General features: G+C 48.2%; 4 protein-coding genes, 1 long non-coding RNA gene and 1 pseudogene across 10 annotated transcripts in view; 4 read left to right on the top strand and 2 right to left on the bottom strand.

Moving 5' to 3' along the window:
• Susd5 (sushi domain containing 5) overlaps positions 1-19,040 on the top strand; it is a 44,252-nt gene extending 25,212 nt beyond the window's left edge. Inside the window, exons 4-5 of the mRNA XM_075964269.1 lie at positions 787-975; positions 15,001-19,040. Coding sequence (XP_075820384.1) covers positions 787-975; positions 15,001-16,274 — 1,463 coding nt within the window. The 3' untranslated portion in view covers positions 16,275-19,040. The remainder of the gene's footprint in view (positions 1-786; positions 976-15,000) is intronic.
• An 11,256-nt stretch (positions 19,041-30,296) lies between these two features.
• Crtap (cartilage associated protein) lies at positions 30,297-47,055 on the bottom strand. Its single transcript, XM_075964278.1, has 7 exons — positions 46,490-47,055; positions 42,134-42,283; positions 40,460-40,631; positions 36,632-36,760; positions 35,141-35,286; positions 33,109-33,192; positions 30,297-30,793 (listed from the first exon to the last, which is right to left on the bottom strand). The coding sequence occupies exons 1-7, from the start codon at positions 46,955-46,957 to the stop codon at positions 30,740-30,742; spliced, it is 1,203 nt and encodes a 400-aa protein (XP_075820393.1). The 5' UTR covers positions 46,958-47,055; the 3' UTR covers positions 30,297-30,739.
• LOC142846662 (small ribosomal subunit protein eS6-like) lies at positions 38,049-40,381 on the top strand (annotated as a pseudogene).
• On the top strand, positions 44,692-140,853 carry Glb1 (galactosidase beta 1). 2 transcript variants are annotated; one of them, XM_075964274.1, is made up of 16 exons: positions 44,692-44,781; positions 81,712-81,881; positions 85,888-86,038; positions 87,029-87,089; positions 89,613-89,707; positions 96,202-96,382; positions 100,485-100,543; positions 103,887-104,008; positions 104,089-104,129; positions 109,598-109,710; positions 115,928-116,002; positions 119,186-119,275; positions 121,958-122,074; positions 124,194-124,325; positions 128,865-129,119; positions 140,303-140,853. In XM_075964274.1, the coding sequence occupies exons 1-16, from the start codon at positions 44,758-44,760 to the stop codon at positions 140,570-140,572; spliced, it is 1,956 nt and encodes a 651-aa protein (XP_075820389.1). In that variant the 5' UTR covers positions 44,692-44,757; the 3' UTR covers positions 140,573-140,853. The 2 variants fall into 2 exon arrangements, with proteins under 2 accessions (XP_075820389.1, XP_075820388.1); XM_075964273.1 differs by lacking the exon at positions 44,692-44,781 and adding an exon at positions 64,352-64,485.
• LOC142845496 (uncharacterized) lies at positions 61,229-64,253 on the bottom strand. 3 transcript variants are annotated; one of them, XR_012909941.1, is made up of 4 exons: positions 63,757-64,253; positions 63,539-63,573; positions 61,602-61,779; positions 61,229-61,460 (listed from the first exon to the last, which is right to left on the bottom strand). It is a non-coding gene; the product is annotated as an uncharacterized LOC142845496 (long non-coding RNA). The 3 variants fall into 3 exon arrangements; XR_012909940.1 differs by having other exon boundaries at positions 61,229-61,457; XR_012909939.1 differs by having other exon boundaries at positions 61,229-61,779.
• Tmppe (transmembrane protein with metallophosphoesterase domain) lies at positions 64,680-74,430 on the top strand. Of its 3 annotated transcripts, none has more exons than XM_075964275.1 (2): positions 64,680-64,776; positions 67,194-74,430. In XM_075964275.1, the coding sequence occupies exon 2, from the start codon at positions 67,304-67,306 to the stop codon at positions 68,645-68,647; it is 1,344 nt and encodes a 447-aa protein (XP_075820390.1). In that variant the 5' UTR covers positions 64,680-64,776; positions 67,194-67,303; the 3' UTR covers positions 68,648-74,430. The 3 variants fall into 3 exon arrangements, with proteins under 3 accessions (XP_075820390.1, XP_075820392.1, XP_075820391.1); XM_075964277.1 differs by having other exon boundaries at positions 64,690-64,776; positions 67,259-74,430; XM_075964276.1 differs by lacking the exon at positions 64,680-64,776 and adding an exon at positions 65,100-65,290.
• Positions 140,854-142,055: the final 1,202 nt, after the last annotated feature.

Genomic DNA, 142,055 nt, shown 5'->3' with positions numbered 1-142,055 from the left:
TCTGAGTCATTCAGGGCAGAGGGTCTTGGTGTCTGACAGTCTAAAAATACAAAATGCAGCATTTGGTACCACTCTGAGTCACTAGGCAAGCTTTCCTTCGGTCAGGCATCAAGGCTGCCCCTGGGATCCTGGTCCTGGGTGTACAGGGCACTCAGGGAATAAGATGTCGGGGTAGGTAGGTTCGTGCTGCAGTGTTTTGTTTTTTCTCACAGTCTGGAAACATTCTATATCATTTGTATATACCTTATGTGACATGATGCTGGGTGGGATACCTGACAAGGTAGACTTCTTTTGTCTCATACTCTGAGGATACAGTCCATACATGGAAAAAAGATTCAAGGCTCTTGCATCCCCAGTCAGCTAGCTAGCTAGATCTCTCTCTCTCTCTCTCTCTCTCTCTGTCTCTCTCTGTCTCTCTCTGTCTCTGTCTCTCTCTCTCTCTCTCTCTCTTTTCTATGTAGTACTGACTATCTTGTTACTTGACTTGTAGACTAGGCTGGCCTTGAACGCAGAGAGACCCTCCTGCCTCTGCCTCCCAAGATTAAAGGTGCGGGCCGCCACACCCTGCTACTTTCTCCATTGTTTTCAGTCCTGGACCACAGGGCCACAGCTCATTAAATGGTGCCAGCTACGTTAAAGTCCTTATCCCTCAGTTAACCCAGTCTAGAAATCCCACATAGTCATTCATGCCCAGAGATACATTTCCATAGTTATCTTAGGTCCTGTCAAGTTGGCAAGGTTAACCATCACAGTCCAGGGACGCTGACTGTTGCTCCTTCTCCTCAGAGAGGCCGTGTGGAGACCCACCATCCTTCCCACACACCATCCTCCAGGGTCGCACTGGCTTGGAGATGGGGGATGAGCTGCTGTATGTGTGTGCACCAGGCTCCGTTCCAGGCCGTCGAGAGACCGCCTTCACCTTGCTGTGCAACAGCTGTGGGGAGTGGTACGGACTGGTACAAGCCTGCGGGAAAGGTAAGCACCACCTGCCTGTGTGGAGCCCACACAGGGCTTTCGAAGGTGACCCCCCTTTCCACCCACAGACATTGAGAGCCTCTACGTCTGGGAATATATGTGCCTAGCATCTCACAACATCTTCCTGCTGGAAATGAATGGTTAACAATGTCCCACCCCTCTTCTCTAAGGAGAGACTTGACCCAGGTGTTAAAAAAGTCGTTGTTTTTTTAAGTTTGTATTATATTACTTTATATTTTATGGGTGCTTTGCCTGTCAACCCAGAGCTTGCCAATATAAAAAGAGATAGTCTTGCTGTCCAGCTTGAAAAACAACAACAAAAACAAAAAGTGTCTTGAAAAAACCAAAACAAATACAAAAAAAGAAAAAAATGTTAATTTACATACCATAGGTTTTCTTATGGAATATTTATAGTTAATATGTTATAAATACTTTTCCCAGCCTGGGAGGTATATCTCATTCATAAAGTATTTGTCCTGGAACTCACTCTGTAGACCAGGCTGACCCCTAACTCAGAGATCCACCTGCCTCTGCTGCCCAAGTGCTGGGATTAAAGACCTGTGCCACCTCACCCAGACCTTGTTTTTGTTTTTCTTGATACAGTCTAAGGGTCTTGATCAGGTTTGTTTTCCCTCCAGTTAAGGAATTAAAAGGCAGCAGTTTATATAGTCCTGGGGGTCGGACCCAGGGCTACGGGACGCTAAGCCAGCAGTCTAAGTGAGCTACACCCTAATCCCTAAACAGAATTGTTAAAAATAAAGATTCTGTCCCAGTCTGCGGCTTAATCTTGTTATTCTTCAGAGCACGTTTTAATGCATGGGTTGTTTTTTTGTTTTGTTTTTATCCATTTTATAACCTTCCAGACCAGAGTGGGTACATTTAGGGTGGTTTAGACTAGCTGCAAACTCTGGCGACTATTACAAGCTTTTTGGTATTAGATTAAAAAAAGTGAATTATATAAACTAAAATGAATTCCCATTACAAATACATTTTTTTGTTAGCATAGCTTTTTAAATTCCCTGTGAAATTATTCCAGCAGCGTCCCCAGCTGTTCTCTCCACTTGGTTAGCAGTTTGTGGTAAGGAAAGCCGCACAGAACGGCGAGGGCTGGAGGGCTCTGTCCATCAACTCTAGCGCCCACCCTCACCCAGACCGGCAGGGCACCCAGGGCACCGTTCTCCAGAGGCACTGAGGTCGCACCTTCCTGTAAGCCACACCTATCTACCAAATGACTGGTTTACCGGCCGGAGGAGGATGGGAACTAAAAGCAGGTTTTGTGTGTTCCAGAAGGTGTTTATTTTCTCACTGTGATGAGGAGTCAAAGCTCTCAACTGATTCTGGCTGCTTCACTTGGCTGGGTGGACAGACCTCCACAGTTCTCCTTACTCAGAAGAGCTAGCATGTAAAATGTCTGTGTCCAGTAAGAAGTGTGTGTGTGTGTGTGTGTGTGTGTGTGTGTGTGTGTGTGTGTGTGTTCGACAACATGGTCATAGTGGCACACACCTGTAATCTTGGGAGGTGGGAAGGACAAGAAGAGAGGAAGCTGAAGGCCATCCTTGACTGGATAGCAAGTTCAAGGCCAGCCTGGAATACATGAAAATACACCTGGAAAAGAAACAAAAAAGGACAGGGACTATTGTTCAACTGGTAGCGTGCTTTCCTAGCACCGTCTGTGGTGACACACACCTGTGACACATCAGAGCAGTTTGGAGGTGAAGGCAGGAGGATCTGAAGCTCAATGCTATTCTCGGTTGCATAGTGAGTTCTAAGCCAGCCTGGGCAACGTGAGTTTTTTTTTTTTTTGAGGGTTGGAGAAGATTATTTTGGAAGGAAGGAAGGAAGGAAGGAAGGAAGGAAGGAAGGAAGGAAGGAAGGAAGGATAGATGGGGAGGAGAGAAAAATTAGACAAGCTTAGGGACAGCCATTCTCCTAACACTACAGAAAACATAATTGGAACCTAAGGAACCTGGGAGGTGGGGATTTACCCGTTTGATAGGGTGTGAGCATTCCATATCAGAAGCCCTAGGTTTGGTCCCTGGCACCACACACAGAGTGCATGGTAGCACACACCTGTCACCCCAGTGCTTGGGAGGTGGAGGAAAGAGGCTCAAACCGTCAAGGTCACCTCTCTGCTACACAGCAAGTTAGGGAGCAGTCTGGGCTACAAGAGACAGTCTTAAAACAAGAACTAAACACACATGGAACGTGGGGTGGAAGGTTCTACTGGCCCTTTGGAGCCTTGGGGCTCACCATGGGGACGAGGACTAAAGGCTTTAGTGTCCAGGTTTTCTGCTTCTGCCTTTCTTGCCCATAGTCATCGTCTCCCACTCTGGCCACTTTTGTGTGGCCACTTCTGGAGCCAGGGGCAGAGGCCACAGTACGGCTTCGTCCTGAGGTCAGGTGGCGGTAGCTGTACTGGAGCACACGAGAGAATGGAGAAGAGCGGGCGGGTCTGTGAGCCAAGAGAACCACAGAGGCGCGTTAGGAGGCCAGCAGGAGGTGCTTGCTACCGGGGTGGGAACTGTTCTCTTTGCATCAGTGGCCCAGAAAGAAAAATGGCCCTAAAGAAAAATCTAGGTTTGGCATAGTAAGAACCCAATAGAAACCAGACCCAGCATGGAAATCTGTGGCATCCTGCTCAAGGAGCAGTGCGCTGAGGTTTTATGTAATTAGAGCAACAAGCAGTTATAGTTAGATACTGAGCACAGGAAAGAGGCGTGCCAGACAGTGCTGCCAGCCTGGGAGTGGAAACCAAGATGTGTGGATTTGGACAGGAGAATGGAAGACTGAATAGCTAGACCCAGACCAGGGTTCTAAAGCCAGAGCTATAAAACACCAGCGTGTGAGCGAGCACAGCAGGCCAGTTAGCCCAGCGGTCAGCGCTCGCAGGACCAGCAACACCTGGGCCAAGTCTAGGAGATAAATCGTTCCCATTCTTTCAGGACTCAGGAAAACAGAGAGGAGTAACCTGTCTTCAGCTCCCTCAAACCCTTCTACCACTTCAATATCCTAAGTAAATAATCTTTAAAATGACAAGAGTTAGGGCTGATGGGATGGTTTGGGGGTAAAAGCACTTGCCACCAAACCTGAAGACTTGGGTTTGAGCCCAAAAACATACGTGATAGAAAGACAGAACCGACTTCTAAATATCTCCTGACCTCCACACATGTGCTCCGTCTCTGTCTCTGTCTCTCTGTCTCTGTCTCTCTGTCTCTCTGTCTCTCTCTCTCTCTCTCACACACACACACACAAAAAAAAATTAATTAATTAATGTTTTTAAAAAACCAAGCAAGCCAAACCAGCCCTCAGCACCCTTGGGCAGCCTACTCTACCTGCCAGCTCCACCACGTGTCTTCCCCGTCTCCTCCATGAGAATCAGGGATTAAAATGTGTCAATGGTGGGCCACACCTTTAATGCCAGAGCTCAGGAGAGAGGCAGGAGGATCTCTGTGAGTCCAAGGGCCCGGGGAGAGAATGCTCCCTTGGTCCCCTTCCTCATTCCCTCTTAATCACTTCATGACTGCAGTACAGCCCTAGTTCACCCCCACTCAAAAAAACCCACTGAACAGAAGGGCCATAGCATCTCCTGAAGCCTGGGAAGCCAAGCACAACTCCTCAGCTTTCATTCCCCCGACTTCTGGAGCCACTAAGCCCTCTGAGTCCTTCTGTGGCAGAAACATGGCTTCTTTACTTGTCACCCGAAACACCAGCTTCCCAGCTTTTCCACTACCTCCTCGTCCTCTGCCCCATGGGCTTCTTGGGGCACCCGGCACCTAGTAATTGGTTTGACTCAGCTCTATAGACACACTTAAGAAACTGCCCAATGACAGCACGTGACGTGACCAGTCTACCTAACCAGGGTGAGCGCTCATCCAAACCCATGTGCCCCCAGCTCCAGCCCTCAACATACTTCCCCAAAGAGCTGTTCTCCAATCTGAAGCAGTTCCCTAACCTAAAAAAGATGCTCGCTGGACAAAACAAACGTGAAAGTGAGTAAAATATTTGTTGAAGATGTGTGTGTGAGAGAGAGGGCGGGGAGATATCTGTGTATTTTGTTTAGGGTTTTTTTGGATTTATTAAGTTATTATTTATTTTGTGTGGGCAGATGTGCCATTGCACCTGTGAGTTCAGAGGACAAACTGCAGGAGTGGGTTTTCTCCTTTTACTATGTGGGACCCAGAAACCCCACACAGGTCCTTGGAGCTGGCAGTGGGCACCTTTACCCCATGAACAAGCTTGACTTCTCTGTATCATGTTGCCTAAGGGTTTTTTGTTTGTTGGTTTTTTTGGGACAATATCTCCTGCTGCTCAAACTGGGTCTAGAACTCCTCTTGTGTCTGAGGATGACCTTGAATTCCACACCCTCTTGCCTGAACCTCCCACATTCCAAGGTTACAGAAGTCTTGTGCGCGCCTGACTTTCTCTAGCCTTTCTTTTTAACGCCCCTGGTGTGATTAGCCATGGACACAAGATACATCTCAGTTTGGCACTAAGAAAAGAGCTGTTACCAGCCAAGTATCTGTTCCACGCTATCGCTGTCCTGGGAATTGTGATGTTTTCTTCCTAAACCTTGGTTTACAGCTTCACTTACATTTAACAAACCTCCCACTTCAGTTATAAAAGTATCTGACTTATCCCAGGCAGATACACCTGTGAACCCATTATCACAACCAAATACAGGACTCCAAGGTTAGAGAGATGGCTCAGTGGTCATACACTGGCTGCTCTTCCAGTTCCCAGCACCTACTTGGAAGCTCACAACTATCTGTAACTCTACATGAAGTGGGTTCTGGGAACTGAACTTGGTCCTTTCCTGTCTCTTCAGGCACCAAGCATGCACGTGACAGAAGACATACATGCAGGCAGAACATCCATACACATGAAATAAAAATATTAAAAAATCAGAATATCTCTGCCCATCACCCCAACTTTCCCCTGTGCCTTTCTACAAAAGGCGTTTTACACACTCCGCCTCATTTAGTCTTTGTAAGTGTGAGTATATTAATGGCTAGCTCCAATGTGCAGATGGGGAAACAGGTTCACAAGCTTCCTCGACTTGCCTATGTCACACAGACATGAAAACAATCACAGAGCTGGGACTTAAAGCAGGCCCGAGTCATTCCACTGTCATCCTGGGATCGTGGTGCCTCTGCCAGGAACCTCAACACTTCTAGCAAGCAAAGGCCAGGCGCTCGCTCCCAAACTCTTTTGCTTGTGCTCTTGTCTCGGAAGACATTCTTTTGGTTTCTTAAATCAACTTCAGTCTCTATTTTTCTCTGCCATTTGGGCTTCGTTTTCCTCATTGACTCAAATATGAGCCCAAAGCTGGATTTAGAACTCCCTCGTCGATATGACCATATATGTGCAGCGCTTCATTGAGCCACTGGCTATTTCTGGCATGTCTGGGTGTCTTTTTATAAAAAGACTATTTTTAAAGACCGTGTAGCCAGGACCAGAGGGCAAAGAAAACCAATGTGAAGGTTTTCCAAAATGAGACAGGACAAGGACAGACAGTGGTGGCATCAGGAGAACCCTGGAGCTCTGGGTTCCTTCTGGACATTGGCCCCTGACCACATCCCTGTGAGAACTACAGACATGCAAGTGTACAGAGGTGGCCACTCCAGCTGAGGATGGGGGTGAGGGAAAGAAGGGAGGGAAAGGTCAGAGATGTCAAGAACAGATCCCATAGGCTGAATAAGTCAGGGAATTGTTTATCTCATTTTCTGTCTCTGAGGGGATGTAGGGGGGTATGTGTGTGTGTGTATGGGGACCAGAGGACAACTTAGGGTGTCATTCTTCTTATGCTATCTACCTTTAGAAAAAATGTTTATGTGTGTGTGTGTGTGTGTCTATGTTGTGCATGTCACCTGTGTGAATGCTCAGAGAAGCCAGAAAAGGGGGGCAGGAGCCTCTAGAGCTGGAGCTAAATGTGGCTGTTAGCCTCCTGATACGGGTGCTGGATACCAAACATGGCTTCTCTAGAATTGCAGCAAATGTTCTTAAGCACTGAGTCATCTTTACATTTTTATCTGTTTATTTGAAACTTGGCATCTCACTGGCCTGGAACTCGCCACGCAGGCTAGGCTGGGTGGTCTGTCTTGGTCACTGTTCTATGGCTGTGAAGAGACACTATGAAGGGCGCCGCTCTCGTAAGAGAAAGCATGTGATTGGGACTGGTTTTCAGTTTCAGAGGTTTAATCCACGCTCATCACAGTGGGGAGCGTGTTGGTGGCAGACAGACGTGGTGCTAGAGAAGGAGCTGAGAGTTCTATGTCTAGATCCACAGAAAGCAGGAAGAGAGAGACACTGGGGATGGCTTGGGCTATTGAAACCTCAAAGTCTGCCCCCCCCCCAGTGACACACTTCCCGCCACAAGGCCACGCCTCCTAATCCTTCTTAAGTAGTGACACTCCCTGAAGCCTATGGGTACCATTCTTATTCAGACCACCACAGCACCTATCCCTACCTTTCCAGCAGAGGTTGGAGAATCCATGCTCATACACAGCTTTTTGCTCTGGGTTCTGGGGACTGAGTTCAGGTCCCTGTGCTAACAAGGCTCAAGTTGTCACCACAGTGTTATTGATTTAGATGGTTTTGCTAATCCCATAGGGCAAGGACAGGACCACTGCCATAGTTTTTAGTCAAATTTGAAGCAAATGTTATTAAATACTGGCCAGGTCCTTGGATACTGGTCAGGTCCATTCCCAGGATTCCCAGAATATGTCACCAACTTACATTAGTCTGGGGCTTAGAAAGGCAAAACTCACAAGACTGTGTACTTCCTGCTTTCATCCAATCAGAGGCAAGGATACAACCTGAGGTACTTCCTGCCTATGTGTGATCAAGCATACATCCTGTGATGTTAGAGCAACCAAACTTGTTTACAGAAGAAAAACACAGGGTTTGCTGTCTTACATGAACAGCCCCCAGCATTCCGGGAAGTTGTTTGTCCTTGGGCAAGTGGGGCTCACAGGTTTGAGGCATTTTTGTTTTCTAGACCTCTTAAGCATGGTAATATAAACTTAAAACATGACTTTAACCCTCACAACTTTTGTTTTGAGACAAGAGTCCATGATGTTGCCTGGCTGGCCTGGAATCTGCTGTATTAGACCAGGCTGGGTTCAAACGGGGTGATTCTCCTGCCTCAGTCTCTTAAATATCTGGAATTGCAGGCAGGAGACTCTACCTGACTCAAGTATAGAGTTAATCATGAGACTCACGTGCAATGTAACTGTGCTATATAAAATTGTATAATATATAATTGTGGAGTTCATGGCAAATAGATTTTGTAATGGGGATGCTAGTGGCCGTGCCCTGGCTCAGAGAAAGAATTGAACATCTCGGGGAGACAAAAGACCAACCCTTAGAGAAAGGGAGAGTAAACACTTCCTCAAAGATGGGAGAGGCGTGAGACTGAAGTCCACTAAATAGGCGCAGACTTGGGGATGTTATAGGACTCCTTTCCCCTTTTGGTCCTGTTTAGATACCCACCCCATGGTTTCCTGGAACAAGAAGCCACCATCTCAGGAAGCTGCTCTCCCCTCCCTTGTCTATGCCCCACCAACTCTCCTTCAGGTTCTTTTAGTTGCTCTTGTACAACAAAAGGGCACAGCAGGGATGCCTCTGAGATATCAGGCGCGGATTCCTTAACTGTGTGGTGTTACTCTCAATGTGTCCCTTAACTTGTTGTTTTCTTTACATTTAGTTATTCTCTCTCTCTCTCTCTCTCTCTCTCTCTCTCTCTCTCTCTCTCTCTCTCTCTCTCATCTGTCAGCAAACACCTTTATTGCCTGAACCATCTCATCGTATACTTTAAATATACACAATAAACACATGGGGAGATGGCTCAGCAGTTAAGAAACTGGCTGCTCTTCCAGAAGATACAGGTTAGATTCCCAGCACCCACATGTGTAGAATGCTTACAATCATCTGTAACTCCAGTTCTTTGTTTGTTTGTTTGTTTGTTTTGAGACACGGTTTCTCTATGTAGCCTTGGCTGTCCTAGATCTCACTCTGTAGACCAGGCTGGCCTCAAACTAACAGAGATCCGCCTACATCTGCCTCCCAAGTGCTGGGACTAAAAGCGTGCACCATCACTGCCCGACTGTAACTCCACTTCTTCTTCTTTTTTTTTTTTTTTTTTTTTTTTGGTTTTTCGAGACAGGGTTTCTCTGTGGTTTTGGAGCCTGTCCTGGAACTAGCTCTTGTAGACCAGGCTGGTCTCGAACTCACAGAGATCCGCCTGCCTCTGCCTCCCGAGTGCTGGGATTAAAGGCGTGCGCCACCACCGCCGGGCTGTAACTCCACTTCTAAGAGAGAAACTCTTTTGACTTCCTTAAGCACTAGACACACACACACATGGTATGCAGACATATATGCAGGCAAAAACAACCAAATGAGCTACCATGTGGATGCTGGGAAGCGAACCTGGATCCTCTGAAAGAGCAGTCAGTGCTCTTAAACTGTTAAACCCCTAAAACTAGTTTGTTTGTTTGTTTTTGTTTTCCAAGACAGGGTTTCTCTGTAGCTTTGGAGCCTGTCCTGCTAAAACTAGTTTTTAATTTAAAATTTTTATCGATTTGTTTTTCTTTTTGAAATAGATTCTTGTTGTATCGTCCAAACTGGTCTCAAACTGCCAACCTTGTATCTCAGCCTCCTCAAATACTAGGATTGCTGGCATGCACCACCGTGCCTCACTAAAACGGATTGATTTGGGGGGGGGGCACAGAGTCTTACTCTGTAGCGCAGTCTTGACTCAAAAACAGTGATTCTCCCACCTCAGCCTCTCACACACTGGGATTACAGACATGAGCCACTATGTCCAGTTTTAAACTTGATTTTTTTTTTTTTAAAGAAAAAAGAGGCCAGGTTGTGGTGGTGCACACCTTTAATCCCAGCACTTTGGATTGTGAGTTCAAGGCCAAGACAGCCAGGGCTACACAGAGAAACCCTGTCTCAGGAAACAAACAAAAAGACCCAGGCCAAACCTCTCATTTACTCCTGACTTCTGTATTCTGTTTCCTAAAGTAGCAGTCAAATATAAATGCCTAGCGACTGACCTGGTTTTTTGCCAGGAAAACCACGATCTCTCTTTCTCTGGCCTCACTTGTGTTAATTGCAGGCTCCAGACTGTGTCATCCCAAGCTCCTTGGAGAGTACCATGTAAGGAAGACCTAGGAGGCTGGGCGTGAAGTCAGCTTGCAATAAGAACACAGGGGGAGCTGAGAGAAGTCACACCTGAATAGCAAAGGGCTGGCTTTCTGCATCTCTGGGGCAAATGCACTTTCTGGTAGAGTTCAGTCAACAGCAGACTTTGCTGTCTGCTGTAAAAAAAAAAATGCCTGGGATACTCTTCCATGAGGAAGCTGTTCATAAACACTTGATGGTCCTTGACCTCATTTGATATTTTGGGAAAATAGACACAGATTTGGGGGAAATAGCCAGAACCTTATGGGACCTTGGATCTGGGGACAGGAAGGTCCTGGCTAGGACACTGGGAGATTTAGCCATAGGAAACTAAAGGCAGATACACATGTACACACACACGAGCTGAGAGTGACTTTAAGTATCTCATGGACACTGTCCATTCCCTAGCCCAAGTGGGTGACCTTCCCCATCCTCAACACCTCAGACACCATACACAAGGCCAGTGTCTCCTATTCCAGGTGGTGGGACTGAGACCATGGCTCATCTCTTGTCCCTGCTGAAGATGCTACTTCACTTTGCAACATACTTAGAAATGCAGGATAAATCACATAGGAGGAATTGAGCGGTGGTTTTTCCCAGTGCTGGAAATCACAGGCTCTGTCCATCTGGCTCACTGGCTTCAGACCCAATAGAGCTTTACAAAAGCTGTCTTCTGACCGGGTGTGGTGGCTGCGGGCTGTGATCCCAGAGCTAGGGAGGCAGAGGCAGGTGGCTCTTGAGTTCAAGGCCTGCCTGATCCAGATGATGAGTTCCAGGCCAACCAGAGCTACATAGTATAACCCATCTCAGAACACGAAATCATCAACAACAAAACTACCATGGCTGAAGAGATATGAGGCCAGAAGCGTAAACTTAATCATATTGTTTAGCTAAATTGCCATGGTGCCAAGATGCCTTTTAAATATTTATGATGATAACCATATAGACAAATGCTGCTCACAGCCTTTAGAAAAGAGTGTGTGTGTGTGTGTATGTGTGTGTGTATGTGTGTGTGTATGTGTGTGTGTATGTGTGTGTATGTGTGTGTATGTGTGTATGTGTGTGTATGTGTGTATGTGTGTGTATGTGTGTGTGTATGTGTGTGTATGTGTGTGTATGTGTGTGTATGTGTGTGTATGTGTGTATGTGTGTGTGTGTGTGTATGTGTGTGTATGTGTGTGTATATGTGTGTGTGTATGTGTGTGTATGTGTGTATGTGTGTATATATGTGTGTGTATGTGTGTGTGTATTTGTGTGTGTGTGTGTGTGTACATGTACCACAGCACAAGGGTGGAAGTTAGAGGACAACTGTGGCCGCCAGCTCCTTCCTTCCACCATGTGGAGAGAGAACTCAGATCACCAGACAGCAAGCGTCTTACTTGCCCAACCATCTCACCAGCTCCCCCATCCACTTTTAATTAAAAGCAAGTTGGACACCGCCTAGAATAACTTGTAGGCTGAGAGGAATGCCAAGCTTTCGTGCAGTAAGATTTGATGCTGGTGAAAAATCTCCTCTCTTCCTCTTTATGACGAATCCGCCAGCAGTGGTCTGCCGGGGTGTTCTGTTAAACTGGGGGGGGGGGGGGCTCAGGCATCAAGGAGGAGCTGGGCTCTTGGCCTCGTGTGTGTGTGTGTCTGTGTGTGTGCCCAACAATGGCGTCTTTTCAGAGGACTTGGTACAAGCCGTCCGTTCCTCATCAGTTGGCAGTAGGCCAGTATCCCCCTTGTGTTTGGCGGGCTGAGCTTCTGGAAATAGGTCTTTGGTTCTGAGTGGTTATGAAGCCGCTTTGGAGAGCAGTTTGGGGTGTGAGCTACTTCAGATTTTCTCCTTCCTCATGCCAGAACAATTTACTCTTTCATTCATTCAAAGATGCCTCTGTGAGGCAGACATGAGGATTAATATCTGTAAGCCCAGCAATTTAGGAGATTATGAGTTTTAGTACAGCATGCGCAACACAGCAAGACACTGTCGATAGATAGATAGATAGATAGATAGATAGATAGATAGATAGATAGATAGATAGATATTTTTTAAAATACTCGCAATAGGTCTTCTTATCCTATCCTAAAAATTCAATACCTGGATTCCCTCCTGCAAGCAATCCATTGCCATGTCTTAGCTTTTCTGCACAGTAAACCACCCTCACCCCAAAACCTGGCTCAATCAATTATCGGGGAACTGGAGAGATCACTCAGTGGTTAAGAGCAACGGCTGCTGTTCCAGAGGACCTGAGTTCAGTCCCCAGCACCCACATGGCAGTTCCATGTTGGGTTTCATGGCAGCAATGGCACTAGAGATACTTCAGCCATGTTATGAGAATGAATGATTGGCAGATACCCAAAGATAGCACTGTTTGGAGGAGTGCATGGGGTAAGGCAAAGAGGAAGGCCCCCAAAATGCTGGATAGACAGCATAAAGGAAGACTATGGAACCTTGGGTATGACAATAACACAAACATCTAGCACTGTCCAGGATAGGAACAACTGGAGAACACCATAAACGGGCTGCCCATGCATGCTTAAGCGTTGCTAGGGCATGAATGAATGAATGAATGACGTGGTGGTTTACAAACATCTGTAACTCCAGTTTTAGGGGTTCCAATGCCCTCTTCTGGCTTCTGTGAGCAGTACACACATGGTTCACGCATGCATACACACACACAGGCAAAACACCCATTATATATATATAATTATATATATATATTATACACAATAAAAAATTTAATAAGAAACAATAATCATTTAGAGCCATGTGAAGTGTCTAGTAATTACAATCTCAGCACTGAAGATGTGGAGGTAAGAGGCTCTGGGGAGAAGTTTAAGATCATACTCAGCTACTTGCTGGGATGGATACATAATGCCCTGGGGAGGCAGAGACAGATGAACCTCTGAGTTCAAGGTCAGCCCAGTCTACTGAGTTTCAGCCAGGGCTACATGGAGAGAGAAGAACAAAAAGACAAAGGGAAGACTGGGGAGCACATCCATCGGCAAAGTTCCCGTCAAGGCCAGTCAGTGAACTCAGGCAAACCTAACCTCTTTATTCCTGAGGCCCAAGACTTCACGGAGGCCTTTGTAAATCTCCTCCTGAATCCAGAACAACTGGTCAGTTTCACATAAATTTTAGAGAAAAGTTTTGTCGTCTATCTTGTGTGTGTTGTCGTAAAGTACAGTCTGTAAACAAAACCCCGCTGTTTATTTAGCGTGATGAGTAAGACCTCACATACAAAAGCCCGTGAACCTCAACGTGACAGATTTCAAGACAGCAGTTGGCCTTCCCTCAAGTTCACTAAGTGTCGGAGTTGGGTCAAAGCAGGCCTGGAACGATGACAAGGAACAAGCTCGGGTTCTGGTCCTTCACTCTGAGACAGGTTCATTTTCCTCCTGAATACACAAGACCAGTAGGCTGGTGAGCCTTGGACATCCTGTGTGTCTCTCCTTGGGGGAGCACTGGGATGTCACAGGCTTAAGACACCCACTGGGCTTTATGTGGGTTCTGGGGATTTGAACTCATGTCCTTATACTTTCATGGCCCACGGAACCATCTCCCCAGCTCCTTTCCCCCTGTTTTGTTTTGAGACAGTCTCTCACTGTACCTTAAGTTCTGTTTTTGGCTAGTCTAGCTAGACAGCAAATCTTGGGGAATTGTCCTGTCTCTAACCTCCGGTGCTCAGGTTAGACACGTGTGTTCCTGACCTCTTTTTAAATTTTATTCATTCAATATTTTTACATTTTATTGATTTACAGTGTGTGTGTGTGCGTGCACACATGTGTTTGATACAGAGTCCCATATATCCCAGACTGACCTCAAACTCCTTATGTAGCTGAGGATGGCCTGGACTTTCTGATCCTCCTGCCTCCACCCCTTGAGAGCTGGGATAACAGGTAGGCTTGATCACATCTGGTTTATGTGGTGCTAGGGATCAAACCCAGGACTTGTGCCCTGTACTGGTCCCTGTTTGTCATTGGCTTGATATAACTTTGAGTCACCCAGAAAAGAGTGAATTGCCTTGAGCAAGATGGCCTATGGGCATGTCTGGATCAGTGTCTAGACTGATGGATATTTAGGAGGGCCCAGCTCATTGTGGACCTGAGCTGAATAAGAAAGTTAGCTGAACTCAGGAGACAGCGGCAGGTAAATTCGGGTTGGAAGCAAACCCTGTCTACATGGTGAGTCCCAGGTCAGCCAGGGTTTCTGAGAGGGAGAGGAAGGGAGAAGTTAGCTGAACGCAGCCCGAAGAGCGTGCTGGGAAGCAGTGTTCTTCCATGGTTCTGCTTTAGTTCCTGCCCTGATTTCCTTCGAGGAAGGAGTGTGACTCAGAGTATAAGCTGACCAAATTCCATTTAGTCGTGGTATTTATCACGGGTATAGAAAACCAACTAGACTATGCATGCTAGCAAACACACTCCTAACTGAGCTACCCCGTCCCGCAACTCCCCCCACCTCATCACCCGCCACACACACACTCTTTAGACAGGGTCTCACTGCATGGCTTAGTCTCAAACTCATGCCCTCCTGCCTCATTACTGCAAATGTCAGAATTACTGGCATACGCTACCATTCCTTAAAACTATTAGTTTCCTGAAAATCCCTTTAAAACGATGGTTTCTAGTATATACAAATATGCTTAATTTTTTAATATTTCATAACGCCCCAATGCCTATGATAAGCTCATCTTTTAGTTATAATTGCCTAAATGTGCATTCTTCCGGGATGGCTATGGTTCCCTAGCAACACCAGGGCTGTTTGTTCTCTGCAGTCTCGTGTTCTGTTCCCCTTCAGGTTTTCTACATTAATTCCACGTCTTTAGATCTAACAAGGTTTCTCCTCTTTCCCTTCAGATGAGGCCGAGGCCCACATTGACTATGAAGACAATTTCCCAGATGACAGATCTGTGTCACTCAGGGAACTCATGGAAGACTCCCAGGCAGAGGGAGACGAGGAAAAGGCTCAGGAGGACGCCTCTGAGGAGACACCAAAACAAGACCGTCTGGTCTTCACCTCTGTGTCTAAAGAAAACATAGCCCAGGAGAAAGCCTTCATGCCGACCACAGGCTTCCCCGGCCCTGGGAGCAGGGTCCACACAGACTGGCCCAGATCCCGCCTAAACAGGAAGTACTCACTCTGGTTTCCTGCTGAGACATTCCACAAGTCAGAGCTGGAAAAGGAAGTGGGGGATGAGACCAAAGATCCACTTCCTGCTGGAGAAAATCACAGCGAAGGAAAACTTGTCCCAGGGGAGTCTGAAACCAGGCTGGTCTATGCCACCACCGACAGCCCCTCGGAGCCGTTTGTGGATAGGAACGAGAGCAGAGCAGAGGACCCGGTGGTGAGCAGCAGCGATGACTCTTGGTTAGATGGCTACCCTGTGACAGATGGGGCCTGGAGGAAGGTAGAGGCAGGGCGGGAGGATGATGGGTCAGTGGGACTGGACGAAAGTGTTCTCGTGACCCCTGACCAGCCTACTGGGAAAGTTAAGGTGCAGAATGCCACCGTCACCACAAGCGAATCTGTGATACACAGTTCGATTGTTCCGTCTGAAATGCTCGATGTAGAGGCACTGGTTCCAGGACCCATGGATGTGTCCGAGACTGAGGCTCCCCACACCGGTGATGGTGACTTGACTAAGTATCAATCAACCATACCCCGGAGAGTCACCACAGAGTGGTCACCCATGGCCACCTTACCCTATGAACTCACCACCTCCACCCAAGAGACGGTCCCAACAACTGTGCAGCAGACACTTAAACTCAACCCTTCGACTAGTGTGGAGGCCACCCAGCCTCCAGCAGAGGCCACAGCTCCTGAGGTTCAGGACAACTTCCCATACCTACTGTCTGAGGACTTCTTGGGACAGGAGGGTCCTGGGCCTGGTGCAAGCGAGAAGTTTCTTCCAACCTTGGCACCATGTGTGGGGAACGAGTGTCCCAACTTAAGGAGAGGCCCAGTGATCGCCATCATTGTCACTGTCCTGTGCCTGCTGCTGCTCCTGGCGATCGTGGGGGCTGTGTGGGGCTACCGCAGGTACCAGCACAAGACCTCTGTATACAAGCTGAACGTAGGACAGCGGCAGGCTAGACACTACCACCAGCAGATCGAGATGGAGAAGGTCTAGCCTCTGTCAGCATGGCTTCTCACAAAGCCGCTCAGAGGAAGGCTAACTGTGAAGCACCACACTGATAATTCTCAGGATCGAAGGTGGAAAGGGTTCACCCTCTAAAGTTCAAGCCTTCCTTCTACACGCTGAGAAGTGTCTCTGGAGGCACCTAGAGAGCGGAAAGGGTCTGGTGGAGTCCTCCTCAACCGTGCTCCCTGGAATTCACTGCCCAAATCACAGACCTCTGCTTTGGCCCTGTTCCAATGTAAGGTTGTGTTGTTGTTTAAATCACCTTCTGTTTTTATCGCACTAATGTCTTTGCATCTTTAGGGAGTCACAGACTCCATGCCCTGAAATATAGGAAAGAGTTTCGATGAGCTGCGCATCCGGGCCCGTGTTAGGAAACAGACGTTGCACTGTGGATCGGGACAGGGAAGGGTCATATGACGGTGCCTAGGACAAACGAGTCTCGAGCCAGAACATACACTATAAACTTTGGAGTTCCTTTTTCTGTTTGCTGAAGTTGGAGAGAATTTAACACTGACGTTTTTTTGCCTTGGTGCATGAGGACCAAACAGGCACATGCCCACCCCTGGTCCCGCAATTGTGGGACAGCCCACTGTTTTCCTTTAAGAACAAGGTGACCTTAGTGCCAGTGAGGACAACATCCGGTGTCCCTGTCTGCTCTGTGCCTACAAGTGCCTGGGATTGCTACCAGGGCTGACGACAAAGGCCAACTCTTAGTCTCCTCTCTCGGGATTAACTGTTTCTCTGAACTCCAGTAAGAGGGAGCGATGTGGAAGGGGGTAATGTCTGACAAAGCACAAAGACTGGCAGGCGTGTCGAATACGGGTGCCTGCTTGGCAGAGAAGCGATGAATGTGAACATGGATTGCCCTGGGTTGGTCTAGCCCAGCCATTTCCTGTCAGACTGACCGTCGAGTGGCATCTCACCCAGTGTGGTTTCTACAAGGATGTTTATCAGACCAGCAACGCATCACCGGGTGATTGTTTGGAGACATTCATTCTTTTCTTTTGGTGTGGAGGGTTGTTTTGGTTTGGTTTTCCAGACAAGGTTTCTCTGCAGCTTTGGAGCCTGTCCTGGAACTCTCCCTGTAGACCAGGCTGGCCTCGAACTCAGGAGATCTGCCTGCCTCTGTATCCCGAGTGCTGGGATTAAAGGCGTGCGCCACCACGAGATGGTGCACGGTGAGATGTAAATTCTTTAGTCTCAGCCCAGACTCAGGAAGCCTGGGACAGGGCCAGCTCTGAGCTCAGACTCTTCAGATGGCTCTGATGTGTATTCATACGAAGAGCCGTTGGCTTCTGTCATTTGTGGTGGTCTTGGAACCCAGGAAGGCCTGGAGACGGGGTGGTGAGCACCTCATGTGCCCTGTCTAGCCTGACCTCAGCATCTCGACAGTGACTTGTAAGGTGTTACCTCCAGTTGACTCCAGGGTATTAGCCCAGAAGTAAGCACACCAGGTTTTTCTATCTGAATTCTTCCTGAAGGTGTCAAGGTGATGGCGGCCATACATGTATTCTGAGGCACCATGGGAGTGTCTATTTTTGTATGGCACAAGAAATTCTGGCTCATGTCTTTGGTTGTGGTGGTTTTACAGTTGAAAAGGAGGTGGCTTAGTGGGGGTGTGGCTTAGAGACAGGGCACTGTTTACTTACGAATGCCCGGCCTTAGGCTGACTTGTTTCCAGCCAGCTTTTCTTAATTTATCCCATCTGCCTTTTGCCTCTGGCTTTTAACTTTCTCTTCTGTAAATCTTTCATTCTTACTCCAGCGGTGGCTGGCCCCTGACATTCTCCTCTCCTTGTTCTCTTGCTCCTCCTCTTCCTCATTTCTTCTCCTATTTATCCTCTCTGCCTGCCAGCCCCACCTATCCCTGCTCCTGCCTCGCTATTGGCCATTCAGCTCTTTATTGAGCCATCACGTGTTTTAGACAGGCAAAGAATCACAGCTTCACAGAGTTCAACAAATGCAGCGTAAACAAAACTCACACACCTTAAAACAATATTCCCCAACACTCTGGTACCACAAAAACAAATGTGCTGGCGATGGGAGTTTACCAAAGGAAGAGAAAAGACCTCACGATGTGTTTTTCCGTGCTGCCACGTGTTTGATGGAAGCTTTGGGAAACGGTAGGATCGGTAGCTACGAATCGGCATAGAACAGCATACAAAATCCCACTGACCATAACTAGGTTAAACGAAGGCCTGAGGGAGCCTGCTGGGATACGTCTGCTGCAGAGGAAATGGGGAAGATGCTTCCGGTATGTAGCCAAAGAAGAACTCGACGGAGTAAACCCAGAGACTGCGTATTTTTAAATTAGACTCTAATCTCATGTGAAGTGGCACTTCTATTTTTATTACTAGTTATGTAAAATAACCTCTGTCTCCACATGGGGATTCTGTCAGTAACTCAACCCAGAACACTGAATTTACATCAACATGTAAGTAGGTGGTATTAATACAAGGGTATTAATAAGTTTATTGTAAATTATTAACCCGTGCCAATGCATTCTTTTGTAGACATGGAGTGTAAAGTAAGCTCAACACATTAGCTCATAAATTTTACTGACTTGCTGTCTTCTAAATAAAGATGAAAGGACATGAGCCTGCATGTCAGAAGGGCATGAGTGACTGGCTCGCTAGGAACCCAAGCTGTCACTGCAAATGCTTTGAGAATGGTAATGCTTGTGAAAATGGGGAGGGAGAAGGGTTTCCTTAACATAAAGCTTTTGATATATTTAAAATAAACAGTTATTTCCCACAAACACTTGATAAATGTATTTAATTTCTACATTATTGTACCATTTTTTAAAGAATTTATTTGCGTATATGGTGTGTATGCATGAATTCAAGTCTGTGTGTGTGTCTGTATGTTCTTATGTGTGTGTGTGTTTCTGCGTGTGAGCACCTGTATGTGGGTGTTTGTGTGGGTGTGTCTATATCTCTGTGTCTGACTGTGTGTGTCTGTGTGTGAGCGTCTGTAAGTGGGTGTGGGGGTGTGTGTTTATATCTCTGTGTCTGACTGTGTCTGTGTCTGTGTGTGAGCATCTGTGTGGGTGTGTTTATATCTCTGTGTCTGACTGTGTGTGTCTGTGTGAGAGCGTTTGTAAGTGGATGTGGGGGGGGGTGTTTGTATCTCTATGTCTGACTGTGTGTCTGTGTGTGAGTGTCTGTAAGTGGGTGTGGGAGGTGTTTATATCTCTATGTCTGACTGTATGTCTGTGTGTGAGCGTCTGTGTGGGTGTGTCTACATCTGGTGTCTGTGTGACTGACTGTGTGTGTAGGTCCGAGGGCCATCTTAGGTGTTGGCCCTCACCTTCTGCATTGTTTGAGACAGGGTGTCCTGTTGCGTACCTCTGCACAGCCAAGCTAGCTCCCTGTGAGCTTCCAGGGACTTGGTCTCTGGCTCACATCTCTCAACAGGAGCACTGGGGACACAAACGTGCACTCCTGTGCCTGGGTTTGTGTGGGTTCTGGGGATCAACCCCAGGACTCACACTGAAAGTGCTTCACCCGCTGAGCCATCTCCGCTACCCCACCGTGACTGTTGTTTTAAGTATTCACTAATCATCTTGAAAGCAGTATCTGAGGGCTTGCAATATTGACAGTGGCTTTCTCTAACCCCTGACCTCAGCTGTGTTACCTCCTTCTCAAGGATGGGGAGGGGGCTACAGAGCTCTTTCCCCCCTCCCTCTTCTATAGTCTGTTCATCTTCCTCATGCCAACCACAGAGGAATTTGGAGAACGTGCTAGAAATAGAGAATTTGGGCCTTCTCCAGAACTGCTGAGCTAGAACCTCGTTGAGCAAGGTGCCTGGTGATAAATGTGCATGGGAAGATCTGAGAGATTACAGCCCATGTCCCCTGTGGAGAGAGAACATGGGTTGTGGAGAGGGGACATGGGCTGTGGAGATGGTGTCCCTGTAGGGAGGGTTCCCTGTAGAGAGGGGACATGGGCTGTGGACAGGGGACACGGGCTGTGAGTTGAAGGGAGCTGCGGGCTGTGTTCCTGCCACCTGGCTCCCAGCCGCCTGGCTAGCTTATGCCCCAAAATAACAACACACAAACTGTATTCTTTTAAACACTGCCTGGCCCAGTAGCTCTAGCCTCTTAGTGGCTAACTCTCATATCTTGACTAACCCATTTCTAATAATCTGTGTAGCACCACAAAGTGGTGGCTTACCAGAAAGGATTCTAGTGTACATCCATCTTGGGCTGGAACTTCATTGTGTCTGCCTTGGAGAGGAGAGGCATGGTGTCTGCCTTACTTCCTCCCAGGATTCTGTTCTCTTTACTCCACCTACCTAATTTTCTGACCTATCAGACCAAGCAGTTTTCTTCATTAATTAACCAATGAATCAACAGATCGACAAATGACCTTCCCACATCAGCTGTGGATAGGGGACACCCTCTCCACAGGGACACCCTCTCCACATGTAGACTCTCAAAGGAACAACTAAAGAGGGTCAGATAGAGGTCTGCAAAGGTGTGGCCTGAGAGAAGTAGCAAAGGTTGGTAGGGAGCTGGCAAGGAACTCAATGACAGACAGTATCAGTAATTGTAAGGATGCTGCAAGGGGAGTTCTAGCCTTGGAGAAGAAGCCATGGTCCAGCCATGACCTAAAGCATTTGGGGGTAAAAACTGGACACCTTCTCTCTGCAGCCTTCTGCATATATGTCCAATTAGCAACAGGAAGTCAGAGAGTGAGGAAGCCCAGGCAGTGTACACCATGGGAATTGGGAAAGGGAGGCAAAGAGGTCCGGCTGGGTGGGGTGCAGTATGCAGAGAAAGAGGTCTGTCTGGGTGGGGTGCAGTATGCAGAGAAAGATCTGGCATCAAATCACAGGGGGATAAAACTAGAAAACAATAGCAAAAGAAATTATACGAATGCAGGAATTGAGCAGCACACCTGAGTGATTAATAGGTCACTGAAGAAAGGAGACCATAAACTGGATACAAATGATCGTGAAAGCTCAATTCTTGGTTGCAGCCAAGAAGGAAGTTTACAACTGAATGCTTACGTTTAAAAATCCAGGGCTGTGGGCTGGAGAGGCTCAAAGCGGTAGGAGCACTTGTTCTTGCAGAAGACCCTGGTTTGAGTTCCAGCCCCACATGGCAGCTCACACACAACTGTCTGTAACTCAGTTCCAAGGGCTCTCTCAGTTCACAACGGCTCTTTTGATCTCCATGACAACAGGCACGAGGCTCACAAACATACTTGCATGGAAAACACTCACACATAAAAGAAATAAACCTGGGGCTGGAGAGATGGCTCAGTGGTTAAGAGCACTGATTGTTCTACCAGAGGTCCTGAGTTCAATTCCCAGCAACCACATGGTGGCTTACAACCATCCCTAATAAGATCTGGTGCCAACTTCCGGCCTGCAGGGACACATGCAGGCAGAATATTGTATACATAATAAAATAAATAAATCTTAAAAAAAAAAAAAAAGGTTTTTCTCAAAAAAAAAAAAAAAAAAAAAAGAAAGAAACCTAAAAAGTACTTTTTAATCAAGGTCAGAAAGATATCTGAGTGGTTAAGAGCACTGACTGTTCTTCCAGAGGACCTGGGTCCAGATCCCAGCACCCACACGGCAGTTCACAACCTTCTGAAGCTCTGGTTCTAGGAGATCTGACGCCGTATTCTAGCCAACACAGACATATAGACAAAACACCTATACATATAAAAATAAAATAATAACTGTTCTCAAATAAAATCTTTAAAAATCAAAGAGGAGCCAGGCGGTGGTGGCGCACGCCTTTAATCCCAGCACTTGGGAGGCAGAGGCAGGTGGATCTCTGTGAGTTTGAGACCAGCCTGGTCTACAAGAGCTAGTTCTAGGACAGGCTCCAAAGCTACAGAGAAACCCTGTCTCGAAAAAAAAAAAAATCAAAGAGGAAGCTGAAGCGTTGGCTCAGGTTAAAAGCACTCTCTGCTCTTATAGACGACAGAAGCTTAGTGGCCAGCATCCACATTGGCCTCTCACAGCCACCTGGGACTCCAGTTCCAAGGACTCAACACCTTCCTGTGGTCTCCTCAGACACCCACACGCATGTGCATACACACATACCCATGAATAGGAGTAAAAATTAAACAAGTCCGAAGCAAACAACTTAATGAGTGTGTCTCGATACTTTTAGTGTGTAAGTCAAACTCCAACCAGTAGATCAATGTAATAAAGATGAGGGCTTGAGACCAAGACTGAAAGAGCAATCCAAAGAATCAAAGAGTTGGTTATCGCTCAAAAGCCACAGAGAAACCCTGTCTCGAAAAACCAAAAAAAAAAAAAAAAGAGAGAGTTGGTTATCAAGACATAAATAAGGAAAGAGGAAACCTAAATTTAAAAAAAAAAAATAGAGATGGGCCAGGCAGCGGTGTCCTGAAACTCACTCTGTAGACCAGGCTGGGTTTGAACTCACAGAGATCCACCTGCCTCTGCCTCCTGAGTGCTGTGATTAAGGGTGTGTGCCACCACTGCCTGACCCACCTCTAAAACGAGATGCTAAGGTCTTGCAATGTAGTTCAAGGTTAGCTCAAACCACAATCCTCCTGCTTCAGCCTGCATGGTAGGCTTGAGGCCATGCACCACCATGCCCAGCATCCCTTGTTTCTGTACCGGCTAATTCTTTATTCCTTCCGCTCATTGCTTTTCATTTCTGTCCCCTCCACTGCCTCTCAGTGACATACATGAAGCAGTCACCATGGGCATTCATGTCCAAGAGTGTCTGGGTCCTTGGACTGCAGATCTCCTCCAGAAGTCTTCCCAGGGAGAGGGATGGGCCTCTCCTGCTTCACCCAATCCTGGCCAGTCCAGGGCTCTGTAGGGAGGCCACCTGGACTTTGGGAGACCCAGGGGTCCTTCTGTGAAGATTCTGCCCTGGTAGGTGAATATCAGAAATCTCATGGACTTGAGAGAAAGGAGTTCACTGCAGCCGTGTCCTGGAATGACTGGGTGTGGCTATGATCCCCGAGCCCATGGGATGGAAGAGAAAATGGGAAGGAAGCAAAACAAAACTTTTTAAGTAGCTTTTTAAAAAAAGCTTCTTTTCCCAACTATTTTTCCAAATTCTAGTTTCCTCCGAGACACAGACTGAACATACCACCCTAACTCAAGAGGAAGGCAGGGCCAGAAATAACATTTGGAGCTATTGCTCACCATCTTTGTGGGAAATGAAAGTCTATTTTACATGTACTGGCCGTATTTACTAATAATCCCTCTCCTTTGTGTGTGTACACTGTGCAGGAGGAGGTCAACCTTAAGTGCCGTTCCTCAGGAGCTGTGTTTTGGGACAGAGTCTTTTACTGGGACCTAGGCTGGCCCAGGAATCCCACAGAGGTCCCTGTTTCTCCCTCCCCAGTGCTAGGATTATTACTGCACACCACTACATCTGATTGTTGTTGTTGTTTATTTGTGTTTTGTTTGTTTTTCTCATACACCGCTGGCAATCAAGCTGAGGTCCTCAGACTTGCACGGTCACAACTGAACCATCAAGCCTCCCTTTGTTTTTCTGCAAGACACAGTCCTGCTATTTAGCCCAGGCTGGCCTAAAACTCCCAGTGCTGACCTCGAACATGTGACCCTCCTGGTTCAACATCCTGTTTGCAAGCTCGGACCACCACAGCTTACGGCTCTTGTAAACTGAGGCACGGATAATCTTGAGTGCCAGCTCCAAGAAGGTACCGAACCAAAGCCACAAGCCACCCAAGCCAGGAATTTGCGGCAGATGGTCTGAGGCGCTCGCTATGTAAGAGCTGTTTATGTGCTACCGAGAGAATTTTTTCAAAAGCACTAGCACCGCCTTGCTGGCCCTCGCTGGGGTGTGAGCGGACCAGCCCTTGCAAACCTGAGCTGCCCCGGTGTCTGTTCTTGCAGGAACACGCTCCAAAGACAGACATGGGGAGTGGTGCTGCCCCTGGCTGCAGACAGGAAGGGCAATACATAAACCTTTTGACTGAGGCTCACTTAAGGTCCCCCCACCCCACCCCCTTGTACATAGTTTCTCCTCTCCACACTAGGTCATTCAAGTCTGGAGTCACCAGAAAAATGAAGTCGCTGTTTGGGGGATGGCAGATGATCAAGAGTTCAGACAGCTGCGATGAACGATTAGCTGTGGTTTCTTCTCACAGCCTCGCTACAAACTGCGCTGCCATCCCGTGTTCAAACACTATTAAGTGAGAATGTTTTCTCTGGCGCCAATCCATCTTCTCCCCACAGTTTAAGTATTGAATTTTTTTAAAAAAAGAAAACTGAAGTAGCTTTGGTTTGCAGCTCACATTTAAAACTTAAAAAACGTTATTTCCATAAAAGTTGGCAGAAACCGGCCACTGTTTATTCCCCCGGTGGCTATAATAAACCCTTGCCCACTGACAATCTAACAGATCTTTTTCTGTTTGCCACCGGGTTGGGCTCACTAACATTTCTGTGCTTAACGTTCCTTTAATAAGGGCTCCTAAGAGCACAGGTTTCCTTCCTGAGGCAGCCTTTGTGGGTGATATTCCCAACCGCTCTCCTGGAGCCCAGAGGTGTGTGGAGCCCACGTAGTGCTCATCAGGATGCCTTAACCCAGAAAGCCTTGGGTATTGAACCTAGTGGTCTGGGCTGGGAATGTAGCTCACTGGCTGAGTGTTCGCCTAGCATGCACAAGGCCCTGGGTTCAATCCCCATTACTGTCCTCCCTGACATGCTTTCCTAAATTCCTGCTACTCCAACGATGGTGGCTCACACCTGTAATCCCAGCACTTGGGAGGCTAAAGGCAGGATGATCAGGAGTTCAAGGTCACCTTCAGTTATATAGAGAGTCTAAGACCCTGTTTAAAAAAAAAAGAAAAAAACGAAATAAAAAAGAAAAAAAACAGAAGAAGCAGAAGAAGAAGTAATCAAGTAATCAGGTGTCTTGGTGCACACCTTTGATCTCTGCACTCAGGAGACAGAGGCAGGTGGATCTCTGACTTTGAGGCTAGCCTGGTCTACATAGCAAGTTCTAGGCCAGGCAGGACTACATAATGAGACCCTGACTCAAAACAAGAAATAATTTTGAATCTGGTAGGCTGTTGGTCAGCCTTACATGCATGTCTGTACACGAACTTGGCATTTTTCCTCTCTGCAAGTCAAGTCTAAGGCTGGTGCGAGGCTCGCTCCCATCATCCCAGCACTGGGAAGGCTGAAAGAGGAGGATTGTCATGAGTTCAAAACCAACCTGGGCTATAAAAGTAAGGCTCTAGGTCTCAAAAAACAAAAATATTGCACATTGAGTCTGAGTGACCCCAAGTACAGCCCTTCGGACCTCTGGAGAGCTGTGACACCCAGACTGCTGGAGGTTCCTAGAGCTGGAGAGATGCCCCACTGTGGTGGGGTTGCCACAGGATAGCCGTTGCTCCGTGCTGTGGGACACAGGACAAATAAGGCATCTCGGGGCAGACATGGAAAGTCCCTTAAACTTAAACTGCTTGCTTTAAAAGAAAACTTTTTTCCAAAAGATAGACCAAGCTGATGTTGGCCCTATGGAATGCAGAGACTGTCTAGGCTCTTCCAAGAACCAGAGGCAGGAAGGCACGAGCTGAGCCACCGAGCGATTGCATGGTAGATACCAAGGAACAAGTTCACGTTTATTTTCTCAAGAGAAAAGATTTGGCTTCCTTTGAAATAAAATAATTACACTGGGTTTGGTTGTACGTGCCTAACATCCCAGCATTCTGAATGCTAAGGCAAGAAGTACAACTTCCCAGGCCAGCCAGAGCTACATTGCAAGTTCCAAGCCAGGCTGAGTTACACGGAGAGATACCCTGCCTCGAATTCACAAAGTTTAGCAATTCAAATTACAGCATTGTCTAAGTCAACCATCTTGTCACCAGAGAGCACATACATTGCTGGGTTGGGAGGCCGACTTCTAGGGGTTCCAATTCAATTCATCAAATCACCCTGACCCCAAAAACAAGGACCAGGTGGCTACTTTAAGGGACATAGAGAAGTGTGAGCACCTGCAGATGTCACCTTTCCCTTTATCACATGACTGGCAGGAAAACTACAGCCTTAAAGCAAATTCAGCAACTATTGGGTTCTCTGTGCAGACTCTGGAACTCTGGGGCAGCGTCTATACTGTACTTGCAGGGTCGTGTCCCCGCCTCGTGACTCTCAACCCCATCCTCCTTCTCTGGTAGGAGAGTGGATGGGGCAAGCTGAAGAAGGAGAACATGCCATCCTGTGATGTTCTCACCATCCACCTTTGACGGAAGGCAGGGCGGGAACTCAAGCCGGAACCCCGCAGGCAGGAATCACTGAGGATCACAGCTTGCTGGTCCACTCACAGACTCACGCCTGATTGGCTTTCTATGCAGCCAGGACCACCTGCCCAGGAAATGGCTCCACCCACAGTGGATCAGACCCACCTACAGCAGCTAAAATAATCCTTCAGGCCTGGAGAGTAGGCTCAGCAGTCAAGAGCACTGGCCGCTTTCCCAGAGGACACAGGTTCTATTACCAGCACCTACTGGTGGCTCACAACTGTCTGTAATTCTAGTTTCAGGGCATCTTCTAGCCTCTTCAGGTACGCACACTTGACACACACATACACAAAGGCAAAACGCCTTGTGGTGGTTTAAAAGAAAATGGTCCCCAAAGGCAGCGGCACTATTAGGAGGTGTGGCTTTGCTGGAGTAGGTGTGGCCTTGTTGGAGGAAGTGTGGCACTGTGGAGGCAGGCTTTGAGGTCTCGTAAATGCTCAAGTCCCATCCTGTGGCTTTTAGGGGGAGTGGCTCTTGGGGGGAGTGGCTTTTAGGGGGAGTGGCTCTTGGGGGAGTGGCTTTTAGGGGGAGTGGCTCTTAGGGGGTGTGGCTCTTAGAGGGAGTGGCTCTTGGGGGTGGCTCTTACCTGGGGTGGCTCTAAGAGGGGCAGGAGTGGATGTTGAGTTCCCAAGTGGTTAAAAATATATCCTAGGAAATAAAAAAGCTGGGAAAAGCCGTGTGTGTGTGTGTGTGTGTGTGTGTGTGTGTGTGTGTGTGTGTGTGTAACACATGTGTATAGGCCAGAGAACCTCAAGTGTCATTCCTTAGGTCCTATTTATCTTTGTTTTTTTTTTGATACAGGGTCCTCATTGGCCTGAAGAAGTCAGCTTTGTCCCCAGCCCACCTCCATGCCCAGCTTTTGTTCTTTAACATTTTTAGTTAGCGTGTGTGGTGCAGGTGAGGGTCAGAGGACAGCCTGCAGCAGTTGGCTCGAACCTTCGCCGACTGTCCGGGGAACTGAACACCTGTACCTACGAGCTACACTACCAGCTGCTGTTGTTTTAAGGTGGGTTCTGGAGGCTGGAACTCCAGCCCCCACACTGGCAGGGCAAGCACTTTACCACCTGAGCTACCGTGCCCACCCATGCGTGGTTTCCTGCCTCGGTTAACCCGCGTAATGCAGAGTCTTTTGTGTGCTTTCAATCTGTAATGGTCAGCAAATGTTGTGCCTGTTACTACACATACAAGGTCCCAAACTAGACAAGTGGCTTACATGTTTGAATACAAAAAAAAAAAAAAGCTCAGACTGTTGGGCGGTGGTGGTGCACACCTTTAATCCCAGCACTCGGGAGGCAGAGGCAGGTGGATCTCTGTGAGTTCGAGACCAACCTGGTCTACAAGAGCTAGTTCCAGGACAGGCTCCAAAGCTATAAGCTATAGAGAAATCCTATCTCAAAAAAACAAAACTCAGGTTCCAGGACCCCACATCCTCCTGGCCTTCTCTGGCCCAAGGCTAGCTCCTCTGGTCTTTCCTCATCTCCTGCAGGGCCCTGGGCTCTGTTCTCGGCTCCCCAAGGCAGCCTCTCATCATATACAGCCCTCTGTCACTGATGGTTTTGTGTGCTACTGACATGCTGGGACTCACTGGTAGGTGGATATCCCAGACACTCACAGAACCCCAGAACCCCAGGCATGCTGGCTATGACAGACCTGTGGCTTCTCTTGAAGAGAAAAGTCCTTAGCAGCAATCACCAGCCATTAAAGGTTGCCAAAACGTCCCTAGAACAGGCTGTCATGGTCAGTGGGTAAAGTATTTACCTCACAATGATGGGGACCCAAGTTCAAACCCCCAGAATCACATCTGTAACCCCAGTATTCCTATGCCAGGCATAGGGAAAAGGCAGGGGCAGAAGAATCGCTGGGCCCACTCTGGGTCAGCTAGCCTGGACTACAGACGAACTACAGTGGACTACAGTGAACAAGAGGGACATTGAGTCCACACCCAAGGTTGCCCTTTGACCTTCACATGCTTGCTACGGAATGCACGTGCCCACACACATCCACATAGATGAAAAAGGAAGACCATGTTGCTGGGGTCCCCGCCTCAGGCGCTGCCCTTTGAGTATTCCAATCTTATTTGCAGCCTCCCAGACCAACGTCAGGCCGCCAGCCCCATGCCAGGTCCTTCCCCCACCCACTTAGCTACTCCCCTGGGGCTGTGACCAACTGCTGACAAGAAGCAGTTTAGGGGGAAAGGGTTTATTTCCGCTTACAGTTTAGGAAGATACACTCCACTGTGGGAAAAAGGGATGGGAGGCAGCAGCTGGTCATCCCCAATTAGCTCAAAAAGCAGAGAGAGAGAGGAGGCTGGTACCCAGCTCACTTTCTTCATTTCTTTTCTTGTCTGTTTTTTATTTTTTATGGTTTATTTAACTTTTATTTTATGTGCATGGATGTGAAGGTGTCAGGTACCCTGGAACTCTCCAGCCCCCTCTTTCTTCCTTTCTTGGGTCTAAGGCCCCAGCCCAGGAGGGAGCCATGCACAGTTAGGGTGGGTCTTTCTACCTCAGTTTACCTACAGAACCATCCTCATAGGCACACCTACAGACTTGTCTCCCAGATGACCCTAAATCTTGTCAAGTTGATGACATCCAGCCCACGTGCCTGCCTAGTTGGCCTCCCTGCCATTTCCCAATCACACCTATCTCAGTGTCCTTCCTTCCAGGCACTCTGCCCCTATTCCTCCTTGGATCCGGAATGCTACATCCTGAGACCTTGATGCCACAAAGCCCTGGCTTCGGCATCACCTTCTCAGTGAGTCTGGTCTCACTTCCCCTCATTCCAACTCCTGCCATTCCCTGCCTCATTCTCCCCAGCCAGCATCCCACACCCAGGACATACTGGCTCCGACAAACCCATGAATGTCCCTCTTCCTGCAGATTCTAAACTGAGAAAGCAGCATAGTGGTTAACATTGAACACCAACTTGACAGGATCCAGAATCGCCCATGAGAAGAGCTTCTGGGCACGTCGGTGAAGAAGTTCCTAGATTACATTCCCTGAGGTGAGAAGACCCACCCTATGTGTGGGCAGCACCATTCCTGGGGCTGGAGCCCAGACATAATAAAAAAGAAAGTGATCTTGGCGGTGGCAGCGCATATCTTTAATCCCAGCACTCGGGAGGCAGAGGCAGGCGGATCTCTGAGTTCGCGGCCAGCCTGGTCTACAGAGCTAGTTCCAGGACAGCCAGGAAGGACGTGAGCTAAACACCAGCGTTCACAGTCTACAGGTGTGACGTGACCAACTATCTCAGGCTCCTGCCGCCTTGGCTCCCCTGCCATGATGGAATCCACCCTCCAGCTGTGAGGCAGAAAAAACCCTGGCTAAGTTGCTGTGTCGGTGTATTGTCCCCGCTCCCGGACCAGAAACTAAGAGGAGAAGGCTTTTCTTTCCCTTTGGGTATTCTGCACTGGACCTCTGCTGTGGGTTAAAGGCCCCTGATGCAGGATAGGAACGCAACAACCCTTAGAAGAGCAAACTAAACTAGAGCCCGCCCCTTTCTAACTCAGGGACTTGTAACTGGGCACTGAAACCCATTATAGTCTGAAGACTCAAAGGAGCTGGGCCTACGCCTTCTTCTGTGCATCTACTAATTTGTCTCTCAATGGTGCAGGCGTCACTTGAGTCAGACCAAGTGAAGACCATCATGAGGTCCCAGGCAGCTTGGCCTTCATCTTCTGCCATCTTTCATCTTTAACAAGTGGTGTGAAGGAGACGAGATCTGGAAGACCAGAGAGACCAAAGAATTCTTCAAATATATTTATCATCTTTTAGTGTTTTTCTTACTTAAAAAATAATACTGTTTTTTTTTTTAGGGATTAAAAAAAAACAGACCACAGAAGACTGTCTTTCTGAACATGGGGGAAACGGGAGGGATCAGAGGGAAGACAGAGATGACCATGGGGAGGACAGATGGGAGGACGGGGAGGTGTACGTGGACAGAAAGACAGGTGGGAACGAGAGGAAGATGGCTGGGGAGACATGACCATGAAGACGAGTGCGAGTACAGAGAAGGCAGTTGGGTGGACAGGTGTGAACACAGGGAGGGCAGGCTGGACCCTGGCTCCGTGTAGTAAAGGGATGGTGGCTCCCCTTGCCTTTAAAGGGGGAGGCTCTGAGGTATCAACAGCCCAGGCACTTGAAGAAGGAACACAAAGAGAAGTCTCTGTAGTTGCTGTGGACTAACCAGCCTCTTCCATCTCCAGGAGGTCATCCACATATTCCACAACCTCTCCCTGGAAGAGAGGGCAGACACATTAGGAGGGCCACATGGCAGGAAAGGCATCCAAGAGGCCACCACTGGCTGTGGGCTCTGGGAGAAGCTCAGAGCCCAAATGACCCGAGTCCTCTCACTGAACGGAGTCTTATCTTCTACCCCGTGTGACCTCAGCGTCAAGTGACCAGCCACCCCACAGATAACCCAACCTGCCACCCCAAAAACAACCCGTTTCATGTAGGTCGTCGAGCCACCACTCTGAAAGGTTCCAGAGGGTTCACTGCTCTGGGCGTCCTTCTAACTGCCCCCAGACTCCTCAATTCTGCCTCAGGAACTGGCACTTTCTGCTTTGACCAGCAGCCCACACTTCCCACACCACCACAGCCAAACTCGCTCTGAGCACATCCCTGGGACACTCTTCAAGGAGACCCAATCTAAGGTGCAGGCCTGAGCATCATTTATTTATTTAGCAGCCCTGAGGATTGAACCCAGGGCTTTGTGCATCGTCGGTAAATGCGATACTACTGAGCTATGTCCCCAGTCCCCACTTCCTCACTGGTACAGCACTTTTATACCCAACTGGTGTTCCGTTCTCATAACTTATGGTCGCTCCTATTTCACAAAGGGCTGACGCTTCCTTCCTTAGTGGCAATGGCCATGTGAATCAGCACGGTGAAACTCCCCTGACCCCGTCTCCCTCAGAGGTGGAGAGGAGCAGGGAAGAGGCAGCACAGAGCCTCTGGGCCTGGCCCAGCATCTCCTTGAGCTTCCCCTCCCCCAGGCTCTCCCAGGATGTGAAGGATCAGGGCAGTACCAGCTCCCAGATCTCTTCTGGCTCCAAACACACCAAGTTCCCAGCTTTTGTACAAAGCATTTTCCAGTTCCTTCCAAAGGCATCCATCTAAATAAATTATAGGGGTATCCACAGATGGCTTCTCTGTGACCCGGATGCCCCTCCACTCAGTCAGGATGCGTCAAGAAGAGGTATCTGCCGTACAGTAGGTAATTGCACACCTGGCGTGTGTCAGGTCCCCGGGTTGACCCTGGGCATGGTGGTACATGCTAGCAACGCCAGCACTTGAGAGGTCTCAGCAGGAGGGTCAAAGTTCAAGGTCATCCTCAGGTACACTGCAAGCTGGAGGCCAGCCTGTGCTACACGAGACACTGTCTCAAAACACAAAACACCTCCAACAAACAAAGGGCTGGCTAAGGGAGATCCAGTCAGGGAATCGGCTGCCACCACAGATGAACTGCTGGCAGCAAGGACATAATTATAATAACCTGGAAGGAGAATGGGACGGGATGCAAAGTGTCTCCAGCGTGCGGAACAAGTGAAACGACACTGGAAATGACGGTGTGGGAACCTGTGAGATAGCTCAGTGGGTAGAGGTGCTTGCTGTGGAGCCCGACGACCTGAGTTCAATCCCTGGCCCCCAGGTGGTGAAGGAGAGAACCGGCTTCCTCAAGCTGTCCTCTGACCTCCATACGGGGCTGTGCCATGCCCCTGGCCCTCCCACACATATATAAAAAAAAATGAAAAAAATAAAAATTAAAAAAAACATGGCACGGTGAGGCACACATATTCACTAGCACTTGAGACTTGGGCAGGAGAAAGGGCAGGTCAAAGCTAGCCCGGGCCACATATCACTGCTGAGGCTAGCCTGGGCACATGGCAAGACCTTGTCTTAAAAAGATGGTTCCATGGATAAATGCCTGTTGCCCAGGCTTAAGGACCTGAGTTCTGATCCCCAGTCTGCATGCAAATACCGCCAAGGCACACACGTTTGTCACCTCGACACTGGGGAGGACGACAGAGGAAGGCGGACCCAGGAGCTTGCCGCCTGGTCATGCTGGCTGAATGAATAGACTCCGGGTTCTGCAAGAGACTTTGCTTCAAGAAATCAGGTGGAGGGGCCAACAAGATGGCTCCGTGGGTAAGGTAATTGCCCTGCAAGTCTGGTGACCTGAATTCAATCCCTGGAACCCACACAAAGGTGGAGGGAAGGAACTGACTCCACAGGGTTGTCCTCTAACCCCACACAAGCAGCGACAAGTGCCCCCAACCTACAACACATGCACGTGCGTGTACGCGCATCTGGTGCATACTCCAAGCGCATTTCCCCCACAGAAGAAATAGCAGCCCAGCCTTGGCCTCCTAGAGAGCTGGACTTTTCCACACCAGAGCCCAGGCTTTCATTAAAACCCCCACAGCAGCTGATTCCTCGAGGGCCCCTTCTGTTTCTTGAGGAAGGACTCAGCCTTCGAGGGACTCTGACAGAGACATGAGTCATGGTCTCTCTCAGGCAGACGCATGCAGAGCACGGAAGCTCTTACCTCATCATCATCCATTAGGTGTTCCCGGGCAAAGCCATAGAGCTCCTTCTGGAGCGTCGTCACGTTAAAGAACTGCACTGCTTCCTGTCGGACACAAGCGAGAACCATTAGACGACCAGGTTTCTCGTCTGAGAGCCGACAGCAAGTTGGCATGGAGTACAGCATTCACGAGCGGACATGGAAAGGCTGTGCAGATGGGAATGTACCCGACACCCTGCACTATGGACACAGATATAGACAATATCACGGTTCTTAGCATGGGGGAAGGGTCTGGGCGTGGTTGGTATCATGTTTGCCTGGCATGCTCGAAGCCCTGGGACCCACTCCAGGACGGTATGAACCAACTGTGGCAGTGCATGGCTGTAATCCTGGAACTTGGAAAGTGAAGCCAGAAGAAGTTCAGAATCATCCTTAGCAAGTTCAAGGCCAGCCTGTGCTATATGAGACCCTGTCTCAAAACCAAAACACAGAACGCTGGGAGTGAAGCTCAGTGGTAGAGCACTTGACCGGTACACACAAGGTCCTGGGTTCGATCCCCACAGCTTAAAAAAAAAGGAGCAACTGAGTAAATGTGTGCATGTGTGATCAGCAAGGAACTGATATGCGGAAGATTTACCTATGAAAATCTAGTCTGGGTTTCAGTTTTATTGGGACAGGTGTTGCTTTGTAGCCCAGCCTGGCCTCACACTCACGATAGTCCTCTTGCTTCTGCATCCAGAGTGCTAGAATTACAGTCATAAGCCACCATGCCCAAAAGTGACAAATATATTTTAAGTCACATATAATTAACCCCCTGACAATAGGTATAAAGCCTCACATTTATCTGCCAAAGGAATTAAGTGATGGTTCATCCATAAAAGTCTATAACCTGGCACTTGGGAGGCAGAGGCAGAGGCATGAGGACTGCAAATTTGGGACCAGCCTGGGCTAGGCAGCAAAACTCTAAAGACCAAGGGCTGGAAGTGGCTCAATGGCGGGGCACCTGGTTAGCACGTGAGAGCTCCTGGCTTCTAACACCATAAAAGTGGCGGGGGAGGAGGAGGAGGTACAGGGAGAGGGATGACCGGGGCCGACAAAGTAAGTTACAAAAACAGCACGTGTAGTAGAATCCTAATTTTGTACCAAAAAAAAAATGAAGAAAGGCTGAAGAGATGGCTCAGAGGTTAGGAACACTGACTACTCTTCCAGAGGCGCTGAGTTCAATTCCCAGTAACCACATGGTGACCACAACCATCTGTAATGAGATCTGAGCCCTTTTCTGACATGCAAGCATACATACAGGCAGAACATTGTAAAACATAATAAATAAATAAGTAAATAAATAAATAAATCTGAAAAAAAAATAAGTGGGCCGGGCGGTGGTGACGCATGCCTTTAATCCCAGCACTTGGGAGGCAGAGGCAGGCGGATCTCTGTGAGTTCGAGACCAGCCTGGTCTACAAGAGCTAGTTCCAGGACAGGCTCCAAAACCACAGAGAAACCCTATCTCAAAAACAAAACAAAACAAAAAATAATAATAAAAAATAAGTGCAGGCTGTGTGGATAAGTAAATAAAGAGACTCAGAGAAGAAATTAAAAAGCTGTGGGGCCCTGGAGAATGGCTCACTGGGTAAAGGAGCTTGCCACCAAGCGTGACCCCTTGGGTTCAATCCCTGGGACCCACATGTGGAAGGAGGGAGCTGAGCTCCACATGCATCGCTGTTGCATGCGCAGGACCATATACATACACACGATAAATAAGTAAAAATATAACAACATTCAGCAGGGTATGATGGTATAAGCCTCCAATCCTAGCAGTCAGGAGGCCAAATCAAGAGGGTCTCTGTGAGTTCAAGAACAGCCTGGTCTACACAGTGACTTCTGGGTCGACCAGGGTTACAGAATCAGGGCCCGATTCAAGAGGGGCAGGGGAAACCAACGGTAACCAGAAGCAGAGAGAGTTCTTTAATTTCAGAACTGATTCTCTCTCTGAAGGGCAAGGCAGTCTCCTGAAGGAGGAAGGAAGGAGTGGGACCCGGTGTGGGACACTCACGGGTCTGGGCTGGAAATGCTCGTCCGAGAGGCCCCACTTGTCCCTGTGGTACTGATAGTAGACCAGATTCTGCTGCATGACCTTGTCATCCTTGTCGAAGAGCAGGTAGCTGACGGCGCAGGGGGCTGCGTTCTTTAGATCGTTCACTGGAACCAGAGAGAAGACGCTAGGCAGGTGAGCAAGCTCTGGGGCTACCCCAGAACCTTCCTCCAGGAAGAGACCAGGCCTAAGGTTTTCCTCCAGGCTCTCCTCTAGAAAACCCTTGACCTCAGAAGGCGAGTAGGGCACAGGCTAAAGGAGGCAGAGGCCTCGAGCCACCCTCAGGCTGTGCTGATTTCAGACAATCAGGGCTGGTCGAGCCACCCTCAGGCTGTGCTGATTTCAGACAATCAGGGCTGGTCGCAGGAGGTGGGTCTCAAGGCCTGGGTCACACTAGGATTGAGGAAGACAGAGGCTGTTTAACTACGCGCCTCCCTCTGGAGGCTGAGTTCCTGAGTCCCACCAGGCTAGGACAATAATACGAGAGGAGGTGGGCCCTCCTCCAACCAAACCATATGTGAAAGGCATAACGAAGGGCTGGGGGTATGGTTCAGTTGGTAGAATGCTTTCTGAGCATCCATGGAGCTCTGGCTTCCATCCCCAGTTCTCCACAAACCACACATAACAGCATATTCCCAGCACTTGGGAGGTGGAGGCAGGAGGCTCCACAGTCAAGGCCATCCTTGGCTATACAGTGAGTTTGGGGCCAGCTTGGACTACATGAGACTTGGTTGATAGATGAGGTTTAGATAGATAGATAGATAGATAGATAGATAGATAGATAGATAGATAGATAGATAGATGATAGGTAACACTAAGACTCCAAACTGCAGAAACCAACAAGAAAAACCATTGGTAGGCCCTCAAGACAGGAAGAGTCAAAGGTTACCTTGTCCTGCCATCTCCTGCTCCTGCCCCACTGCTCAGAACTAGACCCCCACATCACCATCAACATAAGGACTCTGCAGAGTGGCATTGTCTTGGGAGGGAGGGGAGTCAGGCAAAGCAGAAATGAGACACAAAACCCAGGGTATCTATTCAGGCACCTTCGTGGCCACTTCTATTAGGTAACAAAATTCTGGTTGGCAGGAATGACCTAGCTGAAGATGGCTCAATTGTGCCACCTAGTGGTTGTTTTCCATCACAACAACTTTAAAACCTGAACTTCAAGGCTCTTCCCACACAGTTTGGGCGTGAAGGTTTCAAGGTAAATTACACCTACGTTCAATAAATGTTAATTTTTATTTACACTACCTATCTACATCCCTGGAGAGCAAAGATTTCCCAGGGAACAGGAGTCAAGCCTTGAGGCTCAGGGTCTCCGCTCTAATCGGAGCCAAAGGCCTCTTCGCGGACAGAATGTACATGGCCTTAATGAGCCTTCTCAGCCACCATAGCTGGTAACAGGACAGTCTTGGGACCTCATTCAAGGTCCTGCGTGGGGCTACTTACACTTATAATAGGCGAACTGCAAATAGTGGTACATGGTGGCCACGAATTTCTCCACGGGGTAGCCGCCTATGACCGGGGTGAGGGTCTCCTCGCACTGAACCTTGCATTCCAGAACTTCTACATAATGGTCTGCAAAACAGATACGAATTCTCAGAACAGTCTCAACCTTTCTCCTTCTCTCCCTCCTCTCCCCTCCCCTCCCTCTCTAGGGATGACACCCAAGGCCTCGTACACTCTCAGCAGCGAGTCTTCCACCACTACTAACTCAGCCCCAGCCCCTTCCTACCTTCGGTCTATCTCTGTCTGCCACACACATACAGGTAAAAGAAAAAAAGAATACATTTAAAATAAAGAACTTGGAGCTAAGGGCTGGCTCAGCGGTGAAGAGCCCTGGCTGCTCTTCCAGGGACTCAGGTTCAGATCCCCATACTACATGGTGGGTCTCAACCACCTGTAACCTCAGTTTTAGGGGACCCCATTACCCTCTTTTGGCCTCCACAGGCACCAGGCACATATGTAGTCCATAGACACACATGCAGGCAAAGTACTGATAGACATAAAAACAAAATAATAAATTAAATAAATCAAGGGACATCCATCTTTAATATTCAAAGTGTCTTAAGATCAAAAGAAAATGACAAACACCTAGGATAGAACTGCCAAAAGGGGCTTGAGGCAAAGAAGATGGCTCAGTAGTTAGAGAGGCCACCACCAAGACTGCAGATCTAAGTTGAATCCTTGGGACCCACATAGTGGGTAGAGAGAACCAACATCCACAACTTGTCATCTGACCACAAGTGTGCCACAGCGCTGGAGCCCCACCCCTCAACACAAAACAAAGACAAAATTATAACCAAAATATTGTAATGGCCAAAGAATGCTAATGTACATTAATATGAACAGCAATGGAGCTCTGTCAAGACACGATGGCTCCTCAGCAGCAAGCAGCGCCACTTTCTGAACAGTTTAAACCCGGTCAGGAGTGCAGCTCGGTGGCAGTGGGCTGGCCTGACAGGCCACAAAGGCAACAATAGCAAACTGTCAGTGCTCATGTAGCCCGGGGCTGGCTTCAAACTCCTGTGTGGCTGAGGAAGGCCTTGAACTCCTGATCCTCCTGGCTGAGACAACAGAAGCACCGCCAAGACCAGATAATGCAGAGCTGTGAGTTGAACCCAGGGCCTTGTGCATGCTAGGTAAGTTCATTAACTGAGAGCTACACCCCAAGCCCAAAATAATATAAATTCTATGTATGGAATTGAATGTGTGAAATGCAAAAATGAAAACAGGAAGAGAGCCTAACATATTATGGCCACCTCTATGTAAAATAAACACACAAAACACAGGGAAATACTTATGTATGCGTAAACTTTACAGACAAAAAATGATAGAGGTGAGAATCTCGAGGGGCAGTGTAGAGATGAGGTGAGCAGGCTTGCTTTTTGTCCCGCCCGGCTCCTGCATGGCTAGCTTTACACCCGAAATAACAACACACAAATTGTATTCATTTAAACACTGCCTGGCCCATTAGTTCCAGCCTCTTAATCGCTAATTCTCACATCTTGATTAATCCATTTCTAATAATCTGTATAGCACCATAAGGTGGTGACTTACCGGGAAAGATTTTAACCTGCATCCATCTTGGGCCAGAGCTCATGGCGTCTTCCTCACTGCCTTCTACCCAGAATCCTGTTCTGTTTACTCTGCCTATCTAATTTTCTGTCCTATCAAAGGGCCAAGGTAGTTTCTTTATTAACCAATGAAAGTAACACATAGACAGATGACCCTCCTCCATCAGGGCAGAGCTGGGATGAGGAGGAGAGGCATCTAAGGAATGTGAAGTCCTTAGGTTTGACTGTTAACATCAGGAAGTCAGGAGAGAATGCCAGCCCTGCTCAGCAGACAGAGAGAACACTAACTAAATGCTTAAAAATGAACAGCCCTGGCTGGGCTAGGGACAGAGCTAGGGACAGGGTTGAACATTCCTGTAACATATGTGAGGCCCTAGGCTCAATCCCCAGAATTGCAATAAAAAAAATAAAATAAATGGCTAAATGGCACCTTCTATAAGAGAGTAAAGACATCACACATCTCTGGGTGTGACATTCTGAGACTACTTCTAGTGCTCTTGCCAAAAATGGGCACTCCCAATAAAACTGTCAGAAACCAAATAATCTTGCTCATTTGTTTGTTTTTGTTGTTATTTTTTTGAGAATGGGTCTCACTCTGTATCTCTGGTTGTCCCAGAAGTCACAGAGATCTGCCTGCCTCTGCATCCCTGCTGCTGGGATTAAAGGTGAGTGCCACCATGCCCAGCTCAAATGAGAAATACTTACAAATTAATTAGTCTAAATGTCTGTAAAGGATTGTTGGTGGCCCCGGGGGTGGTGGCGCATGCCATTAACCCCAGCACTTGAGATGCAGAGGAAGGAGGATCTCTGTGAGTTTGAGGCCAGCCTGGTCTACAGAAGGAGTTTCCAGGAGAAACCCTGTCTCAAAAAAAAAAAAACAAAATAAAAAGAGAAAAAGAAAGGAAAAGAAAGAAAGTTGGTAATGTAGAAAGAAGGAAGCAACATGGATGAGAAATTCTCAAGGAAGTGGGAATGGGGAGGACAGAATGCTAGAAATGAAAAACACAGTGAAAATCAAAAACACAGTGAAGTCATGACCAATGATTTCAGAAGAGAGCATGGAGATGGAGAACAGGTTGAGGAAAGACTCATTCAGATATCAATAAAGAAAAAAGCAAGCATGCCCACCTTCTAAGAACTCCACCGTAGTCAAAAGCCAAACTAAACTGAGTGCAGTGGTCCACACCTTTATTCCCAGCACTCAGGAGGCAGAGGCATGAAGATTTCTTAAGTTTGAGACCAGATTAGTCTACACAGCCAGGCCAGCCTGGGCTACACAGTGAGACCTTGTCAAAAACAAATGTCTTTCCTATCTTAAAAAAGTGTCCCTTGCTTTTTTTCGTGGCGCCTCCTGGGAAGCCGGCTGTGTGTCATCTCATCCCCTGCCACCAGCTGTCAGAAACTCAGTGACGTGGATGGTGAACGCAAACGTTCTGTGAGAAGCACACAGCCACGGGAGTAGCTGCTGATGCTCTCGGTGAAGAGCGGAAAGGTCATGGGGTCCAACTCGGTGATAAGAATGACAGACAAGGCTTTCCCATGAAGCAAGGCGTTTTGAGCCATGGCAGAGTGTGCCTGCTGTTGAGTACAGGGCATTCTTGTTATAGAGCAAGGAGAACCGGAGAGAGGAAGCACACAGGTCTGTTCGTGGATGGATTGTGGATGCCGGTCTGAGTGCTCTCAACATGGTTATTGTAAGAAAAGGAGAGAAGAATATTCCTGGACTGACAGACACTACTGTGCCGCATCGGCTGGGACCTAACAGAGCTTGCAGAATCAGAAAGCGTTTTAATCTCTGTAAAGGTGATGTCCCTAGTACGTTGTCAGAGAGCCCTTAAACAAAGAAAGCAAGAAGCCCAGGACCAAAGCGCCCAAAATTCAGTGTCTCGTTTCTCCGTGTGTCCTGCAGCACAAACACTGATGTGCTGCTCCGAAGAAGCAATGCACTAGCAAAAACAAGGAGGAGGCTGCAGAATATGCTAAACTTTTGGCCAATAGAATGCAGGATGCCAAAGAAAAGGGCCAGGAATGGATTGCCGAGAGACGTAGGCTGTCCTCGCTGAGGACTTCTGCTCCTAAGTCTGGGTCCAGTCAAAAAGAAGTCTTTAAGGGTAACAAATAAATAATCATACTTTTAAAAAAAAGTGTTCCTCAGATGCCAATCAAGGCTTCTGGAGCACAGGCACCGCCCACCACCAACCTGCGATGGACAGGTAGAAGTCCTTGAAGTCCTTAATCTCCCTGGAGCCTTCGCAGGCTGCCAGGCACTCGTAAAAGGCTTTCAGGAAGTCAGGGAGCGCCAGCTCCATGTCCGTTATGGATGTCCTCCAGTTCTCCCCATTGTAGGCCCGCACCGCACGGACGAACAGGTTCTGGAACACAAGGAGATGCAGTGAAGCCCCTCCTGGCAAGCAGGAGACACGCTTGTCCTGCCCAAAGAATCATGACCCCTACGGAGCCACGCTTCATCAGCCCTGGATGACCCTTGACTCGGTACAAACCAGGCACCATATACATGAGTGTGGATTTGCCTATACGCTCACCAGAGGTACATTCTTATAAAAACAGAACCCAGGGTAGCACAAGCTGACTTCAAACTCCCAGAGTAGCTGAGAATGACCTTAACCACTTTTTTAAAAACTTTTTTTTTTATTTTCGAGACAGGGTTTCTCTGTAGCTTTTTTGGTTCCTGTCCTGGAACTAGCTCTTCTAGACCAGGCTGGCCTCGAACTCCCAGAGATCCGCCTGCCTCTGCCTCCCGAGTGCTGGGATTAAAGGCGTGTGCCACTACCGCCCGGCACTTTTTTAAAAACTTATTTTTACTATTTAGTGTGGACTTAAAGAGTCAGATAACAGTTTAGAAGACATTTCTCTCCCACCACCCTGTGAATCTCGGGAATCAAACTCAGGCTCGGCAGCAAAAACCCTTACCCAGTGAGCCATCTTGCCAGCCCAAGAAAACACAGGCATGTACCATCACATCCTGTTTCATACAACACTGGGGACTGAGCTCGGGGCCTTGTGTGTCTAGGTGAGCACTCTACCAATTGAGCTATACCCCAGCCCAAATCACTCTATTTCTTTCTTTGTTCAACTTAAAATACTGCAAGTATTTGACAATGAAACCAAAATCAAACCAAGGAAACAGTAAAAGAAATCAGATCAATGATTCCCAGAAGTCAGGGGCTGGGTGACAGCCAGAATGAAAAGAGACAGAAGGAAACTTGTCAGGCTGGGTGACAAAGAAACTCCTCGCGTTCTCTTTGTAGCCTGTAGCAGTCACATGACACATGAAGCTGTCTGGGATCACTGAGTTATGTAAAGTTCATTAACGCTTAGATAAAAGGGCATGGCGGTACATGTAGTTCCGCCAGGCTTTGAACCCACAGCCGTCATCAATGCCTCATCTCCCAAGTCCTGGGATTACAGGCAAAACCACCGTCCCCAATTTGTTGATTTTTTTTCTTCATGGGAATTTTGTGCTCAGCCAGTTTCCTACCATCATAACTAATAAATATCACTGAAAACAACAAGAGCATTCTTTAGACATCAGCATCTGGGCCAGCAAGAAAGCTCAGTGGATAAAGGTACTTGCCACCAAGTCTGAGGACCTGAGTTCAAATCCCAGACCCCCCTGGTCAAAGAAGAGAACTATGCCTTGTCCTCTGACGTCCACACAAGTGCGCTCTCTCTCTCTCTCTCTCTCTCTCTCTCTCTCTCACACACACACACACACACACACACACACACCTCTTCTCTCTCTCTTTAAATAATTAGAATGTAATTAAAAGGAAAAACGATGCTAGTTGCTCCCCAAGACATGCTCCTTTAACATATCCTGTTGCACCAACTGCGGGGTGAAGCCAGCGAGTACCTCGTATGACTTGGTCTCCAGGTCTTTAATGTGGTCCTCAGCTCCAGGCAAGCTCTTGTAATAGGCCATGTTTCTCTTCATCATCTCATCATCAGGGTGCTTCAGAAGGTAGGTGTGAGCCGCAGCAATGGCCTTCGGGAGGTCATTGGCCTGAGCGTATGGCGAGAGGATCACGGTTCAGACACATGCTGGACCTTGCATTTTAGAACTGAGAGCTTCATCAGCTCTTCCTTCCTCTCCCCCCCCCCCCTCTCCTTCCTTTCTCCTGACCCAGTCTTAAGCAGCTCAGGCTGGCCTCAAGGCTGTGGATGACCTTGAACTTCTGAGGCGTCTTTACCTCCCCAGTGCCTGGATCACAGGCATCCAGGAATACAGCCAGGTTTATGTGTTGATGAGGCTCAAACCCAGGACTGTTGCAAGCCAGGCAAGTACTCGACTGGCTGAGCTACAGTCCCAGCCTCTTCAGGGAGCCCTTAGTTCCTTCTTACCAAATAACACTTCTGGTTAAGAGGTCAATGACTTTTCAAGACCTATCAAGATCTGGGCCAGTCATTCTGATGAGCCTTTGTTCCCAGAAGGTGACCGTGCGATGGCTTCATTATACCTTTCCTCATTTACTCTCCACGGTCCCCACCATCCTGGTCCCAGGAGGATGGCCTCTGTGGCACTGACAGCAGTCCCCAGGCTCTCTGGCTTCCACAGGGGTCCCCCAGGAGGAGCCCAATGGGAAGCTAAAAGGGAGGGGTGTAGTCTCTTCCATCTTCTGGCTCTCTCCCTACGGCCACCCCTGACTGCAATGGTCTCAAACTGAAGGTCACACATCCTGTCAAGGTGGCCTTCTCTACATGATCACTCCTCCTGACTCCTAAGTAACTGCTCACTCCCTCGCTCCTTCCAGCAAAGGGTTGGGTACAACTGAGTGGCTCTACGCTGGGGGATGAAAAATCCCTTGTGGGTCCCTGCACCTGCATGCACTTCGAGAAACAACCGTCTTGATAAATTTTCCTCATACCATCTCTTCTGCGGCAACCTGTCAAGCACCATTTCCAGATCTCTCACAGAACCGTCTGCCTCCCTTCTCAGGGACCCCGACTCCCTCTCTCTGGCTCACCTACTTCACAAATACTCCACAATATTCATGAGGCATCTCCTATAAGGAGGCACTGTTTTCAGAGATCAGGTCGGTGACAGTTAGTTCATCCAGAGTCTGCGGAAACAGGCAGATCCGGAGCCCTGGGTTTACAGCTGACCACATGATCAGTATTACCAGGACAGGCAGGTGTGCCGAGGGGTGGGAGGGGGGACCTTAGGCCACAGTGTGATAATAAACCTCCATCTCAGACATGATGGAATCTAGTACCAGAACCATGGAGGAGATGAGCCTCTCAGCATGCTGGTGAGAAGTTATCTACGTGAAGTTTTAATTGTGATTATCCACCAGCTGTGGGTAAATACCATTCTACAGCCTGGGTTCCCAGACTTAAAATAGGGAAGGTGAGCTGATCACCGGCATGCATTTCTTTCTGCCTCTTGACTGGGGACACATTGTGGGCAGCCACCTCATGCATTGATGCCTTGACTTCCCCCATGGTGGACTCTACCCTCAAACTGTGAGCCAAACAGGCCTTCCTTAAGGTATCTCTGTTGGGCATTATGTCGCAGTAACCAGAGGAGCAACTAACACAGGCAGGCAGATGGTGATGAGCCAGCCTCCCTCTGGGGACACATAACAACCTGAGAGTCCCCTGTTGACAGAATCCTGGCAGAGAGAAGGGTCCCCATCATGCGTGCAGATAAGGCCTCCTTCAGCCTACCAAAGGAACACTCTGAGGCAGGGATGGTGGTTAGGGTGAGACAGACAGACAGAGACAGAGAGAGAACTTGTGAGACCCATCAAATTCTTGAGAATAAGGTTAGAAAAGGTGACATCCATCTGTACCAGAATGCCCCTAAATTTGAAGCAAGTCATCAGAGACAATGGTGGTTTCCCGTGGCGAGGGGTGGGTGGACAGGAGGGCAGGCTCCCAGGTGTAGGCTGCCACCTAGAGAATGACAGTGTGGCCTGTGGCTGATAGGACTTGGGCGGAGGCCTAGGCTGAGGTACAAGGGCCAGCAAGAGGGCTCAGTGTGTAAAGGAGCTTGCCACCAAACTGGGGTGACTAAGTTTGAGGCCTGGAGCTCACATGCTAAGAGAGAGCAGGCTCCCAACAAGCTGTCCTCTGACCTTCACACAGGAACAGTGTGTGCCCCTTGTGCGCACACACATGAACACACACACACTAAATGAATAAGAGCAAAAAATAAAATAGCCTTCTTAACCAGAAAAAGCAGAAACTGGGTTTTAGGAGTTTTCTCTCGGCCACGCTCGGTGAAGGCCCAACAAGCTGAGGCCTTTCTGTCCAGCATTCCAACCTCCCAAGCAAGGACTTAAAGGGCAGGGAACTGCAATTTGTAGCTATTTTTAGCAAGCAATCACAGGCAGAAGTTAAGCAGCCGTAAAGAGGAGGCAGTGAACTGTGTGCTTTAAATTCTAACAGAGAAGGAACAGAGACGAGCCTGGTGAACCACAGGGCACAGACTTCTGTGAGCAGAGAGAAGCCTGTCCCCAGACAGCAGGCCACATTATGAAGCCCTTTCTCCAGTTCCAGGTACTTTGCTGGGGCATCCCAAGACATATTTGCCACCTTAGAAGAGGCTGCGACAATTTTCAAAGGCGCTGGGAGGGGTGGAGCGTACAAGAAGTAAGCAGGCAGGAGGATGGGGAATCCAGATTCAGTCTCAGCTATGTACCAAGTTTGAAGCCAGCCCAGGTTACATAAGACCACGCTTCAAAAGGGGGGGGGGGATTTTCATGTTTAAGATGAGGAAAGGCAGTGTTTTTATTCACTGTGAACTTGTGTTGCTCTCATTGGTTTAGTAAAGAACTAAATGGCCAATAGCTGGGCAGGAAGAGGTTAGGCGGGACTTATGGACAGGAAAAAAAAAGAATGTGGGGAAGAAGGGCAGAATCTTGAGGAGAGGCAAAGAGAAGTACATGTGGTAGAGCATAGGTAAGAAATATGGGTTAATTTATGATGTAAGAGCTAGGGCTGGAGAGATGGCCCAGAGGTTAAGAGGTCCTGATTTCAATTCCCAGCAACCATATGGTGGCTCACAACCATCTATAATGAGATCTGGCGCTCTCTTCTGGTGTGCAGGAAGAATACAGTATACATAATGAATAAATAAATCTTTTTTAAAAAGATGTAAGAGCTAGTTAGCAATAAGCCTAAGCTATTGGCTGATCATTTACAATTAATAATAAAGTCTCTGTGTTGTTATTTGGCGAGTTGGTGGTTCCAAAGAAAAACTCCACCTACAAGGCAGGATTTGGAGAGCTTTGAAAGAGCTGTGTGGCAGAACCTGCGGGAAGGAGATTGAAGCCATTATCTCAGTGGGGAAGGGCACTCAGGTTGCATTGGGTGGCTCACAACCTCCTCTAATTCTAGCTCCGCTGCCCTCTTCTGGCCTCCAAAGGCATTCACACATATGTGGCATGGTACACACACATAAAAATATAAATAAAGAAAAAAATTTTAATTCAAAGGATTGACGCTCAACGTTAAAGGAAAGGCTGATCTAGAAAAGGCCCGATATGGGATGTTGCTGGTGGGTGCTCAGAAGGGTGGGGCTCGGTGGGGAGATGCTCAGTGGAATAAGGTGGAATCTGGGGGTGGTGTGGAGGGAGACCTGGTGAGGTGGGGCTCAGGGGCAGCCCGGAGGCAAGGCTCTGTGGAGCCGACCCTACTGTAGAGGTGGAGAGGTTAGGAGGTGAAGTGTGGCTCCGGGAACTGGCAGGGAGCTCAACTGGGCGGGGCTCAGCTGAGGTGGGTTTTGGGACAAGATGGGGACCATGATCAGTTTGAGAGAGGGTGACAGTGGGAAGGGCCCTCAGCAGAACTGGTGATGGGCGGGGTTCTAATGGGGCGGAGCTCCTCTGAGGGCGTGGCTACCCGGACTGCAGGTCTGCTGGGCGGGGCTGTGGTTTGGAAGCTGGGTCAGCTAGGCGGAACTTTCTTTCTTTTTTTTTTTTTTTTTTTTGGATTTTTCGAGACAGGGTTTCTCCCTAGCTTTTGGTTCCTGTCCTTGTAGACCAGGCTGGCCTCTAACTCACAGAGATCCGCCTGCCTCTGCCTCTCGAGTGCTGGGATTAAAGGCGTGCGCCACCACCGCCCGGCATCTAGGCGGAATTTAAGGTGGGGGGGTCTGTTCGAAATTCAGTCGGAAGGGGCTTGGGCGGGTGGGGCTCAGGGGCGGGGCTTGGCTTGTGGGCGGGGCTTCTTGCGGCGGGGCTCTGGGTGGGGCGAGCGCACATACCTTAAAGTAAGCGAACTGTAGGAACTTGTAGGGCTCGCGCTGCTGAAAGTCGGCCAGCACGGCGCGGCTGGGCTGCGACTGACGGAAGGCGGGCAGGCCCTGCTTGCAGCGCTTGAGACACTGCGCCCTGCGCAGCACGCCGCCGAAGAGGCGCAGCTCGGTGTGGCCGGCAGCGCCGGCGGGCATGGGAGCGGGCGTAGCCGCGCTGCAGTTGCGGTGGCAGAAGGCCTCGCTGTCGCGCAGCAGACGGTGCAGCCGCAGGCTCACCTCCAGGTAGCCCACGCTCTCGGCCCAGTGCTCGCCGCTGTACTGGTCGAGCGCGTGGCGGTAGGCCGACTCGAGCGGCATCAGCTCGTCCCGCGGAAAGCTGCGGAAGCTGTAGCGCTCGTACTGTGCGCGCCCCGGTGGCAGCACGCACCCGGCACTCAGCAGCACCAGCAACGCGGCCGCAGGGCTGCGGGACCCCATCGCGCGTGGCCCGATGACCCGAGCCCGGAGCGGAGGACGCGCGACGCGGCAGGCCCGGGAGCGGAGGCGGGGACGCCGGCCGTGGCCCGCCCCGTCCGGCAGGCCTCCCCGCCCGGGGACCGAGATGGGTGTGTCCTGGGGAGGCGCTCAGCCCTAGAGTCTGAGAGGTGGACAGGAGAACCTGAGGGAATTCCAGGCCAGCATGGGGTACATGGGACCCCATCTCTGAAAGGAAAGAAAGTTTGCAATCACTTGAAGGATGTATGGGCCGCGCTCCACTAGTTTCTTGTTCAGCACATCCGAATTGGGGTGCGTTTTCTTTTTTTTCTCTTTGCTATAGCCCAAGCTAGCCTTAAACTCACTACATCGTCCAGATTGACTTTAAATTTGCTCCAAGTCCTCCCCCTCCCTACTGCTGAGACTCACAGACATTCGCCACCACGCCTGCCCTGAACAACTGAGGCTGCGGGATTAGCAATGGCACTAACCTTTAAGATTTTAAAAGACGTTGCATAGATAAAGTTAATAAGAATGCCGGGGACTCTTTGTAAATCGTGTGAGATGTCAGGTTGAGGATGCATTGCATCTAAGGCGGAGTATGCTGGAGAAATTTGTGCATGAGCAATGATAAAGACAGTAATTAAAAAAAAAAAACTTTACATTTTTTGAAGTAATTTACAGCAAAATTGCAGGGACAGAATCCAAAATTCCTATATTCCTCTTCATGAAAATTTACAAATTGACTGCACACCTTTAATCTTAGCACTCCGAAGGCATGGCAGTGAATCCCTGGGCTTAGGCCAGCCCAGGCTACATAATGAGACCTAGTCTAAAACAAACAAACAAAAACCCAAAAATTATTTAGAGCTTTGAGATTAGCGGCTAAAGGCACTTGTTACCAAACCTGAGTTCAATCCTAGGCTACACGCTGGAGGAACAGAATCAATGCTCCGTGTTGTCCTTTGACCTCCACACACGTGCTCCGGTACCTGAGTGCACTGTTCCTAGTCAGGGCCCGGAGAATGATGCTCTTTGGGAGACTCCTGTAGAAGACTGATTAAGACAAACGTTCCTTTTCCAAACCACATTGTGTGCCAGTCAATAAACAGATGGCCTTTGTTTAGGACCAAGATTAGATTAGAATTAATCTATTAGAATTAGATTCGGAGAGATCAGAAACCTGAATAAATCAGGCACATCTTGGGTAAATAACGCCAACCAAGGATTGGTTTTCTTGTAGGTGTCATGGCCACACCTTATCTCCTATACTAATTAATTAATAATGGGGCTGCAGAGATGACTCAGTGGTCAAGAACATTGGCTTCCCTCCCAGAGGTCCTGGGTTCAATTCTCAACATGCACATGGCAGCTCACAGTCTCTGTAACTCTAGTCCCAGGGGATTTAAGCTCTTCTACCCCCTCTAGATACCAGGCATACATGTGGTGCACCATGAAGGAAAAACACTTGTACACATAAACTTTAAAAAATTGAAAAGTAGCCGGGTGGCGGTGGTGCACATGGCTTTAATCCTAGCACTTGGGAGGTAGAGGCAGGTGGATCTCTGACTTAGGGGCCAGCCGGGCCTACAAAGCAAGTTCCAGGACAGCCAGAGCTGTTACACAGAGAAAACCAAAGCAAAACAAAACAAAATAAAAAACAATCAAAGAAAACAAAAACATTACAGAAGGGCTCAGTGGTTGAGTACCTACCTGACATGTGAGGTCCTAGGCTTAGTAATCTATAGGTGGAGGCTGCTCTCTCATTTCCCAGCCTCCCAGACCCAAATAATCACACAGAAACTATATTAATTACAACACTGGCTAATAGCTTAGGCATATTCCTAGAAATCTCTTGCATCTTAAATTAACACATTTCTATTAATCTATGTATCACCATGAGGCTGTGGTTTACCGGTAAAAGTTTGGGTGTCTTTCTCCTTTGGCAATTACATGACTTCTCTTTGACTCCGCCTACTCTCTATATATATCTCTTTCAGCCTGGATATATTCTGCCCTGCCATAGGCCAAAGCAACTTTATTCATTAACCAATAAAAGCAACACATATACAGAAGGACGTCTTCAGAACTAAGGAGGGTGGGTGTTTGTCCTCCGTACTTTATGTTGCTGTGTTAAAGCATCATGACCAAAAGCAACTTAGCAATAAAATAGTTTATTTGGCTTACAAGTTGTGGTCCATCATCAGAAATCAGTGCAGGAATCTGGATGCAGGAACAGAAGAAGCCCTAGAGGAACACTACTTACTGGTTTGCTCTCCGTGGCTTGCCCAGCTTGTTTCTTTTTTCTACCACCCAGGACCACCTACTCAGTGGCACTGCCCTCAGTGGGCTGAGCCCTCCTGCAGCAATCATTATTGAAAAAAACACCCCTACAAGCTTGCCGACAAGCCAGTCTGAGAGAGGCATTTTCTCAGTGGACTGGTCCCTCTTCCCAGATGACGTGTGTGTGTGTGTGAAATTAATAAAACAATGCAAAAACAAACAACAAACAAATGAAAAACCACAACAGCACAGTGTTCTGTTGCTGTGATAAAACACTGGCCAAAGCAACTTAGAGAATAACTTACACTTCCTGGTCATAACCCATCATTGAGAGAATCAGGACAGGAACTCAAGGCGGGAACCCTGCAGGACTACTGCTTGTTGGCTCACCCAAACTCATGCTTAGCTGGCTTTCTTTCCTTTTCAAATATTTTTTATTTGTTTATGTTTAGACAGGGTCTCACTCCTGCCTGGCCTGGAACTTACTATATAGACCAGGCTGGCCTAAAACTCAGAGACATACACCTGCCATTGCCTCCACAGTGCTGGGATAAAAGATGTGTGCCACCACGCCTGCCTTAGGGAGCTCAGGATCATCAACCCAGACAATGGTACCACTCACAATAGGCCAGGCCCTCACACATCAATGAATCACCAACACAGTGCCTCATAGACATCCCACAGACCAACATGATCTGGGCAATTCCTGAGTTGACGCTCTCTCAGAAGACTATAGACTGTGTCAAGGGGACAAATCTCGCCAGGGCACGGGGTTCCCAGAACTCACATCTGGTGTGTTGTGACTCTCTGGGACTTTGGGCCTGGTATGGCCAGATTTTCTCATCTTTCAAGAAAAACTGGAAACACACATTATGTCATCCTCTGGTTGTGTATTGACAGCTTTAGAATTAACTTAAAATTGAGACACTAGTGAGCTAACATAGCTCTTTGGGCCACGTCTAGTTATAACATTTGATCTAGATAGACACCCACTATCATTATCCAGAGACTCACTGAATCACAGCGTCAGGTGTGGCTATAAACGCAGAGAGAAGGGTCAACCTAAGGAGCTTCCCCGAAAGAAGAAACAGCAAGATGTGAGGACTGACCAAACATACCAGAAAACTAACCAACGAAAAACTCCAAAGCAAACATTAAAGTGTGTGGCACAAGGAAGCACAAAGAAATTTGGGAAGTATGGTAATGGCAGCAGTCCTTTTTGCCCCCACCCCCTCCGCCCCCTGCCCCAGGCCTCCCATGGGTCCTTGGATGTTGTCAGGCAGTTCAGACTCCTGAAAGGACAAATGAGGATGAAGACATCGCAGAAGACCTCACTGTCATGTGCACAAGTCGGTTCCTGAGACATGATCACCAACTTTTGCTGGCTTCCTAATTTACAATTTTCATTGCTTTACACTGAGCCCTTCGCTTGTTGCACAACTTAACCCTGAGATCTGGAGTTCATGGTTTTCTTTATCAGACAGCTTAAAGAAGTGAGAAAGATAAGAGGACTGTAGAGCCTGGCGGTGGTGGCGCACGCCTTTCATCCCAGCACTCAGGAGGCAGAGGCAGGTGGATCCCTGTGGGTTCAAGACCAGCCTGGTGTACAGAGAGAGTTTCAGAACAACTGTCTGTCTCAAAAACCAAAACACAAAAGGGAAAATGACTGGCACAGTAGAACTGCCCACAGTTAGCCGGGCGGTGGTGGCGCACGCCTTTAATCCCAGCACTCGGGAGGCAGAGGCAGGCGGATCTCTGTGAGTTCGAGGCCAGCCTGGTCTACAAGAGCTAGTTCCAGGACAGGAACCAAAAAGCTACAAGCTACGGAGAAACCCTGTCTCGGAAAAAAAAAAAAAAAGAACTGTCCACAGTTTTACCTGGGGCAGGGATGGGAGGGCAATGCTGTTTAGTTTACATTACATTTTTTTTTCTGTTTTCAGGCACACATATGCCCCTGCTTGTTATATAGAAGTCAGTGGGCAGCGTGCAGAAGTTGGGTCTTTCTTCCCATCATGTGAATTTTAGGGATTGAACTCAGGACTTCAGGCTTATTGGCAAGGGCCTTCCCCACTGAGCTGTCTCTGACACCCTGTTTGTTTTGAACATCTCATTCTACAGCTGGGCTGGCCTTAAACTTGCAGTTCTCTCTCTGACTCCAGCCTTCCGAGGTACAGCTGTCAATCACTGTGCCTGGCGTATTCATTTAGGTAACTTTTAAGTTCATAGCACTAGATGCCCACATAAAGAAGCTGGGGAAATCCCACACTAGTGAATTAACAGAACATTTGAAAACTTTAGAACAAAAAGAAGCAAACTCACCTAAGAGAAGTAGTCAGCATGAAATAATCAAATTGAGAGCTGAAATCAACAAAATAGAAAAAAAGAAAACAATACAAAGAATCAATGAGACAAAGAGTTGGTTCTTCGAGAAAATCAACAAAATAGACAAAACTTTATCCAAACTAACCAAAAGGCAGAGAGAGAATATCTAAATTAACAAAATCAGAAACGAAAAGGGGGACATAACACCAGGTCATATTTCGAAAACCTGTACTCCACAAAATTGGAACACTTAAAGAAAATGAACAATTTTCTGAATAAGTATCACCAAAATTAAATCAAGACTAGATAAGCAAATTAAACCACCTATAACTGCTAAAGAAATAGAAATAGTCATCAAAAGTCTCCCAAACAAGCTCACCAAGGCCAGCTGGACTGTTACCAAAAAAAGCATGGGATAAAACTGGACTCTCTGAACATGACGAACAATGAGGGCTGATGAGACGCCAAGGACAATGGCACGCGGTTTTGATCCAACGCAATGTGCTGGCTTGGTGGGAGCCTAGCCAGTTTGGATGTTCACCTTCCTAGATATGGACGGAGGGGGGAGGACCTAGGACTTACCACAGGGCAGGGAACCCTGACTGCTCTTTGGACTGGAGAGGGAGGGGGAGAAAAGTGGGGGGAAGGGGAGAGGGGTGGGAGGAGGGGGAGAAGAATGGGAGGAGAGGGAGGGAAATGGGAGGCTGGGAGGAGGTGGAAATTTGTTTTTTTTTTCTGTCTTTTCTTTATTCTCCTTTTATCAATAAAAAAATACATAAAAAAAAGAAAAAAAAAGTCTCCCAAACAAAAAAAGCCGAGAACTAGGTTTCAGCTCAATTCTACAAGATTTTCAAAGAAGAACTAATACCAATACTCCTCAAATTGTTCCATGCAATAGAAACAGAAGGAACATTGCCAAAGTCTTTTTATGAGGCTACAATTACCCTGATACCCAAACCACATGAAGACATTAGTAAGAAAGAGAATAACAGACCAATCTCACTCATGAACATTGATGCAAAAATTCTAAATAAAATATTGGCAAATCGAATCCAAGAACACATCAGAGCCATCATGTGCCATGATCAAGTCGGCTTCATCCTAGAGACGCAGGGATGGCTCAACATATGAAAATCTGTCAACATAATCCACCATATAAACAAACTGAAAAATAAAAACCACATAATCATTTCATTAGATGCCAAAAAAGCTTTCAACAAAATACAACATCCCTTCATGATAAAGGTCTTGGAGAGAACAGGGATACAAGGAATATACCTAAACATAATTAAGGCAATATACAGCAAGCCAACAGCCAACATCAAACTAAATGGAGAGAAACTCCCAGCGATCCCACTGAAATCAGGAACAAGACAAGGTTGTCCACTCTCTCCATACCTATTCAATAGAATTCTTGAGGTCCTACCTAGAGCAATAAGACAACAAAAGAAGATCAAGGGGATACAAATAGGAAAAGAAGAAGTCAAACTCTCACTATTTGCTGATGATATGATAGTTTACATAAGCAACCCCAAAAATTCTACCAAGGAACTTCTACACCTCATAAACACGTTCAATAATGTAGCAGGATACAAGATTAACTAAAAAAAAAAATCAGTAGCCCTCCTGTATACAGATGGGCTGAGAAAGAAAACAGAAACATCACCCTTCACAATAGCCACAAATAGCATAAAATATCTCTGAGTAACTCTAACCAAACAAGTGGAAGACTTGTATGGCAAGAACTTTAAATCTTTGAAGAAAGAAATTGAAAAAGACACCAGAAAGTGAAAAGATCTCCCGTGCTCTTGGGTAGGTAGAATTAACATAGTAAAAATAGCATTCTTACCAAAAGCAATCTACAAATTCAATGCTATACCCATCAAAATTCCAGCAAAATTCTTCACAGACCTCCAAAGAATGGTACTCAACTTCATTCATACGGAAAAGCAAAACACCCAGGATAACCAAAACAATCCTGTATAACAAAACAACTTCTGGAGGCATCACAATCCCTGACTTCAAACTCTACTACAGAGCTACGGTACTGAAAACAGCCTGGTATTGGCATAAAAACAGACAGGAGAACCAATGGAACTGAATCGAAGACCCAGATATTAATCCAGACACGTACAAACACCTGATTTTGGCAAAGAAGCAAAAAAATATCAAATGGAAAAAAGCATATTTAACAAGTGGTGCTGGCATAACTGGATATCAACATATAGAAGAATGAAAATAGACCCATATCTATCACCATGCACAAAACTCAAATTCAAATGGATCAAAGACCTCAACATAAAGCCAATCATACTGAACCTCACAGAAGAGAAAGTAGGAAGTACACTTAAACGCACAGGAGAGCACTTCCTAAATATAATCTCAGTAGCACAGACACTGAGAGAAACAATTAATAAATGGGACCTCCTGAAACTGAAAAGCTTCTGTAAAGCAAAGGACACGGTCAACAAGACAAAATGGCAGCCTACAGATTGGGAAAAGATCTTTACCAACCCCACATCAGACAGAGGTCTGATCTCCAAAATATACAAAGAGCTTAAGAAATTGGACACCAAAAGAACAAATAATTCAATAAAAAAAATGGAGTACAGATCAAACAGAGAACTCTCAACAGAGGAATCTAAAATGGCTGAAAGACACTTAAGGAAATGCTCAACATCCTTAGTCATCAGAGAAATGCAAATCAAAACAACTCTGAGATTCCACCCTACACCTGTGAGAATGGCCAAGATAAAAACACTGATGACAACTTATGCTGGAGAGGTTGTGGGGTGAAGGGAACACTCCTGCATTGCTGGTGGGAATGCAAGCTGGTACAACCCCTTTGGATGTCAGTGTGGAAATTTCTCAGAAAATTAGGAAACAACCTTCCTCAAGACCCAGCAATACCACTTTTGGGTATATACCCAAAGGATGCTCAATCGTGCCACAAGGACATGTGCTCAACTATGTTCATAGCAGCATTGTTTATCAAAGCCAAAACCTGGAAACAACCTAAATGCCCCTCGATCAAAGAATGAATAAGAAATATGTGGTACATTTACACAATGGAGTACTACACAGCAGAAAAAATAATGACATCTTGAAATTTGCAGGCAAATGGATGGAGCTAGAAAACATCATATTGAGTGAGGTAACCCAGACCCAGAAAGACAATTATCACATGTATTCACTCATAAGTGGTTTTTAAACATAAAGCAAAGAAAACCAGGGCTGGAGAGATGGCTCAGCAGTTAAGAGCACTGACTGCTCTTCCAGAGGTCCTGAGTTCAATTCCCGGCAACCACATGATGGCTCACAACCACCTATAATGAGATCTGGTGCCCTCTCTGGCATACAGACAGGATGCTGTATAAATAAATTAATAAATCTTTAAAAAAAGAAAAAAGAGGGGGCTGGAGAGATGGCTCAGCGGTTAAGAGCACTGCCTGCTCTTCTAAAGGACCCGAGTTCGATCCCCAGCAACCACATGGTGGCTCACAACCATCTGTAATGAGGTCTGGTGCCCTCTTCTGGCCTGCAGGCATATATGTAAACAGAATATTGTATCCATAATAAATACATATTTAAAAAAAAAAGAAAAAAAAAGAAAAAAGAAAGAAAGAAAACCAGCCTACAAATCACAATCCCAGAGAACCTAGACAACAATGAGGACCCTAAAAGAGACATACATGGATCTTATCTACATGGGAAGTAGAAAAAGACAAGATCTCCTGAGTAAATTGGGAGCATAGGGACTTTGGGAGAAGGTTGAAGGAGAGGGGAGAAGAAGGGAGGGGAACAGAGTAAAAACTATTACTTAATCCTCTGGCTGTGGGCCATGATCAAATGAGAACACTAGCCGGGGGTGGTGGTGCACACCTTTAATCCCAGCACTTGGGAGTCAGAGGCAGTTCTGATCTCTGAGTTCGAGATCAGCCTGGTCTACAGAGTGAGTTCCAGGACAGCAGAAACTACACACACACACACACACACACACACACACACCACCTGTAAGGAACAATAAGAATGCTGACTTTGAGATATGGTGTTATCTAATCTATGTGTCTAATTCTTTTCACAACCCCCTGCCTACTATCTTGTATGTACCAAGCTTCTAGATAGATACTCTTCAGTGGTGACTACCTCCATGACCTAGTGAATTTCATATTATAGTCTCTATCGCACCAGTGTGTGAACTAAGGTTTGGAGAGCTTCTGTCATTGCGCAGACACACAGGGTAGGTGGCAGAGCCTGCTCTAATGCATGACTGAGATTCAAGCTTCTATACTCTCTTGCATATCAGGAGCATGCAGTCTTGAGGGAGCTAGAGGACATAGGCAGTGGAAGGCTAATTAGGAGCGGGAACTCCAGCGATGCAGCTTTTGTGGGTCACTGATTGTGTGGGAGTGACCTTTTGCCATGGTGCAGCTGTTACTGAGTAACTCATGCTTCCGTACGTAACCCTAGTAAACTCACTGGGTACTTGGATGGAACCATTTCTGTGGGTTGTCACCATGTCGGGGTGAACAGACATTTGTTCACATCTCCCCCAGGAAAAATGAGACAGTAAGTCAGTACCCCAAAAGCAACCTGTTGGACAGAAGCGAAGATGAGTCTGCGAGGAGCGGTGGCAGCGCGGTAAGACACGAAGACAAAGCTGAGCTGTCTGGAGGGGGATTGTGACCTCGTGTCACCTAGCTCCAGCAGGATTTGTCACGGGGAGACAAGCAACAAAAGCCAGGGTTTCTACCCACAGAGAAAAGCAAGGTGGATGACCCTTGGCAAAGACCCCAGAGAGGTCCTCTTCCTCTGTGTGATGCGGGGCGATATATCTATCTTCTTAAAGAATGCTGGCCACCTAGTGAGGCAGAAGGGCAGGGTCAGGTGCAGAATGACCATGAGTCATGGCAAGGTTAACTCTGAGTCACAGCAACTAAAAAATGATTGCCTCACGGACTGTACTGGATCACTCTTTGGACTTCCTCAGACCATCCTGTGGACGTACAACCCCCATTCCAACAAAATGGAAAAAGTCTGGTCACAAATGAGGAAGTAAAACCCAGTAGGGGATTTGACATGCATGTGTACTAAAGGAGCCTCACAATCCACTTAAGGGGAAGAGTATATGGGATGCATCTCATCTTGTGACTCTAACAGAGAGGATCCTGGGATGGTGAATGTTGGGTAAACCTAACACAACATATAACCTGGAAATGCCAATCATCTGCCTCAGTCAAAGGAAAGTCCACTTCTTCAGGGATCAGGGACCCCATCCCTTCTCTTTTGTGATTAAAAACCTGTGGGTTCAAGCAAGCCCATGAACAGCTGACAGAGATTGCAATCTGTCCCCATACATGTCTCATATGAAAAAGGATTGTAAAGAAGCCAGGCAGCAGCTGCATGGCCGGCCTGGCCATCTTCTAAGAAAAGAAGAAAGAAAAGAAAAACGAGGGGCTAGAGAGATGGCTCAGTGGTTAGAACACTGGGCCTGGATTTGATTTACATGTAGGTATGTATGGTGGCTCACAACCATCTCTAACTCCAGTTCCAGAGGATCAAATGCCCTGGACTGGCCCCCATGGGCACTGGACACACCCCATAGCTCATAGACATGCATGCGCCTTTACACATAAAATAAAATTAGATAAAAAGAAAGATGGAAGAGGGAAAATGGCACGAAGAAGGTTAACTCAGTAGGGATCTGGGGACTCTATGTTGACTTTGTTGACTCATAGTGGAACCTAATCTTTGCTAGGTAAGTGTTGTGGAAAATTATTTTAAGGTGTGTTACATTTGTTTACGCACTGGAACATTTGTTTAATAATGTAAAGATGTGTCGCTTTTGTTTATGCTTCATTTAACTCTGAAGCTGTGTTACTTACTTTGTCTAAAACACTTGAAAAATCTAATAAAGACCTGAATGGCCAATAGCGAGGCAGGAAAAAGGATAGACGGAGCTGGCAGGCAGAGAGAATAATTAAGAGGTGAAATCTGAGATGAGGAAGAAAGGAGGAAAAGGATCAAACAGAATGAGAAGAGAGAGGAGAAAAGGATTTCCAGGCCAACTACCCAACCAGCCATGGAGTCGGAGTGAAAGTAAGATATACGGAAGTTCAAGTCCAAATGGATCAAAGACCTCAACATAAAGCCAGCCGCACTGAGCCTCATAGAAGAGAAAGTGGGAAGTACACAGGAGACCACTTCCTAAATATAACCCCAGTAGCACAGACACTGAGAGAAACAATTAATAAATGGGACCTCCTGAAACTGAGAAGCTTCTGTAAAGCAAAGGACACGGTCAACAAGACAAAACGGCAGCCTACAGATTGGGAAAAGATCTTTACCAACCCCACATCAGACAGAGATCTGATCTCCAAAATATACAAAGGACTCAAGAAATTGGACACCAAAAGATCACAAAAAGAAAGAAAGAAAAAAATGGAGTACAGAACTAAGCAGAGAACTCTCAACAGAAGAATCTAAAATGGCTGAAAGACACTTAAGGAAATGCTCAACATCCTTAGTCATCAGAGAAATGCAAATCAAAACAACTCTGAGATTCCACCCTACACCTGTAAGAATAGCCAAGATCAAAAACACTGATGACAACTTATACTGGGGATGTTGTCGGGGGGGGGGGGGAACACTTCTGCATTGCTGGTGGGGATGCAAGCTGGTACAACCCCTTCGGATATCGGTGTTGCAATTTCTCAGAAAATTAGGAAACAACCTTCCTCAAGACCCAGTAATACCACTTTTGGGTATATACCCAAAGGATGCTCAATCGTGCCACAAGGATACGTGCTCAACTATGTTCATAGCAGCTTTGTTTGTCATAGCCAGAACCTGCAAATAATCTAAATGCCCCTCGATCAAAGAATGAATAAGAAAAATGTGGTGCATTTACACAATGGAGTACTACACAACAGAAAAAAAAATAATGACAGCTTGAATTTTTCAGGAAAATGAATGGAACTACAAAACATTATTTTGAGTGAGGTAACCCAGACCCAGAAAGACAACTATCATATGTATTCACTCATAAGTGGTTTTTAAACATAAAGCAAAGAAAACCAGCCTACAAATCACAATCCCAGAGAACCTAGACAACAATGAGGACCCTAAAAGAGACATACATGGATTTTATCTACATGGGAAGTATTAAAAGAGAAGATCTCCTGAGTAAATTGGGAGCATGGGGACCTTGGGGGAGGGGTGAAGGGGGAGAGGAGAGGCAGGGAGGGGAGCAGAGAAAAATGTAGAGCTCAATAAATATCAATAAAAAAAGATATACAGAAGAAAAGGAAATAACCCAGAGGCATAAGGTAGTAGATGAGATAATTTTTAAAAAGCTGGCTACCCAGGTGGTAGTGGCACATGCCTTTAACTTCAGCACTCAGAAGGCAGAAACAGGTGGATCACTGTGAGTTTGAGGCCACCCTGGTATACAAGAGCTAGTTCTAGGACAGCCAGGGCTGTTACACAGAGAAACCCTGTCTCGAAAAACCAAAAAAGAAGAAGAAGGAAAAAAAGCTAGCTAGAAACAAGCCAAGTTAACACAGGGCATTTATAAGTAAGAATAAGCCTGCGTGTGTGATTTACTTGGGAGCTGGATGGTGGCCCTTCCCCCGCCAAAAGTCAAAAGAGTTTTAAAAAAAAAACACACAAGCAACAGGTAAGAGAGGCTTTGGTGGATCTGAAAGACTCAAACTAGTGAGTAAGTCCAGGTACAGCAGACACGGAAGCCTGCCTGGGTCACTCACAGACAAATGTGGCCAGTTTCGTGTAAAGGCAAATTCCCAGGGGAAAACTGAGAGAAAGCTAAGAGCTGTCCTGGTAGCCCTTGGAAGCCTGTAAAGCCTGAAGGGTCCACCAGAGAGATGGCCAGCAGGAACTGGCAGTGATGGTGTGCAGAGAAGCAGGTCTCACGAGGTGGGGACCATCCAGAGGCTCCACATTGGACTACAGATTTATTTGTTCCCTGCTAATAACGTGCGGACTATTTGGAGCTTCAGTCAAGGTTGGGGTTAGGTGAGCCTTAATTCGTGGTACCTCAGAGCACCAAAGACAGCAGGGGACGGGTGTGGAAATAGGATGCTACAAATGACCAGGTTATGCTTGTCCCTTAGCACCATGTCTAAGAGTATGGTGTGTGTGGTCCTCAGTTGCTGGAGGTGAGTGTCCTTTGACCACATTCTGCATGCCACCGTTAGACCATTTTACCCAATCTTGTGTGGTTGGGGAAATGACAGCCTGCAAGGCGAGAGATTATTCATCTAAGCTAAAGCCCTTTAAAATGTCAAGTGCGGACAACGGAGACTCCAGACAGCCCTTGGTGAATGACTACAGATAATGGAGAGCGAAATAAGCGTGCCCCTCCCGAGCCACTGTACCTAACATGCTCTTTGACAAAACAGTCAATGTGATGGGATCTCTTCATGCTGTCTTGGACCGTGTGTGTGTGTGTGTGTGTGTAAAATCCTTTCAGCTACTGAATCCCAAGTCCACGTTATACTTGCTTGAATGAAGAAGAGTGGGCCTCAGGATTCTACCCTTTGTAAAAAATATATAATTGAAAAGACATCTAAAAGAACAATGAAAATCAATAGTTGTTAAAAACTGATCCAGGCATCTTGGCACACTCTAATCCCAGGACTCAGGAGGCAGAGGCAGGGGGAATCTCTGTGAGTTCCAGGCCACCCAAAGCTACATAGTGAGACCCTGTCTCAAAAAACAACCCCAAACAAACAAGAGCTTAAAATGAGCCAGGCATGGTGATTCATGCCTGTAATCCCAGCACTTGGGAGCCTGAGCACAGGAGGATCAGGTGACTCATGTCTGTAATCCCAGCATGTGGGAGGCTGAGTACGGAGGATCAGCGTGAGTTCAAATCCAGCCCGAGTCATATGATGAGTTTTCAGATCTGTCTGGGATAGAGTGAGATTCTCTATGGGAGAAAAATAAATTTTAAAAAGTGGGTGCTTGTCTCCTCTCTAGGGGCAGTCCTTTGTCCTCTGGGACAAATACCTCTGCCCCTTTTCCCTTGCTCCCCTTCCCCTTTCCTCTATCTCCTGTCCCTACCCTCTGTCCCTCTGCAGCAAATGAATCTCCTTTGAGAACTTGGTCTGAGAATTTGGCCTTAGGGATCCTGTGCTGGTATTTTCCTTTCTGTGGGGCCAGCACAACGGCTCACTAGGTCAGGTCCTGCCAGCTCTGACAACCTGGGTTTGATCCCTGTGACCTACATGGTAGAAGAGAACTCACTACTGCAAGTTGTCCTCTGACCTTCACATGTGTGTTTCGGCATGTATGGACCTACACACACACGCACACACACACACACACACACGCAAATAAATGCATAAATGCAACAATGTGGAATTCTTTTAAGTGAGAAAGGGGACTGGAGAAAACTCCGCATTTGAAAGGTCTGACTGCTCTTGCAGAAGAGTAAGGTTCGAGTCTCAGCATCCACATGGAGGTATAAGCACCTGTAATTCCAGCTCTGGGGGATCTGACACCTTCATCTGGCCTTTGCAGGCAACAGACACACAAGTGGTGCACAGAGACATACATGCAGGCAAATTACCTATGAAGTAATTTTAAACATGAGAAAAGGCACTCCCAGAAGCCACAGGCTGTTAGGTGAAAATCCCAGGAACGGGAGGATTAAAACCTTACAAGCTGCTGGCCAGGAGGGCACCTAAGGACTTATAGTAAACACCATTGCCATTGTCGGTGGTTGCAGACCAGAGCTGGATGAGAAATCTTTATTGCCCAAACACTATATCCTCTAGTGGAAGGGCACAGAGGCACAGAGACGTCAAGCTGGGGCAGAGCTGGAGGTTTCCTTTCTGATGACCGACATATGCAGTACCAGAAGGTACTATGCTGGCTGCTAAGAAAGATTGTTGCCGTCAGTCCCCCTCAGTTGGAGATCCCCCTCACCACCACAAGATGTTTATTCTACTTGCAGCAATGTCATGACAGTTACGGGTACAATCAACTACTGACTGGTTGGATTTGAAGCCCCACTCACTGCAGAGGTCCTGTGTGTCAGGACCAAACCCTGTGGCTGGCTCGTCTTAGGCACCGGCGGGAGGCTAAGGCTGTTGTTTCGGTGAGTGGATGTGTGTTTGTGTCTACGTCCAGCTGAGGTCCAGGGAAACTCTTTTCTGGTACGGGTAGATGTGACTAGAGATTCATAACCAGTTGAGCTGGTGGGAATAAGAAAGCAGACATTGTTTTGGTGTCGAGTCCCAGGGTTTAGGAAAGAATCACACATATATCACCCCTCAAAGACAGAACATGACTGAAGAGGCGGTAGACCTGGAGGAAGGGGTGGAGGGTTGTGGTGCCACCGTTTCCTTTTCACCAGAAAGCAGAAACTGCTGAGGGGACCAAACACTACTTGGGTCTTGCAGCCATAGAACAAAATAAGCAAGGCAGTGACAGTTAGGTGCAATGTGACCATCATGGATCTGGGGAGAGGGTCACCAGACCCACCCTCACCTGGGATTCCCGCCACCACTCCTCCCTGCACCCGTCTGCTGATGATCTTGGGCAACGCTGAGTGTATAAGAAGAGGAAGGTTGAGGGGTCAAGACCCTGTGACACATTCCACAACCATGTGAGGGTGGTGTGTTTCTCTAATGTAGCTACTCTGAGTCACCCTGGCTCCTCTAATGAACCCCAGTAAAAATCAGTGATCTACCACGCTGGACCTGGGTGGAACCATTTCTTTCCACTGGCTTTCACAGCAAGAGTTTTAACCTGCTGCGCCATCGCCCTGGCCCCAAGGAAAGTTTATTCTTGCACATTAAAATTTGAAGAAGCTGGGCAGTGGTAGCACACGCCCTTAATTCCAGCTCTCAGGAGGCAGAGGCAGGCAGATCTCTGAGAGTGAGCCCAGCCTGGTCTACAGCCAGGACAGCCAGGGCTACACAGAGAAATCCTGTCTTTAAAAAAAAAAAAGATTAAAGGAAGACTTTATTCAGCTGTTGAAATAAGGGTTGAAGCTGGGTGGTGGTGGTGCACACCTTTAATCCCAGCACTCAGAAGGCCGAGGCAGGCAGATCTCTGTGAGTTCAAGGCCAGCCTGGTCTACAAGAGCTAGTTCCAGGACAGACTCCAAAGTTACAGAAAACCCTGTCTCGAAACCCCCCCCAAAAAAAAGGAAAAAGAAAAGAGAAGAAATAGGGGTTTGACACCATTGCAGTAGGAGAGTGATCTAGCTGGTCCCCAAGCAGAGCATACAACTCTGAACATGCAGCCAGCATGTGAGTGAGGGGCTTCATGTGTGGAAAATTATTAAGAAGAGACATCGGGTCTAGGGATGTCTATCTAAAGTGACATGTAACCCAAGCTAGCCTCTTATTTGTGACAATCCCACCTCAGCCTCTGTAGCATCATGATTACAAGGGGGAGACACCATACCACCCCCAGGATAGAACTAACTGTAATGGCCAAACTAGAGATCTGGGTGCAAAAATGACGAGGACTTTAAACTCTCGTCTGTCAATCATGTAACTTAACCGCACATTTATTATCAAAATAGAATGTGAGAGTGGACACGGTGGTACACACTCTTAATCAAGACCAGCCTGTTCCATATAGTTTCAGGGCAGTCAGAGCTACATAACAGAGACCCTGTCTTATACAACCCAAACAACAACAACTGTAGTAAGTTTGAGGACAGTCTGTACTACTTGAGATCCTGTTTTAAAAAACTTAAATTTAAAAACCAGCTTTACTTAGGATATTTATTTATTCATATATGTATGTAGTATATATTTCTGTATATATGTTCATGGGTGTATTTATGTGTATCCATGAGTGTGTGCCAGGGTGTACATGTGAAGGTCAGAGGATAGTGAGAAGCTGTCTCAGATAGATAAATGAATAAATAATAAAAACACAAAGGAATAAAGAAATAAACTAGGGATTTGGGGTATGGCCCAACAGTAGAGTACTTGCCTGGCATTAATGAGGACCTGTGACCACCAGCAGCACTGCAAAAATAAATAGATAAGTAAAAATGAGATGGTGCTTAAAATAAATGAGTATTGTTAGAAATGACAACTGATTAAAGCTGGAAAATCCTACGTCTGCACATTTAAATCAACTTCACTTAAACCAGGGGAGGAGGCACATGACTAATTCCAGCAAACCGGAGGCAGTAGACTAGAAGTTACCGGTGGGAAGTGCCGCTGTTCTCACCACTAAAATTCAAGGCAGCCTGAGCCTGGCAGTTGAAAATAACTTCACCCTAGCTGAGTCACACTTAGAATTCCTCAGAATTCCTAGCGCAGCGCTTCTCCAACTTTAGCGTGCACTGAAACTCAGAGCTGGGTCCTGTCCTAGAGTCTGTGTGTGTCAAGGCACCGGCGCTAGGAACCAGAGTGCGCCTTTTCCAGGTTTTAGTTGCCTGGCCTGTGGACCACACCTCGTGAGGGTTAGATCACGTGCTAGGGTCTACCGGGCTAGGCTTCTACTGCCCGGAGCACCAAGGGCTGGCTTTTTTCCTTTTCCCTGTCCAGCTCCTTCCTGGTAGCCGGGACAGCCTGAAGGCCCTCGTGGATCACCAACCCTTGCGCTTAACCAAGGCTGATTTAGGGGAGCTGCCATTCAGATGCGGGAAATGATTAAACAACAGCTGCTCCGGAGTCACGTGGCCAGGAGAGGCTGGGTCTCCACTTCAAGCCAAGAGCCCCGGGGCGGAGCGGGGCGGAGCTGGGGGCGGGTCCTCCTGGGGCGGGTCCAGGCTGAGGGTCCTCAGCCCCCCGGGAGGTGCAGCGGCTGGCCAGGGCGCCCCCGGCCGAGTGGAGAGATCCCTCCCGATCGCAGTCATGTTCCGGGTCCCGCTGTGCACGCTGCTCCTGCTACCGGCGCCGCTGCTGCTGGGCGCTGCGCACAGTGTCTATGTAAGTCTTCGGTGCCACAGCGCGGGGACGCTCCGCCGCTGGGAAGCGGCCAGAGGCCGAGGAGAGCCGTGGCTCTGCAAAGCGGGAATCTGGGGGACCTTCGGTCACCCCTCGGAGCAGGCAGGCCGCCGAGACGCAGGCAGTGGCCAGGCCTCCCGTAGGGGGCGGACCGGCGGCCGGGCGGGGCGCGCGTCCTTCCTGGTTGCTGGCGCGCGTGGGTTCCGCTGCGGCTGTGTCCTGCGCGCGGACTTGCTTCCCCGTTTGTGCAACGCGATCGAGGGCTAGGTTGAGGTGCGCCCGCAGCTTTCCAGCTTCGGTTTCTGGGGAGAGGGGCTCCAGGCTGCGCGGGGGGCTGCGGGAGGGCTCCGCGGGCCGTGGCGCGGAGTGCGATCTTTGCGGAGTTCGGGCTTCACGGAGCGCTCCGGAAGGAGAAAAATGGGGTCAGGAGAGGCTCCTGCAGTGGGGTCACAGAAATATTTGCTTTTTTCCCTTCTCAAATATCTTTTCCGCTTCTCGCTAGCCACCTGCTGGCTGCTTTTAGTTTGGGGTGTTTCATCACCTTGCTGGAAGCCTTTCCTCTTTTAGAGTGGAGGGTGGTAAGAGGCAAACTGCTTCAGGCGAGATCTTGGCGGCGTGGGGGGGAGGGCGGTGAGTGGCTGGGGTGCGTTGGACACGCACCTGGGGAGGTCCGCACCGAACCTGTGAAGGGGACAGTGCGAGGTAGAACGCGGCTGCGGCTTCTTTGCACTTTGAGCGAATAAGCGTGGGGCCCTCCATATGGACTGAGTCGGAGCGAGGGGCGGGGGTAAGTTAAAGTGCAAGTTAGTAGACTTTGAGCCTTGTAAAAATTACGTTCTTGGAAATGGCACACGTTTATCTAAAACCAGAGGTGAAACTTTAAGATTTTGGAAAATAGTGGCTGAGACTGCTTTCATTTACGGCTAGTTGAGTGTGCCTGCTGCTCCAGCCGAGCTTGATGTCCTTCATAACCAATGAGCCTAGGCTTACGGCAGCCGGTAGGGTAGAGGGCAGAACTCCTTTAGTATCAGTAAGGGCGGGAAGAGATAAGGATTTATGGAGGTCATCAGTCATCTGTTAATCACCAGAAGTAGGAGATGCCAGGTAAGATGCCCTGGGAGAGGCCCCTGCAGAGGCTGCTGTCTCATCGGAATCTAGGTACCCTCTTGACCTGTTAGACTAGAGCCAAAGGAAAAGAACAGTCGACAGCTTTCATGTTTTTATTTTTTTATTTTTTTGCATTTGCAACATTAATTCTCAACTTCAGCCCTAGACGATGAGTTAAAATGTGTACTTTCTTTTTCTGTTTTTGTTTCTTTTGCAAACAGGGTTTCTTTGTGTAGCCCTGGCTGTCCTGGAACTCACTCTGTAGACCAGGATGACCTCGAACTCAGAGATCTGCCTGGCTCTGCTTCCCAGAGAGCTGGCATTAAAGGCCATAAAATGTGTACTTTTTTTTTTTGATTTTTCGAGACAGGGTTTCTCCGTAGCTTTTGGTTCCTGTCCTGGAACTAGCTCTTGTAGACCAGGCTGGCCTCGAACTCACAGAGATCCGCCTGCCTCTGCCTCTGCCTCCCGAGTGCTGGGATTAAAGGCGTGTGCCACCAACGCCAGGCAAAATGTGTAGTTTCTTAAGAAGCCATAAATGGGTTGAACAAAATAAATTGTATGAAAAAAGTATCTCAGAGTTTTCAGACAGGGTTGTAATTAGTCCGTTCTTTTGTTTTTAATGATAGGGTTTCATGAAGCCCAGGCTGGCCTCTAACTTGGTGTGTAGTCAGACATAGCCTTGAACTTCAGATCCTTCTGCCCTCACCTCTCAAATGCCGGGGACAGAGGTGTGCACCACCATGCCTGCTTATGTGTTGCTGAGGATGGGACCCAGGGTTTTGTTCGTGCTCCTCACTCTACCAACTCCTCAGCTACACCCCATCCCCAGAGCTCAGCTACACCCCCACTTCCAGAACTCAGGGACCCCATCCCCAGAGCTCAGCTACACCCCATCCCCAGAAATCAGCGTTTTCTGTTGAACTTTGCAGTCTGCAGGGAACTCACATGTTGGTGGTCTTTGCAAAACTCTATGTGCACTCACTGGAAGAGAGAATGGCAAGGCAGTGACGGTTTAATATTGTTACGAGAGTGGTTTTGACTCCACGCTGACAATTGATCGTTTAGAATGTTTCTCCTATTATTCAGAAAAGGCAACAATTCATACCCCTTGAGGGGAACCTTTAAAATACGAAACACTGTTAAGACTATGGAAACTGAGGCCTGGCTAGTAGGATGCCTGTGGAGCATGCAGGAAGCCTTCGATTCCATCCTCAGAACCACATAAACCACCTGCCTGTGGTAGAGCACACCTATAATCCCAGCACTTGTTAGGTGAAAGGAGGAGGATCTGAAGTTCAAGGTATACTTGGCTACTTTATGGCTTCTAGGCCAATTGGCCTACACGAGACCTGTCACGAAAGAACAGAAAGAAGGAAAGAGCAAACTAAAACTGTCCATCGCGTGTCCTGTCATGATTGTGGCATATTTTAATAAGGAAGCATAGCAAGCAACTGGTATTTGAGTGGCTTGGATCTGAGGCAGGCAGGCGCTGTGTGAGTGGTCTCTGGTCCTTTATTGAATGGGGGCAAGAATGTTTTAATGATCTTTCCCATAAAGCTGATGCCAGTTCCTGGTTGCAGGCGGAGCTGATCTGGAAATCTCTCATTGGCCACTGTCCTTTCTAAAGAAGTCACTTGCCTTCCAGAGTCCACCTGCCTGAGCTGCTGGGGACTCTTCGTGAGCTGAGAGAATGGCCCTCTTCAGGCAGCTGTCCCTGGGTTCCAAGGCTTCCCTGGCGGCAGCCACTGTCTTCGTGTCCATGATCCTCTCCCGCTCCTTTCTGGCTGAGGCCCTTGAGCTCAAGGCCTGGCGCTGGCTGTTCCGCCTGCAGCTGGCCCTGTTTGTCAACTCGCTCATGCTCATTGGTTCCTTGTACATCTGGCGGAGCACCGTAAGCAACCTCAGCCATTCCCCTGCCATGGAATCGACCTGTTTCCAGCTTTGGAAGCTGGTTGTCATGGCATTCCTGGCCCTGGCACATTCCAGTTTCTTCACCATGCTCTTCTTGGTGGCCGAGGAACCTTACGTGTTTTCCTTAGCAGCCTACTCCTGCCTGGGTGCTTACATCATCATGGTTTTCTTTCTTTGTATCTTGAACGCCATGGAGCAGGCCTACCAGTTCTTAGCCTGGCGCAGCGGTAGGGTGGTGGGCAGCCTTGACAAGACAAGGCACCTGGTGCTCAGGCCTGCCCTGGCCGTGGCAGTGACAGCTGTGCTCAGTATCATTGGCCTTCTGAACGCTGCCCAGCCCCCAGTGGTGAAAACCGTGGAGGTGCCCATCCATCAGCTACCCCCCTCTTTGAATAACCTCAAGATAGTGCTCCTTTCGGACATTCACTTGGGGCCCACGGTGGGCAGGACCAAGATGGAGATGTTTGTGAGGATGGTGAACACGCTGGAGCCAGACATCACAGTGATTGTGGGGGACCTCTCCGATTCGGAAGCTTCCATCCTGCAGACTGCAGTGGCTCCTTTGAGCCAGCTCTGTTCCCGTCTTGGCACCTATTTCGTCACGGGTAACCACGAGTACTACACGTCAGATGTCAGCAACTGGTTCACCCTGCTGGAATCCTTGCGTGTTCGGCCCCTGCATAATGAGAACGTGAAGATTTCCGCCCCCAGGGACCAGGACGGCCGTGGGGCCGACACGGAGTGGATCTGCTTGGCTGGCGTGGATGACATAGAGGCAGACATCCTTCACTACTCGGGCCATGGCATGGACCTTGACAAGGCTCTGGAGGGCTGCAGCCCGGATGATGCTACCATCTTGCTGGCTCACCAGCCTCTGGCTGCCAAGAGGGCCCTCCAGGCACGGCCAGATATAAACTTGATCCTTTCCGGACACACTCATGCAGGGCAGATCTTCCCCTGGAATGTTGCAGCCTATCTCCTGAACCCTTTCTTTGCTGGTCTCTACCAAGTGGGCCAGGCTACATTTGTGTACGTCAGTCCAGGCACAGCCTACTATGGGATACCCATGAGGTTGGGGAGCAGGGCAGAAATCACAGAACTCATACTGTGGCGGGCTCCCTAAGCCTGCCCCAGCGGCCCTGCCCTGCCTTGTCCTTGCTCAGCACCTTCGTCCATCTCCTGCCCAGCCTTGCCAGCACCCTTTGGCCCCAGCCTGCTGGGATCAGTGATTTACAGTGGGGCTGCCTGGCAAGTTCAGGCTGGTTTAACTCTTTAGAAAATCCATTGCTTTTTGGTAGTTCTCCTGTGAGTCCACTCGGCCACGTAAATGTGAACACGCGTTTGTTTTCCAGCTGCGGTAGAGAAGGGCCCTTGTGCAGAGGTTAGGGTGGTGGGAAAAGACACTTCTTGCTCAGACTCAGGGAGGAACATGAACACTTGTCTTCTGTGGGTTTAACCCTGGTTAGGACTTGGGTGGATTCTGATGTTTCTTGGTCTAGACACAGTTGGTTTGGGGAGGGACCAGGTTGAGGTCAGGTGACCTTCCCTCCTCTGTGCATCGAGTTCACCTTTGTTGACATCAGCAGAACACACAGGGCCCTTCCCGTCTGGACCTTGAGGGGTTCAGATTGCTTGGCTTGGTGGCTGGCAAAGCAGTCATGGGAGTTCTGGTGGGTGATGACTCCGCGGCTCTGAATCCTGCTTCTGTGTCCTCTTGGATACAGAAACTAAGGATATTAAGGACAGGCTGCTTCTGTGTTCAGGGTGAGGAAGGGACACGGGATGTGATAGGGTGTGTTTGAAGGCTGGAAGTGTGGCACGGTACCAGAGCGCTTGTCTAGTTGGAACTCAAATGTGCCCGACTTTGAGTTACAAAACAAAACTGTATGTAAGGTAGAGAGAGAGGGAGTGTGTGTGTGTGTGCGCGCGCGCTTGCGAGCGCATGTGCATACACACATATATACGAAGGGGGAGCTAAGTCCTTCTGAAAGTTTTATGGCCTGATGGTTAAGTAGCTTTATTGGTCATGGTGAATGCAGGATTCTAAGCACAGATAAACAGTAAACAAGGCCCTAGAGCCCCATGTTCCCCTCAGTGGTTTGCGTGTTTGAGGCTGGCTTCAGTTCATTCATGGCTAGATAGGGGGAGACCGTCTGTTGAATGAGTCAGGAGCTTGGAACCACCCCACCCCCACCACCCATTATCCCAGGTTTGGGTCTGGTTTTTTTTTGTTGTTGTTGTTGTTTTTGGTGAGAAGCTGAGGTTTCTTGACCACCCATAGGAAAACTGAAGCCAATATGGTTGTGATCCAGCTCTGCCCCTGCAGGTTCCTTCAGGGCCTGGCTACGAAATGACAGGTCTTACCTGATGGGGAATTTAAATCCCTCTACCCTGGCCTTTGGCCACAGAAGCACACGGTCATCCCTAGGATTTCTAGACCCACAAAAAAAACAAAGTGGGTCTGGAGAGATGGCTTAGGGGTTAAGAGCACTGGCTGCTCTTCCAGAGGTTCCCAGCAACCACGTGGTGGTTCACAACCATTTATAATAAGATCTGGTGCCCTCTTCTGGCCTGCAGGAAGAACACTGTATACATAATAAATAAATCTTTAAAAAAAAAAAAGAAAAGAGACAAAGGGAGCTATTTGTGCACTGCCTAGATTTCTTGGTCTAGCCTTTGCCAGGGGCGAGAGAGAGACTTTGTTCTTTTTATAGCGGAAAACCATTAAGATGTGCTCAGAACCATCTGGGTAGCTTAAACTCAGGGCCGAGAGGCCTCTGGAAGGAGATGCAGACAGATGCCCTCTGCCTGGAGAGGAGCTTCCTGCTGCTTATGAGGGAGAGTTGATGAATGACAGTGAGTGACCGTTCCTCCTAGATTCTTGGCTTTCTTCAGCCCCGAAATGGGTGTAATTCTTGTATCTACCTCAAGGCTGCTTTGCTGGAAAAGTGTGGGCACTTAGTGCTCATCAGAGGCCTGCTGAAGAGTGTGCCTGGAGAGTCTCTGGAGCAGCCAGGCCTGGGGCCTGTCAGTGGGTGGCACGCTGCCCACCAGCCGAGTCCAGATGTCTGTGTGGTACCTACTGAGAGCTCCCTCCTATCATGTGCCGAGTGTCCTGTGCACACTTGCTTTGTCCATCCCCGTCTTCTTCATCTTCTTGTCCTTCTGGTGTGACAGGGTCTGGGGGGTGCAGGAGGCTACTCAAGCATCCTTGTCTCCCAGCAGATAAGGCATTGACAGTGGACCATCAGTTTTTAAAAACATTATACACCTGTAGCCCCAGTACTCAGTGGTTGGAGACGGGACAATTAGAAGGTTCAAAGCTACTAGTGAGCATGAGGCCATCCTGGGCTAAACGAGACCCTGTCTTGAAGAAGAGAGAGAGAGAGAGAGACAGAGACAGAGACAGAGAAATAGCTTTGTCCACGAAACTGTGACAGTCTCGTCCCCCTCCCACCTCTCACAGGATTTCAGTGCCCTGGGAGAGACTTTGTAAAAACCACGATTTATTATTGATGGGATCCTAGGAGAGGCCACCACTCAGCCCCAGCTCTTCCAGACCTGCTGGGCACCACCCCTCCACCCTCCAGCCTCACGAAGTTCGCTTTGTTCTCCATTTCTGGCGACTCGATCCCTTTCCCTTTTGGGATTGTGACCGGCCTCTCTGTTCTGCTTTTCACCAGAGTGATCTTGACATCTTGTGCCACGGGGAGCTCTTCGACTCTCACCATTCTTGTTATTTTTACTGGTCCCGTGATCTCTGGGTCTTTCTCTTCAGGGCTCTATACTAGGCTTGATGAAGTTATCTTTGGCCATCCTGGGTCTCATGGTTGATACCGTCGCCTTGTGGCCCGTGTGCATGTCATCCATTCTGTTCTTTGGTTTTTTTTTTGATGCGCAGGGTCTTGCCATGTATGCCAGATGGTCTTCAACTTACAGCTATCCTCCTGCCTCTGCCTCCCAAGAGCTGGATGCCAGGCATGTGTCACCACCCCTGGCTCCTTCATCCTCTCTAACTCTCTGTTTCACCAAACTTTCCTGTTAACAGAGGGGGTGGGATTACAACTCAATGGTAGAGAACTTGCCTTGCGAGTGTGAGGCCCTGGGCTCAGTCTCAGGATCATCAGAGAAAGGAAAAGTTGTGATCAGAGCCAGTGAGGTGGCTCAGCGGTGACAGCCCCCCAAAACCCGACTTCAGTTCCTTCCCTGGAACCCCGTGGTGGAAAGAGAGACCTGACTCCACAGAGCGGTCCTCTGACCTCCCCACGTATGTTGTGTCTGGTATGTGTCCACACTTCACACAAAGATTACATGGCACACACCCAGTAATAGGAATAGAATAATTCTCTAAAGAGATGATGTTTCCTTATAGGAGGGAAACAGCTAGTCTGTTCTCAGCTCCTCTCTCTCCTCCTGCTCTGGTCATAATAGATTATTTCCTTCTTCACTTCCTTCATGCCTCCGGGTTCTGCAGCATGCCTGGGTCACAGGTGTTTGTGGAACTTCCTCCTTCCCTCGCTGACTGGTCTCACTGAGGAGCCGGCTGCCCTGAACTTCACACTCTTCCTGCCTCAGACCCCTGACTCTCGGGATTACAGACATGTGCTACCTTGTCCATTCTCTTACCGTCATCTTTATTTCTGGGGTACCAGTTGCAGTGTCCCCCCTTCCTTTCTAAATTCAGTCGTTGGAGTGTAGATAAGGGTTTGTTGATTGTGTTGTTGCCAAATATCTATTTTACTTTTCCTTTTGTCTGGTTTTTTTTTTCTGGTTATTATTTCATTGATCTCTGTTCTCGTGTTTGTTTTGGTTTCGTTGTTGTTTGCTTTGGAGACAGGGTCTCAGTAGGTATCCCTGGCTGGCCTAAAACTCCAGGAGATCCTCCTGCCTCTACCTCCTGAGGGCTGGAATGAAAGGCATGCACCACCATGCCCAGTTCTTTCTCTGATTTCTCAAGGAACTGTCTTTTTACAATTTTTTTTTTGTTTGAAACAAAGTCTGAATAAGTTCCATATGTTGTGTGTGCTATGTATGTTGTGTGTGCTATGTCTCTTTAAGTATTAAACATTCCTCTTACACATGTATGCACAAAGAAGTAGATGAAAATAATTGAGGGCATTTTTATTTAATTTTTTTTGGGTTTTTTGTATGGTTTATTTTGTTTGGTTTGGTTTTTCGAGACAGGGTTTCTCTGTGTAGCCCTGGCTGTCCCGGAACTCACTCTGTAGGCCAGGCTGGCCTCAAACTCACAGAGATCCACCTGCCTCTGCCTCCCGAATGCTGGGATTAAAGGCGTGTGCCACCACCACCCGACTATGTAATGTATATTTTAAAATTAATTTGTGTGTGTGTTCGTGTGTGTGTATCTGTGTGTGTGTACAGTGCTGATACGGTAGTCAGAGGACAGCTTGCAGAAGGTAGTTCTCTCCTACCGTGTGGGTCTCTGGAATTTTTTAGCTTGATGCCACGCGCCTTTACTCAACCTTTTTTTTTAAGATTTGTTTTTATTTTTAATCATATGTAGGTCTTCGTGTCTTACACGTGGGAGTGTGCACATGAGTGCTGGTGCCTGAGGAAGCCAAAGGCCTGGAGCTGGAATTAAAAATGATTTTGAGTTGCCCGACTCGGGTCCTCACTGAGCCCTTTCTCCAGCTTCCTAGTTTTATTTTTTAAAACTATACATTTGTCTCTTCATTTCCCCGCTGAGATTAAGCTGATCACTGGTCAGGAGTGCAGGAAGGTCAGGATCCAGACCCAAGGTGCTCATTGCTCTCCGTGTCCTCCCTCTTGCCGTCCTCTGCCTTTCCCATCGCACTGTCGTCTTTTTACCCAGACCTTTGAAATGTGAAAAAAAGTTTTTTTTTTTTCGAGTCAGGGTTTCTTTGTGGTTTTGGAGCCTGTCCTGGAACTAGCTCTTGTAGACCAGGCTGGTCTCGAACTCCCAGAGATCCGCCTGCCTCTGCCTCCCGAGTGCTGGGATTAAAGGCGTGAGCCACCACCGCCCGGCGAAAAAAAGAAGTTTTAACACAAGACATATATGAATAAACAAAATTAATAAATAGAGATGTGGGATAGAGCGGGTATCTGTCAATCTGTCCCTTAGGGGTATTGTCACCATGGACCTCAATTGCTGCTCTTCCCCAGTCCGTGGGAAGTGATGTACGGACCACAGCAGCCTCTGAGCCTCTGGTCAGCTGCAATCACCGTTGGCTTTCTCTTTGACCTTAAGGGACTATAGAAGCCTTAGGTATGCAAAGCCCTCCCAAGCCACCTCCCCTCCCTTTCCACAGCCCTGGGTTGCTAATGGATAGCTGGGTTTTTCCAACCTGGAGCTGGGGTGTCCCTGCCCGGAGCTCCACAGGCCCCTAGGGTGAGTTGACAGGGCTTGTGGAGATAGGAATTTCCCAGCTTTCTCCCAAAAGACCTGGAGGCCAAGTTGTGACCCTTCATAATGACCCTTCACCTGTGATGTCACCAAGCTTCTTTTACTCTTTGTTCAAGTCCAGGAAACAGGGGATGCAGATATCTATTCATTTTTACCCCGAGGACTAGAACTCTTGGAGGAGATGTTCAAGTTACCCGTTGATGCCTGTACTGTTACTGTTAATGTTTTGTTTTGTTTTGTTTTGATGCTGATAATTGAAATAAGAAATCCGCACTGGTCACTATTGGACTCTTGAGGAGGACTGGCCTAAGGGTGTTTTGTGCGTACTACCTTTTTAAAAAAATTCTCCAATATTTGTGCATTCATTACAGTTATGGTAGGGGCGGGGACTTGAGGGAGCCTGAACATCCAGTATGGTTGCTTGGAATTACGTTTTGTGTCATATTCCTGTGGTTGTGATCTTTGTAAACACTGATGCCACTACACCCTGAAAGTGTGAAATAAAGATGTCTCACTCCTGATGCCATTTCAGTCTCTGTTCATTCAGAAGGAGTTGAATTGTACTCCGGGCAATCGGAGGGGTTTTCTGACTACTAGAAGCTAGCTCCTGTCTTCCCTTTTCCTCCTTTGCTTTCTTCTTCCTTCTCCCCTCTTCCCTTCTGCCTCCTCGTTTTGAAAAGATTTTATTATTTATTTGCATATGTGTGTCTATGTGAGTTTATATGCCCCCTGTGTGCAGGAGGCCAGAGGAAGGCATAGGATCCTCTAGAGCTGGAATTACAGGCAGTGGGCTGTGTGATGTGGGTGCCCGCCGGGAACTGAACTGGGGCCTCTGTGAGCGGTAAATGTTCTCTTTGCCCCAGAACCACCTCCCCCGCTGTCCTCCCGTTTTCCGTTACCCTTCCATGTGTCAGTGGTGCCCTGGCTCAGAAAGTCCAGAGGTTGTTGAGGTTGGACCTTCATGGGGTCCTTCAGTGCTGAGAGGGACTGATTGCTGTGGGACCGCAGAGTGCATTTTCCTTGGCAGTGACGGTTATAAATGACCGGAGGCTGGGCAGTGGTGGCGCACACCTTCAGTCCCGCACTGGGGAGGCAGAGGCAGGCAGATCTTTTGAGTTTGAGGCCAACCTGGTCTATAGAGTGTATTCCAGGACAGCCAGGACTATACAGAGAAACCTTGTCTCAAAAAACAACCGCCCCCCCCCAAATAAAAAGACAAAAAGAAATGACTGTGTTGTTTAGATCCCCTACCTCTGCTCTTGGCCTTACTGCTCCTTTGAAAATTACCCACTTCCCGGGGTCCAAACAACATGATGTCGTTCATGTATTGGAGAACAGGACAGTCTTTATATGAGTTTTTTTTCTTTTCTTTATTTTTTTCTTTTTTGTTTTTTTGGGGCAGGGTTTCTCTATGTAGCCCTGGCTGTCCTGTCCTGGAACTCTGTAGACAAGGCTGGCCTTGAGCTCTCAGAGCTGTGCCCGCCTCTGTCTCTGGAATGCTGGGACTAAAGGTGTGTGCTGCCACACCCAGCTTAAGTTACTTTTCTTTTTTTTTTTTTTTTTAGACAGGGTTTCTCTGTGGTTTTGGAGCTTGTCCTGGAACTAGCTCTGTAGACCAGACTGGTCTCGAACTCACAGAGATCCGCCTGCCTCTGCCTCCCTAGTGCTGGGATTAAAGGCGTGCGCCACCACCGCCCGGCTTGTTACTTTTCTTATTGCTGTGACAAAAGACCTGGCAAGGAGGCAGAGGCAGGCGGATCTCTGTGAGTTCGAGACCAGTCTGGTCTAAAGAGCTAGTTCCAGGACAGGCTCCAAAGCCACAGAGAAACCCTGTCTCGAAAAACCAAAAAAAAAAAAAAAAAAAGACCTGGCAAATGGGGGCTGGAGAGATGGCTCAGCGGTTAAGAGCATTGCCTGCTCTTCCAAAGGTCCTGAGTTCAATTCCCAGCAACCACATGGTGGCTCACAACCATCTGTAATGAGATCTGGTGCCCTCTTCTGGTCTTCAGACACACACAGACAGAATATTGTATACATAATAAATAAATAAAATACAAAAAAAAAGACCTGGCAAAGGCAATTTATGGAGCAAAGGTTTTGCTGGGGCTCACTTATTAAAAATTATTACATCTCTTTGTATGTGTATGCATGCATGTGTGTCCGTGTGCACATGCTATACACGTGTGGAGATCACAGAACACCTCGGGAGTCAGTTTTTCCCACCGTGTGAGTCACAGTTGAAGGAGCCGCAGTCCATCCTGGGGGAGGCATGCTGAGGTATGGTGGTCACACTGTGTGAGCAGTCAGGAGGTAGAATTGGCTTACTATACCTTAAGGCCTGCCCGCAGTGACAGGCTTCTCCAGCAAGGGCTGACTTTCAAAATGTTCCCCAACCTTCTAAAACAGTGCCGTTGTCTGGAGAGCAGGTGTTTGGACTCGGTGCCATTGTCTGGAGAGCAGATGTTTGGACTCGGTGCCTATGGTGACATTTCACATTCAAACCGTAACAGATGTCCTAACAGTCATAGCCTCATGTGACACAGGGCGGTGATTGTGGCCCTGTGGCAGGAGAGGGTGAGTCACACAGACTGCTTTTGTGCCTCTTGAGGGACAAAAAGATTCCTGTGTGGTCAACCAACCAAGTGCTGGAGGTCATGGTCTCTGCTCTTACGATAACCCTGTGGTACCTGCTCTCGGAGTCATGCTTTGTTATGAATCACTGTTGTCCACCGTGATGCTTATGTTATTGGCACGGTCCCACGGGTAAGTCAGATGGGATTCGATGGAGATGACCTTTAAACCTCGGTGGAGGAGAAACTGGTAGCTCTTCAGGAGTGTCGTCTCCTCCAGGTTTATCTTAAGGAAGAGTAAGTTCTGGAACTCTCACTGGATCCATAAAAGCCCCTGTATGTGGCGAGGATTCTAGTAGCTGTTGATAGGGAAACTCATTCCAGTTTGGTCCCAGTTTGCATTTAGATAAGGGAAATAACGGTAGGACACACTCTCTACTTCTGGAAGCCGCTGTGTGAAGGACCTGGGCCTTCTGGGAGTGGCAAGGGGGATTGAAGGTGTGTCACATTTCCTAGTGTAAGTGTTGGCCTAAACTGTGCGGACAGTATTCCTGAGGCCTGGGTGCGCTCTTTCCTGAGGACACAGCTAGGTACCCTAAGTCTCGTTATTTAGGGCTTGTGCTAGTAATCACACCGTAGGGTCCTTCCTTCAGAGGATCCAGTCACACACACGCACACACACACACACGCACACACACGCGCGCACACACACACGCACACACACACACATGCACACACACACACACACACACCTTTAGCCACTGTGTTAGGAAACCGAGTCAAAGCTGAGAACTGGAAAAGGCATCTCAATTTTCTAGCAGCAGACATCAGCCCTTTCCTATTTCACTGCATGGGACACTGTGACTTCCAAGCCGTTGCTTAGGATCACTACTGGAAATTGTGTCCCTTGGCTTGATGTTTACGATGGTCCCCCTTGATAATGCTGCCATCTTGGCATCCCCAGCAGTAGAGAGGGCTGTTGAAAGGAGTTTCTGTCCCACCTGGTCCTGGAGCTGTTCAGTCCCAAATAAACACACAGAGGCTTATTAATTATAAAATGTTTGACCTATTGCTCAGGATTATTATTAACTAGCTCTTACAACTTAAATGAACCCATAATTCTTATCTATGTTTAGCCACGTGGTTTGGTACCTTTTCTTGCTTCCTCTGTGTCTGACTTAGGAGTGTGTCTCAGCCTTTCTTTTTCCTAGAATTCCCCTAGTCTGGCCACCCCACCTATACTTCCTGCCTGACTTCTGGCCAATCAGCATTTTATTAAACCAGTGTGAGTAACAAATCTGTACAGAGTGCAGGGGGCCCAGTGTCACAGCCGTTCATCTGTCATCACTCATCTTTTGAAGATGCCGCCATGGGGACTCTAAGGTTACCAAAGCCCTCCTCACTGATGTCCTCACTGGCGGCACATCTCTGGGTCTCCTGAGGCCTGTGGTTTATATCGTCACCCAGTGGGGTCTCTCATGTCCATCTTTACATTGCTCCCTCCCCGAACCATCACTTCCTAAGGGTCATAGGATCTCCTGGCATCTCCCCTCCCTTCCTGCAGGCTGCTGTCATGGACCAGTGGTTCACATGGTCCATGATCCATTGTGTCCAAGAAACCATTTCTTGAGCTTAGGGATCAGAGCCAAGGTGCTATGGCTCAGGGCAGATCCTCCTTGCCAGTATCCTCTACCAGGGCACTGTGTCCTTTGCCCCTCCAGATTCATTTCCAGTGTCCCACCATGGTTAAACCCTCCACCTTGCTTTTCTGGTCGGAGGTGAGGGTCTCTGTAGACACCCATCACAGAAGTGTGTATCACTCAAAGACTGCCCTGAACCCATCCGTCCCTCTCTTCAGAGCTTCCAAACCTGCTAACCAAGCCAGCCAGCCTTGCGGTCTCTCCAGTTCCTGGTAAACCAGAAGAACTAAGCCGCGTACCAGCTCCTGCATGAGGAGATTCTTCCACAGGCAGAGCGCTGGCTGTGCAAGCCTGATGACCTGAGTTCAATCCCACAACCCACGGAGAGGAGGAGGGAGAGGACTCACTCCACAGTTGTCCTCTGATCTCCTCGTGAGTGCTGTGGCACATACACAACACCATGCGTGTTACTCATACACACACACAAGATTTAAAAATAAACATGCCAAATCCTGCCCCCCCCCAACCTGGGCCTCATCTGTCCAGTATAGGTGAGGAGCATGGCGTGCCTTTGGGGGTCTCCTTGCTCGCCCACTAAACACTAGCTGTAAGGTCTGATTGCTAGTTGGTACCTGTAAAAGCTCCAGATGCTGACCCACAACCCATGTCTAGGTGTGTTTGTTACAGTTTTCTTTGCTCAGACAGAGGAAACTTAAGGGAATATTTTTGGCTCACAGTGTGAGGGTGTAGTCCATCGTGTTGGGGAGGCAAGATGGTAGAGTGTGGGGCGCCAGTCACATTGTGTCCACAGTGGAAAGCAAGAAATGGATGCCACACTCGGGAGGCAGAGGCAGGCGGATCTCTGTGAGTTCGAGACCAGCCTGGTCTACAGAGCTAGTTCCAGGACAGGCTCCAAAACCACAGAGAAACACTGTCTCGAAAAACCAAAAAAAAAAAAAAAATGGATGCCGGTGCTCAGCTCAGTTGGCTCAAGATGGCAGAGTGGAGCGCTGGTCACATTGTGTCCACAGTGGAAAGCAAGAAATGGATGCCGGTGCTCAGCTCAGTTGGCTCAAGATGGTAGAGTGTGGGGCGCCGGTCACATTGTTTCCACAGTGGAAAGCAAGAAATGGATGCCGGGGGCTGGAGAGATGGCTCAGTGGTTAAGAGCATTGCCTGCTCTTCCAAAGGTTCTGAGTTCAATTCCCAGCAACCACATGGTGGCTCACAACCATCCGTAATGAGGTCTGGTGCCCTCTTCTGGCCTGCAGACATACACACAGACAGAATATTGTATACACAATAAATAAATAAAATGTTAAAAAAAAAATAAGAAATGGATGCCGGTGCTCAGCTCAGTTGGCTCAAGATGGCAGAGTGTGGGGCGCCGGGCACATTGTGTCCACAGTGGATGCCGGTGCTCAGCTCAGTTGCTCTTTTTCTTCATCCAGGGACCCCAGCCCATGGCATAGCGCCACCCACAGAGCGGGTCTCCCATACCTACTTAAAATTTACTGGAAACACCCTTGCAGACATACTGTAAAAAGACACCGTGACCGAGTCAACTTATAAAAACTTTTAATTGGGGCTGTTTGGCGTTTGAGAGGGTCAGAGTTCACGATGATGGCAGGGAGCACGGCACAGGCAGGCAGAAATGGTGCTGGAGCAGTAGCGGAGAGCTTACATCTGATCCCCAGAGAGAGCTGCTATGAAGGCTTGGGCTTTAGAAACCTCAGTGGCCACTCCCAGTGGCACACCTCCTCCAACAAGGCCACGCCTCTCCCAGAGAGGCCAGACAGCCTCCAACGAGGCCACGTTTTCCTAGTGACACACCTCTTCCGGCAAGGCCACACCTCATCATCTTTTCTAAACAACTCTGGGGACCAAGCATTCAAATATTTGAGACCATGGAGCCCATCCTCATCCAACTACCACACTTACCGCAGAGGTCTCTCCTTGGTGATTCTAAATTCCACTAAGCTGACAGTCAAGGTCACATGAGGCCATTCCTGGTACCACCTGTTCTGATCCTCTGAAAACAGAACCTGAAGCAAAGGTTTGGGGCAGGTAGCTTGAGAATCCAAACAGGAGCACAGGAATGAGGGGCAGGGAAAGAAGGGAAAGGCTGTGAGAAGACACCTCATTTTCTAGCCCAGATTCTGGAGGTCAGCCAGTCTGCCTGCTGCGTAGGCCCACACTTCTGTAAGTCCCCAGTTAACTCTGCAGTCCTGGGTCTATGTGCCTTTTTCTTCAGCCTCCTGGTGCTTGTGACTGGGTCCTGTACATCAGGGATGAGCTTTTCCAGAGCAATTGCCTCTCTGCTCAGTTTCAGCTTCAGTAGCAGTAAAGCGGTCATGGTCGTGTCTACCTACATCACACGTCATAATTCCACGTGAAGTGCACAGCCCCTCCTAGACAGTGCTCCTAAGCCATCACTGATTTGACCTTAGTGAGTCTAGCAGAGAGCTAGACCTGAGGGAGAGACGTTCTTACAGTCCAGCCATCCAGCTGACAAATCAATGGAGCGCTCAATCTAGGACTCGGTGCCCTCACAGTTGCTTCCAGATGTCTCCAGATGACTTCCAAAGCTACCGTAGACTATGATGCTAGCTTAAAGGTGCATGTGGTAGCTTGTCAGTACTGGGGGGACAGTAGTCTGATGGCTCCTGGTAACCCTGGCTGCGGGAGTTCCTGTTGCCCATTGCTACCTGTCTTTGTCCACCAGGGTGCAGTGTTCCACTTTGCCTGACAGCTCCTGAAGTGAACCCCAAACCGGGTTCCTTGAACTGTCGACTCCTTATTTGACATTTCAGACAGTGGGTGTGTGTGTGTCATGCTTCATGGTGTAAGAAGCATTTGGGGATTAATGCTGTGCTGTGTGCAGCGCACTGTTTTCTGTTCTTGTGAAAAGGCGCTGACTGACTCCGACCCCTCCCCCCATTCAGATCAATTCACCTACAGCTTTAAACATCTTGCTTTAACGTTCCTGTCCTCTGATACCCTGGTAGTCATGGCTGAGATGTAGACCTGGAGAGGACAGTTGCTCGGGTCACTCTGGGACTCAGAACGGCAGCTAGGAGGGGGTTTCATGGATCTGTTGCTTTGTTTGTGTGAGAGAGGGTCTCATGTAGCCCAGGCTGACCTCAAATTCTGTATGTAGCCAAGGGTCACTTGCCTCCGCTTCTCCGTCACTGCACCCCAGCACCTGATCCATTGATTTCTGCCCTGCGTTTTATTCTTAGACTTTTCTGAATGGATCTTGGTGATCCCAGCGGCATGGCTGTTAGCTTCTGTGTGCACACCTCTGTCTCGCTGCTCACAAACATCACAGAGGATATAGTCTCAGCTCTAGAACATCTACGGGCTCCAGATTTTAGGAGTAGAGCCACAGTGGGAGATGGCCTCCTCAGTGACTCTTAACCACGTCACCCCGTGTGCTTGGCTGAGCAGTGGCTTGCTTGCTACCCCAGAGACTGGCAGGACGTTCTGAGACATTGTGTCACTGAAACAGACAGAAAGCCATCTGCCCCCACCCACAGCTCCGCTTCTGAAGTAAAGGTCCTCATTTTCATGGGGTCCCTTCCTTCTGCAGAATGTCTCCCGGAGGACGTTTGAGCTCGACTATAGCCATGACCGCTTCCTCAAGGATGGACTGCCATTCCGCTACATCTCAGGGAGCATCCACTACTTCCGGATACCCCGCTTCTACTGGGAGGACCGGCTGCTGAAGATGAAGATGGCTGGGCTGAATGCCATCCAAATGTAAGGAAGGGCGTCCGGCTGAGACGCTAGTGCTCACACCTCGCTTTATTTCTCCCTTATCAGCTATTCCATTGCTCAGAAGTAGGAGGGAGCCCTGTGTGGATTTCTGAGGGGCTTGTCACAAGCTCGACTGACCTTTTTTCAGATAACAAACCATTTCTCACTTAAACTTTGTCATCAGAAATTATAACTTGAAAAGGCAAAGGTGGGGGGCCGGAGAATGGCTCAAAAGGTACAGCTGTCTACTGCCCAATTTGACAGGCTGAGTTTGATCCTGGGGACCTACTTGGTGGAAGAGAAGAACAGCCTGATCTGCACATGTACACATACAACACACACACCTACACACACACATACATAGACACACACACCTGCACACACACACACACCTGCACACACACACACACCTGCACACACACACACACACACACCTGCACACACACACACACACCTGCACACACACACACACCTGCACACACACACACACACACCTGCACACACACACACCTGCACACACACACACACACCTGCACACACACACACACCTGCACACACACACACACCTGCACACACACACACACACACACACCTGCACACACACACACACCTGCACACACACACACACACACACACACTCCAATAACAGAGGGGTTGAAGGTGTGATACAATGAACTCTTGGAAAGCGCAGGGCACTTTTGAAAGAGTGGTTCTCTTACATCATATTCCTGTTTATAGCTCATAAAACTTAAATTTCTGCCAAGGTCATTGGTCAGAGGCCCATCAAGGAGCCAAACATGAGGGAGTTTGGAGGCAGCCGTAGCTGCTTTGGGTGTAGGGGAGTAAGCTTTGTGCTTAGGTTATTGGAACCTAGCTTGCCTTACTGGATTAACCTTTTGAGTCCGGGCTGTGGGTTCATGCCCACAGGCCTGTCCCCATCCTCTCTGATGCTATGAAGTGACTAACTGGGAGGGAAGCTGAGGCAGCTGACCACTCTGGTTTTTATAAGGACCACTCTGGTTTTTATAAGCTGATATGGATTACTGATACCATCTTTAAAGATAAAGAGAGAAAGCCTTAGCTGGTTTAGTAGATACCCAGGGGGAGTCCCTTTTCCTGTTTCTGCGGCCACTGGCAGAATGAATCCAAGTTCACTTACAGAGGTTGACATGCTGAGTTCTAATGGGCTGTGGCTGATTGTGCTGGGTCTATAGGATGCGTATGGAGCTCACCAACAGGAGTTGTGCACTGAGAATGAATGGTTCACGTGCAAGTGTGTATCTCTACCTAATTTGGGGGAGCCGGTTGACTTTGGGTCCTTTTATTTCCTGGCCCCAGTATTCCTGACACAAATCTTTTGTCTTCTTGTAGTGGTTGGAGATTTTTCTGTGGTTTTGTTTCAGTGCTGAGAGTCAAATTTAGGCTTCACACATGGTGGGCACATTGCCACTAGATTACTAGGTTTCTAGACTGGGGGGGGGTTGTTTTGTTTCCTTGGTATGGATGTTTTGTATGCATGTATGTGTATGTAGCATGTGCATGCAGTGCCCACAGAGGCCAGAAGAGGGAGATGGATCCCCTGGAACTGTAGTTACAGATGGTTGTGGGAGGCCATGTAGGTGGGAACCAAGCCAGGATTCTCTGAAAGAGCAAGTACTCTTAACCACTGTGTCATTGGCCAACAACCCTCCTCCCCCCATACACACTTTTAGAGATAAGAACAATGGGCTTTATGTGGATGCAGTTGTCCACACGTTGGCGCCATTCTATAATATGAAGGGCCTGTTTGTTGGGGTTTCTGTCCTGCCCAGTTCCCAAAGTCGTTAGGTCCCAAAGAAAATCACACAGAGGTCTCCATAAGTTATAAACTGATTGGCCCATTGGCTCAGGCTTCGTATTAGCTGTTATAACTTACATTAGCCCATTATTCTTATCTGTATTGGCCCCATGGCTCAGTACCTTTTTCAGCAGCGTGGTCACATCTTGCTTCTTCTGTGTCTGTACAGGACTGCAGAGAGAGCTTCCCTCTTCCCAGAATTCTCCTTTTCTCATTGACCCGCCTCTACTTCCTGTCTGGTTGTCCTGCCTGGCTACTAGCCAATCAGTGTTTATTTAAAACATAATTGACAGAATATAGACAATTGTCCTGCACCACTCCTGCTGTCCTGGAACTCTCTATGTTGATCAGGCTGGCCTTGAACTCACAGAGATCCACCTGCCTGTGACTCCTGGCTCCCAGGATTAAAGGTCAGTGCCCCATTATGCCAACCATTTCTTTGTTTATTTATAGATATTTCTCATATTACTTTAGGATGATAATTAGGGCTCTTGTGTTTGTGGTGATATTTTGTTTTTGCTTTAACAAATAAAGCTTGCCTGAAGAGTGCAGAGCTCATCACTAGGTAGCCCTGGAGGCCAGGCAGTGGTAGCTCACACCTTTAATTCCAGCAATCACACCTTTAATTCCAGCAAACAGGGAGACAGAAGCAGGGAATCTCTGTGAGTTCAAGGCCACCCTGGGCTACACAACCCTGAACAAACAGTCTAAAAGAGAAACAGAGCCAAACAGTAGCAGCTCACACCCTTAATCCCAGCACTAGGGAGGTAGAGACTGGAAGTGATATGGCTGGGCGGAGAGAGGAATATGAGGTGAGAGGAGACAGGAGCTCAGGATTCAGTGTGAGGTTTCATAGAGACGGCATTGAGTCTGAGGATTCCTGGAGACAGGACACCCCACTCGGTCTGAGGATTTCATAGAGGTAAGAACTAGTGGCTGGCTGCTCTGCTTCTCTGATCTTTCGGCTTTCACGCCCTGATATCTGACTCTGGGTTTTTATTAAGACCAATTAGAGGGCTGGAGAAATGGCTCAGTGGTTAAGAGCACTGACTGCTCTTCCAGAGGTCCTGAGTTCAATTCCCAGTAACCACATGGTGGCTCACAACCATCTATAATGAGACCTGGCACCCCCTTCTGGCCTGCGGGCACACATGGAAGGAATGCTGTACACATAATAAATAAAAATTTTAAAAAAAAAAAGACCAATTAGAATTCGCAATACATATATTTTGTTTTTCTCAGCAAAGTTTTCAGTGTGATGGAAGATATTTTTCTTTTCTGTCAGTTTCTATATAGATTGTTCTCATAAAGGGCTGTGTTGGCTCTCCATGTTAGAGCATGTCCCTGGCTTGCTCAAAGGCTGTGTTCGATTCTCAGGATGACAAAGTAGCCAGATACAAAGTGAAGCCAAAGGAGAATTGGATGAGGTATACAGAGCTGGCCAAGAATGCCACCTGAAAAAAATCCATCTGGGCAGATGAAGCTGGTGAATCCCATTCATGTCCCTGAATGGGAGTGGTTGTCTCTGAATAAAGTTCATCATGTGTAGCCCTGCCAGACCACAAGCAAACAAAATCTACAAGTTCATCTCTATTTTCACGATCTTCTCCAATCACCAGTCTGTAAGCAAAGGAGACTAGAAGACGTCATGAGTGGCCCCGTGGTTCATCTCCAGTGTGACCCAGAGGGCATGCACCTGCCTCTTGCTTTAGGTCAAGTTCTGTCTCCCACCCAGGTATTAACCTGGCCCGGCTCTGCTTAGCTTCCGAGATCAGAGTCAATCTGACACTCTGGTGTGTTATTGCCACAAACTGGCTATTGGTTTTCAGTAATGCTCCCACTTATTTTTAGAAAAGTTTTTTTCTTTATTACACCTTATTTACTTTGTGTGTGTGTGTGTGTGTGTGTGTGTGTGTGTGTGCACATGTGTGTAAGTGTGTGCTGCAGCATGTCTTTGGAGGGCAGAGGACAAAGTGTAGAAGCTGACATTCTCCTTCCATCATGTGGGTTCCAGGATTGAACACCTGGGGTCAGGTTGGCAGCAACACCTTTACCCATGACCCTTTGCAGGAACCAGTGATCCACCTTGCGCCTGTGTTGTCAAATGGTCCTACAGCCTAGGCTCCCCTTGCCTTCTTCCCGCTCAGCTGCCACCTGTGTGTGTCTTCATAGGTATGTGCCCTGGAACTTTCATGAACCCCAGCCAGGACAATACGAGTTTTCTGGGGACCACGATGTGGAGTATTTCATTCACCTGGCTCACGAACTGGGGCTCCTGGTGATCCTGAGGCCCGGGCCCTACATCTGTGCAGAGTGGGACATGGTGAGTGTGTTAACCTGGGGCTCTGCCTGCCTGGAGGGTGTTGGTAAGGCAGGAGTGGCGGTGGCGGCGGGGGCTGGGCAAAGCAGATGAAAGCAATCTGTGGCTCAAAGACTGGAGCTTGTGGTGCGGGGCCTCTGCAGGTGTCTGTTCCTTTAGAGAGGTGCCAGACAGAGAAGAGCAGGCTTGAGCCAGTTCTCCTCTTGGCCAGTCACATAAGCTGGTTTCCTGTCAGAGGCCTGGAGTGGATCCTCTTTGTCTGCCTCGTGGACTAGTTAAGAAATTAAGAGAAGCCGTGTGCATAGACAGAGCTTTGCAGTCCAGTGGTCGGGCACTTGCCTGGTACGTACAAAGCCACACAGTCAGTCCCCAGGGCTGCAAAACCAGACAACAGCAGGAAAACTAAAGTAGGAAGAAAGAGGAGAAAAAAGAAAGAAAAAGAGGCTGAAGAGTTGGCTCAGCTATTAAGAGAACTGGCTGCTCTTCCAGAGGACCTGGGTTCGATTTCCAGCCACCTACACAGTGGCTCAACTCTCTGTGATTCCAGTTCCAGGGGCTCCAACACGCTCTTCTGACCTCTGAGGGCACTGCATGTACATGGTGCACAGACATGCATGCAGACAAAACATCCACATAAATAAATAAGTTTTGAAAGAGGAAGAGAAGGGGGAATTTGGCTGGGTGTGGTGATCGTGCCTGTAACCCAAGCACTTGGGAGGTGGAGGCAGGCAGATCAAAACTCTAAGGCCAGCCTGTGCTATGTAGGGGTTCCAGCTTTAGGCTCAACTACATAGTGAGACTGTCTCAAAACTAAAAGGGGGCGGGGGAGTTGGTCCTCAGACTGTAGTCAATAGAGTGATCTTCATTTCCCTGTATTCCAGTTTCCCATGAGCCCAGGTTGTTTTCCTCGGTCCCCGCCCTGCTGACAGGGAATCTCATCTCTTTTCACACAGTGCGCAGTCTGATGGCTGCTTTTGCTTTTCTGTCTTGTAGGGAGGCTTACCTGCTTGGCTACTAGAGAAAGAATCTATTGTCCTTCGATCTTCTGACCCCGGTGAGTTACTGCTGCCTTTAAAGGATTATAGGAGATTGGACAGTTTATATCAAAAGAGCCAGGCATTTAAAGGTAGGGCTGTTTCTGTACAAGTGCCGGTTAGTGGGGTGGAAATCACCCTTCACCGGACAGTGAGCGTGCAGGAGACATTGCCTCTTCTGTAGGCTTGAACAGATCTCACTGATAAATGGATGACTTTGAATTCGAAACCTGGTTAACCAACTGGGTTCAATAACTTGTTTTCTCTTCCTACACACTTAGTGTATTACACAGCCAGCTAGTCAAAATGGCAGGGTTGGTTCTGGAGTGATGTCACTAGATTTCCTGGTAGCACTGTGTCTGCCGTTACTTTGCATTTGTGGAGGGATTTGTAAATGACAGCTTTGTCTCATCTTTTTAAACCACGAGAGGTTGTTTTAGCGTAAACCCTGAGGAGTCATTCAATTGCATCTGTCTGTGTGTGTGTGTGCGTGTGTGCGTGCATGTGTGCGCATGCATGTGTGTGTAGTGTGTGCATGTGTGTGGTGGGGGGCGTGTGTGTGTTTAGACCTATGTTTCTCATACTATATGAACTTCTGGGTTTTTTTTGGATTTTCGAGACAGGGTTTCTCCGTAGCTTTTGGTTCCTGTCCTGGAACTAGCTCTTGTAAACCAGGCTGGCCTCGAACTCACAGAGATCCACCTGCCTCTGCCTCCCGAGTGATGGGATTAAAGGTGTGGGCCACCACCACCCGGCTTTGAACTTCTGTTTTATACTCCTGCTATATTATTGTTTTTACATGTGTTGCCTCTTGAGTCCGCATGAGAACTTTAAGAAGCACGTGTGTTTGTCAGTCTCTTTTGAAGTCATAAATATATGATTTATTAGATGTTAATTTTGTCTGGGTGTGGAGATACACATTTGTAATCGTAACACTTGGAAAGCAGAGGTGGGATTCTGGAGAGGTGGCTCAGAGGTTAAGAGCACTGACTGCTCTTCCAGAAGTCCTGAGTTCAATTCCCAGCACCCACATGGTGACTCACAACCATCTATAATGAGATTTGGTGCCCCTGCTGGAAAGTGGAGGCAGGAGAATCAGGATTTCAAGGTTATCCTCGGCTACATACTAGGTTTGAGTCTTGCCTGGGCTATATGACCTTGTCTCAAAAACAAACCTTTAAGCAACTTATATATTTATTTATTTATTTTGGTTTGGTTTGGTTTTGAGGCTGGTTTCTCTGTGTAGCCCTGCGTGTCTGTAGACCAGGCTGGCCTTGAACTCAAAGATCCTCCTCCTTTGCCTCCCAAGTGCTGGGATCATATACCACCATGCCTTTATTTTTTTTTAATGTATATGGGTGCATGTATGTTTGTGCCATGTGTCTGTGGGTGCCCACAGAATTCAGAAGAGGGTGTTGGATGCCCTGGAACTGTAGTTAAATACAGTTGGACAACAAGTAGGTGCAGGGAATTCAGCCGAACATTCTCTATATAGTTGTGGACGATCCTGAAGTTCTGATCCTCCTGCCTCCACGGCGTTGGGATTACAGGTGTGTGCTCCCATGCCCAGTATAGGCACTGCTGGGGATCAAAAGCCAGGGCCTGGCACATGCTCAGCAAGCCCTCTACAAACTGCGTCACAGGCCGGGCGGTGGTGGCGCATGCCTTTAATCCCAGCACTCGGGAGGCAGAGGCAGGTGGATCTCTGTGAGTTCGAGACCAGCCTGGTCTACAAGAGCTAGTTCCAGGACAGGCTCCAAAACCACAGAGAAACCCTGTCTTGAAAAACCAAAAAAAAAAAAAAAAAACTGCATCACACCTCCCTGTGCCTGTCACTCATTGCCTGGTAGCCTGTTCTGGCTCTGAGCCCCGCAGCAGGGTAAGTTGCCAGGTGAACAAGACTACTAACTTGTAGGACCGTGCCCAGCAGACTGGCTGCCGCATTTTAGAAGACAGTTGTTGAGGCCACCGACTGCACTGTCATTCTCCGGGCTTTAAAAGTCAGCCAAAGCCGGGCGGTGGTGGCGCACGCCTTTAATCCCAGCACTCGGGAGGCAGAGGCAGGCGGATCTCTGTGAGTTCGAGACCAGCCTGGTCTACAAGAGCTAGTTCCAGGACAGGATCCAAAACCACAAAGAAACCCTGTCTCAAAAAACAAAAACAAAAAAACAAAAAAAAAACAAATAAAAGTCAGCCAAGGGGCTGGAGAGATGGCTCAGTGGTTAAGAGCATTGCCTGCTGTTCCAAAGGTCCTGAGTTCAATTCCCAGCAACCACATGGTGGCTCACAACCATTTGTAATGAGGTCTGGTGCCATCTTCTGCCCTGCGGGCATACAAGCAAACAGAATAATGTATACCTAATAAATAAATAAATATTTAATAAAAAAATAAATAAATAAAAGTCAGCCAGGATCGCCTAGCTGACTTGATCCCTGAAGCTGACACTCATGCACACTCACACACAATAGAATGTTTGCATGCACACACACGCGAGAATGAACTAGTTGGCTAGTGAAAGTGACCACACCGTCTTGTTTTGTAGATTACCTTGCAGCTGTGGATAAATGGCTGACAGTCCTTCTGCCCAAGATGAAGCCTCTGCTCTACCAGAACGGAGGGCCGATTATAACTGTGCAGGTACCTGGGGCTGAGCCTGGACTGGGAGGAGGAGAAAGGGGGGGGAGCAGCTGTCCATCAACATTATGGAAATGTTGGTAGTGGCACCAGGATACAGTGCTAAAAATGGCGCTTTTGCTGAAATTGAATTTGGGACAAGTGTTAACCTGTCTGTCTCTTCTCCCTCTTCTCCCTAACCCCCCTGTGTCTCTTTGTGCCTGTGTGTGTGTGAGAGAGAGAGATATAGATATAGATATATATCATACAGGTTCTCATGTCTCTCGGGCTGATTTCAAACTCTCTGTACCTGAGGATGGACCTTGAACTTCTGACCCCTGTGCCTCTCTACAGTGCTGACAATACAGGCGTGCACCACCATACCATTTTCTGTGGTGCTGGGAAACCCAAGACCTTGAGCAGGCGAGCACTCTACCAGCTGAGCTATGTCCACAGCCCAGGATCTACCTTCCACTACCAAATACATTTTCCATACTTAAACCACCACCAAAACAAAAAAAAATCCATTCATGATAGAATTAGAAAAACCACAACTTTACTTTTAATGTTTTTATTTGATTGTTTTATCATAACTTTTTAGATTATTATTCTACATGTGTGAGTGCTTTGTCTAAAGTACGTATGCATGCTATATATGTGCCTGGTGCCTGTGGAGGTCAGGACTGCATCCCCTGGGACTGGTAATGAGTGGTTGTCAGTGGCTGTGTGGTTGCTGGGAACTGAACCCAGGTCCTCTGCAAGAGCATCAAGTGCTCTGAACCACTGAGACATCTCTCTAGCCATCTATTTTCTTTTAATTGTGTGTGTGTGCGCACGCGTGTGCGCGTGTGTGTCCGTGTGTGAACTCACCTGAGTTTATGTGTACCGCATGCCTTTGGGAACCTGCAGAGTCCAGAAGAATGTGTCACATCCCCTGGAACAAGTTACAGATGGTTGTGAGCTGCCATGTGGGTACTGAGAATCAAATCCGGGTCCTCCGGAAGAGCAGCCAGGGTCTTCATCACTGAACTATCTCTTCAGCCCCTCCCTATTTTTGTTTTTAATTATGTGTATGCATGTGTATCTGTATGACTGTCTAGCATGTAGTGTAGTTGATGGTGGAGGTCAGAAGAGAGCACTGGATCCCCTGGAGCTGGAGTTACAGCTGGTTGTGAACTGCCCCACAAGGGTGCTGAGAATCGAACCCAGTTTCCTCTGGAAGAGCAGCCAATGCTCTTGACTGCTGAGACTCTCTCTGGCTCCTCATGCTACTGTTTTATGTTGTTTGTTTGTTTTGTTCTGTTTTGTTTTTCTCAAAACATGGTCTCTCTATTTAGTGCTGTCTGTCCTGGAACTTACTACGTAGATAGACCAGGATGACCTTGAACTCACAGAGATCTGCCAGCCTCTGCCTCCCAAGTGCTGGGCTCAAAGGTGTGTGCCAAGCTCATGTTACTATTTTGTATCTGCTTCTGTCCTGAGTGTCCTGCCAGTGCCATTCAGTTCTTCCAGACATCCCCTTTTAGATGAAGAAGTTCAAAAGGGGTACTGGGGAGATGGCTCAGCAGCTAAGACCACTGACTGCTCTTGCAGACGACCTGGTTTTCTCTCCCACTTCCGTTGCAATCTCCTTCTACCTGCTTCAGGCCCTGCACGGCTGTGGTGCATGCTGGGCACACAGACACCTGACTGTCAGCAAGTCTTAGTAATATTACTCAGGTGAAACATGAAGCCTGGCTCAGCAAACACTGGCCAGGCGTGGTTTTAGTGAAATGAACAAAGTTGTGTGGAGCTGCCTGGGTCCTGGGACGCCCAGGGGATGAAGTGTGATTATCCATGAGGAGTGTGGTTCATATTCTTGCTTAGGAACTGCTGTAGAGATGAGTCCTGACGGAGAGGGAGCGTGGCCACTGGGTGTAGGTGGCATGAGGTGACGGGAGGGCTGAGTAGTAGGTCAGGCGTCCACTGCGAGAGGCCAGGGGCTGCTCTTGAGAAATGGAGCTCGTGAACCCTAAGTGCCCCTTGGTCTTTTATTCAAGAAGAGTCGGCACCAAGAGGCCACAGCTTCCTGTGTGAAGACAGTGAGTCTGAAACGTGGGCATGGCTTTGCTCTGTGCAGCTGGATCTTCTGTGCGTGTGCGTGCGTGCGTGTGTGTGCGTGTGTGTGTGTGTCCCAGAGGCCTCCTGTCACTGCTGTCCCCGACACTGAGGTTACCTGTGCATGTGGACAGGCCTGGCTTTTCACCTGGGATTTGAACTTGGGTCCTCCTGCTTAGACAGTAAGCACTGCTATCCACAGAGCCGTCTCCCAGCCCCTTGACTCTTCTTCCTTTGACCTGGTCTCGGGGGAGAGCCACTTCTCAGCTGCTCCGTCTCCGGCCTGACTACATCTTGAGTCACTTTCAATTTCTGCTCACAACTTTCCCGCATCTTTTGGTTAGAGAAACGTCATCAAAACTGTGATCAAACACAGCACATGGGACACACACTTAAAATCTCAGCGTGTAGAGGCAGAGGGAGATGGATCAGGAGTTTGAGGCCAGCCGCTAACCTATTAAGTTCCTGGCCAGCCTGAGCTACTTGAGACCCTGTCTCAAAAGCCAAGCCAAAGGCTTTTGTCAGGCAACCATTCTGAATGCAGCTATTGTTTTAGCAGATCAGAAGGACTGCGGGAAGGTGTGTGGGCCAGCCTGATCTACGTAGGGTGTTCGCGTGCAGTGAGATGGTAAAGGTGCTTCACCTCAGGTCTGGCAGCTGCAGTTCCATCCCAGAGTGTGGAGGCCCAAAAATGTGAGCCTGTGTTTGAAGGGCAGAGAGTTTCAGCTTGCGCCAAGTTGTTGACAGCAGCTGTGGCTGCTCACCCTGACCTAGGGTGTGGTTACTTGGCGTTTTTTAGATATTAAGACACACCTTCCCCCTACAGGTAGATCTACTCCGCCCTGACCAAAAGTCAGAGAATTCATGCGTACTTCTGCCCCTTCTTTTGAATGAGAAGGCTTGACCCAGGGAGTAGCTGCCTTCAGGGTACTTGGTCTAGGGTGGGTTCACTGCCTCTGCAAAAGAATGCTTTTCTCATGAATTAATGGTTTGATGTTCCAAAGTACTGAAGCAAGTAACTGTTCTAGTTGTCCTTTGTATCACGTTAAAGCAGTCTTTTGCCTCCTTCCCCCTTTGGGTACTGGAGTATAAAAGTGTATGGAATATTAAACATGGGTGGACTCAGTACTCAGAACTCAAGAGTCAGAATTCAACATTCAGGATCTGCTGGGTTGCCCTCCCGGTACTGTCCTATGCTTCTGTTTGTTATTTTCACTCCCATCTTCACTCTCTTTATTGACTTTTCTCATCCTCATGCCCCTACCCTGGAAAGGGATATACTGTTGAAGCCGGTCTCCGACACTGGAGCCCGTGTGGAGGAAGAGAACTGACTACTCAAAATTGGCCTCTAACCTCCACAGATCCATGGCACTCTTTTTTTTTTTTTTTGGTTTTTCGAGACAGGGTTTCTCTGTGGTTTTGGAGCCTGTCCTGGAACTAGCTCTTGTAGACCAGGCTGGTCTCGAACTCACAGAGATCCGCCTGCCTCTGCCTCCCAAGTGCTGGGATTAAAGGCGTGCGCCACCACCGCCCGGCAGATCCATGGCACTCTTGCTCCCCAACACACGCATGTGCATGTGTGTGTGTTTGCATGTGTGTGCTCATACACACACACACACACATGCGCGCCAAATATAGTTTAATTTTTTAGAACCAAGAAGTAAACCGCCTGTCTGTTTTAACTCTGCAGTGGAGAGCAAAGCCCACTCATTTGGGGGACATTTCTTCTGTCCATCTTGGCCACTGCTTCCACCTGGCCACTCTGCCCTCTTCTGGCCCCCTCCTCGTCCCCTTTCTCTCCAATCTCGGCCTGCTATGGTTGCACCTGTTCATCTCTACCCCCGTTCACTAAGTTAACAAGCAGAGAGAGCAGAAAGCCATGCGTCTGTCCCTCAGCCCTCGGGAGGCAGAAGCAAAGCTCGCCGCGCAGTGGGTTATTTCTAGAGGAGAGTTTGTCTCCCCTGTCTCTTCCTTTCTGCAGTTCATATGAAGTGACCCATTTCCTGTGCGGTGTTTTCACTTCATTCACAGGTCCAAGGCCTTTTTCACATCTCCATGTCTTCGCATGTAATTGGGTATTTCCCTGCTTGTCATCCTGGGTGTTTTGTTTTGTGTAAGGTGTAGTTACCCTGTGTAACCCAGACTGGCCTCAGACCCAGTGGTCCTCCTGCCTCAGCCTCCTTGGCCCAAGGATGATGAGTGTGATCCTCCATGCCCGGTCTCACTAGCCTCTAACTCAATGGAGCTGAGACTGGTCTTGAACTCCTGACCCTCCTGTCTGCCTCCAAATGCTGAGATTACAGGTGCACATCTGTGCCTGGTTTGTGCACAGTTGGGAATCCGCACCAGGGCTCTTGAACCTACAAAAGCACTTTACCAACTGGGCTACATCCAAGTCCCACCCCATTTACTTTTTGTTTTCCAAGTATGGTTTCTCTGAGTAGCCCTGCATGGCCTGGAACTCATGTTGTTGACCAGGCTGGCCTCGAACTCACAGAGAGATCTGTTGCTGCTGCTTCCCGAGTGCTGGGATTAAATGCACCACCGCTGCCCAGCTCCCATTTACTTTTTAAAGATAGGATCTCACTGGGGCTGGAGAGATGGCTGGCTGGTCAGTGAGTCCTGGAGTCCGCCTGTCTTAGCACTATAGTTACAGATATGAACCGCCAGCTTGGGTCTTCACGCACTTGATCTTAACCAAGAGGCGGCTCTTCCACCTGCGCCCTTCCAAATTCAGGACACCAGATTTGCCCCAGATATGTAAATGTTTATTTTCAGGAGAGGCAAACCAGCCCAGGGACGCCAAGGGTGGGGTTTCACGTGAAGTGTTAATCTCAGTTTTCACCTAAAATGAGTAAAGAGGAGTCAGGCTTGCTGATTCACGCCTATAATCCCACGACCCAGCAGGCTGACACAGGAGGACTGTGTGAATTCAAGGCCAGCCTGGGCTACACAGTGAGTTCTGTGCTGAGCCACAGCGTAAACACTGTTTCAAAACAGCGACAGCAAATTTGGCAGCACTCCTCTGTTTCCAGGGAGGAGAGGAAGGAGGGCGTCACTTTCGGCCACACAGACTCTGCAGGGTGATACGGAGCGGGTGGAAGGGACAACACAGAAGCAAAGCCATCGCACGGGGCAGGTGCTGCGGGAGTTAGAACAGTGCTGTTCTCAGCCTGGGGGGCGAATGCCTCTTTCATGCATATCAGATACTTATAGTTCACAACAGTAGCAAAGTCAGAGTTATGAAGCAGCAGTGAAGATAGGTTTATGGCTGGGGTCACCACAGCATGAGGAGCTGTAATAAAGGTTTTAGCGTTAGGGAAGTTGAGAACCACTGAGTTAGAGTAAAACTCATTAGTGTCTGAGACCTCTGTCTCAGTCAGGGTTACGATTGCTGTGATGAATGCCATGACCAAAAGAACTTGGGGAGGAAAGGGTCTATTGAGGGTTTATCCACATCACTGTCCTTCTTCAAAGGAGGTCACAGTAGGAACTCTAACAGGAGAGGAATCCAGAGGCAGGAGCTGATGCAGAGGCCGTGGAGGGGGAGCTGCTTACTGTCTTGCTCCTCATGACTTACTCAGTCCACTTTCTTATAGAACCCAGCACCACCAGCCCAGGAATGGCCCCACCCACAATGGGACAGGCCTTAGCCCATCAATCACTAATTAAGAAAATGGTTCACAGGCTGACCTGCAACCTGAGGCATTTTCTCAGTTGAGGCTCCCTCATCAGGTGACTCTAGACAGCACAACCTCCTGGAGGCTCCTAGAAGAGGAGCTGGTTACTGAGGGGTGCACTATATGGGTTTCTGGCCTTGTTTCCCAGGTTGTTTCTTGTGTGTGTGTGAGTGTGTGTGTGTGTGTGTGTGTGTAAGCGCGCGCGCCACTGTGTACATGTGGAGGCCAGAGGTCAAGAGCCAGGATTGGCTTCATTGCTTACTCCAGGCTAGCAGGTTTGGGACCTCTGGATGAGCTGCCTGTCTCTGCCCACACCCCCCACACCCCCTGCCCGCTTCTTGCCACAGGATTATAGATGCGGACTGACCATCACATATTGACCTGGGATTGTCAGACTTGTGCAAGCTAACTGCTTTACCATCTTCCCACCTGTTTTGATCGACAGACGGGATGTGCACACTTTTCTCTACTGTATATGTTTTTTCCCACCGTGCGCCCAGTTTTATATGTACATCTAATTAGGCATAGGTCTAAGATTGCAAGTAGGGGATTCTCCCTAAAAAGTTCACTCAGAGGACACAACTTGCTTTATTGCTCACGCACTCCAAACCAGTTCAGGCTGGATCTGCCCCTGCCTCCCTTCCCGGATAGAGGGTGTGTTTTGGGCATGGGAACTAGAGTTCCCAGGGATGCTAAGTCTGCCCTGGCATTTTTCATTCTTCTTTCTAAACGTTTCCACAGGTTGAGAATGAGTACGGCTCCTACTTCGCCTGTGATTATGACTACCTGCGTTTCCTGGCACACCGCTTCCGTTACCATCTGGGTAATGACGTCCTTCTCTTCACCACCGATGGGGCGAATGAAAACTTCCTACGGTGTGGGACCCTGCAGGGCCTCTATGCCACAGTGGATTTTGGAGCAGGTCAGTGTTTGTGACAACTAGATAATTGGTTTTTGTCGGCCTAGCTGTTGCTTAAGTGGCTTGAGCAGATAGAATGAGCTGTCTCAGCGCTTCCTTTATTAAGTGAGCTAGTCGGCTTAGCCTTGCTGTGACAGAATACCCGAGGCAGCAAGTTTATAAAAAGGGAAGGCTCGCACCGGGCAGTGGTGGCACACGCCTTTAATCCCAGCACTCGGGAGGCAGAAGCAGGCGGATCTCTGTGAGTTCTAGGCCAGCCTGGTCTACAAGAGCTAGTGCCAGGACAGGCTCCAAAGCTACAGAGAAACCCTGTCTCGAAAAACTAAAAAAAAAAAAAAAAAAAAAAAGACTCGGCTGGGCGGTGGTGGCACGCGCCTTTAATCCCAGCACTTGAGAGGCAGACGCGGGTGGATCTCTGTGAGTTCAAGGTTCTAGGACAGGCTCCAAAACTACACAGAGAAACCCTGGGGGGGGGGGGGAGAAGGTTTGCTTTGCTTCACAATTGTGGAAGTTTCAGTCCACAGTCTTGTTTGTCCTGGAATGAGAGTCCTTCTGGAAGCGTATGTTAAAAGAGACCATTTACCTCAGGGACTAAAATCTTAAGAAACAGATCCAGAGATGGGACTGCCAGTCTCTTTCAGGGACACATCCCCGAAGTCCTTGAGACAGGGTTTTCCATAACTTAGGCTGGCTTCTTACTCATGGTTTAGCCAAGGATGGCCTTGAGCTTCTGATCCCCTTACTTCCGGCTCCCGAGTGCTGGGGTTCTAGACGCGTGCCTCCCCTCCCCTCAGCTTCTTTGTACTGTTCTTGCACTACCGCACAAGATTCAAGATGGCTCCGTAGGTAAGGGTGATTGCTGTCGAGTCTGATGACCTGAGATTGATTCCCGGGACCCACAAGGTGAAAGGAGAGAACTGGCTCCTACAGGCTGTCCTCTGGCCACCAAGGGCATTCCACGGCATGTGTGCGCTGCTGCGTGTATTCACACACACACAAGTGACTAAATAAGAATGTCATGAAGAAACAGATTCAAATGGAGATTAAAAAGTTTTAAAGCAGGGCCGGAGAGACTATATAGTCAGACTTTTCTTTCCCACCAGCCAGTTCTCATAACCACACAGAAACTTACTATTAATTATAAATGCTTGGCCAATAGCTCAAGTTTTACTAGCTAACCCTTACATTTTAAATTAACCCATATTTCTTACCTACACTCTGCCACGCAGTTTGGTACCTTTTCTTGGTATGGCACATTTATCTCCTTCCCTCTGCATCTTCTTGAGATTCTGAGACTCCTCCCCTTCTTCTTTGCACTCTCTAAGTCTGCAAGTCCCACCTAACCTCTACCTGTCCAGCTATTGGTCAGCCAACTTCTTTATTAACCCAGTCACAGTGACAGGAAGATTCCACAAGATGGTACAACAATTAAGAGCTCTGGTTGCTCTTTCAAAGAACCCGTGTTTGATGCTCAGCACCCACTTGGCAGCTCATGCATTTGTATGACAGACAAAACACTTTGTTGTTTTGTTTTGTTTTGATTTTTTGAGGTAGGGTTTCTCTGTGTAGTTCTGGAACTCGCTCTGTAGACCAGGCTATCCTGAGATCCGCCTGCCTCTGCCTCCCGAGTGCTGGCATTAAAGGCGTGCACCACTGCAGCCTGGCAATAAAGCACTTTTTAAAACAGAAACTGTAACAAAACGGGCTGGAGGTACGTGTCAGTAGGTAAGGGCACTGGCTGCTCTTTCAGAGGACCCAGGTTTGATTTCCGGCACCCAGTTCTGAGTGATACAAAGCCTTCTGACCTCCATGGGCACCTACACATAGGTACACAAATACACACATAAATAAAAATATTTTTTAATGGGAGTTCAAGGCTGGTTTTTGACGATGTAGCAAGTTCAAGGCCAATCTAGGCTATATGAGAGCCTGACTTCAATAACAACAACAAAACTTTTTCAGGGCATGGTGATACATAACTGTAATCCTGGTACTCTTGGCACAGGGCAGGAGGCAGGAGGATTGCTTTGACCTAGAGACCAGCCTGGACTACAATAGACACGTGATAAATTCTAGATTAGGAAGACTACATATTAAGACCCTGTTTTAAAAGATTTACACACAAGGGGTCTGACTCAGAGGTTAGGAGTATTTGCAGTTCTTACAGAGGACCTGTGTAGTAATATGAACGGCGGCGGGGCTACGTCCCCAAAGCCCCAGCCGCCTGCCCGGCTAGCTTATGCCCCGAAATAATTACACAGACACTGTATTCTTTTAATCACTGCTTGGCCCTTAGCTCTAGCCCTTACTGGCTAATTCTGATATCCCAATCAACCCATCTCTAACAATCTGTGAGCACCGGTCTTACCGGGAAGATTCTAGTTCAGAGCTTCATTGCGTGTGTCTGCCCGGGAGCGGGGCATGGCGTCTCTCTGAAGTGTCTGCTCCGGAGAGCAGAGCTGTGGAGTCTGACCTCACTTCCTCTTCCTCCCAGCGTTCTGTTCTGTTTACTCCTCCCACCTATCTTCTAACCAATGAGGGAGGACCAAGCAGTTTCTTTTTATTTAACCAATGACCTTCCTCCATCAGACCTGAGTTCAGTTCCCAGCACCTACAGGCTCACAACCATAATCCCAGGGGATCTGGCACCCTCTTCTAGCCTTGGAAGGCATTGCATGCATGTGGTACACAGACACACACTCAGGCACATACATGTACACATAAAATAATAAATAACTCAATCTTTTTTATAAAGAGGATACACACAAAATGAGAAGAGAAAGAAGGGAGGGGAGGGGAGCAGAGGAAAGGGTGGTTGAAAACAAGGAGTTGAATGGCTGAGGTGTATAGACTGATATTCAGAACGGTCTCCGTCCATCAGAGAGTAACACAGTTAGAGTGGCCTCGTCCCTTGTATCTGCAAGCTAGCTGGTAGACATCTGAGGCTCCCTTGTGTGGACAGTGCCCTGAGTCACAAGGAAGGTCTCTAGAGCAGGCCCATCCTGGAGGGGAGCAGCTTGGTCGGCAGCTGGCAAAAGACAGACATGGGGGGGAGGGGGAGCTTGGGAAGTGCAGCTTGGAAGAAGGCAGCAGACATGTGTGCATGCATTCAGGCAAAGCCGTAGCCATGGAGGCCTGCTTGGGGAGACAGCAGAAAGAAGGGGTGTAGGGGAAGACAGGGACTGTCTCCCTCAGTTTAAGATGTTATTGTTGTTGACAGGTCTGTAGTCATGGCTGGCCTCATTTCTCTTCGTAGGTAAAGGTTACCTTGAACTGATATCCCCACGCCCCCCCCCCCCCCAGTGCTGAGGATACACAGGCTTGCCTCATTCCACAGTTTGTGTATCTGAGCCCAGGCCTTGTGCATGCTGGGTAAGCATTCTACCAATTGATCTCCACCCCGGCCCAGTTTGGATTATTACAGTAAATTAATGTGTGGGTGTGGTAGTATAAACCTCTTCTCTCTCTGAAGGCTGAGGCAGGGGGATCATGGATTTGACATCAGTCTGGGTTGCATGGTGAGACCCAGGAAAAAATAAAAGAAATAAACAAAAAGCTGCTGTTCTGTTCACAGTTCTGGGTGCTGCAGCGTCCAAGGTCGGGGGTCCCATGGGTGCCATGCTGAGCCAGGACCTCTCCTTCTGGGTCACATATCAGTTTCTTGTTGAGTCCTTACATGGCAGAAAGGGGTGAGAGGTCCCCTCAATTATAGGACATTAAATGTCATTCATTCATAATGGGAAAAGAAGGGACTGGCTAAGTCACTTCCTGGAAACTCCACATCTGTAAGACAAAATTTTTTCATGCATTTATTTATATGGGGGGAGGCGGGTGCTCAAGAGCCACAGAGCATGTATCACGGTCAGGGGTAACTGTGAGAGTCATTTCTCTCTTTGTACTGTGTGGGCCCTCGGGATTGAACTCAGGTCATCGGCCTTGGTGGCAAGCACCTCTTTCCTCTGAGCCCTCTTGTTAGCCCTCTACTTCCTATACATTTTCTTTGGAAATATAGTCCAGCTTGTGAATTCCGTACCAGTGACCATAGCAGACTGATTGGCTTCTTACGCCTGTGACTGACTTTCCTTCACCCACTTGTGATTTCCAGGCAAGAACGTCACACAGGCTTTCCTAACCCAGAGGAAGTTCGAACCCAAAGGACCTTTGGTAAGAGCTGGGGGTGCGGCGTGTAGAGACTTTGGGCTTGTACCAACTCCATCCCAGCTGGTCCCAGAGGAGGTGACAGGCTGCAGAAGAGAACAAGTCCATCTTTGGTTGTTTTTAATTTTTGGCTCTGGGATGAGCAGCTGATGTGACTTTGGGGTGGGGGGATAGAGCCCTTCTGGACTCATGAGTGTGACTGGGTTTGGTGCAGTCCGGGCTCAGAACTCAGTGTGTGACCAAGGCAGACTCTAAACTCCCGAGCCTCCTGTTTCCTCCTCGCTGGGAATAACCGTGCACTGCCACACCCAGCTTCCTGTGGTGAATCAAACCCAGGGCTCCCTGCATACAAAGGATGCCAGTCTGCTAACTGAGCTACATCCATCCCTAGGGGGCAGTCAGTGAGGAGCGTAGGAGGAGCTAGGCCAGGATCTGGCTCACATGTGTTTTGTTAAGGTTTAATTTTATGTCTATGTCCATGCGTGTGAGTACTCTCAGAGGCCAAAGAGGCATGCAGGATCCTCTGGAACTGCTCCATGTGGGGTCCTGGGAACTGAACTCCAGTTCTCTGGAGGAGAAAGACATAACTTAGCCTCCAAGTAGTCTCTCGCTGGGAGACTTGTTTCTAACACTTTGAGCTTCCCCACCTGGCTTGAGCATCGGGTGAAATGCAGAAGGCATTCTGCCGTACTTGGGTGGACCTCAGGAAGAAGCACCAAGAGTGTAGTTTTGCTGAGCAGTTCTGCAGCTGCTGGGAAGAGAGGGAGGCCAGGGCTGGGCCTGCATCAACCGGGCAGCTTTGCTCTTCCCTCCGGCTGCAGCAGCAGCCACTGTTGTTTAGACAAGAGTACAACAAGCTTTGTTTGCAAAGCAGCGCTGCTGGAGCTCTGCGGAGCATGCTCAGATGGGCGGAGCTATTTCCTGGAACCTCTCCAGGGTCCTTTTTTCTTTTCTGATGGTGAGCTGATGTTAAGTTGCTTGTGGACAGATCGTCCTCATGTTAACTGGTGGGTCTCAAGATCAATACTGAAGCAAAGAGTGAATCGTGTATAAAGGATGAATTTGGCACTGTTTTTGTTTTTAATTAAGGTCTTATGGGGAGCCCACCAAAGAGGACCACTCAGACACAGCTTATAGCCAGTTGAAAGTCTTTATTCTAGTTGGCCGGGACGATGCTCAAAGATTGGGGCCTTAATGTGACCCCGACCTTTAAAGGGTCTTTTAAAGGCAAAAATCATACCTCTTACCTTGCTCAACAGCAGCAGGAGGGAGATTTCCTCACACAGACAGTTTAACAGAAGCTAAAGTACGCTGTTGGCTGAGGGGGTTTGTGCAAGCAGGCAGTTTAACGGAAGCTAAGATAAAGCAGTTAGCTGAAGGGTACTCTGCACAAGCAGGTCTTTTAACAGAGGCTAAGATAAGCAGTTAACTGGGGCATCTTGGCCTCAAGGCTTAGAGCAGAGTTGGGTAATTTTCCACTGGATTCTCCATCAAGGAGATTGAATTCTAGTTAAACCTGAAATGGCCTCAGCAAGAATACAAGATGGAGGAGCCTGTGCACTGTCCTGCCCCGTCACACAGGGATTGAATACAGGGCTTACACATGCTAAGCAATTTCTCTACCATCGAGATATATCCCCAGCTTTTTTTGTGTGTGTGTGTGTGGGTGTGTGGGTATGGGTGTGTGTGTTTTCGTTTCCAATACAGTCTTCCTAGGTTGGTTTCAGATTGATTATGTAACCCAGGTTGTCTTTGAACATATAATCCTCCTGCCTCAGCTCCCCAAATACTTGGGTTATATTTCTGCACCATCATGTCTGACTGGGTTAATTATTTATGAAACTATCTTGTCAGACTAAGTGCTTTGGCGTTGGGAGGAGGGGGCATGAAACGTGGGAGCAGCTGACAAAACTGATGTAGGTAAAAAGAACCAGTTGTTCCAGCCTGGAGAGATGGCTCAGTGGTTAAAAAGCACTAACTGCTTTTCCAGTGGACCTGGGTTCAATTCTCAGCACCCACAGAGCGGCTTAGTTGACTTTTTTATGATTTATTTTTTATTTTGTGTTCATTGGTGTTTTGCCTGCATGTGTGAAGATGTCAAATCCCCTGGAACTGGAGTTACAGACAGTTGTGAGCTGCCATATGGGTGCTGGGAACTGAACCCAGGTCCTTCACACGAGCAGCAAGTGAACTTAACCACTGAGCTGTCTCTCCAGTCCCCACTCAGTTGATTTTTAAGCCAGGTAGTGGTGATGCAAACCTTTAATCCCAACAATCCCAGCACTTGAGAGACAGGGGCAGGTGGATCTCTGTTGAGTTTGGGGTCAGCCTGGTCTACAGAGTGAGTTCCAAGAAATCTGAGGCTATCTAGAGAAACCCTGTCTCAAAAAGAAGAAAGAAGAGGAGGAGGAGGAAGAGAAAGAGGAGGGGGAGGAGGAGGAAGAAAGGGAAGGGAAGGGGGAAGAGGAAAGGAGAAAGGGAAAAGGTGGAAGAAGGGGGAAGAGGGAGGAAATGAAAGGAAAGGAAGAATCAGTTGTCCCAACTGGAGGATTGAATATGAATGTGAGATTCTAAACCTCAGATACTAGAATCAGTAGCTGCTCAGGTCCCTTCTGTAAAATGGTGCGGTTCTTGTGGGTTTACACTGTGCATTCTGTCCTAAGCTTAAATCCTCTCTAGGTTGATTAAACCTGATGTAGCATAAATGCTGTGTGGATGTCTTACTTTATTATTTAGGTAATAATGATGGGGAGTGGTGGAGACCACACCTACTCAGCACTGACACAAACTTTTTGTCAAAAAAAGATATATATATGTGTGTGTGTGTGTGTGTGTGTGTGTGTGTGTGTGTGTGTGTGTGTGTATGTATGTATGTATATATAGTCTCAGGTAGCCCAGGCTGGCCTCTCTAGCTCACCATATAGCTAAAGGTTTCCTTGAATTTGTAACCTCTTGCCTCTACCACCTGAGAACTGGGATTAGAGATGGCTACCACCATACCCAGTTTATACAGTACCAGGGATGGAACCCAGGGCTTCATTCTTGCTAGACAAGCATTCTTCTACTAATTGAGTTACAGTTACGTTTCCAAATATCTCTGATTGGCACTGGGTTGGATCTACAATGAGTAAGATGAGATGTCACAACTGGCTGGCACTCAGAGACCCAGGATAGACACTGTTGTAATTGAAAGTCTTCATGGGACCCTCCGAGCTCCAGGTTAAGCATGTGTATCAATTTCCCTTAGCACCTGTTGTTTGGAGAAGAGGACAGGGTTTGACAGGGACACCTCAGCATCGTTTGAAGGTCATAAGTGTCTCCTAAGTGCCACCCCCTTTTCCCTTTTCAGATCAACTCTGAGTTCTATACTGGCTGGCTAGACCACTGGGGTGAGCCCCATTCCACCGCAAAGACTGAAGTAGTGGCTGCCTCCCTCTATGAGCTGCTGGCCCGTGGGGCCAGTGTGAACTTGTGAGTATCCCGTTCTGGGAGAGGGAGCCCTGTCGCTGTGGCCCACAGTGAAGTACGTGTGTTCTCTTATTTCTCTGTAGGTACATGTTTATAGGTGGGACCAATTTTGCCTATTGGAATGGTAAGATCCATTTAACATCCATTAGTAAAAGCTTATTCTGTTTCTGGTGCGTGATTTGGGAAATGGTACAATGGCCAATTTTTATTTTCTGTTTCCATTTGTCTTCTAAATTTTCTAACACATAAGAATCATTTAGTGTGGGAAAAAACTTAAAGGGGTATAATTTGATCATTTAATTACTTCTAGCCAGGACTCTCTGGCAGTCTAGTTTGGGCTGTGTGTGTTTGTTTATGTACTCTGCTTTGGTCGTGTGTGTGTGTGTGTGTGTGTGTGTGTCTTTATATGTTGTACAGATGCACGTATACATATGTATCTGTGGGTTCCATGTATGTGGATGTAAGCGGATGCTTCTTGTCCCGTCTGCCTGCACCCTGTCCCAACATCTGCTTCCAAATTATCATGTAGAGCCTCAATATTATTTATAAATGCTCTGCCAACAGGCCAGGGTTATTACTAACTAGCTCTTGCATATTAAGTTAACCCATATCCCTTGTTTACACTCTGCTACGTGGTGATACCTTTCTCAGCACATCACACACATCTCCTGCTCGCACTGCCCTTTCCTTCCCATCATCCTTAGTCTGGTTGCCCTGCCTACACTTCCTGCCTGGCTCCTGGCCATTCAGCATTTTCTAAACCAATATGAGTGACAAGTCTTTACAATGTACAAGAGGATTATTTCAAAGCATGTGTAGGCCAGGGAACAACTTCAGTTGTCAGTCCTGTCAACGAGCAACTTCTGGAAGGTGGTTCTCTTCTTCTACCCTGTGGGTCCTGGGGACTGAGCTCAGATATCTGGGCCTGGTGGAACATCTTTACCCCCTGAGCATCTCCCCACCCCCATTTTAATTGTTTTTAAAAGCCATAAAACTGACGATTCTAAGTAAGTATTCCAGATGTCCTCAAAGTTGTACAATCCTTCCACTCTACTTCCAGAACCTTCTTCCATACACTTGAAAGAAAGGCCACCTGTCACAGCCACTCCCTCTCCTCCCACAGCCCCTGCAGGCCACCAAGTTCTTCCCTGCCTGGGGACTCTCTGCTCCAGACGGTTCATAGAAACAGAACCATGCAATAGAAAGGTTTTGATCTGATTTTTTTCATCTAGCATAATATTTTCTTTTTTAAAAGAATTCTTTATTATATATTCTACCCGCGCAAAATAAATGCAATGCAGATATCAAAGAATATTTACCACTTTAATGATAAACTTACAGAACCAAAGTTCCAGCGTAGTACAGGTAGGGAGGAAAAGAGAGCGAGCCGCCTCCCTGCGCGCCCATTTATTGGCAGGCATTTGCCCGAGGCAAACCCCGCCCCCTAAAGGGGTTGTCTTAACCCTACAATATATACAGTGTTCTCCCTTGTGTATGCCTGCAGGCCAGAAGAGGGCACCAGATCTCATTACAGATGGTTGTGAGCCACCATGTGGTTGCTGGGAATTGAACTCAGGACCCCCTGGAAGAGCAGTCAGTGCTCTTAACTGCTGGGCCATCTCTCCAGGCCCTAGCCTAATATTTTCAAGGCTCATCCATATTCTATCACATACCGATACTTCATTTTTATTATTAATTAATATTCTAGAGTTGGGAGGTAGCTTAGTTGCTGAGGTACTTATCTACCTAGCATTCACAAAGCCCTGGATTTGAGCCCCATGCACAAACCTGTCATGATGATCCGCACTTTAATCCCAGCACCTGGGAGGTAGAGGCGAAAGGGTTAGGAGTTCCAGGTAATTTTTAGCTACACAGTGACTTAGGGTCCAGTCTGGACTACTTGTGACCTTCTTTCAAAGAATCAAGAGAAAGCTGAGTCAGCTGTGGTAGTGTGCACTATACTCCCAGCGTTGGGGAGGCAGGAGAATTCCTACGAGTCTGAGGCCAGCCTGGTCTACATAGTGAGACCATCTCAAAACAAAACAAAGGGTAAATAAAAGTAGAATAGCAACAGCAGTGACGAAAGGCAGAAGCTATCAGCCCTCCAGGGGCCCTGCCCTACTGTGGCCCAAGAAATCGTCCCCAGCTCACCTTTTGTTTGGATCTCTTATCAGGCTTGTTCAGAATAGTGGTTACTGACATCACTTACAGATAAGAATATAAGGGTGCCAAGAATTACCCCCACACTTCCTCTTCTGCTGGCAAAGGACAGAGCCTGGATTAGAGCCCAGGCTGCAGTGAGCCAAGGCACTGCCATTCAGATAATGCCCTACAGCCTGTAGGTCTGGAACAAACCCCAAACCAGCCAGGTTTTGTTCTCCAGGCAGAGCTGGCCTGAACTCAGCAGCTGTATTTAGACCCACTTCCCAGGGGAGGGACTTGTGCATCCAACCTCAGGAAGTGTGCGTGTCTGTGTGTGTAGGGGAGAGACTTGTGCATCCAACCTCAGGAAGTGTGCGTGTCTGTGTGTGTCCTGTACATCCCATCCCCACGTGTCCACACCTCAGTACCTAGGGTGCTCCACCCTTCCTGGGGGGAGGGGAGGACCCCTCCTGCTCACGTTGCTATCATCTTCTTGCTTTAAATCCCCACACGTGGCCGCTCCCCAGGGGTACTGATAACTTGCTGCGCAAGACAGCGGCTTGAGTTTGAGCCGAGCCCATGTTAAGAAAAGCCGGGCAAGCCAGGTGTGGCGGTGCACACCTTGATTCCCAGTACTCCAGGGGCGGAGCACTTTGAGACCAACCTAGTCTATAGAACAAGTCTCGGGACAGCAAGGGCCACATAGAGGAAACCTTGTCTCCCACACAAAGTGAAGGCAATGGAAGAAAGGTCAGGCATGGTGAGGTCAACGCCTATAATCCTAGTGTGAGCAGGGGAGGCAGGCAGATCCCTGGGCTTCCTCGCCAGCCGATGGAGTGGAATTGGGGGCTCCAGGCCGAAGAGATACCCTGTCTCCCAAACTAAATTAAGGGCCAGGGAGATGGCGCAGTGGCTAACGGTTCTTGCTGCCAAGCCTAATCACCTCCGGGCCTATATGGTGAAGAAAAAAGGGGAAAAAATGACTCCTGAAGCGATCCTTCACATACATACCGTGGTATATATACAAACAAAATTAATTAATTAACTCAGTTTTTTCATCCATTCAAAACCAGATGGGTAGCTCCTGGTTTGTACATGCATTTGCACACATAAACATGTCCACACATGCATGTGCGCATATGCACGCCTACCTACACATACAGTGCACCTGCGTGCATATCTGCCCGTGTGTGCATGCACACACTCACACACACATAAAGAACTAGAAGAAAGAGTCTCCAGTTGACCCATTAGTAACCCTGTTCATTTCACTCCGGCTGTTGCATTTGAGTCTGGAAGTTACACCTGTCGCATTCAACAGCATGCTACACACTGATCTCCCCACCCCCATGCCAGGCTTGGGCTGAGGACTCAAGGGTCAGCATGGCTTGGTCCTGCCTGGGAGGTGCTGAAGCTTAGTGCAGATTGAATCAAATAAGAAACCCCATCGGAAGAGGAGCCACACAGCAGGTGAACTCCTTAGAAGAGGATGTGGTTTGTGATCTCTCTCTGTGTCGTGGGGAGGGAAGTGTTTGAACCTGTGCTCCTGTGCTGCCCTTGGGGCAGGCAGACCGGATGGAGAGCTGTCTCTCAGGAGTAGGAAGGAGGAAGTGTTGGCTGAGTGGTCTTCCAAGGTGAGATTCTGTGCAGATTGATGAGGAAGCGAGGCCAACCTGATCCCCTGGCTCTTTCGTCAGCCGCTCCGACACCAGCTCCTCAGGCCCATCGTTTGGGAACTGATCACTGAGTATTGGCAAACTGTCATAATTTTTGCCTCATTTACTTACAAATTAAGCTCTTAAAGAGAGCCGTCATAAAATCACTTCATTCTGACATGGCTGCAAGGCAGAGGGCTGTCTGAGCTAGAAGACACACAAGCCTTGCTGGTTCACGGTAGGCTGCGGCAGCATGCCTGTTAGAGCAATGTCACTTGCCTAGCCTGCAGATGGCCGTGAATTTCACCCCAGCACTGCAAAAACCAGGCTTGGTAATTCACACCTGTGACCCCAGCACTGGAGATCAGAAGTTCAAGGTCGTCCTTGGCTCCGTAGTAGTTTGGAGTGAACCTGGACGTCTCTGTTCCCACCCCCACGGGAACCAGGCTCTCCATTGCAGGGTTCTAACACCGTTTCTGCAGGTCCCCGTATGTCCTTTATGCATGGGTGTATTTTCAGGGAGCCTGAACCTGGGGACGTCATCTTTGGCAAACTTAGGAGTTTCTGGTCTAGACTCTGCACCTTGGACAATAATTGCCAGGGAATTATTTTTCTGGTCATTTTGTGTCCTCAGCACCGACCTCTCCTGATTGGTCTTTGTCATGCATGGGTCAAGTTCCAGGGAAGTTGTATTGATTATACTTACCATTGCTGTGATAAAACACTTCGCAAAAGCAAACATAAGGAAGTGAGCGGGAACTTCAGGTGGTCATACCACATCCGAAGTCTGGAAGCAGCAGAGACGAATGCCGGTCTCTGCTGGCTTGGTCCTTAGGGTAGGACATCAGCCTCTAGAATGGGAGCTTCTTCCATATTTAGGGTGAATTGCCTCACCTCAGTTAACCGGGCCTGGAAACTCCCCCACAGACATACCACAGAGGCTTGTCGTCTGCGTGATTCTAAGTCCCTCGAGTCTCAGCCATCACAGGAGCAGGCCCCACGGTAGCCAGACAAGACCATCCTTGGTGTGTTCTCAGGAGCAGCACCTGCCACACGGAGGAATGACTGGGTGCAGAAGGCAGGGTGGTGTAGCTCTGGGAGTGGCTTCAGCCAGTCCTGAGGAACTCTGGAGCAAGGGAGGTGGCTTGTCTGGCCCCAGCCTTAATGGTTGATAGATAAAGGCAGTCCCCTGAGGAACGTGAGCCAAGGAAAGCAGGTCTAAGAACTGACTGCTCTTCCAGAGGGCCTGGGTTTGATTCCCAGAATCTACATGGTTTCTCACAGCCATAAGTAACTCCAGTCCCAGGAAACCTGACACCCTCTTCTGGCCTAGGTGGATCAATAATGGCATATATGCTGAAAAAACACATATACACACAAAATTAAATTAAAATGAGAAGAGAGAATGACCTTGAACTTCTGATCTTCCTGCCCTACCACCTCCCAAATGCTCAGTTGCAGGCCTGTGCCATCACATCCGGGGTCTGTGGTACTGGGGAAGCACTTGGCCAGCTGCATCCCAGCTCTGATGATTTGGGCATTTATGTGTCTGTTTATTGTTTTGTGTGTGTGACAGGATTTCTCAGTGTAGCCCTGACTGTCCTGGAAATCGCTCTGTAGACCAGGTTGTCCTCAACTCACAGAAATCTGCCTGCCTCTGCCTCCCGAGTGCTGGGACTAAAGGCGTGCGCCACCACTGCCTGGCTCTTTAATGTGTCTTGCATTTCTCCTCGCCCTAACCTGAGCCCCTGAGCAAGGCCCACAGTAGTGACCAGTGACTTTTTCTGTCTTCTAGGTGCCAACACGCCCTATGCACCACAGCCCACCAGCTATGACTACGACGCCCCACTGAGTGAGGCCGGGGACCTCACTGAGAAGTATTTTGCTCTTCGAAATATCATCCAGAAGGTGGGTCCTTTGGATTCTTGGCAAGCTGGACAGTAGGGAGCCTGCCATGAACGCCTTATGACTCTGTAGGTGACTTCCTGCCTGGAACCTTATTGAAGGGAGGCATGGATTGGGGTGCAGCCGCACCCAGTGAAGACTCCATGAGTTTATCAGCAAGGCTGTAGGCTCCATATCCTTCGTCTCAGTAAGAGTGGAGTTAGGTACCTAGTCATGAGTAGGGAGAACAAGGTACGTGACTAAAGCCATCCAGGGTGGTCTCTGATGTCCAGCAAATGGAAGCCAGAACATGTGTCCTTGTGGGAGCTCACATGTGTTGGGGGATAAATGTTTGACACCAGCATGCAGGCAGATGTGCACCGTGCTGGAGAAACGTGGTGTTCTATCTGGGCCAAGTGACTGCTGCTGCCTCTAGCTGCCTCTGGAACCCCTTGCTCCTGCCAGCAGCCAGCAGCCAGCAGCCAGCCTTTGAAGCACCTAAAGTACTCAGGTGGGGTTTCCTGTCTCTGCGGTGAGTTTAAAAAAAAAAAAAAGAAAGAAAGAAAACAAAAAAACCCACAGTTTTTCTGCTCAGTCACCAGAGTTTTGAAGTTTAGAAAAATCTAGGTTTTCTGTCTATAGTGGTAGAACTTAAGTGTTATGTAATGCCAGTTTGAAGCATGTGTTAAGATTTGTATTAGGAAATATTTTCTTTCATTTTTTAGGGGGGATTTCTTGTTTGTGTTCTGAGACAGGATCTCTCTGCATATATGAGGTCAGGACTTTGAACTCACAGAGATCCGCCTGCTTCTGCCTTTCGAGAGCCAGGATTAAAGCCGGGATTAACATACCATAGCTGGCATGTTCTGGAAAAGCCTGATATAAACCAGGTGTGGTGCACAGAGCATCAACAGTTAAATCATTCTCGTTATATGTTCCAGGCCAGCCTGGGCTACATAAGACCTTGTCTCGTCTCGAAAGATAGAGAGAGAGAGAGAGAGAGAGAGAGAGAGAGAGAGAGAGAGAAATAGATTCTCATCTGAAGTTTCTTTTACCGTTTAAAAGTTTTATTTATTTTTTTAAGATTTATTTTTGTAGCCAGGCAGCGGTGGCACATGCCTTTAATCCCAGCCAGTGTGGGTTGGTACTGTGAACCAAACTCAAGAGAGTTCACATTTAACCCCTGGACCATGCAGCCCAATTCATCGTAACTCTTTTTTTTTAAATATCTATTTATTTATTATGTATACAATATTCTGTGTGCATGTCTGCAGGCCAGAAGAGGGTACCAGACCTCTTTACAGATGGTTGTGAGCCACCATGTGGTTGCCGGGAATTGAACTCAGGACCTTTGGAAGAGCAGGCAGTGCTCTTAACCACTGAGCCATCTCTCCAGACCCCCTCATCGTAACTCTTGTTACATGCAGATAGATTTCTATTTTGTATGTGTGCATGTGTATGATTCTAAGTATGCGTTTTGTGTCTTCCTTGTCCTTCCCCGCCTTACTCTTGAGGCAGAGTCTCTCCCTGACCCTGGAGCTCCCTGATTCAGCTGGCCAGAAAGACCCAGGAACCCTCGCATCTCCACCCCCATCTCTAGGATCATGGGCACATGCCACCCTGCCCAGCCTTTTGTGGGGCGTGGGATTTAACTCAGCCCCTCTTGCTAGTGTGAAAAGTACTTTAACGTCAGAGCTGCTTCTGCTGCCCCACACAGAGATTAATTTCAGCTACTTATGTTTTTAATTTCTTCATGGTCTACCTTTTGTTGTTTTTCTTCTCCTTATTTCTCTTTTGCATTATTTGAGGATGTTTTTGTTTTGTTTTCCTTCTTCTGGTTGGGAAGGGTTTTTGCTGTGTTTTTGTTTTGTTACCCATTCAAGTGTGTTATTACCTGTGCCCTTAGAGGAACCAGGTTCCCAAGGCTACTGTGTATGCAAAGTGAGCAGAACACAGCAACCAACACCCAGTGGGAGCCTCCCTGGTGTTCCTTCCTCATCCTCAGCACACACCCACCTGCCCTGAGCTTCTGTTGCGCACGTCAACTTTACTTGTTTTGACCTTGATATAAATGGAGTTGTACAATCTGCACCCCTCTGTGCCTGGCTCTCAGGAAGCTCCAGCGCTCCATTGTGGTTCACAACAGTGAAGAACTCAGTTGAAAGAGTACTTGCCTGGCTTGCATAGAGCCCTAGATATGATCCCCAGCACTGTGTAGAGGATATGGGGGTGCACACCTGCAATCCCAACATTCGGGAGGTGGAAGCAGGAGGATCAAGAGTCACCCTTGGCAACACAGTAAATTTGAGGTCATCCTGGACTATACGAGACTCTACCTGAAAACATAATTTTAAAATGTAATAAGGAGCTGATGAGATGGATCAGCAAGTAAAGGCACTTCTGGTGGATCTGAGTTTAGTCCCCAGCCCCCACAAAACCTGGGCTGGGCATGATGGCAGACACGTGGAAGCCCACTTGAGAAGTGGAGGCAGGAGGATCGGGAGTCCAGGATCCTCCGCTACCTTGAGAATCTGCTACTTGGAATCATGTTTTAGTTGATTACTTATTTAGTGCTCTTTTGGCTTCAGGTAATGTTTTTATCTATGTGTCTCATTCCTTCACAGATGACTAAGCAGGTATCTGTCATGATTTATGCTAGCAGACTTTAGCTTCTCGGTACATACAGGCCTCCTGCAGAAGGTAATATGTGAGCCAAGACTTGTAGGCAGAGGCGAGAGAGCAGCGTGTTGATGGCCAGGCCTGGAACATTGTCGGAACTCAGCCAGGGAAAGGAAAGTGCCCTGCTTATAGCACGATTGGAAGGAGCCAGCCAGTGCCGTGCGGGGAGATGGATGAAGCCAGGGTCAAGACGGAAGTGTTGCATACATCCGCTAGTCCAGACTGAGACTGCTTTACTCTGAGCGTGGAGGACGACCAGGGAGTTGAGCATCGCTACTGTAGGCTTGTGCAGCTGCAGGGATTGACCAGGAGGCGGGCACATGTTACGGACTGCTGGTGATTGTGGCATGTGCGTGCACACCATCAGGCAGACTCAGACCACAGTCTGAAAGTGCAAAGCCGTGTACTGCGGCTTACACCTATAATCTCAGCACTTGGGAAGCTGAGGGAGGAGGGTTACCATGAGTTTGAGATCAATCTGGGCTACATAACTAGCCACAGTGTGAAACCCTGTCTCAGGGAGGGAAGGGAAGGGAGGGGAGGGGTTAGAGGGAAAGGATGAGAAGCGAGAGTGAAGTACGTGTGTTTCTGAGGCAAGTGTGAGAGAAAAGGCAAGAATCGGATGCCTCAGGCTGGCGCGATGACTCAGGAAAGTGCTTCTCTCTGAGGACCTGTGTTCAAGTCCCGGGATTCACAGGGTAGAGAGAGAAAAGTGACTCTTAAAATTGTCCTCTGGTCTCTGCATTCAAGATCATGGCAGTGCACGCGCATGTGCGTGCACACACACACACTAATTTAAATAGAAAAAAGCAACAACATGCTGTGCAGTGGCGACACACACTTTTAAACCCAAAGCTCAGGAGGCAGAGGTAGGCAGATCTCTGTGAGTTCAAGGCCAGCCTGGTCTACAAAGTGAGTTCCAGGACAGCCAGGGAAACAGAGAAACCTTATCTTGAAAAACCAAAAAAAAAAAAAAAGAATGAATGAACGAATGAATGAAAAGAAAAGAAAAAAAGCCAACACAAACCCCATAATAACCAGAATCAAATGTCTCTCACCACTGTCTGGTTTGACAACTCAAAGAATGAGGTTGTCACTTCTGTAGTGGAAATCAAGTGTGGCATGTGTGTGTGTTGCGTGTGGAGCATGAGGGAGAGGAGACAGGGCCGTGTAAAAGACCCAGCCAGGAGAGCACATGTATCTACCATCTGGGCAAATGGGACAGACCTGGGAGGGGGAGCCATCTTCACCGTGACTATGACCGAGTCAGCAAGGCGGCTCAGCGTGTGAGGGCTCTTGTCAACAAGCCTGACAACCTGAACTCAACCTCTAGGCCCCACATATTAGGAGAGAATTGACTCCCACAAGCGATCCTCTGACCTCCACGGTGCATACCCATGTAATAATTTTTAATGTAATAAATAATTTTTAAAATAAATGTGATAGATTCCGGTTTAAATGTGACGCTTTCATTTCCCCCTCTTCTCGCTTCTCTCTTACCTCCTCGCCTCGTTTCCTCTTGTTCCTTCTTACTTTTGTGATATTTCAGGTTTATAGGACAGAAATGCCTTCTTTACATTATCATCATCATAGGGTCTAAAGGACAGGAATGGCTGTTTTTTCATTTGTTCATTTATTTATTTATTTAGGTTGTTGGAGACAGGGTTTCTCTGCATAACCCTAGCTGTTCTGGAATGCATTCTGTAGACCAGGCTGGCCTTGAATTCACAGGGCTCAGCCTGCCTCTGCCCACCCCACAAGTGTTGGGATTAAAGGCTTGGGCCATCACCGATTGGCTCTGGAATGGCTTACTTTAAAAGACATAGTGGAGCCTTCTGTTTGTTTCCCCCAGTGCTGGGAATCATGCCTAGGGCTTTGCCCGTACTAGACAAGTGGTCTACCACTGAGCAAGTCTCTGGCCCTTAGCGGTCTTTCTCACGGGACTTGTAACTGATTTATTAAAGTGTTTGGAATATCTGCTTGCGTGCGGAAGGGAAATAGCTGATGACCAGTGCCCGTGTAGAGTCTGTGGGCCCCTGCCTTCCTCAGAGAATGGAAAGTGTTTCTCTCTCCCTGTGAGTCAGGGTTAAGGGTACCCCAGTGGAGATGGAGAGAACGGCTTCCCCGCAGGCTGTGCAAGCCTATAGTCACTGATAAAGGTCACATAGGAATCTTCAAATCATCAAGGCTTGACAAAACTTGTGACATTTGCATTTTTCTAAGATACTGTCTTTGGTGTGGGTAAAGCTGAACCAGGCACGGTTAACACTTTGACCATAAAACTATAGAGTAAAGCGGCCCTCCCGCTCCCGTCCTAATGAGGTACTGGTAACTCTTTTTATGAGCTCTTGAATAAATTAGTAACCTGTTTTAATAGTTCTCTAACGTACGTGTGCGCGTGTGTGTGCTTGTCTGTTCACACATGTGTCAGGGACAGAGGCCACCTTCTGGCATCTCCCCTTGTCTCTCTCTGGTCTGTTGTTTGAGACAACAAGCCCTGGGGATTCACCTCACTTCAGTCTCCCCTGGTGCCGGGTTACACATGTGTAGCGCCACACCTGACTTTCATGTAAGTCCTGAGGATCTGAACTCGGGTCCTCATGCTTCCAGGGTGGGCACCCTGCCCACTCAGCCATCTCCCCAGCCCAGCCGTTGGCCTCTGACTCGTCTCTGAGCAGAATTGCTCACACTTTCTGGCTGTGTGATAATCTGGGAATCTTGAACACGTGACTTACTACGAGGTTCATACCGCCTATGCAGGTATCTCTCACTGAACAAGGACTCTGTAGCCTTCCACTACCGAGCACCGCCACACGAAAATGCTAAATAGGCTCTGTGGGAGGATAAATGAGACTAGAGCAGGATGAGCCAGTTTTCTTTTCTTTTCTTTTTTTTTTTTTTTGTTTTTTTTTTGTTTTTTTTTTTTTTTGTTTTTCGAGACAGGGTTTCTCTGTGGTTTTGGAGCCTGTCCTGGAACTCACTCTGTAGACCAGGCTGGTCTCGAACTCACAGAGATCCGCCTGCCTCTGCCTCCCGAGTGCTGGGATTAAAGGTGTGCGCCACCACCGCCCGGCTTTCTCAGGATCTACTAGATTCCCTGGGGGAGGAGCAGCTCTCTGCTGAGTGCGCCCCTCCCAATGCTGGACAAGCCGTATTGATGTTCAGTTTGGAAGCCATGTTTCAGGCACAGATTATGATGGAGAAATAAAGAATATAAAGTATAACATTTGTGTATATTTGCTTATTCTCTGAAACGTTAATTACCTGGATAGGATGTTACGATTTTGCTAAGCAGTAAACTACTACCAATAACACGTTATTAAACATAGATGAGACATGTTGGTACATGATTTTAATCCCTGCGCTTGGGAGGCAGAGGCAGGCAGATCGCTGAGCTCGAGGCCAGCCTCGTCTACAGAGTGGGTTTCAGGACAGCCAGGGCTGTAACACAGAGAAACCCTGTCTAGACAAACAAAAAAAGAAAAGAAAAAAATAATTTTACAGGTGTGTGTCTAAAGGGTTAACTTTTTTTCCCTCTTCTCTCACCCACTCTGTTTTATAGTTTAAAGAAGTCCCGAAAGGTCTTATCCCTCCATCGACACCCAAGTTTGCATACGGAAAGGTTGCTCTGAGAAAGGTAAGGCACAGGGTTGGGAGTGTAGATCAGCGGGTAGAGCGCTCGCCTGGCATCCGTGGCGTCCTGGGTTCCATCCCCAGTACCTCATAAACCAGGTGTGCTGATGCGCACCTTCGCCCCAGCTTTCAGGAAGTAGAGGCGGGAGGATCAAGTGTTCAAGGTCATCCTTGGCTACCCAGTGTGTGAGAGGCTAACCTGGGCTACCTAAAAAATCCTGTCTCAGAAAGAAAAACAAAGTCAAGACCTCACGGAGAGTCAGATGAGGAGACAGTGAGTGAAAGTGGCCGGGGGCTTGCCGGGTTTCTCCGAATCTCTCTTCTGAGAGCTGGCGGAGTGATAGGAGATAAGATGTGGATGTCAAGTGACAGGATGCAGAGACACCGCAGGAGAGTGAGAGCTGTTCCTGAGCCACTCGGGTCCCTTGGCTCTCAGAGGCAGAGCTGTGGGCTGCTGTGGGAGGAACATCCTGCTCCTATCCTGTCCAGTGAGGCTTTCTCCCATTGTTCACCTCTTTAATTTCTTTTTTCATTATTGCATTTATTTTGGGGGTTGGGAGAGATGCATACCATGATGGAGGCCAGTGGACAACATGAAGGAGTCTGTTAGCTCTTTCTACCATGAGGGTCTGGGGACTCGAACTCAAGTCATCAGACATAACGACAAGAGGTCTTACCTGCTGAACCATCTTACCAGCCCCATTCACCTGTTTTTAATGAGTTCCTCCAAGCCCCAGGACTTTTGATATCTCTGCCTTTAATTTAGATTCAAAAATCATATCCTAGTAGCTTATGAATACTAGAACATCAGAGGAAAAATATAGAAATTATTCATTAAGAAGAGGTAAGGTCCTTTTATTCTGGGAAAACAGGAGAGAGTTACCTAACTGATGGGAGGAAGGTTGTACCAAAATTGGTTTGTTTTTACCCTTGGGTCTTCAGGTTTTCCCCTCGACCCATCCTTACTCCCACATGTATTCATTCACCAGAAAAAGAAGAAAACATGAACAGTCACTTATTTCTTAAGAATCTTGAAATTCTAAAATAGCAACATACGTTTTTATCTTTAAGCCAAACGCCAAACACCGTAGTGTACTTTTTCCATTCGCAGCCTCCTGACTTCTGGTTGGCTGCCTGCGCCTCTGTAATAGTTTCCACCCCGTGTTGTGGAATCTGGGCCACATTCTACAAAGACTGTGGTCTTTGATAGGAATCTCTTCTTAGATTCATCACGCTTGAATCACATAAGGACGGGGAGCCTGCTCGTCACTGAAGCTGCTTAAGAATGGGTTCTTGGTTTTAAAAAAGTAAAAAGTTCTTGTATGTGATATAAAATAGCCCCAGATGTCAAAAACAACAGCAATAATAAGTTGAAAAACATACAGCTTAGTGCCATGAAGGAAATTTGGGCCTGGTGGCTCAGGCCTGAAATCCTAGCACTTTGGAAACTGAGGCAGGAGGATTGCTGTTATGTTCAAGACCAGCCTGTGCTACATGGTTGAGTTTGAGGTTAGCCTGGGCTATAGAGAAAGATTCTGTCTTCAGACAAGAAGGCGGTGGGGAGCAGATGTGTCCGCACGTGCTTGGGAGTAGGAGGTAGGAGGTCAGATGTTCAGTTCATCGTTTTGCCTGAATAGAGAGTTCCAGCCTGGGCTACAAGAGACACTCGCTGGCTATAAACTCAAAGCAAAAGCACAAAAGACGAGGGAGGGGAAGGGAATAAGTGGAGAACAGTATCCAATTTATACAAAACAGAGGATTACATTCTTCATTTAAGGTTTTGTGTGTGTGTGTGCGTGTGTGTGCATGCATGCACGCGTGCAAGAGAAAGAGCGTGCATTTGCACTGACACTTGTGGAGGTCAGAGGGCAGCTTTCAGCTTTTAGGAGCCGTCCTAGGGGCTCGTGCCACCCAGGCTTGGAAGCCGTGAAGCCACTGTGCAGCGTGTGGTGTGTGGCATGGTGGCAGATCTAATCTTAGAGTCGTTTGCCTCTCGCTACTATCTAGGCTGCAGGCCTCTTCCTCACTTGAAAACCTATCGTCATGCTCTGCAGAGTTGCGGCCTCACATCTCGGGTGCCATTCGTTTTGAAGCCTTTCTTAGATAGATGGCTCTGAGCTGTATTTCTGAATGGGTGCGCGTCAGACTCTTTTTAAGACTGCCATCATTTACATTTCATCAAGAGTTAGGAGCAGGGCCTATGTCGGGCTCAGCCGTTAAGAATACCGACTGCTGTTGTTTTTTGTTTTGTGTGTGTGTGTGTGTTTTTTTTAAGTTTAGTTTATTTTGTTTGAGATAGATTTTCCCTACTTGGTCTTGGGTGTCCTGGGTCTCAGTATCTAGACCAGGCTGGCCTCTAAGTCACATTTGCCTGTCTCTCAAGTGCTAAGATTAAAGATGTGCACCACCATGCCCATATCTGACTATTGTTCCAGAGGATCCGGGTTCCATTCCCAGCACCTACGCAGCAGCTCACTCCAGTTCCAGGATCTAATGCCCTCTTCTGGTCTCCTTGGGCACTGCACACACCAGTACACAGACACAGGCAGGCAAAACACCCACATACACAAGAGAAAAAAGGAAAGGGCTAGGAACAATTAGAATATAGTGGCACCCACCTTTAATCTCAGCAGTAGGGAGACAGAGGCAGGTGGATCTCTGCGTTTGAGGACAGCCATGGCTACATACTAAGACCCTGCCTCAAAATAAATAAATAAATAAATAAATGTATGTTAAGAACACGGCCTGGGGCTGCAACACAATGGTAAAAAACTTGCTTGTCCACCTCGTGGGAAACCCTGGGTTCAGCCCCCAACACTGGAAAAGATCGTAATAATGAGAAATAAAAGTTGTGTATTAGCTCAGTGAGTGGAGGGCCTGCCTGGTGTGTAGGAAGCCCTGAGTTTAAACTCTGGCGTTCCAATATTAGATGTGTGTGGTGACCCCAGCTCTTGGAGGATCAAGGTCATCCTTGGCCACTTCGCAAGCTTGAGGCCTACCTGGGACACGAGACTCAGAAAGGGGGGGGTAAGAGAAGAAAAGGAGGAATGGGGTGAAATGAAAGGTAACTGGGAAGACAGCAGAACTCGGGCAATCGAGGCTTCTCTCAGTGTCTTTGATAATTCAGACTAATGTTACCCCTGCTCACTGGCGACGTGACGCAGAGTCTGTTTTTGCTTCTTTTCAGTTCAAGGCGGTGGCCGAAGCTCTGGACATCCTGTGTCCCAACGGACCTGTGAAAAGCCTATATCCCTTGACATTCACCCAGGTAAAACAGGTAGGTCTCCAAGGGAGCACTTGTCTGGGTTCTCCTGGCAACACAGGTGTTTCCTGATCACTTCCTAGATGGCTTCTTTGGTAAGGTGCTTGCCTGCCGTGAGCAAGGCCTTGAGTTCGATCCCCAGCACCGCATAAACCGGGTTTAGTAGTGTGCCTGTAATTCCAGCCCTTGGGAGGTAGAGGCAGGAGGATCAAAAGTTCAAGGTCATTCCCAGCTACAAAGTATTTAAGGCCATCCTCAGCTACAGGAAACCCTGTCTCAAAAAAAAAATTCATTTAATTTTTCCTTCTTAGAGTCTCTTTTCCTGCCTTGGAAAGAAGACCGTACGTGTGCTCTGTGCCTCTCTGCGCCTCATTTCCTGGTGCTCCCTTGCTCTCTAGAAGTTTCTCTCCACTTTTTATTTTACGAGATTTTGCCCTAGCTACTTTTAATCTGATTCTTCAGTTAGGAGTAGCCTTTCCTACTTAGTGTGTCTATGTAGTGAACTGCTTTTTCCTTTTAAGCATCTGTCTGTCTGTCTGTCTCTGTATGTGTGTGTCTGTCTATGATGACGGATTCCTCAGAGGCTGTGGACAGCCCGGGCTTCCAGGAAGGGAAGCTAAGTGTTCTCTGCAGACGTGGCTCGGGCAGCCCTTGCAGGCACCTGTGAACGAGTGGGCCCACTTTTGCAGCCTGTGCACACATAGTTAAACTGGAAAGTATTGTATGGACTTGTCCTAGCCAAAACATGGAGGCCAGGCACCCACCCTGTTCCAGAGCTGTGGGACCAGTGGCACCCCGGGGGCCTGTGGAGTGGTCCCTCTACAACGTCATTGCAAAGAATGGTCGAGTGCGGGGCTCAGCTCTCCTGGAACTAACTGTGAGATGGTGGTTGAAGCGGGATGAGTATAGACACAGCAGTGGGAAGCAGATACCAGGCTACTATTAGATATGCTGTTGGGTGTCCCCTTCTCCAGACTCCAAAAGCCAGGAAGACTCAGGTGACCTAACACTTCAGAGAATAGGGCTGAGATCCCAACTGTGTGACCAAGTGTGGCAAGGGGCCAAGTGGCCCATGGAATCCCCATGACATTATCCCTGTGCCCTGCCCCACCCCTATTAGGACATGTCTCCTCTTCTGTGTCCATGTAACAGGTATTTTAATGACTCCAGCAAGGGAGGAATGGTCTGGGATCAGTCTGAACCCTTCAACAAACATTGATACCAGTCTAGCCGAGCTGCCAAATATGTAACTGTGGCTTGTGAGAGGCATAGGCAAAGAGATAGAGAGCCGGAGGCCACTCTGGCCTCCAGATTAGCCTCCAGAGTAAGGTCCAGCCTGGCCTGAGAAACAATTTGTCTCAAAACAAAAACAAAAATGGGGAAATCCAACACAACAAAAATTCCAGCGATTTCATGCACTGGAGACCAGATTTAAAAAGAATTTAAGAGGCTGGAGAGATGATTCAATAGTTACGAATATTGGCTGCTTTTCCAGAGGACCTGGGTTCATTTCCCAGTACCCACATGTCAGCTCACAACTGCCTGTCACCCCAGCTCCAAGGGATTCAAAGCCTCTGGCCTGCATTCATGAGCACTTACCTGCACATGTGCGCACACGCTCACACACACACACACACGTGCCACGCATGGCATGATTACCACATGTGACCAGGCATGGTGGTACACAAATGCATGCCCAGCACTTGGGGAGGTAGAAGCCAGGAGGATAGGAAGTTCGAGATTATCCGTGGTTACCTAGTAAATGTGAGGACAGCCTAGGCTACCAGAGTCTTTGTCTTACAAATACTACTCCTGATTTGGTAACAGTACCCACCCCTATTCTGTCTTTCCTCTTTGCTTCAAATGGTTTCAGATTGAGTCTTGTTTTGTACCCTAAAGCAGATTTAGCCCAAGAACCTGGAGAATGTTTTACTGACAGAACTCAGTGTTTGTCCTGTGCTTGGGGCTTTTCCTGGCTTAAAAAAAAAAGTGTGTGTGTACACCTGTGTGTATATGTGTGTGTGTGTCTGAGTGCTTTGCCTACTTGTATGTATGTACACTACCTGAATGCCTGGTTCCTGCAGAGACTGAAAGAAGCCGTCAGATCCTCTGGAACTAGAGTTACAGATTGTTGTGAACCCAGGTCCCCTGCAAGAGTCACAAGTGCTCTTGATTGCTGAGCCATCTCTCCAGACCCTTTGTAATATTATTACCATACTTATTTACTTAGTTTGTTGGTGTGTGTGTGTGTGTATGTGTGTGTGTGTGTGTGTGCCACAGCACACATATGAAGGTCAAAGGAGTGGGAATGGGTTCTCTCCTTCCACCATGTGGGTCCTGGGGATTGAACTCGGGTCGTCAGGCTTGGTGGCAAGCGCCTTTACCCACCCTCACCAGCTCTTCACTGGTTTCTGAGTCTATACTAGTGACTTCTGACATACAGCATGTGACTTCCCTAGGTCACTCTCAGCAATGGCTTGACTTTTGTTGTCCTGTCGCAGAGAAGAGAGTTCCTGGCTGTTCAAATAGTTCGCCAAGATCAAAAAAATCAGCTTGAGTTTGACTGTGGGTGGGGGAAGAAGCTTTTCATTCCCTATGGTTTCCAGAAGGTCGCTTTTACCCAGATCAAGGGCAGCTAAGTTCTTAGTAGCTGAACTCTGAGAGTGAAACATTTCTCTTCTGTCCTTTTCTACCCAGTATTTTGGGTATGTGCTGTACCGAACAACACTTCCTGAAGATTACAATGGCTCGATGCCCATCTTCTCTTCATCCTCCGATGGCGTCCGCGACCGGGCTTACATCTCTGTGGACGGGGTAAGCGTTGTCCTTGAACTACACATCTAAGCCTTGACAGGGGTGGGGCCGGCTACACTTACTAATGTGGCATTTGAAGCTTTCCTCCAGTCTGCAGTTTCAGCCTCTGTCCCTGGGCAGTGACCTTGCTTGCTGATGTGGCCCACGTGCTGCAGACTCAGGGCTGTTCTCTGACATTCACACTCTAGGAAATGCGGGGTCTCCTGAACCCAAGGTCTCCTCTTCCCTGTGTGAGCTCAGCATATGTCACCCAGACTGCTTTTTAGGGACCACATCCATGTCTGCCTAGTATCTGTCACCGTACAAAGTGTGTTTAACTGGGTGTCTCCCCATAAGTGAGATTTTTATATTGTAAAGGTTTGCTCATGACCGTTGTAGCTAAAGGTCACCAAGGACTTGATTTCACAGCATACTACAGGTACATTGTTAAATAGTCTATCAGTTATCAAGTGTGATAGCGTGTGCCTGCTATCCCAGCTGTCAGAAGGCGCAATTGCAAGAGACCAGGCCAGCCGACATCTGTAGGATGAAACCCAGGGTCTAAAAAACAACAACAACAAAGCTAAGTGCTGGGCCTTACAGGTATGCACAGCCACGTTCAGAGCAGTTTAAAGTAAAATACTTTCCTTCTTGGTCAGGAAGATAGCTAGCCTTGCAGGCAAAACACTCAGACACATAAAATAAATAAAATAATAATAAGAAAAAAAAACAGGTGTGGCAGCATGCAGTTATAACCTCAGTTCAGGGAGTCAGGGACAAGAGCATACGGTGGGAGCCCGGCCCGCCAGCCTGGTCTCCTTGGCAGGTTCCAGGTGTGCAGTGGGCCGTTGCTGAGGAATGCCACCCAGAGTTGTTCCTCTGTCTTCTGCACACGTATACGTATGTGCTTCCCGTGAACACACACAGTGTTGGGGAGGGCTTTATTTTATAACCAACCGATTTGATCTCAGTGGGGACAAGCCCCTGAGATGTGACCCTGTGCTTGTCATTCCCTGGCCTTCTAGTTGTGTCTTAGTGACCTGTGGTCAGTGCAACCAATCTGAAAACATAAACTCTTAATTAGGGATGGGGTTGGAGACTTAGCTCAGTGGGAGAGCGCTTGCCCAGCAAGACCAAGGCCCAGGGCTCAGTCCTCAGTTCCGGAAAATTAGTTAAGTAATTAATCAATTCAAATAAAAAGTTAGGGATGTGTCGTTGAGAAAATACTGTTGTTCTCTGTGGTTAAGGCATCCTAGCAAGTGAGGTAAGCTGACTCCACCTAACTCCGATCTTATCTGTCTCCTGATTCTATCTGTTCTCTTCTTCACACCTAACTTGGGTTGTGAGATGATCGTGCAGCAATTCTTCCCCGCAAGAACACACCCTGGAATGTCTCGTCTTTCCCAGTCCTTTAAAAATAGACGTGTAGGAGCCACACTTGTAATCTCGACGTGTGAGACGTGGAAGCCAGAGAATCAAAAGTTCCCGGGAGGTGTGGGTTTACAGAGGGCAAAGCCAACCTGGGCTACTCAAGGCCCTCTCTCAAAAAGCAAACAAGCAAACAGACAAAAAGAAGTGAAATGAAGAAGGCCTACAAGATGGCTCAGTTGATAAAGGTGCTTGCTGTCAAGCCTGAGGACCTGAGTTCAATCCCTGGGCCCCACGTGGTGGAAGGAGAGAATTGTTTTCAAGTTGTCCTCTGACCTCCACATACAACATGGTACACATGTGTCTACACGCCTGTGCGTGTGCATACACGCCCCCACATACAAATATTAAAAACGTATATGCATATATAAAGCAAAAAGATGCCTGAACCTCAAGCCCAGTGGTTCACGCCTGTAAATCATTTGTGGATGGATTCAGGAAAGTCTCAAGTTCTGGGCCAGCCTGGGCTATGTCAGAAGACCTTGTTCCTGTTAGAGTAGCCCATTCTCAGGCAGAGTGACCCAGAGCTGTGTGTGGCCGTCCTGCCCTTTGGGGAGCAGTGATTGTCAACGTGGCCTGCTGACCTGCGCATATCTGGACTCCCCTGTAAATCTGGCGACATTTCAGGACAGGGAAAGTGGCAGATCAACTGAGCACACCTCTGCATTTCTCTGCTCTTACCCTCCCGTCAGCCTCTGGCTTCAACCCACAGGTCCCCCAAGGCATCCTTGATCGAGACTCTGGGACAGTCCTGTACATTCAGGGAAAAGCTGGAGCCGTTCTGGACTTGCTGGTGGAGAACATGGGGCGTGTGAACTATGGCAGATACATAAAGGATTTCAAGGTAGGACACTTAGGTGAGGGATGAACCTGTGCCTGAGTGGTTGGGGGAGTTTTGTGCATGCCGTCAATACTCTAACATGCATCTTTGTATCCGTCTTCCATTTACACAGAAACAGATTTTGAATAGTTTTTTTTTTCTCTCTTTCTTTCTTTACTTTTTCTTTCTTTTTTTTGGGGGGGGGGCAGTTTCTCTGTATAGCCCTTGGTATCATGGAACTCATGCTATAGACCAGGCTAGCCTCCAACTCAGAGATCTGCCTGCCTCTGCCTGCAGAGTGCTGGGATTAAAAACTGCACTACTGTGCCTGTTGACTTTGAATTTTTTGCTTCTCTCTCTCCATCTCCCAAGTGTTAGGACCATAGCTGCATGCCACCATCCTGTCTATGAAATTCTGGGGATTGAATACATGGCCTCCTGCACACAAGGCAAGCCCTCTAGCAGCTGAGGTACATTCCCCGGCCCTTCACATTTTGAGGGGTGTGTGTGTGTGTGTGTGTGTGTGTGTGTGTGTGTGTGTGAGAGAGAGAGAGAGAGAGAGAGAGAGAGAGAGAGAGAGAGAGAGACTGGCCACCGCAGAGCTGTCACACCTCGCAGCAGCTCCCTTTCAGAGCTCACACACTTCACTGAAGCTGCGGAGTGAAGCTCTCTGATTTGTTTGTCTAGAAGACGAACTTCTTCGAAGGGCTCCTTTCCTGCCCAGACCGTGAAAGCCTTGAGCTTTGCGAGCAGAATGCTCCCCTTGTGCCTGAGCTCAGCTCTTGTGGAGAGGAAACGGAAGCTGCTCCACCATGCTCTTCCTCTGCTTTGAAAACCCACCCAGCTCATCAGGGGCCCTCCGGGTGTTTGGTGGGCTCTAGTGTGCATGCTTGGACTGGTGGCCTGCAGCAAATCCGTGCTGTGCAAAGCCCTTTGCCGCTGCTCTGCCACTGGCCTGTTGATTGATTGGTCACAGTGTGGCGTTCTAACCAGTATCCCTAGATTATTAAGAAACTTTTTGTTTAATTTGGGTTTTTTTTAAACTCATTTAAGGAAAAGTCTTTAAGCTCAGGCTGGGCTGGAAGTCATTGTGTAGGCAAGGACTCAAACTCCTGAGCCACCCGCCTCTACCTTCCAAGAGCTAGCTTTATAGGCACGGTCAACCATACCCAGTTTATGTGGAGCTGGGAAGCAAACTTAGGACAAGCAAGTCCTCTACCAGCTGAGCCACATCCCAGCCCAGGAAACTTTTTTATTGGGAGGCGGTGGCCAAGAGTATTCTGGAACTCACAGCAATCCTAATTCTGAGGTTACGGGGTCAACCACCATACCACCCAGTTCAAGAACATTTGTTACAGTTCTGTAGTGTCCCCAAGGTACTTCCGGGAGTACAAAACGGGGTACAAGCTGCTGTCCCCTGGAGAGAAGGCTCAGGCACTATCAAGCCTCAGACAGGACAGGGATAGAGGTTCCTTCCTGACCATGTTTTTACTTTTTTTTTAAACATGTATGTGTGTGTGCGCTCATATGCAAGTATCTGTGTATTAATATATGTATGGTCATATGTGTGTGTGAGCACACGTGCACATATGTGCCGTGTAAGGAACCGAGGTTAACACTGGACTTCTTCCTTAGTCTGCCTCCACTTGTACTGAACAGGGACTCTCAAGTGAGCCCAGAGCTCACATATCACCTAATCTAGTTAGCAGCTTGCCCTCCTGTATGCTGGGATTACAGGCTGGCTGTCACTCCCAGCCAGCATGTATGTGGGTGCGAGGACCTGACTCCAGTGCTCACTCACACAGCAAGCACTTTACCCTCCCCCGCCCCCAGCTATCGCCCAGCTCCCTTCGGGACCCTCTTGTGGGCAGCAGAAGAGCCATGGGGACACATTGCTCAGACTTGGCTCCCTGGAAGCATCGCTTCCCATCCCTGTGTTCAGGCTGACCTTGCTGACCGATTGCTGTGGGCCACATTGACTCATACATAGAGTGTGTGGTGTGGGTCCTGGCACACAGCCCCCAGCCTGATACCGACTGAATCTCTAAACAGGCAATCGAGACTGGCTATCAGATGGTATCCTTCAAAGATCCAGGGTTCTGCTAGAGTAGCGAGTGAGCTGGGCAGTGGTAGTACACACCTGTAATCCCAGAACTCAAGAAACAGAGGCAGGTAGATCTCTGTGAGTTCGAGGCCAGCCTGGTCTATATAGTGAGTTCCAGGGCACCCAGGACTGTTGCACAGAGAAACCCTGTCTCGGGGAAAAAAGGCTAGAGAATGGTTGAGACCTGGCAGCTTTACACACACTCACACACACACTTGTGACCCCAGCACTTACGAGGAGACCAGCCTGGGCTACATAGCAAGATCCTGTCTCAACACACAAATAAAAAAGCCACAAGTGAGAAATTAGATGAGCAGCCAGGTGTGTCTGCCATCCCAGTGCTCGAGAGGTTGAAGCAGGAGGATTCAGGAGCTCAAGGCTAGCCTCAGCTATATACTGGGTTCCAAGATAGCTGGAAAACATGGGCCCTTGTCTCAGTAACAGTGAAACAGATACGTCATGGTCATAAGTTTCCTTGTGATGGCTGAGCCCCTGGCCCCTGTGGGACAAACAGGACAACTTCCATCCATTCTGCTGTTCATGTCATCGTCTCATTGCCCCTGACATCCTTTTCTCTCTTTTTTTCTACTTACTTTTTTTTAAATATTTATTTATTTATTATGTATACAATATTCTGTCTGTGTGTATGCTCGAAGGCCAGAAGAGGGCACCAGACCCCATTACAGATGGTTGTGAGCCACCATGTGGTTGCTGGGAATTGAGCTCAGGATCTTTGGAAGAGCAGGCAATGCTCTTAACCTCTGAGCCATCTCTCCAGCCCTCTACTTACTTTTTTAAATTTATTTTTTAAACAATCTTTTATTTTTATTTTACATACCAATCCCAGTTCCCTTTTCCCTCCTCCCACTCCCCCTACCTTCACCCCACCCCCATCCATTCCTCAGAGAGGGTGAACAAAGTCTGTCACTTGAGGCAGGACCAAGGCCCTCCTCCCTGTGTCTAGGTTGAGCAAGGTATCCCTACATAGGAAATGGGCTCCAAAAAACCAGTTCATGTACTAGGGTACCAGTGGCCCCACACACTGCCCAAGCCACACAACTGTGCCCCACATTCAGAGGGCCTAGTTCAGTCCCATGCAGGGTCCCCCGCTGTCAGTTGGTGAGCTCCCACTAGCTCAGGTCAGCTGTTTCTGTGGGTTCCCCTTTTCTCATTCTCACAATTCCACAGGTACGGTCCTCACAACTGGGCAGGTGCTCAGACACTCAGGATCAAGGCTCGCTCCCTGGCTGGTGTGAAGAGCAGAGGCTGACCCTACCTTCTGCACTGGGGTGAATCTTCCTAGATTCCCCTCCTTATTCGTTCTCCTTTTCCTTGGTCTTCATTTTTTCCTTCCGATCTAGCGAATTCTAAAGGCGGGGCATTTGGGCTCAGAGACACCTACTTGCCCTAGAGGCAGAAGTTAGGGTGATTTTGTGGTGATTTGTGGTGAAGCCAGAGTGTAGAGAGGTTACCTCTCCCCAGCAAGTTGTAGTTACAGGAGTTGTAGGAGCCGGAGCGCAGCTGCCTGAAAGGCGGTAAGCCAGAACCGGACAATAGACACTGAAAAGCAGAAAGATTTGTTCAGGGAGAGTGGGTGTTTGGAAACAGGAATAAAGAAGTAACATCCCCTCTCTCACTCCACCCCAACCCCATTCCATTTTCGGAATCCTAATATGGGGTTTAGGTTTACATAGAAGGCTAGGGATCCTCTAAGCGGCTGGCCAACTATGTGACCCTGCCCATCACTGCCCCATCTCCAGCAGGTCGTTCTGTTACTAGTCAACACCTCTCTTCCTGGGAGATAAGCTCCCGCTCTCTCAGGACACCAGGCTTCAGCCTTTCTTTCTCCCATGAGATTTTCAAGGAAATTCCAATTCCTAGGAGATCCATTGTCTCAGCTGTCTGACAGTCAAAGGGAGGGGCATAAGTCTCTCTGGGCTGGAGAGGTGGCTCAGGGGTTAAGAACACTTGAGAAAGGTCCGAGTTTGGATCCAAGGACCCAAGTGCCTGTAACTCCAGCTCCAGGAGATTCAGTACCAAGAGATACCCTCTTCTGGCCTCCTCGGGTACCCACATGCATGTACGATCGCACACACTCACACACAGCCCAGACACACACCACAAATAGAAGTAAATCTTTTTAGAGCCAAGCGATGGTGGCTCTCACTCACCTTTAATCCCAGCATTCCGAAGGCAGATACAGATCTCTGAGTTGGAGGCCAGCTTGGTCGGCAGAACGCATTCCAGCACAGCCAGGGCTGCATAGAGAAACCCACGGGGGGGGGGGGGGGCTTACCTGCATTCCTGCCAGGTTGTGACAGCACATCCGGCCTGACCTGGGTCACCTGGCTGTACACACAGCTGAGCCGCACCTCCTGCTTCTTCTCCCAGGAATTCAGTGAAACCCATGAGTCCCTTCCTTCCCTGCCAGCTCATGCTTATGTGTTTTTCCTTCACAGGGTTTGGTTTCTAACATGACCCTCAACTTTAGTATCCTCACCAACTGGACAATCTTTCCCCTGGACACTGAGGCTGCGGTACTCAGCCATCTTGGGGGCTGGGAGGCCCATGGTGACGGCCGCCATGATGGACACCTGACCTTCGGCTCTTCCAACTTCACGCTCCCCACTTTTTATGTGGGCAACTTCTCCATTCCCTCGGGCATCCCAGACCTGCCGCAGGACACCTTCATTCAGTTTCCTGGGTGGACCAAGGTATGTGTCTTCACGGAAAGAGGTTGGGTCCAGGCTCGAGCACTTGGTTCTCAGTGTCTGAGAAGAAACCTGACGACTGTGTTGACAGGATGCTGTGTGACGGTGGGAGGCTTTTCTGCTAGGTCACACTCAAGGACCAGGACTGTGGCAGACCTAAAGGGACCCGGTGTCCAGTGTGGAGGTATCCTTCTCTGTCCCGCTTCTTTGACTGATAACTTTCTTCAGTGAATGGCAGCTCACTCTCTTGCTTCCTCCAGGAGGAACTAGGGCCTATTTATTTTTGTCTGTTTTAATTTCATTTATTTATGGTGTGCATTTGCATGTGTGTTTATAGGCACCCGCTGAGGCACACATGTGGAGCTCAGAGCACAGCCCATGTGGGTCCTGGGGATTGAACTCAGGTCACTGGACTTGCTGGCAGGCACCCTCAGCCATGGAGTCATCCATCACCCCATCCCCAGGATCTTCAGATGCTACTTATGAAAGGAGCAGTTTGTCTACATAGGTTCTCCTGTAGCTCAGGCTAGCCCTGAAGTTACTACGTAAGCCAAGAATGACCTTGAACTTCTGACATTCCTGTCTCTACCTCAGGTGTACACCTTCTTACCTGGCTTTAAAAATATTTACTTTTCAGCCGGGCAGTGGTGGCGCACCTTTAATCCCAGCGCTTGAGGCAGAGGCAGGTGGATCTCTGAGTTCAAGGACAGCCTGGTCTACAAAGTGAGTTCCAGGACAGCTAGGGCTATACAGAGAAACCCTGTTTTTTAATAATAGGGCTGGAGAGATGGCTCAGCAGCTAAGAGCATTTACTGCCCTTGCAGAGGACCAAAGTTTGGTCTCCAGCACCCACATGGTGCCTCTAACTGTTTGTAACTCCAGTTCCAGGGGATCTGATGCCCTTTTCTGGCCTTCACGGGTGCTTCTTACACATGGTGCACAGACAAATGCAATAAAATAAGTTTTGTGAAAATTATATAAAGAAACTTGGCAATAAATACATTGAATTTTCTTAGTGATGCCAGGAGGTGGTGGAACATACCTTTAATTCCAGCACTCAGGGAGGCAGAAACAGATGGATCTCTGAGTTCGAGGCCAGCCTGGTCTACAGAGCAAATTCCAGGATAGCCAAGGCTACACAGAGAAACCCTGTATGGGGGAAAGAAAATCTTAGTGCTGAGGTGGAAGGGTGGGGAAAGTTTTTAGTGACAAATTAATTAACAACTGGAAAAAATGTAGATTAAAAAGTATAATAAAAAGCCAGGCATGGTGACACACACTTGTAAAAGCAGTCTTTGAGAGGCTGGAGGCAGGAGAATCAAAAATTCAAAGTTAGCCTCTGATATAACATAGAGTGGGAAATCAGATAATGACAACTTAGGAGACTAGCAAGAGCAAGACAATGTTTAATATACAACTGTGCAGAAAGAGACGCAGGAATCGAGAAGAGGCAAACCGACTGGCTACTGATTGGCTCATGACAATGCTTTATGAAGACCCCGAATCATGAGAAATTCCTCAGTTGAAGTTCCGCCTGCCTTGTAAGCGTGGCCTTTCTCTACCCTGCCCCCGGGGACCCCCTCCTTTCTGACTGTCAGGTGGGACTTCTACTCCCCCTTCCAGGTGACTCCCTCCACCTTCACTCTTGGAGGAGGAAGGCCCTCTTCTGCCTGCCTTCTTCCTGGAAGCCAAACCGCTGTTCTTACACTTTCTCTGCCTGCGGCTCATTGACCTTTTCCTCTCTGCTATCTTCTGCTTTGCAGCAAAGAGGCAACATCTTGGGGGGCTCTAGGGCCTGAGAACAGGATGTGCAGCCCTGACTGTCACCAGCAGGGACTTTGCCTCCCGGGCCACCTTTGCTTCCTCTCCCTCCAAGTGGAACCTAAATGAGAAGTGAAGGGGTGAAGGACACCTTTGCGAGGTGGCTCTTCGCCTGTGTGGGCTACCAAGCTTGGCTTTGTGCCTCGCACTCTGCCAGCCCTCCTCCAGCTGCTGTGCTGCAGAATGTTCTCTTGTTACTTGAGTTCCAGCACAAAATCCCCAGCTTTGGCAGTCCAGATACTAGCCTTGGCCATCCACAGCAGAACCCTAACCCTAAGAGGCTGGGGTTATAGCCTGGTTGATAGAGGCTTGTCTTGTGTAAGTGGGCTCCGACCTCAGCACCACGTAAAACTAGGCAAAGTGGTGCAGTCCCAGCATTAGAAGGTAGAGAGGAGGATCATAAACTTAAGGTCATCTTCAGCCAGGTAGCAAGCTCAAGGCCAGCCTTGGCTACACGGGACCTTGGGTTGACTTCTGGCCTGCCCATAGGAACACACTTAAGAAGCCTTCCACCTTGTTTTTGTTTTGTTTTGCTTGTTTGATTTTATTTCACTCGGTGTGTTATTTCTGTCAATGCACGGGTGATGTGTGTGTGTGAGTGTGAACTATCACGTTACATCTTTAAAGACTGCTAAGGACATTACCCCTTAAAAACTAAAAGGCCAGCATCCTTGCACAGAACACGGAAGGCCACAGATCGCTGTGCCCCAGCCCTAGGCCTGGCTCCTCGTCTGCACTCCCATGGCTAATCTCAGTCTTACCCAAGTTGCGTTTCTATACCTGATACACTTAGAATACCCAAGTGTGCACACACATGTCCGCAGTGGTGCCGCCCGTGATTGTCAGCAGAAGGTTACAAGCCGAAAGTCTAGCTAACGAGGAATATTTATACTTTGATCATCCATGCAGTGGAATCATCTGGCAATGAAAAACACGAAATGCATACATGTTACAAAATGGGAGAACCTTGGAAACCTTGAGCTAGCCATGTTACAACACGGGAGAACCTTGGAAACCTTGAGCTAGCCATGTTACAACACGGGAGAACCTTGGAAACCTTGAGCTAGCCATGTTACAACACGGGAGAACCTTGGAAACCTTGAGTAGCCAGGCACGGTAGCACACCCCAGCACTTAGGAGGTGGCACAGACAGACAGGTGGCTCCTGGGGCTTGCTGGCCAGTCAGTGAACAGACTCTGCCTCCAAAGAAAACAAGGTGAAGAGTAGTGGTGAGGGGCTGGAGATGGCTCGGCAGTTAAGAGCACTCAGACCCGGGTTCTATGCCCGCACCCACATGGTGGCTCCCAGCCATCGGCAGTCCTGCTTCCAGGAAACCCGATGCCCTCTTCTGGCCTCCATGGGCATCAGGCACAAACATGGTGGACATCTGTGGATTCAGGCAGATATATACATGAAATTAAATATGTTAATAAAATAGTGGAGGGAGGTCGAAGTCAACTTCCGGTCCCCATACACACACACCTACAAGCAAATGTCTCCATGTGTACCCTCCATGAACACAGAACAACTCCCCATCCCCAGCCTGAGCTGAGGAGCACTTTAACAGAGAGTATGGGGGGAGAGGGGGGCTTTGACCACTTGAGCCTGAGCAGTTCGCAGACTAGGTTATGCTCACTGGCCCTCTGTCTTCCTCCTCCTCAGAGGCCCCTACTGAGGGCCACTTGGCTCCTTCTCCATTTGTTACAAAGGAACTAACATTGTTTAGTGAATGAAATCACTAGTAAACTTGATTCATGAGATAAAAGCATCAGTTCTGATTGCTCTGACTTTTCTGGGGTCGGATGTGGCTTTCTGGTTAAGCAAGCGTGCTCAGCGGATATCAGTGGTAAGGGGTCAGGCACACCTGTCTGTCCACACAGGTCAGCGCCCTGTCTGCACCATGTCCCCGCTGACGGTGGACTCCCTCGGAGAGGCGTGTCCTCTAGGGCTTTGGTCATGGTTCAGATGCATGAGTCATGGTGACGTGCCTATTGTGCTGAGGCAGTGGCATTTATTCTGCTCTTCTCCACCTCAGGTGACATTAAAATATTATGACAAGTTGTGCGTGCTGTAATCCCTGCACCTGGGAGGCAGAGGCAGACAGAGCTCTAGGAGTTCAAAGCCACCCTGGTCTACATAGTAAGTTCTAAGACACCCAGGGCTATTTAGAGAGACCCTGTCTCAAAAAAAAAAAGCAACAGCAACTATAGATGATAGATAGATAGATAGATAGATAGATAGATAGATAGATAGATAGATAGATAGATAGAAAGAAAGTCATGGGCCAGATATGGTAACACACACCTTTGATCCCAGTTCTCGGAAGGCAGAGTCAAAGGAATCTCTGTGAGTTTGAGGCCAGCCTGGACTGTAAATCAAATTCCAGAACAGCTAGAACTACACAGAGAAACCCTGTCTCAAAAAACAAAAACAAGGGCTGAAGAGATGGCTCGGAGGTTAGGAGCACTGGCTGTTCTTCCAGAGGTCCTGAGTTCAATTCCCAGCAACCACATGGTGACTCACAGCCATCTGTAATGAGATCTTGTGCCCTCTTCTGGCTGGCAGGTGTACATGCAGATAAAACACTATATACGTAATGATTAAATTTTTTTTTAAAAAAGTAGTATAGGCAGATTTTTATGCCCTACCAGCTAGTTCCCAAATAATCACACAGAGACTTATTAATTATTAATGCTCGACTGATAACTTAGGCTATTACTAACTAGTTCTTACATTTTAAATTAACCCATTTCTATTCCTTTACTTGCTACCATGTGGCTCATGGCTTCTTACCTCATTTTGTATACATCCTGCTTCCTCTCTGTCTGGCTGGCAACTCCTCAGACTCTGCCTGCCTTCTTCCCAGAGTCCTCCTAGTCTAGCTCTCCCACCCAACCTCATCCTGGCCAGCTATAGGCCAGTCGGCTCTTTATTGACCAATGAGAGTAACACAAATTTACAGTGTACAAAGATTGTTCCACAGCAGGGGAGAGGAAGAGGTGTCAGAAGGTCAAGGTCATCCTCCAGGTACAAACCAGAGATCCTGACTCAAAAAATAAGTAAATAAATAAATAACAAGTATCATAAAAGAACATAAGGCTGGAGATATAATATATATATTCAAATATATATAGCTTAAGCTGTTTTAAAACAAAGGCCTTAGACTAATTTTCGGTTTTCTTCCTTGAAATAAGCTAATGGCTTGTTTGTGTAAAGCTTTTTTATTAAAGAAAAAAATTTTTAAATCTTGTACCTAGCACAGTATTGTTATAGAATTTACATGTAACCTTTTATATGGTAGTTTAAGTCTGTTGGTTTCTTAATTGTGAAGAAATTAACTGTAACATACCTGCGTCACTCAGGTCAGCCCTGGTGACTAGTAGACACATCGGCATCAGTTCTCCTGTCGTTTGGAAATTCAGGCTCAGCATGAACTCGTCAGGTAGCTCTAATACTTGGTCTTTGTTTTCTTTCTCATTCTTTTTCCTTCTTTCCTCCTTTTTTTTTCTCCTTTTTTTCTCCTTTTTTTCTCTTTTAGTTGATGTTTAAGAGGGAAAGTACCAGTGTTCAGATTTAAACTGTAATAGTTTGTATATTCAACATTTGAAGTATATTCTATTTTGTTGTACTCTTGTTTCAAATTGTATTCAGGTAGGTTTTCTGAAATATAGAAGTGAAATTAAAAAAAAAAAAAAGAATAAGCCCTCCCTTCAATCCTCCAATCCTTACGGGAACACAAAAGCATCCTGCCTGTTAGTCAATCCTGGATTGAAACCTCCAAACCTTTCTTCTTTCTGAGTTGAATGTTTTGGGTGTTTGTTATGGTAACTGACAGTTATCACGGAATACTTCCTAAAATACACAGAAACCAAAAAGCTGTTTTCCTTTTACTACACTAAGCCCTGGGCGAGTCTCAGTGCAGCACCTGCGGCCAGCCGCCAGGTCTGGGAAGGAAGCAGTCAGTTCCCCTTGTGCATTCCAGGGGAACTGTTTACGGTCTAGCTCTACCTGTGCCCCCACCCTGTGTTTCACCCCGTAAAATCAAGCTTTCTCTCAGCTTCACAGCACAGTGAGAACCTTTAACCTTGGGACTTGACCTCTATTTCCCACTTTGAGTCTCCCCAGGTACCTAGACTTCCTTTTAGTATAATTTATCGACCCTTGTTTATTTTTGGATTTCAGAGACAGGTTCTCACTATGCTGCCCTGGCTGTCCTCGAACTGGCTACATAGACCAGCCTGGCCCGGAACGCAGAAATCCATCTGCCTCTGCCTCCTGAGTGCCGCAATTAAAGTCTTGTGCCACGATGCTAAGTCTATTTTCACTTTTAGAGTAACTTCTGAAGATCTTAAAACAGGATTGAGGGCCAGGTGTGGTGGTGCATGCCTTTGCCAAGCACTCCGGAGGCTGAGGTAGGTAGATCTCTGAGTTCCGGGCCACACTGGTCTACATAGTGAGACTCTGTTTCAGACAGAAACAAAACAAAAGACGGTATTGAAAGTTTCACTCTAGGATCTGGAGAGAGGGCTCAGAAGTTAAGAACCCTGGCTGCTCTTCAGAGGACCCAGGTTCAATTTCCAGCATCCGCATGACAGCTCACAACTATCTGTAACTCCAGTTCCAGGGGATCCAACACTCTCACACAGACATACATGCAGGCAAAACACCAATGTATATGTGAAATAAAAAAATAAATAATTTTTTTAAAAGAAAGGAAGCTGCACTCTAAATACTGCTCAGAAGACTGACCTTATCAAGTTAAAACACACATGCAAACATGCACACATCACACGCACATACACACATGCAAACATGCACACATCACACACATACACACATGCAAACATGCACACATCACACACATACACACATGCAAACATGCACACATCACACACACATGCACACATGCACACATCATACACACATGCAAACATGCACACATCACACGCACGCACATACACACATGCAAACATACACACATCACACGCACACACCTACACACACACACTTGAGTGTACAGATCTATATGATCAACTGAGAAGTAGGTCAGGCACTTCCAATAACTTCAGCATTGCTGTCACCTTAGCATTAGTAGCAGAGGACAGGAGTGTGCCGGGGTTGAGATGGTCAGAGATAGGCTTTTTCAGGGACCATAGAAGCTGGGGCTGCCATGGGACAACCCCTAAGCCACTGATTCTTCTGTTATTAATGCTTGTCCCTAAACCCCTGAAGTCACCTCATTAACATAAACCTTTGGGTTTCCCAAGAATAACTTTAGCATATTTCTTTCTTCTTGATCTTTGGTGACAGGATTTCACACTTAGCCTAGGTTAGCCAAGTCTGCTAAGCAAGAGTCCTTGTACTGAGCTATATTGGAGGGAGAGAACCGACTTCCACAAGTTTTCCTCAAAATCATATACATGATTTTGGCATGTATATCACCCCCCCCCAAAAAAAGTAAATAAATTCTTCTTTTTTTTTTTTTTTTTTTTTTTGGTTTTTCGAGACAGGGTTTCTCTGTACCTTTGGAGCCTGTCCTGGAACTAGCTCTGTAGACCAGGCTGGTCTCGAACTCACAGAGATCCGCCTGCCTCTGCCTCCAGAGTGCTGGGATTAAAGGCGTGCGCCCCCACCACCCAGCTTAACTCTTACTCTTAATTGAGAGTAGAGGACTGTGGGTAACCTGTCCAGTGGGGCTCCATGCCACCTCTTCGCTGTATCTTTTCATTCGTTTGGACTTTGTCAAACTTTGATTTGATCTGTGTGAGTTTTTGCTTTCTTGTATGTGCACCACAAGTGTGCCTGGTTCCCATGGAGGTCAGGGGACGAGAGCATAGGATCCCCCAGAACTGAAGATGCTGGTGGCTGTGGGCTACCATGTGGGTGCTGGGAGCTGAACCCCGTCCCTGGCAAGCACAACCAATGTTCTTAACTGCTGAGCCCCTCTTCACCATGTCTCAAGTAGAATTATCAGCAAATATAACCTAGTGAGTTAGCTGAGTAGATATTGAATATCTATGTAGTATGCACAATAGTGTATGTTCATGTATGTATTTTTTCCTTGGATGAGTGCTAGATTATGTCCAAATAACATGAACAAAGTCTTTTTTTATAGCAAGTCTGTGCTATAGCCTCCAAGTGATTGACAGACCTGTCACCAAACCAGTGGCATACCCAACATTGGTAATAACTTGGAAGAGGAGAGAGATTAAAGACTTAGACTAGAAAGGCCAAGATGCAGAGGTCATGGCCCTACCCTCTGAGGAGGTACATGGGACTGCAGCTGTGAACTGTGAGCTCAGGAGGCTGCGTCTGGTAACAGTACTAGGTCTGAGGCCGTGCCGGTGCTCAGGCAAGATGAGCAAGTATGGGTGTTCAGGTAATGGAGGAAGGTGTGGTCCCGGGATGAGCACGGACAGCTGGGGAGGTGCAGAGGCGGGAACGCGGTGGGGAAGCTGAAAGTTGGAGTGGGTGCCTCCAGGGCTGGCTGCCACGTGTGCGTGTTCACGCAGTGGAAGAGACCAGACTCTGCAGTTCATAGACACAGCACCTCCAGGGCTGGCTTCCACGTGTGCGTGTTCATGCAGGGAAGAGACCGGACTCTGCAGTTCATAGACACAGCACCTCCAGGGCTGGCTGCCACGCGACCAGACTCCTTAGTTCATAGACACAGCACCTCCAGGGTTGGCTGCCACGTGTGCGTGTTCATGCAGGGAAGAGACCGGACTCCGCAGTTCATAGACACAGCACCTCCAGGGCTGGGCTGCCACGTGTGCGTGTTCATGCAGGGAAGAGACCGGATTCCGCAGTTCATAGACACAGCACCAACTAGGGCTCTGTATTAGTTACTTTCTCATTGTTCTTAACACATACCAGAAAAAAGCAAGAAGAGTGCACACCTTTTATCCCAGCATTTAGCAGACAGAGGCAGGCTGATCTCTGGTTAGAGACCAACTTAGCCTATATAGTGAGTTCCAGGCTGGCCAGAGCTGCATAGTGAGACCTCGTCTTGATGAATAAATAGCAATAAGGGTTGGTTTTGATTTACAGTTTGAGAGTGCAGTCCTCCGCGGTGGGGAAGTCTTGGTGGTAGGCGCTAGGGCAGCTGGTCACACGGCATCCACAGGAAGCAGAGAGGGGAATGTTGGTGCTTGGCCCACTTTCTCCTTTTATTCAGCCCATGGAATGGTGCCGCCCACCTCAGGGTGGGTCTCCCTCCTCAGTTAAACATGTATAGAAACTGCCTTATAGTTACCTCCAGAGATGTGTGTTCATAATGATTGTATCTCCAGCCAAGTTGATGATGCAGGTGAAACAGGCTCCCTGTGGAGCGTGGCTGGGAGGCTGGAGAGATAGTGGAGTGTGTCCTGATGAAATCATAGGCCTCCCTCCGTACCTCAGCCCTGTCTTCAGTCAGTGCTTTTTATCTTTAAATCTGATTCACAGTGACACGGCTCAGTGACGAAGGTGGTTGCCACCAAGCCTGGGGACCTCAGTCAATCCCTAGGACCCACATGTAGAAGGGGAAGACCGACCCCACAAGTTGTCCTCTGACCACAACATGTGCCATGACACACACACAGATGTAATCAAAAGATTTAAAGTAGACATTATTTTAGCTCATTTTAAAAACTGAAAAAACATTCTCCTTTGCACTACCGTGCTGGCGGCTGCTCTAAGATACGTGACGGCTGGGGATTTGAACTTGGGTGCTCACGCTTGTCCAGCAAGGGCTGTCACCCACTAGGCCATCTTCCCAGCCTGTTTATGTATGGTTGCATGTAGGTAAAAAATTCGTCAAAACTAATGTATAGCAAATGAAATCAGGAGCTGGTCTCTAAGACTGAAAACAAAGGCTCTGGCAGAGATGGAGCTGATAAAGGCCGGGGAAACTGTTATGGCTTTTGCCTTTCAGGACAGAGGGAGATAACGGATCCCATGGTAAAAACAAGAGCAGAGCAGTTCTGAGAACTTCGAAACTGCTACCCTTTTCTAAATGACTTAATCCAACAGACAGGCAGTTATGAGTCGCTGACCTCCTTCTGTGGGCCGTGCACGCAGCGAGCTTTGCCTCAGTGTTGTAAGAAGGCTGCTCAGATCCACCCAGGAGCACAGCCCCTGCGCCAGGTGCTAGGGTGACCACTAGAAATTCCCGACAGTCCTCCTTCTGGGGCCTCCCACATGCAGAAATTCAATGCCCACACTTTCCATCTTAGGTTGCTATGGAGATCATTCTCAGACTGTAGACTCTGTTGTCACTGTCCCTGGGGAGGGAAAACTGAAGTGGAGACCTGTCTGAGGACAGACAGCTAGGAAGTGGGAAGAATAAGACGGGAAGCCACGCCAGAAAGTGGTGCTGCACGCCTTTGATCCTAGCACTTGGGAGGCAGAGGCAGGTGGATCTCTGTGAGTTCGAGGCCACCCTGGGCTACATGAAATTGATCCAGTCTAAAAGAGAAACAGAGCCAGGCTGTGGTGGTTCACACCTTTAATTCCAGTATTTGGGAGACACATGCCTTTAATCCCAGCACTAAGGAGGTGGAGACAGGAAGGGATATGGCTGGGTGGAGAGAGGAACATAAGACCGGAGGAGACAGGCGCTCAGGGCAGTCAGTCTGTGGAGGCAGTCTGAGGACAGGATCGCCCCTTTGGTCTGAGCAAGGGTAGAGGTGAGAACTCTAGAGGCTGCTACTCTGCTTCTCTGATCCTTCAGCTTTCACCCCCTGATAGCTGACTCCGAGTTTTTATTAAGAAGACCAATTAGAATCCATGCTACATAAACACAATAACATGGACACTCTGCTGAGTAGGCCCCCGCCCCCATACTCACCTTTTCCCTTTCTGTGACTTAAGCTCACTATATGGCCCAGGCTAGCTTCAGACTCAAAGCAATCCTCCTGCCGTAAGATGCTCAAGTGCCAAGATGACAGTGCCCCCCTCACACACACACCCTCACACTCATCTTGCGTTGTTTGGAAGACGGTTCTCTGACTGTGGGCTTTATGCACATCAGACAACATAGCTAAGCCCCTCTGTGGGGCAGAAAGCAGGGACTCACCTGCTGGAGGGTGTGGCAGGGAGGGCTGCTTTACAGACGGGTAGCACCTGGGAGCCAGGATAGACACAGAATGTGCTGAGATGCTCCAGGACTGAAGCCGCTAGCTTCTGGAGTCTGGGGCTCCAAATGCATTTTTGTTGCAGCAGGGATTGTCATTTGGGGTAAGCCCTGCCATTCTTCTCTCCCAACATGAGATAGTGGGATGCAGGATTGAGGGTGCCCGATCCTCAGCCTGACTCGATGGGACACCCCTTGACCCTTCAGTACTACTGTTTCCATGGCTGATGGTTTCTCTCTCTCTCCTCAGGGTCAAGTGTGGATCAACGGCTTTAACCTTGGTCGGTACTGGCCCGCACGGGGCCCCCAGGTGACCTTGTTTGTGCCGAGACACATCCTGACGACTTCAGCCCCAAACAACATCACGGTGCTGGAACTGGAGCGTGCCCCCTGCGCTGATGGGACCTCAGAGCTGTGCACCGTGGAGTTCGTTGACAGGCCAGTTATTGGCAGCTCCCTGGTCATCAGTGGCCGTTTTCCAGATCGGTCTGGTCAAGACTCGCAGCTGAACACTCTGTGATGACCGTGAGCCTCTAGGACCACAGCCTGCACTGGCTGCTTGGGTCATCCTTTACTTGCTACAGTGGAAGATAAATTTATGGGGTGTGTGTATCCTGCTGGTATCTCTACAGCCTCCCATTGCCTGGCCTCCCACTCTTGTGGCCGCCAGGAAGGCCGAAGGGAGCGGACCTCACAGGAACATGCACACCTGGAGTGCAGAGTTGGAACAAAACTTGAATAATGTCCCTTTTGATTTGAAACAATCATGTCTTTCTGCTGAATAAAATTTGTACTCATGTGGTGATGGCCCTGTTGTTAATATCAGGCGGGTACGGAGCTCCATGGTCTGACTTAAATCTCAACTAGACTTGAGTAGGCTGGGTAAAGCCACTTCACTAGCTTGAGGTTCAAAGTGGGTAGAAGAGAGTCCTGGTTTGGACTAGCAAACGGCTGCTTTTCTGGTCCTGATGTGACTGTTTCTGAATTTCTGTGTCCTCCACTGGGTAAGAAATCTACAGTTATACAAACCACCTAAATGATTAACAGTTGCCCTAAGTAGGTGGTATGGTCGCTCTACACAATTGAATAGGGTTGTGTGTGTGTGTGTGTTCATGTATGTATGCAGATGCATGTGTATAGGTCAGAGGTCCATGTTGGGTGTCATTGCTCAGGAATGTCTTAGTGTCTAGGCTCATGTTAGATTTATAAAATATACTGCTTATGTTTGAGGCCCTGCTAATGTGGGGCTGGGATGTAGCTACGTTGGTAAAACAACATGTTTACCATGCAGGGAGCACTGTGTCTGTCCCTGAGACTCCATAAAACCAGGCACGCTACTACACACCGGTAGTGGCATCCAGGCAGTTCCAGGTTCCAAGTTCAAGGTTCTCCTTTTTAGTGGGCTCAAGGCCTTGGGCTACAAGTAACCCGGTCTCAAAACAGTGACTATCATTATATCTGAATGGCAAACATTTGAGTAGTTTGTCCCTTTTTCTCAACTATACTTTAAAGGCGGGTGGGGGGGACATGCAGGCATTTGCAACCACATCCATGTCCAGACATGCTCACGTGATCGCATGCATGTGATGGGCAGAGGACAATAAGTGTTGGTCCCTGCTTTCCACCTCGGTTGAAACAGGATCTCCTGTGGTCCACGCACAACATACCGCAGACTATTTGGCGTAGAAGCTTCTGAGCCTTTTCCTGTCCCCTCCTCCCATCCCTCCACAGGAACCTCAAATTTGCCGACTCATGCACACTACTGCACCCAGGTTTTACGTGACTCCCCGAGGTCCAGACTCCAGTCCTCACGCTTGTTTGGCAAGTGCTTTTACCTGCTGAGCCTTCTCCACAGCCTTCTTTTGCTTTTTTGTTTTTTTGGTTTTTTTTGAAACAGAGTTCCCATGTAGCCCAGGCTGGCCTTGAGCTCATCATGTAGCCAAGGATAACCTTTAATTTCTGATCCTTGTGGCTTCACTTCCTGTGTGCTGGGATTACAAGCA

This window comes from Microtus pennsylvanicus, chromosome 3, assembly GCF_037038515.1.
Source record: "Microtus pennsylvanicus isolate mMicPen1 chromosome 3, mMicPen1.hap1, whole genome shotgun sequence".
Classification (NCBI taxonomy): Eukaryota; Metazoa; Chordata; class Mammalia; order Rodentia; family Cricetidae; genus Microtus; species Microtus pennsylvanicus.
Note: the sequence above shows the minus strand (reverse complement) of the source record. Positions and strands in the feature narration are given on the sequence as shown.

Excerpts from the sequence above, each read along its gene's own strand:
- Crtap (XM_075964278.1), bottom strand. The coding sequence starts at position 46,957 with ATGGGGTCCCGCAGCCCTGCGGCCGCGTTGCTGGTGCTGCTGAGTGCC. Across the intron at positions 42,284-46,489 it reads TACAGTTCGCTTACTTTAAG|GCCAATGACCTCCCGAAGGC; the intron begins GTATGTGCGCTC and ends CCATACGCTCAG. Across the intron at positions 30,794-33,108 it reads ACCTAATGGATGATGATGAG|GGAGAGGTTGTGGAATATGT; the intron begins GTAAGAGCTTCC and ends CCTCTCTTCCAG.
- Glb1 (XM_075964273.1), top strand. The coding sequence starts at position 64,411 with ATGTTCCGGGTCCCGCTGTGCACGCTGCTCCTGCTACCGGCGCCGCTG. Across the intron at positions 81,882-85,887 it reads GGGCTGAATGCCATCCAAAT|GTATGTGCCCTGGAACTTTC; the intron begins GTAAGGAAGGGC and ends GTGTCTTCATAG. Across the intron at positions 109,711-115,927 it reads TTCGAAATATCATCCAGAAG|TTTAAAGAAGTCCCGAAAGG; the intron begins GTGGGTCCTTTG and ends TCTGTTTTATAG.
- Tmppe (XM_075964275.1), top strand. The coding sequence starts at position 67,304 with ATGGCCCTCTTCAGGCAGCTGTCCCTGGGTTCCAAGGCTTCCCTGGCG.